Genomic DNA, 144179 nt, shown 5'->3' on the forward strand with positions numbered 1-144179 from the left:
ATTGTTTGTGGGATTTTTTGTTGAATTTCAGTACTCTTTTCTCTAACAGCTATAACCGGTCATGCAAACACAAGTAATTACTGGGAAACCAGAAATGCTATTTATTTATTATAATTTCCTGAGCACATATCATTTCATTGAAAGGTATGCTAATTCATGTTTGAAACAGTGTTTTTTATTTTTATTTTATTCTACTTATAATGGCCTATTATGTCATGGAATCAGCACTGGGCCCCCCACAGTGTCGATACCAGGAGCACTGCAGCTGAAGCACATGTGCTCCTCTAATGCACTCACATGCAGGGCTGTAGTGGTAAATAAACAGTTGGGTAAAGCCTAGCTCATCTTAGCTGTGCATTACAGCTTGAACAACATGGGATAAAACACTGAATTGGCTTTTAAACTGTGTAATTGTTAGCCTGTGCCTATTCAGTGTGCTTCATCTGTATGTGGATTTAATCAAACACAGTAGCTAAACTAAATAAAGTTGTCACATTATATGCCAGAATGAGCTGAATTCGTCCCACTGTTCACTTGCTTGCAAGCAAGCAATTTTTTCTAATGATAATGGGTATGTTGATGTAGATCGACCGTCAAGAACTCTGATGTCGGCTAGTGGTATAGTGCTATTAGGACACAACGCCCTTGGTGGCTGGTGGTCCAAATCTTCTCACAATACAATCTTCGCACGCAACACTGTCATGAATTTAGAGAGGAGGATTAAACCAGCACCCAGCAAGTCAACAAAAGAAAGACGCGAACTGGGCTAGAATGGACCTGACATTTTAAGTACAGCGTTGGTGAGCTGTATTTCAAATGTCTGTTTGCATTACAGATTACTGTATATGCAAACTGTATTATTGAACATCTCTTTACATATTTTACATCACCACTTCATACTGAATTATAAATCATTGCGAGACAATTAGCAGGCAACCTGGAATTTGCTACTGTCCACAGTATTTATGGATTAACATGGAATAACATTTTATTACAGTGTACCCTCCAAAGAACACCCACATTCACAACCACACCCACCCATACACCTCCCACACAAATGCACACGCGCACAGATTAAGGCGCTGCTTCTGACAGTTTTTTTACAGTGCTCTTATCCATGGGGAACTAATTGTTCCTGAATAAGAGTGCATCTTTAATCACGGCAAAGGCCATGGATATGCGGGGGAGCAGGAATCGAGCCAATATGCTGATTTACCTGTCAGGAAAGTATAGCTTGTTCGACTCAGTGAGCTTATTTTAACCTCCCTCTCCTCATATGTAAACGCGCCAGGCTCTAACTGTAATCTCTCTGCTCTGGAGAACATCGTCTGACCTTTTCAACCTGGTCATGACCGGTAGAGCACCATGCAAAAAAACTGATTTAGGTGTCAACCAGTCACGTGTGGTCAGGATAGACACTGCCTGTGAATAAGAAAAAGAAATTGCATTGGCTTAAAGAATTGATGCCCATTGATATGTGTATTTGTATTTTTATCTTGCAAATCCATCGACTTTCATTTTAGTGTCTTTTATTAAAGATTAAGGACCTCAGGACTAAAACAAAGAAAATATTAAATGTCAATATAGTTCTATATTGCTATTTGGTACATGCACTCTTTGATTCCTCAATACTCTATAATGTAGCCTACATCAAAAGGCACATCTATTAAATGCCTTTATCCATAAATGTGTTTTTAGTATTTGAACAATATAAAATGTCATGACTCTTTTCTAGATTTCCAATCAAAAATAAATAATAAAGAGTGGAAGATCTATTCCACAATTGGCTTATTGACATTATTTATAAAGAGTCTCAAAGACAGGCTAAACTTAAAGCCCAGTTTTACAACCCTGTCATAGGAGCCTCCACAAAAAAGTTCAGCACATGTACTTAATTTGCAAATCGACTTCATCATCCATCTACCACTTCCTGTCATCAGTTACAATACCACTTCCTGTCATCAGTTATTGCCTAAATCTATTATAGCCTACCTTGTAAGAGACTGCCTAAAGGTCTACTCTCATAGAATCATGTGCTAATAAAGTATGCAATTAATTATATCGGGACTGACCCGTTGTGTCAATTGTGAAGCCTGGATCTGTGCTATCTTGAATCCCGCTTATTTGAAACCAGGGAAACTGCATGTTGATTTCTTCATTGATTTACCTATTAGTTGGCCAAACAATGCTATTGCTTAAACATACACACTCACTCACTTTAATCTTTTCAGTGCAGTGGCAGTGGGGCACACTTCTTTTGTACGTTTTCCTATATTACACAGTTTTGGCCAGGACTGGGAAGATTCAGTATGGTAAGCTGTATTCATACATTTTTTTTTTTTTCATGTCACACCGACATTGGGACTTGTGTTAAATTATAAAGACTTTGTATTAACTGCAATTGTGAGGGAAATTATTTGTCAGCATGTGCTGTAAATACATTGCATCCATCAGAGCCTGGTATTGTGTATAAATACGATATTGGCATAGTCCAAAAATGCTAATATTATTATTAATCTTCATAAAAAGTAAATCTAGCTTATTTTTTTAATAGCCAATGTTGACCCAGACACAGATCTCACCACACATCATTGGTGTCAATGGGCACAATGCCCCCGCCCTTCAAGTTGAGAGGATTGAAACCAGAGTACAATCAAAATTCTGCAGGCAGGACTTGAGTACACAGAAACAGATTTATTTTAAGTATGAGGCATCTGCCATCTATATTAACAGCCACCCCCTGAATGCATGGTGGTGGGAGGGCGGGACACTGCCAAAATGTGTGGGGTATGGACTGGTGGGTTCCATTGGAAATGAGATGATGCCTCATCAGTACAACTTTTCACAGCATTTACACACATATGAGGAATAAATAAAGACTGAATAAACATTTGGACTAATGCACAGTGCTATGGGCTATGTTTAAAGATTTAACTGGAATTGAAGCTGACAGTTGCTGAGAAGGATTTTGGAGGCTTGATTATAACCAGGGATAAGGGGTTGTATGAGTGCATGCAACCCCATTACTGTATTGTGTTGAGGGAAAGACAACATTTCTGGGGAATAATTCTGAGAACATCAATATGGAGAACCATTCTGAAGCCTTGCCATCTGCTGTCATTCTCAAAGTAGAAATGCTTTGTAGGCCTGATGGAGTCTCTAGATTTTCCATAATTTTATTCCAGGGAAAATAAAAAATAAATATTGAATAACGTAAGACATAACTTCTCCTAAATAGTGCTTTTACTTTAATAATTTGCAGTTGGCTATGCACATATATATAGGGGGCGACATGGCTCAGGCAGTAAGAGCAGTCGTCTGGCAGTCGGAGGGTTGCCGGTTCGATCCCCCGCCCGGGCTGTGTCGAAGTGTCCCTGAGCAAGACACCCAACCCCCAAAATGCTCCTGACGAGCTGGTCGGGGCCCTGTGTTTCGAGGGGAGGATGAATGGGGCCATGTACCAGGAAATTTTGGGCGACAACCTCCTTCCCTCAGTGAGAGCCCTGAAAACGGGTCGTGGATGGGTCTTCCAACATGACAATGACCAAAAACATATGGCCAAGGCAACAAAGGAGTGGCTCAAAAAGAAGCATTAAGGTCCTGGAGTGGCCTAGCCAGTCTCCAGATCTAAATCCCATCGAAAATCTGTGGAGGGAGCTGAAGCTTCGAGTCGCCAAGCGACAGCCTCGGAATCTTAAGGATTTGGAGAGGATCTGCAAAGAGGAGTGGACCAAAATCCCTCCCAAGATCTGTGCAAACCTGGTGAAAAACTACAACAAAAGTCTGACCTCTGTGCTTGCCAACAAAGGTTTCTCCACCAAGTATTAAGTCCTATTGTTCTATGGATCAAATACTTATTTCATGTGAAAATACGATAATAAATTTATAAAAATGTATATGATGTTGTTATTGTTGATTATTTTGTGATATTCTGTCTCTCAATGTTACAATGTAATGCAAACAATGTACCTATGATTAATTCTACACAGTTCCATTCTTTGTAAGTGGGCAAACCTACAAAATCAGCAAGGGATCAAATAATTATTGCTCCCACTGTAGTTCACAAAATGTTAAATGTAAATTCATTGGTATTGTTTAGGTTTTTCCATAGGGTATCCACAGGGATATAAAATTGCTTGAAAATGCAGAACGGTAAAAAAAACCCTACGTGAAACCATTAAATCTGTAATTTTTATTAAAATCATCTTAAAGGTATTTATGACTATAAAAGGTTATATTGGGAATGCGATGTTACATGACAAGTATTATAATCAAGACTGGTTCCAAAGCCAAGGTCACAAAGATTCAAAAAGGTGAAAGGCTTTTCTTGATTATTATAATATCAAAACAAAAACGACATGCTGCCCGTATTTTTCAGTACCTCGGTCATCTGACTCTGAATCATGTTCTATGATGGCCACTGCATTCCCCCACACCTCATTTGTCCTATTAGGAGAAAAAAAGAAAAAACTGGAACCAATAGGTAATGGTGGCTGTTGTTTCACCGTCACTGTTATAAATCACAATCACAGTGCTGTCAAAAATCATAGATGTTGACAGAAAAGTAATTCCTTTCCACCTGATTTGATTTTGAAACATATTTCAACCACAGTAAAAAAAAAAAGAAGTATTTTTATGGATCTGTAGTAAGGATGGATGGTGTTTTAGGATGAGGGAGGTAAAGTGTTCCTTGCACCCTGTATGAAAGGGATTTATGTCACACACAAGGAATAAGTGCCACTCATTCCACAAAAAAAGTTCTTGCACGGTCAATAGTCTTCTTCCCTGGCTCACACGTTCATTGTTCTGTTGCTTAATTTAGCATTCTGATCTCATTTTCTCAGCTTCTGAAACACAGAACCCAATACTCCCAGCTGACCCCAATTTTGGCATGGTGCTCAGTGTTCTGAGGCCGCATTAACAGTTATTTTACATGTGCGCATTCCCACATGTAATATATCGGTCTGCACTTTCTGTTAAAGCAGTCTGGAATGAGAACCCATGGTCTATCATGAACAGCAAGATAGCCAGGGGGTGTTGTCAGGCATAGCACAGAGTGGATAAATAAATAAATTATTACACAAATATCCGGAAGACAGCTGCACAACAGACAGTGAACATGATTTCGACCACTTTGCACAAGCTCCCTGGTGGCCATAGTGCCTGCGTCCTGAGATTGCTCAACTCAGGCATTCAGTTTTCCTGAGAGGAAGCAACAAGCTCTGTTTTCTAGCTTTATTAGTAGTCAATACACAACCACAATGTTGAATACCGACATGTTCTGCATTCCCGTTTAGCGTTTTCTGTTTTTCCCGTGTTTTTTTTTTAATGCTGCTTGTCCCGTCTCACTTTCCGTAGTCTTCATTCATTCTGTCATTCAGAGTCTTGTTAACTGTTTCATTACTCACACCTGTTTGTCATTTCTTTCCAGTCTGCATATTTATCCCGCCTTGTTTCCCTTAGTGTTTTCCAGATTGTAATGTGTGTTAACCATTCTTTCCAGTGTTCTTCTGCCAGTCTGTTCTGTGTTCTGACCTGTTTTTTTTCTCCCCCAACCTCTGTTTCTTGGATTATCCTTCTGTCTCTGATTTAATTTCCTGTTACCAAACTTTGATTGGATATTTGATTGAATCAATATTCAATTTTCCGCAAAACGCGATATTCGCAGTGTTACACTGTCCTGTTTACTCCCTTTTTTTCCAAACCGCGACAAACGCCACTCCCCCTTTTCTGCAGAACACAACAGATCCACTCAACCAATCACAGCACACCATTCCACTTTGTATAAACAGTAATGGTGGCGCTCTGTATGCAGCCGGCATCCTAGAGAGTTCTCGATATAAGTAGTGATTAACAAGAAACAATAAAGAAAACATGAATAATTTTGACGGCATTGATGAGCCTGTGGTGGTTTCTGCTGTGGGTAGGAAATGTAAGCCTTCGAAGATAACACAATGAATTCAATGTGTTAAAAATGAATGTGATTTTCTGTGGTATCGTCATGTATTTGTGTTCTTTCTTACAGTATAGTTCTACTGTTGCACAATTGTATACAAAAATATTGTTTTTATCAATGCAATGATTTGTATAATGCACAAGACAACACAATTAATGCAATGTGTTCAAAATGAATCTTAAAAAAAAGAAGAAATCAGCGTATGCAGTGTATTTATAGCATACACTACACAACTAAATGTAACATGGCTGAAATGAATACAATTTTGAAGTTGAATGTAAGGGGAATGTGATTTTGGAAATGTTATGGTCTAATATATGTGATATTGTTGTTCGTGTTCTTCTTGTTCATCATGAAATGTTGCACTTTTCCGCACATGAGCAAAGTTTTATTGATGTAATTGACTGTATTTTTGGCCTAGTGGCCCAATATTAGATAAGTATTTTCCAAGTTCAGAGGCTGTCATATGTAGATCAACTTACTTTGTTGTTTGTAATTGTATTTTGCACAGTATCAATCTGAAAAAGATTTGTATTGATGCAATGGATTTATAGCAGTTTGGGAAAAAAACATGTCATGGATTTATTGCATTTTGGGAAAAAAATAATCTGTTTTTAAAATAAATCTTTAAATATTAAAATGTGGATTTAAATTTTTTATGTTATTATAACCTCAAGATGCTATATGAAAGTTTGAAACAGAAAATGGTGGTTTTCATCATACCACTTTCTTGGTAAAGAAAACACATTTTTACTCAAATTAATCAAAATGGATTTATAGCGTTTTGGAACCAAACTCTTGTGGCTTGTGACCCCGACCGTGATTGAGATTATCTACTCTGAACTGGGTTGCCAACATTTGACTCCTGCCTGTTCGACTACATTCAATAAACACTCCATTACTGTCTACTTCCTGGTCGTTTTTGGTTTCTTTATTATGTAATTCATCCGATGCACACATCCAGAGTTATATAACTTTAAATGGAACGCTACATTAATAGCCGAGGATCTAATTATATTTTCTTATAGCAAATGACAATACCTCTGAAAGGTACTCAGAGTTCTACATCAACATCACCATAGTCATAATTATCTGTGAAACATGAGTACGCTGAGTTGTCTTCACTACTGAGGCTTGTGCCAGAGATGAAGACCCCCCTTTCAAAGTCACCGAGGTCTCGTCATCTCCCCATGGCTGAGTTATCTGTGACCAGACCTGCACAGCATTTTTGTACATGACCCTGAGGCTGCTGGGATATAAACGGCTTTACTTATTCGAGAACCACACCTGTGTGGAAACACCTGTGTGCAATAAAGCTTGTGTCCCGAATTTACCCAGTCGTATGCATATTATGTTAATATTTTGAAAAAGACTGAGTCTTTTTTATTTCCCATTCAGAAAGTAATGCCCTGTAGCTCTATCCACACTTTTGCGGGGTTGATGACAGCTGCCAGGAGCCAGACTCATTTAGATGAATACCTTTCCTGACATCCTTGTGGAGCACAACACTTCAATTACAGGGGAAACACTAACAGCAAGCAGCACAGCAGCTGTCGTGTGCCTATGACAGGCGATAACTTATTTTTCTGGGGCTCCATCAATCTCTGCTTCGTAGCTGTGACATTAAGCACAAGCCCAGAATGCTGTGCAGGATCTAGCATCTTTGATGAGTGCGAAACACCAATAAGAGAAAATTACAATTAATATACAATGCTAGTTGACACCCTACTCATATTCATCTACACAGTGAGACTTTGCCCTGTAGCATGTTTTCTCCATGGTTTGTGGACAATTTAGTGTTCTATGCTGTATATGAATCAGTTTGAATACAGAAAGCAGTACCATTCTCATGTTACCCAGACCTGTCTAGGTAACCATAATCGACCACCATTGGTCAGAATGAGGACACTTAAAGCAACTGTTACCAGGTAGTATAGTTGTGGACAAATTCAGATAATTCAAAGTATAGTATAGTATAGTATAGTAGTTATGTTAAGTGTAATGTCAATAATATAATCTAATGTAAATAAATAAAAATTGCTCAATTAATTTTACACCAGGGAATGGACATAAAATGGGCACTGCATCCTTTTATGAAAACATAGAATATATAATATACTTTATATTGGTGCAAAAGAAAAAAAAGAACTAAAGGGGAAATGGTGATGGCAGGTACTGTTCGCAATGGTGTCTGTTGCAAGGTGACTCCTTCTGTCATTGTTATTTTAACTCATTTCATATTTATTCACTCTGATGGGCAATTCCTTTGAGGTTCAGCAGAGTGTCCCAGCAGTTTCTTCAATTCCTGACAGGAACTCAATATAGCTGGACCAACATTATGAAAATGTGCAACATTGGAGTTCCAGGATGCTGTCAAGAGTTAAAACAAGCCGTTTGGGCCCAAGACCGCTGGGGAGAAAAATAAATACTGAAGCAACATGAAGAGCCATATAATATAACAGTCATTCGTCATCACGTGAGAAGATATTTGTTTCACCACAAACCTGCAAACAAATATGGAGGGTTGCTCTATCAGAAGTCCTTTAACTTTTTGCCAGAATAACCACTCCCATCCCCTGTGGTTGCTCCATGACTCCTCCCCACTACTAAGTGCAAAGAGAGCTTTCCCCCAGGGTACCAATTAAAACTTTCAATGGCTGAGCAGTGGGTTTTTAATTTTGTTTCCTTGCTGTTGTGCGACTGCTCAACAAAACTCAGGGAAAATGGCAACCTATTACAGACAAGAGCCTCCGTGATAGACTGGGAAAAAAAGCCATTAGTCACGCATCATTCTTGAATTACTGAATGATTTTAAAAATGTATGATTTTTAGATTCGTGTGGGTTTTTGGGAATCACTGTTATGCAGTTTGCTTAAAAATTAACTTTGGGATTCATATTCTCAAAAGCACTCACCCAGCAGACAGTGAACATAAACTCAATAATGGAATTCTGCTTACCATTCTTTTTTTTTCTTTTTTTTTTCTTTTCAACTCTTACCCCTCACAATGGCAACCCAGATCGGCAGAGAAACCTCTTTTTTTTCTGCATAAATTAGCTTTGAAATGTGACCATATGCTTGAGAGTATTCTCATGACATGCAGTTCTGCTCCTTATCTGATGAAAGCTGCTCTGGGGAAAATGGCTTTCCTGATGCTCCTCTGATGCCATTAACACAAAACCTGCCACCTCAGCACCTGTTGCCTTAGTTGAGGAATGGCAGAATCATGAGAAAAGTATTCAAAATATTTTTCCATATGGGTTCACAGGTTTGGAGAATAATTTATGCTTGTTAATGACAATAGCAGCCCATGGTTTAATTACGAGAAGGTATTTGTAGTCTTTCCGTAACATTGATATCACTGCACCTTCCTAGCAATTCTAAGCAGGAGCTACAGTATGTTTCATTTCACTCCATGCCATTTATTGAGCCACCTGGTACCTCCGTATAGGCCTCACCTCAGTAGTCCCTCCCTAATACTAATGACAGACACAGCAGAAAATTTGTTATTCAAGCTTTTGCCGCCGTTGTATCACTAAAAATACCTGGAAGAGATTTAAGTGTGTTAAAACATTCACTCTAATTTATGAATTAATTTTTATCTGAGCTGATATATACCTGCCCTTTATGCAATTTGTATAATTTTCAAATAGATGTGCTAGTGGCAGCCACATATATTGTTTCATGCACCGACCTTCCGTATAATTTAGGTTAAAATACAAAGTATTAAAATGAAAGCCTGAGGTAAATGGTTTTGTGTTACAGGAGTTGTTTTTCAAGGATTCATAACAAAATCCAAAATGGGAATTAAATAGCATCAGTTCTGTATGCACTGTCAGAAGAATACTGGAACATGTTTCCTCTCAAAGCCTCTTCGTGATTCTATTAATTCTTCTTCTCCAGTGCTTATTCCCCTGAATTGTTGCTTGCAGCCATACTTATTTTTGCATGAATCTACAAGAAAATACGAAAGGTGTTAAACTTTATAAAATGTGCAATAGCTAACTTTTCATTTAATTTCATTTTTACTGAATGATTTGAATTATGTTTTGCAACAGACAATTATATCACCATTAAATAACATTCTCCAGTGTAATGATGGCAAAACAATTACACTGATATTTACAATAAACTGTACGGAATATACTTTCTTATATTTTCTTCTTAAGAGTCCTGTGGTATAGTGCCTCTTCATGTTCTACAGCCACCTGGCTACGGCTGGCCGAGGATGCCAAATTGATGGCAATCACCTCATAGTACTAATACTGTTAATAATTATTATAATAATATTCATAGTCATAGTAATAATATTAATAATACTGTTGCAGACAGTATATTTGTATAGTTGACTGCTACTTTGGAGTACGCTTAAGCTTTTGAAATGGAGAAGTGGGTGGATATTTGTGTGTACAGACTTAGACAACAGAGTAGGTGAGTTAGCCAGAGATTAATTATTGCGAAGCACAGATTGCCACAGATTTGCCGACAGTAAAAAGGCCCAACAAATGTATTTCCCTCAGTTCAAAACATGTCTGACTCCTGGCATGTCCTGGTGTGTGGCTGGTGGCTGGTGGCTGGTATTAGAGTCCATAAGGAGGTCAACAACAGGACCTCTGTTTCAACCAAGGCCAGGAGACTCTGATACAAACCAAGATGGTGTCTTTGTGATGTTGAGAATTTTCAGGTCCAAGGTTTCTCAATGTGTTATCTGCTGATGAATAATATGAAAGCCAAGTTAAAGGACCTGGCAGGATTCCTCTGCTTATGAGTGTAGCTGATGGTTCTGAAGTTACAGGCTGCTCTGCTGTCTTATCCCTGCTGCTTTGTAAAATATAAACTGAGACCCTCTCATTGTTCCAAGCTGTGTGAGTCATGGAGGTCTGTGCATGTTGAGACCCTGGCATGTTCACCAAACACGTATGATTCCTAGCGGTGTGTCATTTAAAAACAGCTCAACATAATCATATTTTGGGTGGAATGAGCCAGAATATTAAGAATGAAAAACAAAACATAAGGTCAGAAACAAACATATCGTACAGCACATTTGCACCTGTGAATGTTTTTTCTGTTTGAGATGAATGTTACCTTTGGATACTGTGGCAGCCCCCTGATGTCAGCTTGTTCTGGGACGGAAGATCCACCTGCTGAGAGGGGAAGGAACTGTGCCAGGAGCCAGGAGCAGAACATCCATTACAGGGGCTTAAAAGCAGGTTGTCATATTTTTAAAACAAACAAAACATCTGAATATTTCCATATTTCCTGGGCCAATGTATTTATGTAATTACGATCATAAACAATACTTCTTAAAAGTGAAGTTGCCCCAAATGCTACATGATTAAATCATGGATGAATCTTACAGTATAGTTATAGTATTGGAGTCAGAAGGGAAACCTTACAGTTTATACATCATGCTAATGTACATGTTAATTCTCATGGAGTCCAATTCCTACTAAGAATAATTTGAATACAAATGTGTGTTTAAGTCAAATTTGACTTAATTGCAACTTCCTGGTTGTTGTTTCTCCCACTATTTTCTCATTCATTGTGAATATTTTTTTGAATATCTGGTGGCTCTACAGACAATACAAACAATCTTTCATGCCAACATTGCTTCTAAACATGCAATTTCAGCTCCTCTGGACTGCCAAGTAATCGTATTCCTTCTGTTTTTCACATTGTATATCAAAGGGAGAGCTTGAGAACTAAATATTTAAAATATTTGTATCCCGTCTCTTCTGAAGTAACAGTTTTCACTGCATGACTGAGTTGTGAATAAAATTCTGTGCGTGATATTCACAATATAACTTTTGAAATAAAATACATTTAAAACAGGAAAAGCATCCAAATTCAACAGTGACACCGCAAGAAAATAATATGCCTCCAAACTGGAATCTATCTATCAAAGATATCGAACCTAATTTGCTTAATTCATTAACTTCTGCTAGTTCAGTGCTCACAGCAATGCTACTTTTAGACTTCACATATATCCACTCACTGAGTCTGAAGCTATAGGCTTGCTGGGGAATATATTTCATAAATGGAGCTTAGTGCCCCTGAGAGATGTGGAATTAAATTGTCACTCGCCAAGAGAGATGGTTGGAAGGTTATCTTACAATGACTGGAATAGACTGTGCGGTAAATACGGTTGGTCCTTGGCAGCACTTGGTAAACTTTTAATCTGTTCCATTGAGACAAGCCTGGATCAGCGATGGGGGAATGAGGCTTCACTGGTGGAGGCATGGTACCGTAACAGTGGCTCTGTTACGGACCACGAGTGTTTTCTTGGTGGCAGTAAACAATGACCAATGCTACATTACGATGCTGTCTTGGCCCACACTGCCTTTTTGCTGCTCAGTTACTATGAGACATAGGAAGAAGAGCTGGATTACCTACTGTATGAACAAGTCTGTACAGTGTTTCATCATGGCAGGGCTTGGGAAGCATGTATAATCAGTGATGTATAAATGTTATGAAACCTCATCTTTCCATTATGCCTGTAGGGTGCTGCCACAAATAGGTTTAGTTTTAATCCACATATAATGAATGCATTGGTGGCAGCCTGTTATTGCGGTAAACTCTGTGGACCCGAGGGTTGCAAAACAGGCTTCTGAAGCTCCCTCCTAGAGAGAGATACTTTGACAAAATGTCTTCAATTGCAAATCTATAGGCGAAACATTGATTTAAATAGTGGACAGTTTGTTCATTGCAGAGAGTTGACAGGCCAAGCACGGCTGAAAAACAGATCTTGGAAAATGACTATTCTACAATATATGCATGAAGATCATTTATTGTACCTGTGTGGTAGGCCTCCTCATTTCACCATAAAATAAAACCATTACATTAAATTAGACAATAATATTCCTTATTTCTATGTAGTTCATGCAACTGAATATAAGTATTTATAATACAATTGGCATTGTGGAAAGTGAATAATACTGCATATCATCTTGACTTCAACACAACGTCATACTGTTCTCTTATGGCCTTAAACATATTAATTAAAGGACACAATAGGAATGAAAATAGTAAGAACCAGTAAGAACCAGTTCAAGCGGGACAGCATGAATATGGAAAGATAAACAACCGTTGACAAGATGATAAAAAAGTGAGGCCATTGTGCTGTCTAAGATCCCTTTCAACCAATTCCCAGAGACACATTCACAAGCAACACTGAATCATAGGAGTTATTATTCATTTTGTACACACAGCCCGAATTCCTCATGCTCAACTCATACAATATGCAAACACACTTTTGGTATGCACTTTCAGGCAGAGTTAATTGAGACACCAGAGTCCCTTAACATTTAACACAGACGCACCCCAGAAAATGGGTTTGACACACCTGGGTTGCATGGTTTGTTGAGCAACAGCAGAAACATATGGAGGTTCATTCCTTCACTGACAATGGTGGTTTCACTTGCAGATTTAAGCACCCGTACAAAGAAGTCAAAGACGGTAAGAGAGTCACTGATGCTCAAAGCGCCTCGCCCCTTGTCTGACTCACTGACATTTCCACACCTTTCATTTCTAACAAGGTTGCCGGAGAGTTCTCAGTCTCCGGTTGAGGGCCTCTCAGCTCATGCATAAATGTAAGGATTAGCTGCTTCCAATGTTAAGCGCTTTAATGATGGGGAAAAAAGAGTCAGTATTACTTAGCAAAGTATATCTTGAAAAGATGTTAGTGAGGGAGACGTTGCAGGAACATGAAGGTGAATGTATATGCCTGTCTAGGAAAGCCCAGCACCATGAAGTTTTCAAAATACATCACAGATGTGTACTGTGTTGTGTCTGCAAGTCTTCACTGTCTTTATTATTTTCAGATGACCTGGTCAGTTTGTCTTATAAACCCAAGAGTACCCTTCTGACCTTGGAAAAACCCAAACAAGATCAGATTGATGAGATCAAAAAGGGGAGATGTAGACCATAACTCGCCTCTAGCCATTGTCTAGTGTTTGTGGAAGGCTGTCTAGAAGAGTGGCTGTGTTTTTTATTTTATTTCACACATGTTGTGATAATTGTATATTTGAACCATAATAATTGTATGGAATCAAAAACTACCATAGTTTTGATTATATGAATTCCTTCATGTCCTTATTCAATTGCTCCTCAGAGACAATATTGATTCTTTGTGTATTTTATGGATTTCCACAGCTATGCTGAATGTGGATGTGGAGAGAGGCGATGATGAACCTGGCACAACAGAGCAGGGTCTGCTGCTGTTGAGGTGCATAATGCCCTGGCATTACCACCATGCATTATGCCTAGGGCCAGGACAAAATCATCCCTGTGAGCCCGGAAGCTCACCCCTCCCCCTCCCCCTTTTTCATCCCTCAATCCAGATTACGCACATAATCGGTCATAATGCAGATGCAGGACGTATGAAACGTAGACTAGCACTATATACGGACGAGATTTCTACACAGCACCCATGCACTGAAATAATAATAAACATGCGCAAAATCAACCAGTGGCATCAGCTTTTTCTTCTCATTTCATCTACGCCATCTTCGATCTTTCAACAGAGCTGGGGTGGGTTTCCCGAAAGCCCCTTAACTCTAAGAACCTCCTTAAATGCATATTACGATCGTTCTTAAAATAACGTGGGTTTCCTGAACACATTCATAACAAAGTTGTCTCTTTAGTTTCCTCATAATTTACGAGCGATCAAGATGACTTGTTCACAGCAAAGACCCTCTTTAAGACACCGCTCACAGACGCCCTCTCAATATGCCTGGGCTTTCTATTCATGCTTAAAATGTATCACTACTTTGTACCAAAATAAAAACTATTTTGTCAATTACTTACATTTTTGACCAAGATATAATTTTGATCAAATGTTTCACATGTCAATGGACCAGTTCAGGGTCCTCTGGGACCCTCCTCCAGGCCTGGGCTTGGGACAACGCATCTGGTTGTCCCCCTTAAGGAAGGTATGCTGTAAATTTGTGTTACTCAACTCCAGGTCCTGTGAGCTCCAGTATCTACCGGTATTTGCTTCAAAAGTGCACTACAACACCTGATTTCACTAATTATTTCACTTGGCTTGGTTCAGATAATAAGCAAATTAGTGAACTCAGGCGGTGTAGTGCACGGTAGGAGCGAATGCCTGCAGACACTGCGACCAGCAGGACGTGGAGTTCAGTAGCTCTGCTGTAAATGTCTGTGTAATGCACAGCCTACAGCGCTAAAGCTAGCATGGCTACTCGGGGGAAAAAAACAATAAACCATGCTGGCATGAACTCTATATTTTATTCTCTTCCCAAATTTCAGCCTGGAGGAAGTGCAGAAGTGAGGCGTGGAAAAGCAGGACCATGGCAGGTTCATGGACCGTTCTAAATATCTAATGCAGGGCCCCCTCCACAAACCAATGAATATCACCAAGTGGACAGTTGCATATTATTTGAATTTCCTGTGACTTCCATTATGCTCTGATTGCAATCCCCCTCCCTCTCCCTTCTTCAACTGACTGCATTAGCAATTCCTGTATTGAGGTATGAAAATCAATCGTGATCAGCAATCAACCAGCACATTTTCACATTCAACTTCTTTATTCCATTGCCTGATTAAATGATTGCTTTTATTATTTTTTTAAATGGACTATCATTCAAATGTGTGTCCCTATGTTTTACTCAAACTGAGGGAACACTGATTTGTATAGACTAGTTTGAATAAATGCTTAAATCAATTCTTAAAGCAGCTTTGATAAAAAAGTAGATGGCTGCAGATATTCATGGCAACCATAGTTAGGTCCTTTAATTTATATTTCATGTTGGAATGAGCCTTCATCTTTAGACATTTCTTTTTTCAATGTCAGTTGGGAGCACCCCTGGTGTCTTGAAGAATTTCAAAGAGTGGATGAGCAGCCACTATTATAAAGACACACAGCTGAGTTAAGTGGAGGATTGCGGTTTGTGCTAAACTTTTTAAACGTGGCTCCTGTCTCACCCTATCCTGATCAAAGAGCTCAGAAAATGTCCTGGATGTGTGGCTCAATCAAAAGCTTCCACCAGCGGGACCTCAGGACTGGGCTCCATCTTTGTATCAAGTGTATAGCAATATTTCAAGATGATGCAGCTATTTTTTTTCATCCATGTGATTCATTGTGCATGTGATCCTTTGCCTGGATTCAACCAACATTTGTCCTTACATTTTACACTTGTCCTTTCTTCACTGCAAGCACAATTATTTGTGTTCATTTTTGGCAAAAATAGAAGGGATTCATTTGCAGTGACTGTAGAAAGGAAATGTTTTATGGGAGACTGGGAGATTGTGGAGGCGGTGGATAGAGAAGGGCAGTGACTACAGGATGATTTTAATGTGAGTTCTTTAATGTTTAATTGTTCAACAGACCAACGGAGAGAAAAGTGTGTGTGATGAGAGTGTGCAGGTTACGTGTGCGCTTGTGTACGCATGTGCATATGTCCGTGCATGTGGATGCATCAGTGCTCGAGATGTTCATGTTTTGTGTCAGTCAAGTGAATTTTATTAACTTCAATGCTAGTTGCATGTAGAATTTTCTGGATACTGAGACATTTGTCTGAAAAAAAGTATTATCTGCTTTGGTATTGAGATCAGTTGCTTTTGGTGGAGGGCATTAATCTAATTAAATCGGTCCATAATACAATTTTCTATGGCTCAAAAAGTTTTTGACAAGACAAGTGTGATTTTGTATCATCAGATTGCAGTTAAAGCTATTGATTTTCCACAATGGTCTTAAGGTCACAGATATTGAAACATGTTACGGGTCTTTATTGATTCACAGAAATATGTCAGGTACTTGATTGAGATTTCTATACAATCCTTTTGCTCAATGTCTAGCAAAAGGACAGTAGATAGGTAAGAGTGCTACATAAGATTTTGGGCAGACTGCTATTATGTTATTATGTACTGCAGTGACTTTGCTAGAAAGTAGTGATGCAATATTGATGATTCTTTTTCATTTTAGTTTCAGTGAAACCTGGAAAAATAGCATTGGTAGAGTATGACAGGGGCCAAGCTGAGATGGTACTATTCATTACTGAAGATATTCTGTGGTTAAAGATAATGTTCAACAGGCTCATATCTTAAGATCGTCTTAAACATATTTTGCAGCGCTACAAATCTTATGCTAGGGTGCATTCCCAAATATGTTTTGCTAAGTGTTGCCCATTTGAAGAGAGGGTTAATAAAGGTGCCTATTTGAAATGTATTTAAGGAAAATAGTTCTGACTTTGAGCAGTTATTACTAGAGTTATTACAAGCTAAATTGAGATTTGAGCTTGAGGAGTTCTGGATGGGGGGGATCCAAGAAGTGGGATTTTGAAAGAAGAAGAATAAATATATAATTAGCATACAGTGAATTTTTTGGGGGATCATCGCATGAGGATGTGTGAAAACAGCCATTGTTCTCAAAGTGTATGGTCCCATTCTTTTTGCAAGCTATTCAAATGAAACAAAGGTTTCATAAACACTGAAATCAAACAATATTTGGACCTGTTACAGTCGGATGGAATTCTTTCAGGTTTGTGGTCAGAATGTTTTCCTTTTTGACAACTCAAAAAATATAACAGCATCCAATAACATGAATAAATCATAGTGGCATCATTCCCATGAATGCTCTGACTGGCAAACAAATGGCAGGCATATAGAAAAAAGATTGTGGATTTCCAAGGGTAGGCATATCCTTGCTGATCCTGAATCAGAGCACCAATGAAGTCAGGTCCCCTGGTCACGTGTCATTTAGCAAAAGAATGCAGACACAACTCAACACAGATGCCGATTAGAATCCTTATGGTACTGCCTGCGTGTACTAAAGACACTAAACACTACACTAAAGAGTGTAGGCAGCCCAGTCTCTGTTCTTGAGGATAGAATCTCTCTCTCTCTCTCTCTCTCTCTCTCTCTCTCTCTCTCTCTATATATATATATATATATATATATATATATATATATATATATATATATCGCTCTCTGGGTTTTTATTTTGTTTCTACTGTTTGGTTTTATTGTACTCTTACTTATTTCTTCTATTATCGGTTTTATCATTGTCTTACTGGTGGTCTGTTTTTGATGGCTTTATAGCTATAAAACAGTTTTATTGTGTTTTTATTTGGTTATTTTTAAATCATTCTTGGTTAAACCATTAATTGTTTTTTGTGCCATTTTAATTTCATTTTAGGAACAAAATGATTTGACATCATTGTTTATTTGTTTCTTATTTCTTTAGACCATGAAGCCTGAAGTCTCACTTTTGAGCAATCAGCTAACAGAATCCAATTTGGTGTAAGACTACTGCCACCATGTCATGGTTCTGTGTCAATGTTATCTTATATGGAGACTTTGGAGCAATTTGAACACCAGTTGGGAGGGACACTGGAACTTTCTTTTGCAGGGAAGCAGAGACAGGGAAGGCTAGCCAAGCAGTCCATATGCATAAATTACACCAGATGTTTAAAGATTGAGAAGAAATTAGCTAATTACGAACATTGTGCTAAGCTGCTTATCACAAATAAACGTAAAAGTACTACATGTACAAGACTAAATGTGATCAGGTTGCACTTTTAAAGAGAACTCACTTAGCTGTTTATAAACAGCACTGAAAGAGAACTGAAATAAATAAATGAAAACCTCCCTCTAAAATGTAGTAGTACTGCACCCCTGCTTTGCGCCATGTTGCCTATGCAAATTCCAAAGGCAACGAGGTGTGAATGAGAACATTTTCAACAATAACACAAAGATGCTAAACATTTTAACAGTCTGTGGGTGTGTAGCTGCACTGTTTCACAAACTGCAAACAATAAGGCAATAAAAAAATGACCTGAAATATCAAAGATGGGCAGTCAATCCTTTTTATCCGGATTTCGTCTTGTGCAACTAATTACTTATTGTGTGGTAATACAATTCTATATTTAATTTAATTAAAAACGGTGAATGTAGGCATTTGTAACCATTTTTAAGCCAAATATTTTTGGAAATGTTCCCACCAGAGAGACAGAGACAGAGAGAGAGATTTAAATGTTGTCTAAAATTACTCTAAAGATCTGAAACAATTCAGTGTGGCAAATGCAATAATAGAGACAAATTAGGTAGCAAATACTTTCTCAAGGCATTGTATATATAAATACAAGCAACTAAATAAATAACCTAACTCCCTTGGAGTTGGAGCCAACTTGCTTTATTATACCTACAGTGGAGGAAAGCTTTTAGCTTGGCAGTACTTGAATTCTGCCATTAACAGTGACAGATGAGACTAGTCTATTTCAAGTCAATGCAGTATTATGTAACCTTACATAACCAACCCTTGTTCTCCTTAATCATCTCAAGATTACGTTCATGTTTCCCTGTCGCTGAAATATAGCTTTGCTTGTTTCGAATATCTGGATTTGTATCTATTGTAGTAAAGACATGGATCAGTCTCCCATGTGCGGTGTTATATTTGTAATTATACACGCATATACACTCAGTGATCACATTATTAGATAGACCTGTACACCAGCGTATTAATGCAAATATTTAATCAGCCAATAATGTGGCAGCAACTAAATGCATGAAAGCATGCAGTTTTTCAGACCAAATGTCAGAATGGGGAAGAAAATCTAAGTGACTTTGACCATAGAATTATTGTTGGTGCCAGACAGGGTGGATTGAGTATCTCAGAAACTGCTGATCTCAGATTTTCAGGCACAACAGTCTCTAGAGTTTGCAGAGAATGATGCAAAAAACAAAAAAACATCAAATGAGCAGCAGTTCTGCACACAGAAATGCGTTGTTAATGAGAGAGGTCAGAGGAGAAGGGCTAGACTGTTCAAAGCTGACAGGAAGGAGACAGTAATACAAATAATTATGCATTACAACAGTAGTATGCAGAAGAGCATCTCGGAACACATCAAGTGGATAGGCTACAGCAGCAGAAGACTTAATACGTGTAAAAAATAAGTAATAAATACATAATAAAGTGCTTACTGAATGTAATTATGCACATACTGTTTATTTACAGAAATCAATAAAACAATGGCAAAGTATATAAAAGATGCAATGAATTGAAAGGTTGAAGAACAGGAGACTATGGAACAGCAAATAAGGAAAAGAAAATGGAAATAAAAACCTGCTTATTTACCTGGCCTCTTACTTCAGTGCAGAATCTGGTGTCTGTGAGGAATTCCTCTTCAAAAAGAGAATTAAACAAGATCAAAAATATTCTTGTGCCAGCTTGTAAAAAAAACAAAAAAACGACCCCTATGCCAAGACCAATTTTTTTAGCAAACTGCCTTCCTGCAGTGAACCAGTTCTGTTACCAAATAATGCTACTGCCACCTTTTGGCCAGACTGAATGAATAAAGGCAGAAATGAATGAATGAATGAATGAATAAATAAATACATTCATTAGTCAGTCCTCGTTCTATTCATGCTGGTTGGTGCCAGAGAGGGCTGACATTTACATGATTTTCCACACATATGAAATTTAGATTACCTGCGGGTACTAGATGCATGGCGTGTGACATTTCAATATTCAGATTTATTTTTGGTGCTAACAAAAACATTCTAGTGTTTTCTAAACAATTTGACTAGTTTTTTTTTTTTGCTGAGGGCCCAGCTTACAAATGGCTAACAACTTTTCTTCAGGTCTCAGAAATCTTATTGGGCAACACATGCCCATCAGTCCCACTGCTCCTACCAGTAAGTGATTCAGCTCCAATAATGACAGGGCCTAAGCCACATTTTATCATTTTCCCCCTACTGTCTTAGCTCTTGCATCAATCATGTACTTAAGCGGGCAGCCAAACAATCTCATTACTTTCTCACAAGTGAAGCAAAAGCTCTATCACAAAATGGTGGCTGCAATTCATCACCTGGGTCCTCTAACGCAGTGCCTGTCTTGGGGCATAGTTAAACCTTACCTGATTGCTCTTTCTTGGCAGCATATGATTCTTTTTGGCTCTCTCTACTGGCTCAACTGGTTCAGTGGTTCCATATAAGAGGGGATTTACATCTACTGTGGACCCGATCCAATGCATTCTCTTGCTTTCCATAGCTGTGCACACAGTAGGTTGGGACCGTGTTTTCAGTCTCGTTTGTGGACTACATTACCTTACGCTAGCCTGCTTTATCTAACATCGTAGTTAAGTGATGAATGGTGAATCAGATATCAACACGTGAAATGTAATCCCTCTGGAAATGTTTTTTTATTATGGAAAATAATATTTCTGACAGCGGGGGGCCTTTAAGGATGTTAAATACCACTTTGTAAATTAAACAGTTCCACTGCAAAAAGCTTACAAATGAACATGCTTTCATTGCCTTGGGAGTCTATATTAAAATATGAGGACTATATGAGAGGGAACTAGTTCATCAAATTTAGGCTAATGAATGTATGTCATACATACATAACATACCTCACTGTATCTTGATTTATCGTCGGAAAATAAAACACACACCAGCGGCTACGGCAACTCGAAACTGTGGTGTCCTTGCACAGATTATCATCAGACACGAAATTCCAACCAAAGTAGATTTTTCCCTCTCACATGCATATTTCTGCTTATGAGAAAACAATTGCTGTTATTCCAATTCCATAATGCTGGACAAGACAAACCAGAGAATGAAGAAAATGCTCATTAATTGCTATGCATGTACTGGGTCATGACTGACGTGACTGTTCTGCAGTCTTTTGCGAATGAAGGCCTGACAGTGGTGACTGAAGGGTTTTTTCTTCTTCTTTTTAAAGCCTACACTGGCCTCTGGTGGTAAAGCTGGCAAACATCTTTCCATTATTCATAATTTAGACACTACAGTTTGTCACGATAATAGATTGGAACAGAATATCAATTTAAATATCTATATGATTATAATATATGATAGTATTTTATATATGTTGCCAAATTTTTCCTCATATTTAAAGATTTTAAAAATGCATTCTAATGCTTGATAAACCAGGCTTATATCTGCGACCCCTATACCAACATAATTAAACTGTAATTACAGATGCACCTATTATGTCCTTATATATCCGCTATCTCAACTGTTATGTAACCTTTCTAATAAGATTTTGCAGCCTTGGATTCATTGGCGTTGGGGTTAATACAGTGTCAAGCATATGGTAGACCTGTGACTTGGGATTCTCGGCCTGATAAAAGATCTCCCATTGGGCCCCAGGCCTCCCCCTCCCTGCACGGTTACAGCACAATGCAATGACCCACTGCCTGTGACTCATTGAACAGCATGAGTTTAAAGGAGGTACATTGGTTCCAGACTTCCAACCATGGCACTAACTGTCCAACATGGCAACAGAGAGGACATTTACCCTGGTGAATTGGGATTCCTGTTCACATATCTAAACACATTATTGGTGTGTCACCGGATGGTTGCATACTTTCCTATGTGGAAACAGAAACAAAATATAATTTAAAGTTTTGTGGAAATTAGAATCGGTGGAACAATTACCTTGGTGTATGAGACATAATATATGACTCTAGTTGTAACACCTTCTGGCAACAGTCTGCCTTGCTACAAGACAGATGGCCTTTAAAACTTAATGTCAACATATCCTCTAAATTTAGATTGACTGCAAACAATATGGATGTCATCAAACGTGACATAAAAATTCACAACAAACAATGATACACACAACACTTACAATTTATGTATATGTGGAAGAAAAGATTTGTTTAGTCTTAACGTAAACTCACAGTGTTTCGAACAGAACAGAGGGAAGCAGCCACTTCCACCAGAAGTTAATGTTGGTAATGGTAGTTTTTCTCCCGAGGAATGTGGTTTGTGATTATGGTTGCTTCTTGACTATCCCAGACACTAAAGCACTTGACGCAAACTGGACCAATAATTTTAGAGAAAACAACAAATCCCTGTCCCAACAACGTCCCTGTGTTCATGTTAGCTCATGATGGTACAAGCACCGCCATATGAGCCTGCCTGGTTCGTAGTCTCTCATTAGCAACAGCTTCCCCACCACAATGTCACAGTGGAGCACTATTACCATCACTATATGCTGAAATGGATCACATGTGACTCATGCCAAGTTTTTAATGAATTTATACCTTACACATTTCAGATGCACTGTTCAGAACATTTTCACTGTTCAGAACATTGTGAGCCAACTTGATGTTCAGAACACGGTGAATTTATGTTACATGAGAAAATGCAGTTGACACTTTTCAAATCGTTTACCCAAATGTTGTGTCTGAGGCAAGAGCAAAGTGGTAGCATGAAAGAGCATCAACACTATCATCACCATCAAAACATGTCTCACGACTGTGCCATTCCATTTGATTTTGTCCGTTCTTCTACTATACAATAAGAAGTGACACTATTTACTTCAGTGCAATCAGTTTATATTCACACAAATACACAAGGATATGCATGCTGCGTACACACAAACTGCTTCATCATTGACTAACTTAACCTATTTTCACCACATAGTATCCAATTAACTCAGATTTCCATGAATTGATTTACAATCCTATCGGGTTAATACATCTGGCCGAGTTGGTTATTAGACATGAATGTGCAATTTCATGGTATCAATGACTTTCACTTGATAAATATTCATGGCTTTAAAATTGAGGCAAACACCAGATGTTTGAAAGGTATGCATAAAACCAAAGTGAAGATTGTGTACTACCAACTGAAAGGACTTAACACCTATCTTCCTGCAAGGTGACTGGTTAAAATCAAACTCCTAATAAGCTAAGGAAATAGCTTTTCACCCATAGCAAAGTGTTTGCATTCGTCTTCCATTGCTGTTTAACTGGGACTTCATGCAATCGGTTTTCTGATCATGCTCGTCCCATTTCAGTTTGTAATCATTTGCCGAGCAGACATGCCTCATCTATGGAGAGATATGCAACTGCCATTATCCTGGTTACCCATTTATACAGTTAGTTGTACCTATTGTGCTCTAGAACTCAGTTTTCCTTGGCTATTTGTTTATTTAGCCTCAACAATGTAAGAACATTGGGTAACACTTCATTGCATCGACTGGGACATGTTGTGAAATGGTTGTGAAAAGAACTGACCTCAACAAGTCATCTATCAGGCAATAAAGATATATTTGAGATAAAAGTGGTACCTTTTGTATGGAATCTAACAATACTCCAAAATATATCCCTCAATCCTTGAGTAGACAGGTAAACTGGAGTCAGGACTATATGTTGCGGCTAAAAAGAAGGATGCTTGGAGGGGAATAAAATGAACAATGAAAAATAGATTTTTAGCTTCATCCAAACAATTGTTGGTGGAATTACAAGCTACATCAAATTACAAACCAATTCTAAAGCCAGATTTAGTTTGGGTTGTGAGGCAGGCGACCTAGTTGCAGGATTAGTGATAAATACCTCTGCCTCTAATTTAATTACTTCTTCACTAATGACTGGTTCACGTTAACCACATAAGACCAAAAGATATATAAATACTATCAAGTCAAGATACTTTTATTATTCTCCCTAGAGGCCCAACTACGTACAGTTGTGCTCATAAATTTACATACCCTGGCAGATTTTGTGATTTTTTGGTAATTTTTCAGAGAATATGAGTGATAATACAAAAACTTTTCTTTCACTCATGGTTAGTGGTTGGGTGAAGCCATTTATTATCAAACAATTGTGTTTGCTCTTTTTAAATCATAATGACAACAGAAACTATCCAAATGACCCTGATCAAAAGTTTACATACCCCAGTTCTTAATACCTTGTATTGCCCCCTTTAACATCAATGACAGCTTCAAGTCTTTTGTGGTAGTTGTGGATGAGGCACTTTATTTTCTCAGATGGTAAAGCTGCCCATTCTTCTTGGCAGAAAGCCTCCAGTTCCTGTAAATTCTTGGGCTGTCTTGCATGAACTGCACGTTTGAGATCTCCCCAAAGTGGCTCAATGATATTGAGGACAGGAGACTGAGATGGCCACTCCAGAACCTTTTTTCTGCTGTAGCCAATGACAGGTCGACTTGGCCTTGTGTTTTGGATCATTGTCATGTTGGAACGTCCAAGTACGACCCATGCGCAGCTTCCGGGCTGATGAGTGCAAATTTTCTTCCAGTATTTTCTGATAACATGCTGCATTCATCTTGCCATCAATTTTGACCAAATCCTTGTGCCTTTGTAGCTCACACATCCCCAAAACATCAGCGATCCACCTCCGTGTTTCACAGTAGGAATGGTGTACCTTTCATCATAGGCCTTGTTGACTCCTCTCCAAATGTAGCATTTATGGTTGTGGCCAAAAAGTTCAATTTTGGTCTCATCACTCCAAATAACTTGTTCCAGAAGTTTTGAGGCTTGTCTCTGTGCTGTTTGGCATATTGTAAGCGGGCTGCTTTGTGGCATTGGCGTAGTAATGGCTTTCTTCTGGCGACTAGACCATGCAGCCCATTTTTCTTCAAGTGCCTCCTAATTGTGCATCTTGAAACAGCTGAAGTTATTTGTGGGTTTTTCTTTGCATCCCGAACAATTTTCCTGCCAGTTGTGGCTGAAATTTTTGTTGGTCTACCTGACCGTGGCTTGGTTTCAACAGAATCCCTAATTTTCCACTTCTTAATTAGAGTTTGAACACTGCTGATTGGCATTCTCAATTGGATATCTTTTTATATCCTTTTCCTGTTTTATACAGTTCAACTACCTTCTCCCGCAGATCCTTTGATAATTATTTTGCTTTCCCCATGGCTCGGAATCCAGCAATGTCAGTGCAGCACTGGATGAAACATGCTGGGGTCTGTCAGGAGCCCAGAAACTCACTGACTTTTTATACACACACATTGATTACAAGCAAACAGATCACAGGTGAGGTTGGTTACCTTTAATAGCCATTTAAACCTGCGTGTATCAACTTGTGTGTATGTTATCAGGCCAAAACCTCCAGGGTATGTAAACTTTTGATCAGGGTCATTTGGATAGTTTCTGTTGTCATTAGGATTTAAAAAGAGCAAACACAATTGTTTGATAATAAATGGCTTCACTCAAACACTAACCATAAGTGAAAGAAATGTTTTTGTATTATCATTCATATTCTCTGAAAAATGGCCAAAAAATCACAAAATCTTATGAGCACAACTGTACATATAGACTAGATTTACCCAAGTTGTCAGGTGCAGATAAATCCATACTATGAAAGTAAATATAAAAAGTTTTAGAAGTGATTTCAATTCTTAAAATGGAAAGACATTTGGGCTTTATTGAAGAATATGGTGCTTTCATTATTGATCTATTATTACATACATTAGGAGATTCCTTTGTAGGCTATCATCTTCAACTTCCCACTTCCGAAGACCAACATCTATTTTATTTTACTAAAAAGCAAGTCTGCAGAAGATGTTTCTCACAAACATATATCCCCTCTCAATCTGGATAGAAATAGTCCCTCCTACACAAATGCTGATAAAGGCACATTATACAAATAGAAACATAATTCAGTACTGCAGAAACAGAAACAGTTATAGCACAGAAAAAAACAGCCACCCTGTTAGATTCTGAGACGGCATTTAATCTTGTGAAGTATGATTGTTAATATTCTTTGGTTTTTCTTTGGTTGAAGGGGAAAACATGTATAAAAAATGAATATATATGGGCTGGAGCCTATCCCAGCATACATTGGGCAGAAGGCAGGAATACACCCTGAACAGGTCGCCAGTCCTTCGCAGGGCACACACACCATTCACTCACACACTCATACATACGGGCAATTTAGACTCTCCAATCAACCTAACCTGCATGTCTTTGGACTGTGGGAGGAAACCGGAGTATCCGGAGGAAACCCACACAGACACAAACAAGGCAAAGGCTGCCACCTATTGTTACATCAGAGGTGTCACAATAATAATTAGCCTTCCATGACACATATTGAGAAATATCCTATTTATTTACGATTGTGATTCCCACAGTTCAGATTAATGTTTTGCTCATTTTTATATTACTAATATATAGCATTTTCAAGTACTCAACTGAGGAAGCATAACCCTTCTTTTTCAGAAAATTGGGCCAGCCTTTATGTCTTGAATTTGTTAATATACGAATCAATGGACAAACTATAATAAGATAGATGACTGGGACACCTTAACCCTGCATTGCTCCAGGGGAGGATTGTCCTGCTTAGTCTAATCAACTGTATGTCGCTCTGGATAAGAGTCTATAATGTAATGTAATGTACTTCAAATGATCATCTGGGTGTATGCTGCAATATACTGTATGACTGACTGTCTATTTATACTAAAAAAATGTTGTCTCCTTGCTTTATCCAGGATTCTGTTTATCTGTCTTCCACTGGTATAGGGTTGTTTGACTGATATTTTACTGATACAGCCATTTATTCAATTTGGTATTGTATCGGTAGTGTAATATTTAATAATTTGGATTTATTTTTTATTTTAATTTAATTTATTTGTATTCTTTTACTGCCTTCATATCTATGATGATTTATTTTTTCGCTGCATACAGCCAGAAGCACGATTTAATGGCTGATAGGATACAAAAGACATAGTGAACAGTGTAATCCTTTCAAACATTGTTCAGTTTAAAAAGTAAAAAGGGGTGAGAAAATGACTTTCCAAAAAAAAAAGGTCAGCTAACCTTTAACTGAAAACCACTCAAAGTTTACATGTATAAGTGAATGAATAAACAATTCAAACTGAGCTAAACAGTAATAGTGATCTTAAGTCTACTCACATGCAGTACGTCTGTAAAAGAGGTGACCTAGCAAGGAGCTACCTAAAAAAACAAACCATCCATAGTTTTAAAAGAAAACAACAACAGATATTACGGTGTCTGCAGCATGTGTCCATGCACGGCTTCTTCAGCCATTCATGAACAGTGACTGCTTCTTTTTCAGCATTGTGGCATGCAACAGCAGCAACAATAAAATGGCAAAAGACTTACCCTTAGTCTCTCAAATGCACCGACATATGCATCATGGATACACATACTACTTGTGCGGAAATATCTCTGCGTGCTCCAAGCAAACTATTACTATTATTATCATTATTATTATTATTATTATTATTGTTGTTGTTGTTGTTAATAATACTAATTATACTACTAATAATAATAATGATGATAGCAATGATAATAATAACAACATATCCAAATATTAGGAATACTTAAAGCAGGCGGCATCGTCTCTTAATGAAATTCACACTGTGTGTAACACGTAGGCCTATCTTTGGAAAGTGCAAGCATAAATACAGCAATTTCAACCAATTGCTACCTGCTGTCCAGATAATTTGTCAACTTCACTGAAGCACGTATGTTAAAGATAAATACATATTCCAGACATCTGCTGCTGTTTAAGTGTTAATATCAAGAAGGATGCCAGAGGCCATGTCTTTCCAGACAGCCTCGAAACCTGGAGCAGCTCTCAGTCACATCGATGCAGTCACTTGTTTGTTGCCAAGCCGCACGTGGATATTAGCAATTCATTCACATTAGCATTCATTTACTTTAAGCAGCACCAGGTGGCACAATTTTTCACAAGGGGAGCCATCTCAGTCTTGTTGAGAGTGTCCAGCCACTGTGTGCCAGCCAGTTCCCAGACATCTTACTGGCTGATGAACACACCCTAAATGTGTATTTAGAGACTCACATACATTTATTTTTACTGTACCCAAGGCAAAAACCAAGATGCATGACAAACAAATGAATTTATAACCAGTTTGTTATTCCCTTTCTTCTTTCTGCCGCCTTTGTCATGTATAGTATTTCGACAGTGACACATTTTTTTTCTTTTTTTTGCTCTGTACTCCAGCAAAAAAAGCAATCACTTTGTGGTTAACATGCATAGTTTCTGCCGCACTTTGAGGGGTTTTACATCCATTTTAGGTGGGACCATGGCCCTTTTTATACAAAGTCCCCCAATTGAAAGGGACCAAAATTAATTGGAAAAATCGATACAAACTGAAAGTCATCATATTCAATATTTTGTTACAAATATTGAAAAGCATTGATATCATCAACAAACACAAGTGAGCCAGTTCCAGTAGCAGCCATACATGCCCAAGTCATAACACTACATCCACCATGTTTGACAGATGAGGTGGTATGCTTTGGATCATGAGTTCTTCCTTTCTTTCCTCCACACTTCCTCCACTAGTGTTTCCATCACTGTGGTACAGGTTGATGTTTGTCTCAAATGTGTACTACCCTCTCCAACTGGTTTCTGTCTTTCGCAGAGCTGTTCTGACTCAACATATCTTTTCCATCACTGTGTGGTATGGGGAAACTTCTCTGTTCTGTGTTCTGATGTGTATGATGGAACATACTGTAAGACCCTATGACGTGCTCTATTATGTGAAGCACAAGACAATTTCCATGCATTGGTAGACTAGGTTACGGCAATAAAGTATTGCACTTTAATTGCACTTTAATATTGCAATATAAATAATATTAATGATGGCTATGAAAGTGTTCACTAACATTTAAAATGTATTTATTATTTACAAACATCATTGTTGTGCATTTGTAGTGTATCAATGCTATGCGTTTGTATCACTGTTGAAATTAGGTACCGCAAATTGAATATTGCTTGACGTGGTGCAATAAAAAGGGGGAATAAATAAATGAGGAGTCGAGTTACCACCAGGGGACGCTCAATCTCCTTTTTAAGACTAACCTCTGTCAACTCATGTAGCAAGTTCACCTCAGGCCGCCTTAGGCTACCGCCAATATTTTGCGGTAAACCGGAAATGTCAGTGCTCTCTTTGTCGCGACTGCACTCAGTTGCAAACACGATACAATTAAACGCCTAGAATATTTATTCATGGACTTGGCAACGCCACCCGTAGCAAAATATTTTAGTGAAGACAAACAGTACAGATTTAAAAATGGTGTGCTTCCTGCAACATAATGCTGATTACCAGATTGGAGTCGTCTCTGTTCCGTTCCGTTAAAATAGTTGGTGTTGATTAATAATACTGCGCCAGCAGTTACATTTATAGGCACCCACAGCGATTACGATAGAGCTGTATGTGAAGAATGTCATCATGCACGTGGAAAAATGGCCATTCACAGAGGGGGACGTGCCTCAGCTTCCCAGCAAACTCGTTTACCTTTACACCGCACCTCACGCTTTATTTTAAAGTGCATTTTAAAATCATTCCTTTTTGCATATATTGATATGGTGTACACTTAAAGCAGCAGATTACGCTTCAGATACATGTTAAAAGTACAGCTCATAATGTACTTAATGAATAAACGACTATGACCACTGCATATATGGATACGAAGACTCATTCAGTAGACAGGATGGCATGAAAAATAAAATACCAATGAAGAAAATGAAACAAATTATCATACGCATATAAATCCACCATGAAATAATTCATCCTCTTCACCACATTCAACGAGTCAAGATTACCTTAAAAAAAAGTAGCATTTATGAAAAATAATCTTGAAAAATAGCGAAGTGCAAAGGCCAGCAGCTAGCTCGCTGAACAAAATTGGATGACCAGTTTTCATAGTACAGGTAGTACCACTCCTCCCTCAATGTTTAGGTTAATGACCCCTGATCGATATTTGATATTTTGCTCCATATACTGCAGGCAGATGCAGCTAAACCTACCACGTGATATAGGGTGGGCAACTATTAGTGATGGTAATGCTGTCCATCTCAGTAAATAAAAAGATTGTACAAACTACTGTGGAACAATAAGCAGTAGCCAGCATCGTTAATAGTGTTGGGTGGTCTGGAAAATCCATTAGACGTGAGTGGGAAAATATCCATATGGCACGGAGAAATAAATAGAAGCATTTACTGCCTTGGAGAAAATGAGAGCATATTCATTCATTCATAAAATAAACATTCACACAAAAAATCCAAAAATGAGGTGCCCAGGTGGCATTTTTGTTTAAGAAACAATTTAGCTTATCACTGACATTAGAAGATAAAATACGTCAGTTGTTAATGTGGCCTCTAATCAAGCGAAGGAACCAGCAAGTGGTTGTGGCAGTTCGGTATCTTTTAATTGTGAAAACCAAACAGTAGTACCTTTACTTCCCAGAGACTCCAATACCGTATGCATAACAATAATAATAATTTCCCAATCTTTTTTCTTAACACCTGGTAGACAGAAAATGATTGGCTTAGCCTTTTGTATGGATGAATGAACATAAAGAACTATTACCCCAAATAGGAAAATATTTAATGGATTATATGTTATATGGCGTATATATGAGCAAATATGAGCAAACTACAACTAGGTTTCTCTGGAATGGTCATGGTGGGTGGGCTTTGGTGCAATGCGATTATCTGCGGGGAGGGTTGCTGCACAAAGATTAGTGTGTGTTTTACTGGGTTTTAATAAGGTCAGAAGAAAGGAAAGAAACATCTTTAGGGAAAAAAAGTTATACATTCAGCCGTTCCATAGGGGGACTGTCACCCAGGGTCTGGGAGGGTTAAGTCATTTAGGGGGACCACATTTCATTGGCATCTAGTGACCACTGCATGGAGTGCATAAGAAAGTCTTCCACTGACTCCTCTCTGTACAAGCTAGGGTAGTGCGAAAAGAAGGAGCCGGAGACCCCATTTGTCTTTGGGGATAAACGCAGATGTCTACACTCTCCCAAATGAAAAAATGACAGGGGGGTTCACGCATAAACAAGGCTGCTGTCGCAGATCATTTGACTTTTCAAATTAGGGTGGGAATTGGACATGTACAGCTGCGAGCAAGGTGGAAAAAAAGACAAAATAAATCATGATTCTGTGAGCATCTACAGATGAAATACAATTAAAGACATGGATGTTGACCTGGATGAACCCATCTGCTAAGATAATAAACATGGCCTTTACCTTGTCAGAGACTTTAGAAATGTGGTGTGGTGAGTAAGAACACATTTCATGCTGAAAATGCATGTTATGCACACTAATAGCATAAAGGGAAGCAGAAGTTTCCCAGCTGTGGGCCTGACAGCCCAACGATGCCCAAACCCGATTGGCCAAAGTACGGAGGGGACAGAACCTCTGATTCTACCGTTTTCACACTTTTGCCATTTCATTTTCTGAATTTCAATTTGAGGAAGCTGTATTGTATCACACAAAACATACAGTAAAAAAATTCTACATTTTGAATCCAAGGAAATTTTTAAAAGCAGAAATAGTTTATTATTTTTTAAAGCAAAAGGAAGGAGAGATGTCCAAAGGGCAAAAATAAAAAATAGATCCAACAACAATTGATTTATTATTATCTTTTTTGTTTTTCTTACCACCCCTCTCCATCCCACCCAGTAGGACTACAGGATTGACAGTTCAGTTACAGGGCAATTTATCAAAAATAAAATGAAACAGCATGGCGACAGAAAAACAGTCCTATCGTAAACCCAGGAAGTGAGGGGTGGCCGCGAGTAGTGAGTACCTAAAACAAATGTCAAGTGACTTCCTGTGGGAAACAGGAAGTGTGTAGGACGGTCACAAAGGAGGGGCTTTTGAATGTGGACTTTATATTGCACTCCCAAGAGAACCGGAACACCGAGGACAAACGAGAAAGGGCCAAAACAGATGAACCCCGAATCCCTGCTGATACTATGTACTGTACAAATCTGTCACACACCCACCCTGACCCAGGCTTAAAAGTGACTTAAAAAAAAAAAAAAGGTGGAAAAAGTAATATTACTGCATTTAGGTGGAACCATTGAGAGATCGTTTTGTGCAAATATATCCCAGCCCCCTGAACATTGAACCCCACACCCACAGACACACAATGCTCCCAAGCCCAGTTTCCTAGCTCCCATCAAATATGCAGGCATGAATATTCTGTGTGCCTGGTGGTTCATACAAGGGTATACAATTCATTGCCTAGGAGACACTGGACCAGTAATAATACAAAAAGAAAAAAAAAGTTCACTACAAACAATGAGGATATTACATATTTCTAGATGTTTTTACCATTGTTCAACTTGTTTATGCATTAAAAAAATCTATCCCATGATTGGACACTAGTAACAAAGCGGGACTTGTGTTAAAATGTTCACTCAGGGTTGGACACTTCTAACCTGGAGGTGGGCCTGTTGTGTGCTTTGACCACATTTAGCTGGTGAATCCACAAAGACCTGCCCTCACACTCCGTAATCGTGGCTCATTATCATAATTATAATCATAATTAATTGCATTTTCTTTCTTTCCCTCCCCAAGTTGCTGAGTAGCGGCCTACTGAATGCAGCAGGCGCCGTGGCCGTTGGTGTCTTTGAATCGGAGACGCATCTTGGGTCGGTATTTTTCGAGGTAAAGTAGCTGTTTGGAGTTGAAGGCTCCACGTCTCTTCCTGATAAGAGAAAACGGAGAAATTGTTGAGTAGTAGTAAGTCATGCAGACCGCTTCAGCCACAAGGAGATGGGGAAAAACAGTCTTACATTCCAACAGTGACCAAGGTGAGTTTCACATTGAACATATGCATGAGGTGAATTCCATTTGTGATACAAGAGAATTCCATGAAGTCCAATGCTTTTTTTTAATTGTTTTTTTTAACCATGTAAGGTGCAAGGAACATGCTGGAACTTACAGTCGTATAAACTGCACGGCATCCTCATACTTCATCCCGCATTCAATTAAGGCTAAGGCCACCAGAACAGGTGCTCTGTGAGACAGAGGGAGAGGGAGGGAGAGAGGGAGAAAAGAGAGAGAGGGAGAGGTGTTCATGTCAGTGCAGGTGATGAAGGGACTAATAGCAGCAATCACTGTAGGTAAGCTGTAGTCAAACAGCCAAGGTGTTTGAGTGTAATTCTTAGATGCAGTGGGGGAAATAAACAACAGTCAAGTAGTCCCCTGCAGCACTGAAGTACTACCAAGAGAAAGTGAAATGTATGTCACTTTTTAACCAATACCTTTCTCAAACTACAAAAAATGTCCTCACTAATGGCGATAAAAAAAAGACATCCTGAGCCTTTTCCGACATGGCGGATTAAGTAGAAGGCTCAACTGCATGGGCAGTAAATACCATTCCGGCGACAAGTACTTTGCACCCCAATTCAACATTGTGCTGTGCATTGCCAATAACTCTGTCCTCAATGGAGTAGTTGGGTGTTTGTGACAAAAATAAAGCGGCAAGAACCAGGATAAGGAAGCAGAGGTGGGGTAATAAAATATTCACCAACCAATAAACACTGAGACTGTGAAAGGGCCAGAAAGAAAGATTTCAGAAGAGTGCAGTCTCTACCGATGCTCCTCTACAATCCATTAGCGCACGTGTAATTGTTACACCTGAAATGTTGAGTGGCCAGGGAAAGAATCTGATTTAAATGAGAATGGAAAATGTTCCTGAAGACTGCAGCAATGTGCAAATCAGTATTTTCACATTTCAAGCCATAGCCAAAAACGGAGAGACAAACTGGGGGGGATGGGTCAGAGACAGAAAGAAAAAAAGTTCTCACAAGGAGTCCTGCATTGCTAAAATAAAAAAATAAACACATTAATAAATAAATAAACTAACGATGCAGACAAGCAGAAAGGACTGTTTATTTCATTCACAATCCCAGGGTGTCCAACCCGAGTTCCCACAGCCCGGTTATTAGCCTGACTCCAGCCTATACGGATAAGACGGTTACAGTAAAAAAATGTATTTTCATGCTCAACAGAGTGAACATTTCATGGCCGTAATGTTCTTTCTTTTGATATTCTTCCCTGAAGATTGGAGGAATCCCTCCCAGAAGACGGAGAGCGGTGCTTTCGGCGGTCTGACAGAAAACGCTCCGTTCGTTGGGTCTGGGTTCTGATGACACGGGTCCCGGAGGGGAACATGCAGTAACGTTGTTCAGTCGGCCTGGAGGACGCCGGTGATTAGGTGGCTTTGGCAGCAAACCACACTGAGCTCGGACAGTGCCGTACTTTCCCCAATATTCCCCTGCAGTCTCGGCTGCAATCTCACCATGAAATTGCTCTGGGTTATAAAATAATGTGCCTGTGCCCAGCTACCGAGAAACCGCTCCATTTCAGCCATTACAGACGGCCTACAATCTGGAGGAGGCAGAACGATTATTGTCCCCCAGTAACTGTGTAAGATATTCTTGTGTAAACAGACTGATAAATACTTCTTACAATCTGTACCAAAACTGCTACGTGAACACTGACACAGTACTTATAATCTAAGACATCCCTGACATCAAAACATTTGGGGCCCCTTTGTTGTTTACTTAAAGGGGCTGTTCACCCAAAAATGAAATTAAGGCATGTTTCCACTTTGCTGAAATTTGACAGGTTTTCTAACTGTATTCTGCAACTTGCCTTGGTAACATTTGTTTGCTGTATCTCACCGTTGGAGTTTGAAATATTACCAGTGATACACTGCTATAGACATGTTGTCTTCTGTGCAATCATAAATTTACTTTTTTCCTGAAATGATACCCCTTGTTAACTATAACAGTAGCCTATATAATTAATGTGCTTATACTGACTTTTATTGTTCTGGCTGGGGTCCAGGCTATTGGAGAAAACTTGTACAGTCTATTACAGGAGCTCTAAAAAGAGATTTTTAAAATCGGTTAATCGATTTAATGTCGGCAGTTAACCGAACCATTAAAATACTGAAAATGCCCATCCCTAAAAATGCCAGTGTCATAGTTTGTAGTTCTAACACCCGGAAGCGTGTTAGCATTTCTGAACCACGGGTTCCCTTTACAGAATTCCAATGTCATTTCTTTCCCCATAGGGCTTTCAATTTATGCAGCAAATAAGGCCTGTATTTAACATAAGACTAAGTGAGTGTCATGTTTTGTTCTACAAAATAAATTACACCCGGTAAGGTCTCATTCATCAATTTATAAGCGGTTGCGTGCTTTAACTTAAGTTAATTTAAACTACAACGCGCCAAGTCCCCACCATGCAAGGTTCATGCTAGTTCACCCGCACCGGACTTTGAATGGATACTACACAGTTGCCGTTGTTCGGGAGAAGTAAGTTCTCGGTGAAAAAGTGAACAAATTAAGCTCTGTGGATGTTTGTGAGTCACCGCGGTACTATATTTGGAAAGGGAGGTTGCTGTTGAACTTCAAAAGTGAATTTCTGTCTCTTTGAGGCCAGAAAGCAAGGTCTGATTCACCAGGGTGTTTAGAAAGCGTCTAGTGAAACATCCGGATGCACTTGGGGTAAGAGGAAACGTTAATTACATTTTTTGGAGAACTTTTGGAGAATTTCAAGTGCTGTCTGAAATAAGGACTATGCATGTGCATACATATAAAGAAGCATACATACAGATAACACTGCTGCTGAACACAGCCATACAAGCACTGCGCCTCATTGACTTGCCCACACATGTTAAACAGAAAAGACTGATGTGAGACTGTCTGGCAAGCGAGAGCCTACTTTTACACAACAAACCGAAACGGACACTTGGAAAGGCTGTGTGCATGGACTAGGCTGACGCATAACCGCATGAATAAGAGAACTGGTCGTCTTTCTCTGAGGGACAAGGTGGTGGAAATGGATGGGTGGGTGGTGTGAGGCGAGGCAGTTAAAGCTTGCGCCCGACGGTCCGGGTGGGCCTGAGGAGCGAGCTGCGCGAGGGGGCTGCGGGCGGGTCCACTCACCGGCCCAATCCCGCCACGCAGTGCACCGCGATGCAGCACCCCGGCTCTTCGCGGAACTTGGTCTTCAGCAAGTTCAGCCAATCGTCCACGATCTGCGTCGGAGGAGGGGCGCCGTCATCGAAGGGCCAGTCCTACGGAGAGAGAGAAGGAACAAAATGGTAAATTGCCATTTATATAGCACGTTTATCCAAAGTGCAGTACACAACTGATGCTTCTCATTCATACACACACTCACACACCAACAGCGATTGGCTGCCATGCAAGGCACCAAACAGCTCGACAGGAGCATTTTGGGGGTCAGGCATCTTGCTCAGGGACACTTCGACACACCCTGGGTGTCTCGAGGAACTGATTCGGCAACCCTCCGACTGCCCTCCGACTGCTCTTACGGCTCTTATTGGAAAGGACGGTATTAACGGGGGTAACTCCAGTCAGGCAAGCCAATCAGCATTATACCTGGTGAGTTTAGCACAGCTTATTCTCACTGCTTATTTTAAAAGCAGGATGATAAGACCAGGCTGCAGCAGGCCTAGGGTAACAGGGGAAGACACTGACTGTGCCATGACTGAAAAAGGACACATCGCTCTGCCATTTTAAAAGGAGCTCCTTGAATCCCAAATTCTGAGCACCAAGAGCTTCTCCAAACTGCCGCTCGAGGCTTGGTAATGCAAGATGCTCATTACGCATAAGTCAAGCCGTTATATTCATATTCGGCTCCAGGGAAAGAGATGGAGATGGAGATGGCATCAGTATGCAAGGCGGCTGACCCGCCTGAGACCACCTCCCAGACAGTAGCGAGGAAGAATCGCTCGCGTCTGTTATGAGAACGCTCATGCTTCCTCCGGGGCGGTGCCGTGAATGACAAAACACTGAGCTATAAGCGCTGCGTACAGGAGGACAATGACTAACAATACCGGCTGTACTCGCAGTTTTGATGCATCACCGGTGTGGCTAGGAAAAGACCGGTCGAAGCGCATTGCGCAAAATCACGCCTCTTATTAAATAGTTCACACCTTCCGTGCCTTTGCATAACAACCTTCTGCTTCACAATTTCGGTTATACTCTGTTCTGTAAAACTCCCCAAGCAGAATCTTAATGGAAATCTGAGAGGGTATGTACCTAACAGCTGCAGTATCAAACCCCTTGCACATAACATCTATATTTCAAATCTCCAGAAAATTCCCAGTCTGTCTCTGACCAGTGAAGCCCAATTAGCCCCTTTTGAATTCAGAATTAGGCTAATCCTTGCTGGGCAGTCACCGGCTCTTCCAGGAAAATACAAGCCCTCATATATTTTTATATCTTCCTTAAAATGTTGCTTGCCATGGTTAATCCCCAGCCCTGACCATCTGTAGTATGGGTCTAATACAGGGAGATTAAAGCCTATTCCACTTTAACAGCTGACATGGGCATGCAGTGGACAGATAACAAGCAGCAGGTACATACGCGTGACTGGACACATTTCAGACAACCTAAAAAATCTGCGCATGAGGCCCAGATAAGAGATAGAGAGAGTGAGAGAGCACAAGCAAAAAAGAAAGCAAGAGCGATATGGAGCAAGATGATTACTACAAAGCCTCTTTAACATTTCCTCAACATTTTAGCAGCACTACAACACTAAATAAAATAGCACTACAGGGTATGTGGCCCTCTTACATGGGAAGCAGTATATAGACATCTCTTAGTAGCACAAACCCGTTCCTGGTCATTCCCTCTTGTGTACCACAGCTGCCCACTCCTGGGCCTACACTGGGCAGAGAATTCAGAGAACACAATCCCATCTCTAATCTGCCACGGCCCACGACTAACACACACATTACGCACGCGGGCTAAAAAAAGCTACTCTGCAGCTGCCCAGGGTACGCGCTGTACGGCTACCTCCGTGAGAGTGTGGAGGCGAAAGCGGAAAGGTCGGAGGGACACTGCGTGCGTGATTCCGGGCAGGTCAGTTACAAAGAGCCAGCATTTACCAGCGCTTACCGGCTCTCACTTTCCCCCCGTGAGCCTGGCTGCTGGACCCGTGTCTGAGACGGCTGTAATTACACGTCGGTTCAGCGGGCGCCGGTGTGTACACAGTGGGGAAAGGTTTGCAGATCTGGCTCTGGGGCTCAGACACCCTCCCCCGCTGCGGGGTATGTTAATTCTGACCCGGCGAGCAGCGCGCCTGTCTGCTGCCACGGAGACGGACCGACCAAACGGGACAAAGGTCTGCCGCTGCAGACGGAGGCTGCCAGATCCCCCGGGCTCATGACTCAGCCCGGCCTGCCTCATTAACCTGCGCTGCGCGCCGTGTGTTTACATCAGAGCGCCGGTCACCGAACAAACCCAGCGCCTATTATCACACATTACATCCATAAGAGCACGGCCTGTACAAGAGAAGGGGGGGGAGGCTTCACGATTCAAAGGAACAGTACTGGTCTGCACCAGATATGAGCCAGGCCGGCGCAGTACGTAAATGTTAAATCGCGGATGTACGGTAAGCGGTCCGCGCTCCTTCACTCCTCTGCTGAGTGCTTTCTGCTCTGTCCTGAGCCGGCCCCACCCCAGAGTAAATATAACACCGGCTGTGCCACCGACGGCCCAAAGGGGAGGAGCAGAACAGAGACGGACGGGCTGGATGTTGCGGAGTGTTACTGTGTCTGTGTGAGTGTGTCTGTGTGAGTGTGTCTGTGTGAGTGTGTCTGTGTGAGTGTGTCTGTGTGAGTGTGTCTGTGTGAGTGTGTCTGTGTGAGTGTGTCTGTGTGAGTATATGCACGTGGAGGTTAACAGGGACGTAACATTTCCCAAATCGTCTCCTTGGGTGTGAGATTTAAGCTCTTCTCGCCGTGTGGACAGACAGCTGTGCACAGGCGCGCCGCTGTTTTATTTATCTGGGCCGGAAAACTCTTCCTGGCGTTTCAGTGTCCGCGAGGGAGCCAGGAGGGAGCCAGCTGAGGACACAGCGCCCAGGCCAGTGTGTGTGTGTGTGTGTGTGTGTTTCTGAGAGAGCGAGAGCGAGAGAGTGTGTGTGTGCGTGTGTGAGAGAGTGTGTGAGAGAGAGTCTGTCTGTCTCTGTCTGCGCGTGTGTCTGCGCGCGTGCGTCTGCGCGCGTGCGTCTGCGCGCGTGCGTCTGCGCGCGTGCGTCTGCGCGCGTGCGTCTGCGCGCGTGCGTCTGCGCGCGTGCGTCTGCGCGCGTGCGTCTGCGCGCGTGCGTCTGCGCGCGTGCGTCTGCGCGCGTGCGTCTGCGCGCGTGTGTCTGGGCCCCGGCACAGCGTCGGGCCTGTGTGAGCGTGCGTGGGGGAGGTGTGGTGCGGGCTGGGCTGAGGCGACTGGCCCGGTCGGAGTGCACGGAGTTCGCGCCGGGAAAGCCGACCGGCAGCGAGGCGAACGGCAGCCAGACAACAGGGGACACTGGGAATAAAGAGCCGCCACTGTCAGCGCTGGCTCGCCGAGAGGCCGGGCAGCGCTACGCACATCCAGCAGCACTAAAGCCGTGTGCTAATTAAAGAGCTCCTTTCCCACCCATCAGTGAAGAGCTCTAAAGCTCTTATAATTTGACAAGCTTTTGATTTTACTAAACCGGAAAAGTACTTAATTCCGCAGAACAAGCAGGCTCAATGTGACACTATGGTCGGCTATTGAAAAGAAGCAATCATTTACAGCTTTACACTGAGAAAACGGACCTTTCGGTAACAGGCTTAGATATTAGCCTAATGACTTGTTTATTTTCTCCACCGGATTGAGGTTCCTGGGGTTGAAAGCAAGAAGCTTGGGGTTATCTCAGAAGTAAGCGAGGGGTGAAAGGACGAGGGGTCTTACCAGGACCTGGATCCCTTCCTTCTCCACGGGTGCCTTGTCATAGGTGGCATCACATACCCGCACCAGCGTCTGGACCTCAAACTTCTTCAGCTCCTGAGAGACGGACAGACACAGGCCACAGCGTTAAAGCAAGCGCTAGCACAGAGAGCACTCTAATACTCACATGCAACTACAGAACAGGTCTGTAAGCATCCCACTATCATTATATCATTACATGACTGTCATGGAGACTAGTGAGCTAGTTTTTTATTTTTCCACCAACTGAACAATATAAAAAAACTATTAAATGTGGTCAATCAGGTAGCAAGAACAGAATGAAAAAGAAACACCGAGAACAAGATGGAGCCAAGTGTTTCAAACAAGGCTGAAATGTTCCCATTTTATCCTAAACTGAAGAAGTGAAGCAGAGCCGTTTTTTTAATCTGCATCCAAATGACATTTCTGCAGAACACCTCTAACAAGGAAGAGTCCTTGACACTAAATACAACTGGCGGGGGTGCAAACTATGGCCTACCACACACAGCGTACATTAAAAGTACCAATGTTAGCAACCTCAATGTTTTCAACTTCTTCAAATTCTAGCTCGACATGTGACTAGACAAGGGTAAATTATTCACAAAAACTGAACAAAATGGATAAACTACATGGTCAGAATCAGCTAGACATAGTGTAGTTTAGCCATGTCCAAGCATGTGTACAGAAAGGTAAGGTTGAGGGCCTACCTCAGTAAACTTGTTGAGAGTCGCGTTGGTGGGGTTGTGGGTAATGAGAAACCTCATGCACTCATAGACGATCTCCACAGCTGCTGGGCGGTTCATTTTGGCGAGAGGTCTTTAAAACAATTATAATAAAATAAGCTTACTTCTTTAAAAAAATAAAAAGGAGACTTTGGCTCAGATGTCAGCAAGGACGTTCTAGTACAATTTGGGCTTTAAAAAATATTTTTAAAAAAGGCGGGGGAGGGAGGCAAAGGCAACACGTCCTGACTAAAGGAGGGTTAAAAAAAAATAATACAATACTGGGGGGTAGGGAAGGGTATCTAGTCCAGAACGTTCCAGGGATTAAAAAAGAAAAAAAAAGGGAATCTATCCTTCAGTCATCCAAGTAATTGCAGCAGATTACCCCATTCAGGAGAGGTGTTCCGATTGGCTGACGAGCTTGGAAACCGGAGGAAGTCAGGTGACTGAATTTTCTTTTAATATCCCTGCACTGGGACAGGAAAGTTCTGGTCAAGGACTACGCGTGAACCCAGGGGGCAGCGGGAAAGAGCAGCTTTGGTCCCAGTGTGCTGGTTTTCAGGGGGGCTTCTGGGTAGCGTAGTCCAGTGGAGGGGTCCTGATGATTCACTTGTCCGCAGAGGCGAGGTGCTGTGCCTGGCAGAAGTCTCCGCTGACGTTCGCAAACGCCATAAATGTGCGGCCCAATTCAACACCGAAACACTGTAGAGGCCAGAGAGAGGGGGCGGCAGGTTAGAAATTAATCAAGAAAAACAGATAATTTCCATCTTAGAAAGAAAGTCTTGAAAACAAAGAGCTTTGGTTTCTGCTACACCGTAATCTGCAAACTAGGGTCAGGTGTCACTGTAGACAAACACTGTTCACTCCCAAATTTGCAGAGACAGTTGTCGTCTCCAAGCTGTGAAATATATGACCAGAGCTGCAAAACTGGAAAAAAGAAGAGGGTACAGTGGGCGGTACCAGGGGACCCACACCACTAACAATGAGCAACTGTAATCAGTCAGGTTGACATGAGAAAAGAAGCATATCAAACTGAAAATCATCAGATCAGACAGTCACCATTTCTGAGAACAACAACAGGCTGCCTTTCATGACCGCTACAGTACAGATATCAACAGTCACACATCCAAACTGCAACATTCCTCTTCAGCAACACAGGTCAGAGTATCAGATTTAAGTGAACCTCACCTTTTTCCATTCAGATTTTATGCAACTATAGTAAATGTTGCTGTAATAAGTTGAAACTTTTGCACAGGTTTCGTGGAAAATAAAAGTATCACTTGGTAAAATGCCACTCAAATTCTCAGAACAAAGTGTACGCTGTTGAGACTGAGCAGAGCCCACAGTGTTTTCCGTAAGTTCAGAAAGAGAACTGGTCTTAAGGGTGGTGGTGGTGGTGGTGGGGGGGGGGAAGCCTGGCGTAGAATGGAACGTGACCTCAGGCCGAGAACATCCAATTCTTTCGCCCACGTTGACCCCTTTCATACGGATTCCAGCACTCTCCAGCCACCTCCTGAAACAGCACTGGAAGGCCCACCGAAGCCAGGGGAGGTGGTGGCAGAAACAGGAGAATAAGTGTCAAAGAGGGTGCTTTTGCTGGGAGCTCGGGCCCCAGCTGGTTGAGAGGCGTTGGCTGCGGCTGAAACCGCGCTCTGTGTCTGATGTCCGGGGGACAGCGTGTGAAGTCCCAGGCGCGACTCCTTGTGCAGCGAGTTCGCGGGGCAGAGATTACGGTGAGGGCACGGCTTCAAAAGCCACCGGTTCTTTCACAGTCCCACGCAGTTCTACCCCGTGCGCCAACAGCCAACCAGACCTCAGCTCGCACCCTCACTGTCCTCACAAACACATGGCACTTTCTCAATGGGAAAAGGCTGAGGAAAAATGCACTTCAAAGCCCAATTACTGGCCGCACTGATCCCCAGTAGAAAAAGCGAGCTGTGATGCTGCAGGGAGCCACACACGCTCCATGTCCCACACCCACCATTCCCTGCTCCCTACAGGAAATTAAAGGCTGTTCCGACTCCACAGGGACTGGGGAATTCTCAGATAACCTCCGCTTTACGACCGGGTCCCAAGATGAGTCCCTCAGGCCTAGCACTTCCTAACATCGCTCTAGCCCAATCTTCTTCTTATTTCGCCTTTCTGACTCCCCATCATTCACACACTTATTCAGTCCCAGCTGTGATGGACAAACCGCCAGCAAGTGAATGTAGGCCCACCTCGAACAACCCGAAAACTGAACATTTGGGCAAAAGAACATTAAGAAATGGTAACTGTTCCGCAGTGGAAAATCTGTGTGCTAGCACAGAGCTAATGCGGCAACAATAGGAGGATTTGGTGAATTCCAAATGGATCATTATGGTCATGGGCTATTCCATGCCAAATCCAGGAGGCTGCACCACAGCACCTCTTGAAGTTCTGCATTTTTCTGTGTAAATAAAGATGAGAACACTGGAAAATGTGAGCTTAATTTTGTTTTGCCGGTAGAGCCATTTAAAGTTCGCCGGGCATCTCGATGAAAAACGCTTTGCAGCACAGTAAATAACTTTGTAAGAATTCATATTGGAAAACATGGACTTTTTTCCACAAGAGACAAAGTTTGAGGCATTTTTCTTCATGACACGTAATTTAAAAGGCGTATGTGGGGGAGTATGGAAATTTAAAGGACTTTTCCAGTGCATCATTGTCAACCAACACACAGAGAAGGAAATGTAAGAGAGCCTTCTGAAGTTGCATGGAATGGCCCTCATCTATCGAGAGGACATTTTGGTTCTTACGAGGCGCTGTGATGATCTGAATTGGCTGAAACAGCCTCATCAAAGGGGCTTCCCAAGCATTTTCACCCAAGGTTCCTCTGGGCCACTTCACGTTTTCTCCGGCATTAACCTCACCCGTCGCTTCTCCCGTTCACACGATACTGTACTAAACCAGCAGGGGGCAGAAAGAAGCGCGGGTTTCTTCCCCCTTGCTGGGAACTAATGCACTGAAGTGGAACTACAAAGAAAGGGAGAGCCCAGTACTAGGGAAGGGCCCGGAAGGCTCACGCAAGCACATCCTCTCGAGGCAAAGCAGGGGGTACGTTCCCCAGCCAGATGCTGACTACGCTAAACTGTCTCGCAAAACAAAGCAGATGCGCGGGCCTTCCGGGGGAAGCTGGAGCGGTTCTCAGAGCTGTGAAAGCAGCGCTGCGGTGGGGTTGTCAGAAGAGTTACAGATGCGTCATGAGCACAGTCTCGCGTGGTTAAAGGGCAGTTTGTTGCCCAGCTGCTTTCTGTGAACTTTTATGGTGGTGCCATAACTTCTCTTTAGTTTTTTGACACCTGCATACTTTTAATCCGAGAAGACTCGCATTAGACTTTTGTATGGGTGGGAATCAAGTCTTCAAGCAAGAGCCTCTTGAGATTCACTGTTGAGATTCATTGTTGAGATTCATTCAATTCTGGCAGACTGGCATACATTATGCACAATTGCCGATTCTGACAATGTTTTCAGAGTTTTCCGACTCGTGTTTTTCAAATGTGATATGAATGGAAGAAAGCAAGCAGATCACAGTGAAGGAAAAGAACATTGGTCAAAAAGTCACTCAGTAATTGCTGGTTAAACAAGGTGCTATCCATGATCGTTCCTCTGGAATTTACCCCAAGGAACTTTTTTTGTTTTCTTTTCAAACAACGAAGGTCATTTTCCCAGTTTTGGTTAACCTTTAACAGGCCTAGAGCTTAAAAGGGAAAATATTTTCCAATCTGCACAAAATTAATGAATGAATAAACAAACACTGGAAAAAAAGCCAATTTTCCTGACACAGTACCACCGTCAAAAGCATGTACAATAGTTATAAAAAAGTGAGTCATATAAAAGTCGCTGCCTGTGATCGTCTCTGCTCCACTTACTGGCAGAGCGAGCACTGTACTTGCGGAAGCTGAGTCAGACTTGTGCAATCTGGCAGGCCGCTGTCGCACTGCACACTACTTTCTGCTCTACTTTTCGAGTGACTCAAAGTGCACTGAACAGTATCCGCCGGGGCTGCAGAGGCCACGCCTGGCCCACTTTCGCGCATCGAGGAAAGGAGATCGCGCCGGCCCTGCCTCCAGACAAACTGGGCTAAAGGTGACTGCAGACCCGCTGTTGAAGTTTTCCCAGCCGGTTCCTTGACCCATTTCTCCGGCGTGTGTTCCAGCGTGGAGTCCAGAGAGGCCCTACAGCTTGCCCGCGGCTGGGTCTTACGAGCGAGTAAGAGGCAGGGTTCCTGCCGCGGATGGGGAGGGGGGGAGCACGAACGCAGAGACTACAGAACACCCCCCAACCCCGAAACAAGTACAAGTACAAGTCGGTAACATGATATCACCCTTTGCTGGCTGATTGTGACGACTGCTCCCAGAACAGGAATGCATTTCCATTTTAATTTCACCCATAGAAGCAGATAGGCGACATATGATTCAGGCAATGTTTACTTGTTAAATGGAAATTTTGTTTCATGCTTTCAGCCAATTTATCCTCTGATGACCCCCCAAGGCAGAAGCAGCTTGGAAACAGCCTATAGCGCTGCAACACTGGCCAAACATGAGTGGAAACTTTAAACTGCTTTGCACTCAAGATCCCATCAATATCATAAGACACAGGACGCCTCTCTGCTCACAAGAAAAACATTTAGACATTCAGCAGAGACCAGGAATTTGAATATAAAATTACATTTTCAATTACTTATATGGAAAATGAGGGGGGGGGGGGGGGGGGGGGGGAATTGGCGCAAACCATAGCTTTGTAAATACATAAATAAAATAGATTCAAAGTGTTCAGGGAGAAAGAGGCTCTCCTTAGGTAACCTTAAATATTTCAGAATCAGTATGACTCCCACAGCTTTTCATTGGCCAATAAACCCAATTCACTCAATCCATTCCTGAGTTTTATTGCCAAGTTGGGGACAAATCTAACATCGGACCAATTGGTATATCAGTTATGTTTTCATGAAAATAATAAACGAGCAAAAGAATAATACAATAAAATACATCCAAAGTTTACAGAGGATGAAATTCAATTTGAGTCAATATAAGGAAATGAAGGTATCAGCTGCTCACACCAGAGCTCCAGTAGAAATCACATTTTCTAAGCTGATGTGGTATTCAGGACAGGATTTCGCAGCTGACAAATGTGCCTCACTAATACGAATCCATTCCCAACCTTATGTACACAATAACACATACTGCAAGAGCAATAGGACAGTTTTACTCCAACTGAATGCTAAAGAGGTCTCAGAGAAAAAATAAAATTCATCATAGCTCATAGCTTAAAACAAAAACCTTGTGCCTTGTGGCTGAGGTACACGACGGAGACCCAGAAAGTTGGTGGTTGAAGCCCTGGTGTAGCCATGATAAGATCGCACAGTTGCCCCTAACAGCATTGCCACAGTTGGGGGAGAATGATTAGTCTAATGAACTGTAAGCTGCTTTGGATAACAAGTGTAACGAGAACTTTTGCAAACATTCCATTTCAAATAATCATTCACACAGTAAAATATAACAGAGAACTAGGCCTCAGTGAGAACCACACGGTTGTGTTTGAGTATGGGACTGAGGGGGTCCCGGACGGTGAGAGAGCGGAGGGAGCAGAGTGACGAAGCCAGCCTGAGCACGCTCCCTCCGGGTGGGCAGCGATTACAGCGATCCTTGGTCTGTGGAACAGCGAGTGCCATGCACGACAGATAAAAGCCTTGCCAGCTCTCCCTCCCTCCCTCCGTCTCTCCCCCACACCGGAGCAGGCCAGATCAAACAGGCACAGACTCCCTGCGGGGCGAGCCTGATCTGGAGTGTGAGGGCCAACAGGCGTTAGCAGTGCGCTGCGAGGAGGGCGTTCTGACCTGGCCCAAACGCAAAAGGCGCGCTTCCTGACCCTGCGGCGACGCTTTGCGGCCCGTTTCGTAGCAGAGATCACTTTTCCCTTTTTTCCCGCCTGGTTGCTTAAGTGTTTTATTGCCACCCGAGCGGGTCAGAGGGGTAATTATGTCGACGTCAACATTCTACCGTAAAGCTTTATGAAAATGAGTGGGAATTCATCGTTACAGTACGGTTGCGCTAAATTCTGCGCTTGTTGGAGAGAGAAGGCAAAGGCCTTGGGCGTGAGAAAATGTGATGCTTTGGGACCAGTGCTCACCGCATAGGGGTGGCTTCTCCCCCCCCAGAGCACATACAGCACCTGGCACCCTCACAGAGGCTCTCCCACTGCTCTGCTTCTACTGAAGGACCCTTCTCACACCTGGGGTAGATGAGGCCGTGTGTGTGGCAGGGTTACGGCCCCAGCAGTGAGGCAGGGTCTGCCTATTAAAAGCCAGCTGCAACATGTGCGTACGCAGGCACGGCCAATTGAATGGAGGACCTGACATCTGCACCTCTGAGAGGAGCAGAGTGACGACAAGCAGTTGCGGTCATGGTCAGAAAGCGTCTCCACACGTATTACTGCACAAAATACAGCCCCGACTCTCTGAACAGACGCACAACCTACACTCCTCCCCAAAGAAAACTGAACAAGGGATTATGCTGACCATTTTACTGATGGAGCATCACACTGCTAATTTGCTTTCACCTCCAGCATGTATAGCATGAGGAGTCTTCCTGATCGGGAAATCAGGCAGAAATCTGCATACAGCCTGCTTCTCTTCCGCTTTACATCTTTCGTAACCAAACACGGTTCAGACAACCGATCTGTAGGCGTAGTGGTTAAGGTACGTGAATGGAACCCACAAGGTCGGAGGTTCGATCCCCGGTGTAGACACTAAGGTCTGCACAGGCCCTTAACCCTGCATTGCTCCAGGGGAGGATTCAACTGTACGTCGCTCAGGATAAGAGCGTCTGCCAAATGCCATTAATGTAATGTAATGTAATGATCCTTCATGTACGTTGCATGTCACTCCCAGTCAGGGAACAGCTGCTGAAGGCCTCTCCAACAGCACCATTACCGAACGCAAGGACCCCCACCTCCAACACGTCAGGAACAGAATATACGACTTTTATTCGAGTCGCTAAAAGCACAGAACTTATTTTGAATCTGACAGTCAGGGGTGGGGTGGTTTTACTGTGAGAGGAGCAACCCCTCCCCCCCAACTGGCCTCTTCAAGAGGAAATCAGCAGCTAGTGGAGATTTCAGGAACAGTGTCCACCACAAGAGAAATGACGCAGAGGAACAGGCTTCAAGCTCGAGTTCCGCTCCACCACTGAATCGGCGGTGTGTACAGACACCGAGAAGGGTAATATGCTAATAATGTTAGCCACACGATCCCTCCTCCGTGCCGGGAAACAATAACACTCTCGTAGGGTTGCGTTTCCGTCAGCGACCTGGGCTCTCTGCCACGCAGCCTGTGTCGCCAGCACATTAGCGCTGCCCTGTAAATGGCCGTCTCCGGACGCACGGACATGCCTCGAGTAAGCCTCGCCAACAGGAGACAGCAACAGAGACCAGTGGGTTTGTATGTCTGTTTCACCTGCATATTGACAGACCAGTGCTCCGATCTTTGACAGCAGCGGTGACGGACACATCGGCCCCGAACATTCCGGATAATTCCGCAAAAAAAAAAAAAGAAAGAAAAAGAAAAAAGCAAAGGGCAGAATGTGGCTGCAGGTATTTTCCCCCGAAAGCTAAAAATAAATCCAGTTACAAAAGAATCCCCTGAAAATATGCCTGCAGCACCCTCCAGCACGTTCAGGGCCAGTCCCTCTGCATTCCAAAAGCCTTCGCAATGGTGTCTCTCAACCACATAACTTGTACGACTTGGACATTGCTCATTTTTATTTACACGTTACGATACTGACAGTGTATTCAGCAGTGAGAAAAGGTGTTCCGTTAACCAATACCCCCCCTTCTGCCAATCATCCCATTGAGCCACATTAGCATTAAACAGCTCACTAACTTCCTCTTCCCTCTTCAAAACGATCCGCTTCGAGAACAGTCAGTACCGATTGTTGTGACAGATGGACATGCCATGGAGATCAATGGCCTTTGATAAAGGGAAAAGGTGTTTTTTTTTTTTTTTTGGTCAAGTTTCAGGAGCTGTCAGTTGTTGGACAAACATACCAGGATAAATAGCACAATTCACTCAGCCGATTTCTCTGTTGCATGCGTCACCAATTCAGCATCAGCATCGAGTCGGTTCAATTTAACAGCGTGAGACCTCGTGCCAACAATTGTGTACTGTACAGAGGGAATGACATCACAAGACACACTCAGTATTTCTCTCATACAAGGTTGCAATCACTTCAACGTCAAAGCAGTTAAAGTTGTGATATTCAGAGTTTTTGGTGTGACTTTAAGGGGGTTCCTTGATACAAAACAATCACCAAATTAAGACAAACCATTTTATTGTTCAACTTCTCAACCTGTGAAATCACAGCAATCCTTTAGGAAGGAAAAAATCTTTTTCTGGTCTTCAAACTAAGGCAACAGCAACAGGTCCTCAATAGATATGCGTACCTACCTGTACCTAGCGCTGCAGTGAGTACTGGGGTCGCACATTATGAAACTGGTTCTTAAGAACATCGAAGTTTGCCATTTAAATTAATTTCCCTCCCCTTCTTGGCACATTGAAGCCACACATTTACAAGTCAAACCATTAACATCCCCAGGCTGTGCTGGCGATGAACAGATGTGTGTGTGCGTTTGGAGTTCAGAAGTCGGTTATCACACGGAACTAAAGGGGTCCTTTGTACGGAGAACTTATTTTCATAAATTTTCCTGCATAAACAGAAGAACAGAAACAGAAAACTCAGGAACACACTGATCTTCAGCCAGGTTTAGATGAAAGTACCAGCACCCTTTCTTTGAAAGAGAGAAAACACTTCTCACAATCTCACGGTGAGCTCCAGGGAAGAGATTCAGAGAAAAGCAATTCTGAGTAACTGAGTGAGCTCCAGGAAGGAGGGAAGAGCAGCTCCGAGTAACTGAGTGAGCCTCAGCGAAGAGCAGCTCTGAGTAACTGAGTGAGCCCCAGGGAGGAGAGGGAAGAGCAGCTCTGAGTAACTGAGTGAGCCCCAGGGAGGAGAGGGAAGAGCAGCTCTGAGTAACTGAGTGAGCGCCAGGGAGGAGAGGGAAGAGCAGCTCTGAGTAACTGAGTGAGCCCCAGGGAGGAGCAGCTCTGAGTAACTGAGTGAGCCCCAGCGAAGAGTAGCTCTGAGTAACTGAGTGAACTCCAGGGATCACATGCAAATGCAGCAGCTCTGTGTAACTCGGTGGACTCCAGTGCTGCTCAGTACGAGTGTAAAGACAGGACGTGGAGTGAGTAAATACTCCTGGACATGTGTGGGCTTGTTTCTCGTTTCCGGGCGGGGAGGCCCCAGCAGAGGGGAGTGGAGCAGGTGCTACAGAGCACTGCCAAGCTTCGGTCTGAAATGTGGTGACTCACCACCCAATCAAACGTGAGACAGCGAGAGACACGGAGAGAGAAAGAGAGTCGAAGAACAAGAAAGAGGTTAAGGTACACAGACTACTGAATTAGCCAGTTTTATGTTTCTGCTGCATTTGATTAAAGAGAGGACATGTCACTGTCAGCATCAAAGCCATGCGTTAACTTAATTCTTATAAATTACAGGTTGAGGTCAACCTGGTCATGTGAAAAACAAAAAGCCGTGTCCCCCTTTCCAATGACAGTATACACAGGCCATAAAAGGCACTTCTTAAAACTATGTGACAATATTTGTAAATATGGATCATTCCATGAATTAGGGGGTGTCCACTTCTATTTTGCTCAATGTGGTGTAAATGTTCTTTATATATTCAATAGAAAACATGCAAAACAATAGCCTTTGGCTATCTGGCTCTAACAAAAGGGAGGAGCTGGCACTTTTGGTCATTTTGTGGCCGGACAATACACCAAGTGGTGCAGATGTAGAAAGCGACAAAATATTGAAATACTGTAGGAGGCATAACTTTTATTCTAAACCGAATTACAAAAAACTAAATTATATATCATGATTTTAAATTAGACAGGAAATCATGCCAGCAAAGACGTTTTCCCGGTTATCCCTGCTTTAATGCCAAAGATTCGACAAACCCCAAGTTCGACAAACCCCAATTTCCACTCTGGACTGACTTTTTGGGTGCAAACCCCCCTTCCTTTTTTAATAGCCAATATCTCTAGAAGGACAAATCCAATGAGGCTAATGGAGGCTAATGGAGTGGTACACACCTCCTACACGTTTTTCACAGAATGACCCATATACATCTCAGAACACTTGAGAAGGGGATTTTTATTTCACTTCTAGGTGCAGGGCACTGCAGCTTAAGCAAGGCCCAAGGACGGAGAATACATAGCATAATTACAAGCAGTCAACTGCTGCATGTAGCCAAGACATTAGCCAGCTGTGACAACCAAAACATGGCCTGACTGAATAGAAATCTCTGGAAGTTGGTCTATTCTTCTGAAGCTACAAGAATTTTCTTTCAACAACGTGGGACTTCTTGCACACAATTTACATGCTCCACCGACTGGTCTAAGCTCCTGAGGTGACAGACCAATTATTGAGCAGTGCTTTCCGCACATGAGGAAAATGAACCACGCCCATAATAGGACAAGCAAGATAATGGGGTTAAGGTACCTCCCCTGTTCAGGAATGTGGCCTTCACCAAAATTTTAAAAGAATGATATTCATTTGAAAATAAAATATAACCAATCTAAACTCCTTGACCACTTCATCAGCTTTGAAAATGAATGTAGAAACTGTAATAAACAGCATTGTTTAAGAGCTGTCATTTTTCCTACAACATTAGGCCACTGGCCTAAAGCACCTAGCGAGTGGCAGTGACAGTGCATTAGGTCAATAATGCAGTGAAGGACTGCACTGAAGCGTCCCAGCTAATAACCAGTATGCGGGGACGTGTTGACCTTCTGCGGCTACGGCCCTGCCAGATCAGCTGCCCAAGCACAGCTCGGCCCTTTCTTAGAGAGATCCGGAATGTTCCGTCCCACAGAGCCGCTTTGCTTTGCGAGTCATCAGGAATGCCCCGGGCACACCTGATAAACATGGCTCCTATGTGTTAGCTGTAAACCCGTGCACTTTGATCCGGCTGGCACGCGGACACGCACGCACTGACTCACCCGCTCACATGCAGCTCCAACGCCACATGAAGGGGGTAGGGCCAGGGGCAGGAGGTGAAGAGGGGGCTCCCTCTAATAGCAGGGGGAGAAAACCGCGGGTAAGGCAGGTGTGTTCTTCCCGGCAGCCACGCAAGACGCCGCTGCTGCTAGCCGACATGGCTCCCGGAGAGCCTCTTTTCTTCCAGAGCAGAGGGAGCAGCGGTTTCTCTTTAAATATTTAACAGGCGGTGGGAAAGGGGGAGCCACGCTGAGGCCTGCTCCTGCCTGGTGTTTGCAGAGCCTGGAGGGGAGGGAGCTAGATATACGGCCTGTTAGCCTTATGGCTTATGGGCTGCACTCGGGCGCTGAGAGGAAAAGAATAACGGCTGTCAGCAGCTACATCAATGTCGTTCGATCCAAAACGCCACTGGACCGTAAAGCGGTTATAAATGTGTTTTGCCGGGCTTGTAAATGGTAAACCGAGGCGAAAAGGCTAAACTGCTGCGTGGGGCGAGGTGCCTCTCGAAGGGCAGGTTGGCACGTGATGTGAGCGGGGGATTCCAGCATGTTCCGGCTTTGATGGAGAGGGCCCCTGGCCTGCAGCCCAGTGCATAGGCACTGAATATCCTGACAATGGTGCCCTATGCGGGCTCCACACTTTCAGAGCAGACAGCGGGGCAGAAACGTCTAAAACGCATCCAGGCAGCGAGAGCTCGCTGGTTAAGACGGATTTATACACAGCAGTAACTGCATCAAAACAAATTCAGACCAAGAGCGTCTCGTCAGCTCCAAGGAAATTACATGGACGGTAGGAGATAATTACGAAGAGGCATAAATACACTGAGCTCACCTGGATGCCCCCATTACAGGTTGTCTTTTTAGTGTCATTATCCAGTCAGTTATGTATTCAGCAGATGTTATTCTAACCTAAGAAAAGTACCTTGGAAAGATACACAAACTATCACCGCAGGTGCATAACAACACTCACGAACACTAAATAAATATCAAGCGGGTAAAAGTGCTAACATAAAAGCATACACCCGTTATTACGTCACCATAATTGTACCCAGTAATGACGGATTATCCTAGCAAGCACAAGAGCTGAACACCGAGTTCCAAGAAATACGTATACCATGTTGTGACATTTGCTTGTCCTTTAACGATGCAAGTTGCCCCGTTTTCAATACAAGACTAAAAACATAGAAAGAAGTAACATTAACTCAGCTGTGCAGTGAACAAATGTTGAACAGAAGTTAAATGTTGATGTATAATCACGGCCCAGAAATAAATTGTCCTTCACACTAACTGAAGAACTTCTGGCGGCTTACATAGTAAGAACCTCTCTACCTAGAGGACCCTCACGTCTCATTAACCTGCAGTAACCCTGGAGGAAGGCTCAAGGTAGATCTACAATACGAGAACAGCAGTGACCATAAAATGAGGCTGTAGACAGAAACTGGGTCTGTCGCAGCCTAAGGGAACGTACCAGGCTTATTTCAAAAGAAAACATGACAGGCACGCACGGCAAAACATCTCTGAACCATGCAAATCAGCACTTAAAAGTCCTGAAATGTGTAATAAAAGATTTATAGGACAAATTATTTGCAGGCACGCTGTCTATTTGTAGTGACAGAAGACTAATGACTCGTTTAGTAGAGAGCAACAGACAGGGCATACATTAGACAGCAATTTGACAGAAGCATGAAAATGAACATCAAAATAACCTAAGAATGTAGCATGTAGAAGTTTTTAGCATGGATATTCACTTCTATGATATTCACTAGACACAACCTGGAGGTTGATTGTAACAGGTATTGTGTATACAGATAAATTATTTGACTATCTACCCACCTAAAATGGACACCTAGCTAGCAAACAAATTACAAAACTGAGGCCAGATTGCCCCACACCATCTTCCCACATAGCATTACTTGCCCCTTTTCAATCTTTGTGCTCTATGGACACCAAAGGTTTGCCAATCGTTCATGAGACTTGGTGCTGTGAATAGAGCCAAAGTATTGGCTGCATGCAAAACCGCTAGCCCTCCCTATGCTCTTAGTCATACATTTCACACAAACCACAAGGGCCAGGTCAGGAGGAGCAAGTCACAGAAACGGGCCAAGACGGTCATGACATCACCCTATGCGCAGGAAACGAAGACAAGCTCCAGCAATGGCAGGTGCCAACCCAAAGAAAAACAGGATGCATTCTGGTTATACTATAAAACCCCCTGGGGGCGTGAACAGGAAGTAGCATTTACCGATCGCGATAGCATTTCTCAGTTGGTTGTTGCCAAACTACTTTGAATATTGCCAGCCGGCAGCTATGCTCCGCTGCAGCGAGTACCTGGTAACAGGTTTCCAGGGAAAGAGTAAGGGCAGGTTAAGGGATTGTTATAGCATTTTTTTATTGAAAAAATCACATTTTACTTATTAGAAACCTATCACTACCACTTTGAACTGCTACTGGAATACACACAGCTTGTGTAAGATTAGCGAGCTGGCCAAATAGCAACCTTCACAACAGTTCAAGATTCCAGTCAAATTTTTTTTAGAATTGTTAACCAGTGCATAGCAGTCCTTTGCATGAGCAAGGATGCGCAATCTCGGCCTGGACATTCAATGTGGGCTTATCAATCGTGTCGATTTGTACATGCATGCTCACTTTCAGCATGCAAGCGAGACATCTGCAGCTCTTCCTCAAATAAAAAGGAAGCTGGCAGACATAGTGCAACACAGTCACAGATGACTGTCAAAGATATCAGCCTTTACTTCTGCTGAACTGACCCCAAGTCAGTAGCCAGAACAATGGATTTTAAACAACAAAAAAATGGTTGAGCTGCAAAGTCAGACATTGGTTTAGCAGCTAGAATTAAGAAACTGATATTCAAACAGTTGGACACACAAAACTGTCACACAGAGCCAAACTACATTTCAACTGCCAATGGCAGAGGGGGCAAGTAATATGAGAAAAAGACCAACTGCTGCTCATGTTTTGAAACATCTACAGCAATAACCAACTTTCTTTATACCACTATATTAAACACTCCCTGCAGCATCCATGTTATGTAGGCATGCAAAACGATAATAAAATGCATTTACAGCTCCAGTGCTTTATAAACAACCAGTTTACAGGCAAGTCATGGAATACAGCATTGGATTTACTGTTTTTTTCATTATAATTACTGTCTAAAGTGTCTATGCACTGCTGGTTTGAGCAAAGCTTAAGAAAACACATTAGAAATGATAGAACTAGCAAATAAGACTTTTTCCCTCAGTTTGAATTGCTGCATAAACCCCCATCACTGCAAAAGAGGCCTCTCAACAGTTAGTGCATGGGTCTATGTGCTATGTGTGTTTGTCAAATCTACTGACCTCCAGATGAACAAGTCTTGTTATCAAGCAAGAAGGAACACTGCGAAAACGACCAAACGCTCCCGGTGAAGTGTCACTTCCTCACCCCAGCACCGCTGATCTATTCAAATCAGACTCAAATTTAAAGAGTGGGAGTTTCCTATTCCCTGTACTTGGGTCGAATGGGTGGTGATGACACGTTGTGGCTCTCCCACGTTTCACACAGTAATGCGAACTCCCCAGAAAATAACATGATTGCCCTGGAAAAGTCGCAACTGGTGTTTTCACCAATCAAGGGGTACGGCTACGGCTTGGCCAGAGATCTATTTTCCTTGTTTCCTGCACCTTTCCCGTATTTGTAGACCGCGTGAAAAGCACGCTTTCACTCGTGTGTCGTTAACGTTAGTTTTGTGATTGTGCCGACGACACATTACATAGACCCTTGAGAAATCAATGCATATGTTAACACAACCAAGTTTACAAAAAATGATTTCCTGACAAATGTTGCTGATTTGATAACCTTCCGAGAGCTTGGCCGATCTTCACAGATCTAGGCCAATGCATCTTCCAAGATCTTAACACTACTGGTTCAAGCTAAGTTAGCTAACGTTAACTTACTGCATTCACTTAACATATCTAACAAACACCATCCGTTCATTCGCCAGTCCTGCGTGCAGCTGGAACTTAACGTATATATGCCAACAACTATATAACGTCAGTTGCCTGGTATAACCAATGTGTCGTTTCCTGAATGTACATTACTTGAACGACATGGCTTGTTTGCTAATAAGAACAGCAACGCTAGCTATCTGGCAAACGCATTTCTGGCTCTCACTAGTGGGGCGGATACCACCAACCAAATCATTCGATAGGCAGCCATCGCTATCTAGCTAGCGTTATATACGATAGACACATGATTCGGCATTAACGTTATCTTACCAGCAACCAAAGGCCCTCAGGCCGCTCATTTTGTTTTAACCCATTAGGAACATTACGTTGGGTATCGATACGCATTCACATTGCGCTAGTTAGCTAGCTAACGTTAGCTGAATCAAAGCCATGAAATTGTAAACTGCATGCAATAAAGATACAACGTTAACATTAGCTAGCCTCATTGTTTTTTTTAAATTTAGCCCGTTCGGTTCGGGCGATAACCAGCACAATTTGGTTAGCAAACGTTAATGTAACATTAGCTAACGTTCGATGTCCGCACGGAATGGCAGATGGTTATAACGTTAGCTAGCCAAGTATTTGCGCGTTAGCGTGCTAAAACTCGCTCATTTCCGACTAACTAATTCCGAGCGGATTGTCTAATTTACAGTTTAGCTATGATCAGCTCAAAAAGCCATCTAGCTAAAAACACATGTGTTCGCCTAGCTAACGTTAGCTCGGAGTTCCTGGCTTGCTGTAGCCAAGATACACAGCGATAGCTAACTAGCTAGCCTAGCTATTATTTTCTAAATTGCTCGGATTGGCCAACTAATTTGCCAGCACACACGACTTGGAAAAACGCTAACTAAACTCTGCTATCTTAACGTTTGCTAACCAACTGTAAGCGAGACATCTCTTAGCAAATACAAGTGAACATGAATATTTTTTAGGTAACGTTACGTTAGATGGCCAACGTTAGGTTTCTGACACACCGTCTCAGTATATGAACGTGGTGAGAGTGACCGGGTAGCTTCTAGCCAACAGTTACTTAGCCGGTAGCAAGAGGCAAATGGCTGCCGCCTTCCGTCGAATTATAACGTTGCCATAACGTTGCCTAAGATGGTCTCCTAACGTTATAGGTACATATTCGTCTTACTTTCCAAGCGAATGCTAACTGGATTAGCCAAATTACAAGTCAGTAGCTAGCAACCGACCTTCTCCTTGAAGAGACAGTTTAAACTAGTTCGCTACGATATGTTTTCAGAAACTGTCACAAATTATTCGACAAGAATATCAAAGTAGGTATGCGCTAGCTGTACTACTTACAAAGAGCAGGCAGTACATTGAAATCCCGTGACAATCCCGGAGAAAGTGGATGGTACTATAACCGCGGCTTACTCTCTTTTTTTGTTCCTCTCGACTGTAAATTCTCGAGTGGATTGGGAGGAGTCAGTGGGACTATGCGTCATACGTCAACCTCTCGCGTCACTGCCACGCAAGATGGTCCGTGTAGACGCGATATGCTGAAACTATTCAATACTATTGGGACACAGTATATGCAGTGGAATAGGTGGAAATGATTAAGAAAGTCTGTCTGTTAAATTTATTGTGACGTTATGCTTGAATTTTCGAATTCAAAAATACATAAACACAAAATACATGTTCCGTCGTTAAAGACTAAGCAAACTTAGCATTTTGGTTATGTACGTATCTCCGAAGCGGTGGACCTCAAGGGAACCACAGTGCCATCAAAGTCGTACTTGTTTGCTGCGTTATTTATATGTCGACTTCATGTCTTCTTCTACCGTTGGTTTGGGTGGCGGCGTCGTTAAACGAGTTGGAACTCGGTGATTCTACTTTGGGATTTGACTCCCTCTTGTGGAATATTGCAATTACTCTACACTGTTGACGACACAAGTACAATTGTAAAAAAACAACAACAACAACAACAACATAATTAACAATAATAGAACCATAACAATAATCATTTTAATAACAATCATTATTATTATCATTATTATTATTATTATTATTATTATTATTATTATTATTATCAGTGGTGTTGCTGTTGTTTTTCGCTTGATTGTGGTTAATGTATTTGAAGTAGATAATCGACACATTTCCCTTTAAGTACAAAATACTTGATTTATTCATTTATTTATGTTGAAACTCACAATATTCAGACCGAGACCATTATAATTCAAACACAAATTTGCCATTTTTCACAGGCTTCATTAACAAAATGTTCATTGATTTCATACTAAATATGAGCGTAGACTAAGCTTAAAGAAGTACCACAGATTGTTTTATGACTGCAGTCTTGATATGCCATTAGGATAATGAAGGCATATTATATTTTACAGTGTACAGTGTGTAATGGAACAGTGATATAATTATAAGTGTATTAATAAAGTGAAGCTGAACCTGGCTAACACAACTGCACAATTTTCAAAATGCTCAGCCCTCCCTCAATAGACGAGCAAAATACATATTCTAAATATAATAAATCTAATAAAGACAGAACACAGTTATACAAGAAAGTATTTATTGATGTGGTATCAATACAATCAGGAACTGTAGATTTAGCATAAACAGACAAAACATTTTCAATCAGAGTGCATTTATACCCAAATTCTATTACATACAGTGCATGTAATAGCCATTCACGAAGGAAAAAAAATAGCATGATATATAGTACATTACACAAAAAAAGGAAAACAATGTACACAATGGTAATCCTTCACAAGCAATGCTAGTGCTTACTAATTCTAAATGCACTGTACTCATCATTGCTGTAAAATACCGGTTATACTTTCCAGACTCCGGTGGTCAGTGTGGATATTCCTGTTAACTTAGAATCACAAATGTATAAATATACCTTCATTAATTTCATGTGCAAATGGGAATGGCCCCTTTCATTTATCTCAATACTAGAACAAACAATTAATATCCCTTAAAAACCGAAGCACATTTTCCCCCGTTCTGAAAAGCAAAAGCAGATAGCAGTTGTCAATAAAAAAGAGTACATTGTATCTGACAAACAGGGTTTATTTTTTATTTATTATTATTATTATTATTATTATATATATTTTTTTCTCTTGCACACTTGCGGCATAGTGTGCAACAATGTGATGATGCAATGCGTTCAGTCTCGACAGAAATACAAACACTAGAAAAAATGGCAACACGAAGATTTTATGTGCCATGTTATATTTGGAAAGAGGAGACAAAAATATAGAAATGTCATACACAACAAGAACAAGCCTTGCATTGTCTAGGAGACACACAGCAATTATAATTTACAAAACTTTGTGTTAATTGTGTATGGTGTTTGAGGGCAGGGAGCCAGTGAGAGTGCAATAATCACATAAGAATACTGTCTTTAAGGCATGGGTTGTTTCACAAACTAAGCTGGTATCGACTTGCTTTCAAGGGCACTTAGGGTTGTTTTCTGATTTATTTAAAATCATATTTCTATTTATTTACACAGTCAATTATCTAATTACACAGGGATAGTATTTGGAAAATAATCAGTAATCATGTTTTAATTGAGAATACAGTCCTGTGTGCAGGTATGGCACTAATTTAAGTCTACCTGAAAGAGTCGATGTTCCTGTTACCATTGCAGATTTGGTTTCATGCAATCAGTGTAGACTGCTGAAACTGTGTTACTTTGAGCCAAAGTTAGGTATATTTGCTATAAATTATACGTTTTCCTACATTCATCAAGTAACCAGAAATATAATGCATTATTTAAATGCTATTTAAATTCACCTTTTCAAGGTCAGGACACACACCTGTAATTGTATAAAGTGACCTTGAAACAGAATGTCAAACAGGGGGTTGAGTATATTGTTCTCAAGTAGGCATAGATTATATGTCATGACTGTTATGCCCACTATATCAGAAGACCCAGGCACTTGGCTTAGAGTCAGTTAAAAAATGTCTCCATTTCTGCTGTTTCCAGGTCTGGCAACCACTGACTTCAAAGAGAGAGACTAGCCTTTAACAGACAGAGCGCACAGACGTCGGCCAGAATTAAACAACCAAGGATTACAATATACTGACCATTTTAGGCATAACTAAGGTTCTGCCTCATTACAACAACTGGGTTCATTTATTTATCTAGTTATTTATTTACCTGTTTGTTTTTTTGTTTGCTGTTTTAAGCAAACAAGATAAGGCTTCATATCAAGCTTTAAAACCATGTCTCAGCACTTTTCTCTAAAGAATCTCATGCTAGAAGGCAATGCACAGAATATTAAGACATATTTTTTGAAGGTCCACAAGAAGCTCCCAAATTAGAATAGACAGGCTAGGTTGCAATGAGTGGAATTTTAGACACCTTTTGCATAATTAAAGTAAAATCCAAATTTATTCAACAAAAGCTTTTATGGTGCTAATTGACAATTCTTATATATTAACATAATTTGCATGAATTTCTGGATGATATCATCACTGTTTATTTTGTTTTCTGCAGCTTTTGTTATCTCTGTACCAGAAGTAGGCCAAATGAAATTTATTTGAACCACTACACTCACTGTTCTTTGGTCCAAAGACAAAACAAGAGGTAAGCAATTAAGTAATAGACCCTCTGAGCCTGAAGCAGTCCTGATCTCTTTTACATATGCAAACTCATACATCAATATCATTTGGTTTCGCAATAGCAAACCTACACTTCTATCTCTTCCACCTGATACTCCATGCATTACCACCGTATTCTATACTCTCAATGGACAAGAAAGATCCTTTATATCAGCAATCCTTTACTCTAATCCCATTGGGCAACACCTGGGCCAAACCAGCCCACTGGACCCAGGCATGTGCAAATGCAAGAATTTGGGTGAAAGGAAACAGTGGGTTTGAATATTGGATGTGATTTGCTGTGTGATTTCCCCATCATGGAACAGTTCATCATTAAGCTTGCTGAGGCATCGGGTGTGAGGGAGTTTGTGTATGTGTGTGTGTCTGCATGTGCGTGTGAGTATGTCTGGGGTTCTGGATACAGACCAACAAAAAACAGTTGTGACTGCACATCACATTGAATTGATTATGAAGTGTCGTTTTTTCAGTGTCCCCACAGACCTGGTTATTCATAGACCATTCATAATCTCACAGTTATCATTTTCTGCCAATGGAGCAAACATCACATAGATAACCCTAGGTCGGTTTATGTGAGGACCCTATTCACGTGGTTCTCTCGTTACTCATCATTGTTTGCTTTCTTTGATACATAGCTGTGGTAAATAGAACAGTTACATTGTTTTATGTTTAAAGTTTGAGGACGTGTATCCATATTGAAATTATATTCAGTTGTTTTGTGCACCAGAATTGTAAACTGCTGATACACACATCTAAAGAAACTTATGATTAAACATTGAGTATCCTTCCCGCTGGAAAAAAAAATTTAAAGATACAAACCAGGATGTTGATATAATTTTCCTGAGATGCAAAAATCTTAATTTTGCCTTATAAAATGTATTTTCAGGCTTCTGATTTGCCAGATTTGTGGAAATGGTTAGGGTGACACAGGACCAGTCTTTTAAGTGAATATAGATAGAAGATATATCCTTAAGGCATACAATATAATGCATGAAATTATTTTTGCTTGACTTCTCTTCCAAAACATGGATTGATTTTAGACTTCATAAACACCAGTCATGCTTATTAGTACCAAGCTATATAAGGTTTAGATTTCCCCTTTTTTCCACAAAACCTTTTGTTATTTCATAATTATTTGATGTTGGCTATGTCACCCACAGGATAGTATTCAATGTGTGACCCACTGACGAAAAAAAGAGGGTGTTTTTCAACTGCACTGTTATGCAGCTAAGGAAATGTACTCCAAGTGATTATTGTATGTAATTGAATAAAACCTGCAGCTTTGATATAGTGTATGTGTATCTTTGATAATCATTACTTGAATGGTTGCAAAGGTGTCACGAGGAACAAATCAGAACGGCCTCTCTCACTTCAGATTTGATCCAAATACATGAAGCTCACACTTTCAATCCATGAACTGTCCCTTACTTGTTAATTTATTAATGTTTCAGTCATGTTACGGATCATATATATATATATATATTCCTAACAATATATTGTTATCAGTGAAACGTCAGAAACAGGGTCCTAAAACAGCTTGATTACATTGTACAAATAATGGTGTAGGCTCTGTTGTTGGTTTTGTGGTCATAATTTTTGTAAAAAGAGGGATAAAGTGTTGAATTCATCAACATCAAGTACAATACAGTATTCAGAACCATCAACATCCAGCATTATCACAATGCCGTCAGCATACTTATCGTGGAATCAGGCAATTAGCACCGTATTGAACATCTTGAATACCCAGTAAAGACACCCAGACTTTTAAAAGTACTGTTTGGCAAAAAAAAAAAAGTATATGTAAAGATATATGGATTAATACTCTGAAGATAACTCTCCAATTATGCTTGGTTTGATTCAGCTGTAATAATTAATGTAGAAGGGACTGCAACCAATTAAAAGGCTGGCAACCCCAGGGTTTGGCTGTGTGGTTTCCTTGGTGTGAAATGTTTGGTTGGGTGTGCAGTCATACAGGGTAAATTTAACAATGATCACTTGCAAATTAAGGTACTCAATAGTCTGATTCCACAAAACAAAAAACATCAATAATGTCAAAACAGCAAAATAATAACAACAATTATAATAATAATCATAACAACAATAATAACAACAATAATAATAATATTGGCTAAAATTAAAACCAATAATTAAAACGAAAATTTGAAAGAGGGAAAGAAATGCAGACACAGTATGAAGTATCCTTCTAATTTTGACTTTCTTCCTATCTTTCATTCACAAGTCTTTTTTTGTTGCGTGTATTTTATGGCTGCTGATGGAGCGGAGGTTTGGGGTTTGGTTTGGGGATTGGGTGGGGGTGGTGGAGGGTGGGGAGGGGTGTAAGAACGGTGGCGTTATGTGGGGCAGAGCAGAAACCCTGAGAAGGAGGAATGAATGTATTCAGTGGAGTAGAGCCCATTCGCTTGGTCAGAGGGCATCTGCACCCACACCTTGTCATTCTCTTTGAGCTCCAGCACTGCACTGCCTGATGCCTGGTCCATGTAGCCCTTCTTGTACTCATCATAGGTGTATGTGGCAGGCACATTGTTCTTGTAGAGCGCCACCCACAGGCTGGTTCCCTTTACGTGCACATGGTAGGCAAAATAGTAGACGCCAGACAGAGGGCTGGTGAAGATACCAGTGGTGGGATTGTAGGCATTCTGCCCATTGTACAGGGTCCTGTCGAATTTGATAGGCATGCCTGATGGAGGGAAGGGTGTGGTGAGGATGGCCGTGAAGGCTGGAGCCACAGATGCTGAGAGATGTTCCCGCCCAAACTGTGGCTTTCCATTCTTCCCATCTGGAATTCCCTCCCCTCCAAGGTTGGATTCCTGCGGCCCGGATACCCTGGTCTCCCCATTTTTGCTTGCACCAGGTAGGCCTGGGGGCCCCGGAGGGCCAGGGGGGCCAGCCATGCCATTGAGCCCAGCTGGACCTGGCTTTCCTGGAGGCCCCTGTGGCCCTGGGGCCCCGTGTTCACCACTCTTTCCCATCCCTGGTAGCCCTGGCAGGCCAGAGTCCCCCTTCAGGCCAGGAATGCCCTGGGGCCCCATGGGACCTGAGGGTCCTTGCAGGCCAGGAATTCCTGACTGACCCCGAGGCCCAGGAGCCCCAGTGAAACCTGATTCTCCTTTAAGCCCAGGTGCACCAATCAGACCTGGGTTCCCAGGCAGGCCAATATGGCCAGATTCTCCTTTAGGGCCTGGCTTTCCTGAAGCCCCATTTGGACCAGGAAGACCCCTCTCACCTGGGTTGCCAGGCTTACCTGGTAGTCCACCTGGACCCTGATCTCCTCTGATCCCTGGAAGACCTGGGGGGCCCGTAAGACCACCTTCTCCCTTTAGACCAGGTAGCCCATGCTTTCCTGGGAGCCCCATAGGGCCCTGAATACCTGGTGGTCCTGGAAGTCCATCCAGACCTGTGTCACCTGGCTGTCCTTCCATTCCTGGTACCCCCTTCTCCCCAGGGCCACCTGACAACCCTGGGAGGCCACGGTCTCCTTTCTGCCCAATTAATCCAGGCTTTCCATAGCCAGGGCTCCCTGGGAACCCTGGCATACCCCTCAATCCTGGCTCTCCCTTCGGTCCCTGGGGACCTAGAACCCCAGGCAAGCCATCTGATCCAGGTTTTCCTATTCCATTTAGCCCTGGCTGGCCCTGTAATCCTGGGGCCCCAGGTTCTCCTGGTCCGCCTTGTAATCCTGGAACCCCTTGATCACCCTTATGCCCACCTGGCCCAGGCAACCCGTTCAGGCCTGGTTTCCCCACACCCTGTAGGCCTGGAGCTCCAGGAAGACCTCTAGTACCAGGGGCCCCCCTAATACCTGGTGGGCCTGTTTTGCCATTGCCATTCTCCCCCTTCAACCCGCGATCGCCAGGCACTCCGGGGCCACCTTTCTGTCCAGGCTCCCCACGAGATCCTGGGACACCCCTTCCTCCTGGAAGCCCTGGCTTGCCATTCAGAGACAGACCAGCAGGCCCCGGGAGCCCAGGCTGGCCAGGTAACCCCCTTAGTCCAGGCTCCCCTCTTTGACCAGCCTCGCCAATTGCCCCAGCTGTGCCCTTTAGCCCTGGTTTTCCCGGAAGACCAGGTAAACCTGGCTTCCCAATTCCAGAGAATCCTGGGGGCCCCTGGGGGCCTGGCTGGCCATTGAGTCCTGGTTTTCCAAGCCCTGGTTTTCCTGGGAGGCCTGGGGGACCAGACGGGCCCCTGGGGCCAGGCTTTCCTTGTGGGCCAGGCTCTCCTTTTACCTCCATCATTGGTGGAACATCTGCAAGAGAAAAGCACAGAACACCACATCATCAATGAACCATCACTGAACCCATTTCTGAATGATATTGCAGTAATGTATTTCAAACAGTTTTATTTTGACATTCAACATTTAAAAAAAGCAAAAGCCCAGGGTAGCTTCACATGGTGGCTTGAACAGAAATGGTTTTATATATGGAGTTTGCACTGGAAGGCTGGACCCGGGTATCCCCTCTTATAACAGATAAAGGCATGTCCTCCACAAAATTACTTTCAAGGCTTGTGTGTGGATGCCAAACAGATGACTTCAAATTCTCATATTACTTCACTCAGGTGGGGGTGAACAGGAAGCTCAGCAGGACAATGTTCAACCTTAGCGGTATGTGAATAATGACAACAATGACATCTGCTTAGGAGCTTATGTCAGCTGCCAAAGTAATCTTCTGGACTGCCCTACCCAGGATGTGTGCACTACAAATGCATATAAATCTACTGTACACAAATCCAGGACAAGGACCTTCATGCTTAAGGTCCTTGTCCTTTCATGAAAGAACAATTACAATATATCACAATTCATATAGCAATTGCAATTTTTTCCTCTCCCACACAACAACACAAATTAACAATATACCTATACAATAGAATACAATTTCAAAGAATGTTGTGTTTTTCTTGTATGGAAAACCCTTACCTTGTACCACACCCTACACCAGCTTGTGCTATCAGTGCCTTTTCATGGGCTTTTCAGAAGAAACTGGCAATGTATTTTTGGGTAGGTACCTTTACTTATCCATCACAAGACATTCCCCCTAATTTACTTGGAACTATGGAGTGAAAACTGGAGAATACTTTATACTGATGTTAAAAGAATGATCGGCATAACATTCCACTGAAAAGAAGATGGCAGGTTTCAATCTTTAATTTCCCGGAGAATATGCTCTGAATGAGGAATGGCGAATTGGCAGAGCTTGGGACTCAATGCTCTACAGATGTCTGGGAATGTTTCAGGCTTACCTGGTCCTTTCACATTCTGTGCCTGATACAGGAGACGGACCACAGCATATGTAGGAGATATAGTCCTTTTGGGAGGTCTTGAGGAACTATTAAAACCCCAACTCCAACATGTTACAGATATTTCTTCAATGAAGCTGTGTTTTGAAAATGAACGCGAACATGCTTGGACATGTAAATTGCATGTCAGTGTTTGAGTCCTTTGCTCTTGGACCAGATTTGTTTCTAAACCATGCTGTAAAGTATGATTGGAATGTGATAATCCCACACGTGTACATTCATTGCACTTGAGCAATTTTCCTCAGTCATGCAGGCATATGTCAGGAATGCAACACTGACTATGTTGTGGTTTGTGTAGCATACCAACGGAGAATAGATTAATTCAGGTGGATTAACCTGGACCCCATAGGCATCTGTCTTGTTTGTAATAAGTATATGCTATAATTAATTTAAGAAGGGAACATTTTGTTCACGGTTATGAAACCATCTTGTGTTCGGTGATAACAAGAGGTTAAATGGGAGATTAAACATCCACTGCTCACTTTATTATTTTCAAGCAGTTTCATGTGAGGTTGCTAGAACACTCAGTGCTACACAACCAGGTTTCACCCATGCTATCTGAAATGCATTGCTTTCTGAAGATATCAAAAACCATGGGTATGAATAGGCCTTACAAATGGAATACCTTTCACAACATTTACTCAAATGATTAAATAAAATTAGTAGAGTCAGTTTCACTGTTATGAATTGTGAAATGCTTCAGGCACTTCATAGATATGCTGCATGGCTGGGCTGGGCTGATTTAACAATGAAGGCAATGAAGGTATTCCATGTATCCCATGCAAGTGTAATGAATGCATCTTGTGATAAAACCTCTCTCTTGTTATCTCAGGCTACTATTACCACATCGTATTACAAGGACTCTCACTTTGCGCTTCAGCTTACAACCCCCGATGAGTCATCATCATCAACAACATATGTCTGTCTGCAAAGTTTTATCATGCCATTGTGAAGAAATTGTCCCCTCTGAAATATACTGTGAAGCCAAATTGTCCCCATGTGCCATATGTAGGGCAGAACAACCAATCACCTTTACTTTTCGCTTAATAAAAAATATATATACACATATTAGAGCAAATATTTTTAATCCAGAAAGAATATACATGTCTTTGCTATGACTATAGACCATCAGTACAGTTCTAGGACATTCCAGGACACTCCTGCATGGCTAACAGTCTACTTGCTATTGATATGTGCCCATATAAATTATACTGCTTCAGTTAATCAAAAAAATGCTTCGGTGAAAAACATTATTTTCTGTTAAAACACAGATTTGTTACCAACTCTTGATGAAGTTTGTCCAGCCACTTACATATGATAAGTGGGCTGCCATAATACAAAAGTAAAATCAAACCCATCATTCTCGCACAAATGCAACTATACAAAATCCATATGTTTCAACATGCCCTGAAAAAAAGGGCAGCCTGTAGGGTAGTGGTTAAGGTAAATGACTGGGACAGGCAAGGTCGGTGGTTCAAATCCTAGTGTAGCATAGCCGTTGGGCCCTTGAGCAAGACTCTTAACCCTGCATTGCTCCAAGGGAGGATTGTCGCTCTGGATAAGAGCAAATGGCAATAAGGTAATGCAATGTAAAAATATACAAATAAGTCCTGTCACCTTTTACGACTGATGATGTTAAAGTGTCTATCAGTAATTAAGTTTCTGTTTTGGTGGATTTAGCGCCATCTGTGGTCAGTGGTACTCCCAAAAGTCTGTTCTCCCACTCCAAATACCTTTTGAAATGAAGTAATTTAATAGGAGCGCATGAAGTGCTATTTTTTTCTTGGGAGATAAAATCCAGTATAGCTCAGCTGACAATTTTTACACAATGGGGCTGACTAATGCAGTTCATTGATATAATTAAATCACAAAGGTATAAAATGACTCCAATCATATTTTGTCTTTAATGCAGCTTTATATCCTATAATGAAACACTGTCAATACATTTTAGTAGCTTTGAATAGCTTGGGTAATCCAACAGTATCATAAGCAAGGTGAGAACAACATAATCCATTCCCTGCGTCTGTCTTGCATAATATTATCTTGATTGGGTAAACTAGACTATTTGTGCTGATTAAATTAATTGTTTTATTTCAGGGTCGGGCATTGCAGAGATGAGCTACAAGGACAAGTTGCATGTGTGTGAGGAGAAGCAGTATGTTTTTTCATGAGGGAATGGGCACTAGTGAAGGGGGTGGTTAGTGGGTTTCCGCTGTGAGAGAAGGATCATGGAAAGTGTGGTGGAATGGTCACGAGCACAGAGTAAAATGTGGAAGCAACAAAGAGAGTAAGGGCAGACAAGGGAACTGTGAGGAAAGAACCTGATAGAGCTGGTATATTGGGGAAAGAACAACATAAATAATAAATCTGGATAGAATAAGGTATTTTACATTCATACACCTATCTCACATTTCTTGGTAGGCAAACCGGAAGGGGGAATAACAGTCTTCCAGTATCTTGATTTTGCTTAGTTCATCACAGAAAATGAGTTCAGAGCACAAAATTGTGGTTTACAAGCACTGAAGAACAAAGCTTACATTGTTTTTCATTGCTCTATTTCCAAGAGGAAACAACCCTATTTGTCCTTTAATTCGTTCCAACGAACACCAAAGAAAGCTGTGGCTAAGGGCTATTAGTGGAGATTAAGCAGGAGAGGGACTTTTAGTGAAAAAAGGCAGGCAGCAGCGCTGTTGTGCAATAGTAGTTCGCTGCTAGTATCAGAATCGTGTATAAATGGTTGATTATGTCTCTTAGGCTCAAGAACTGTTAATGATACGGCATTTTTCCATTTCAATTAGTGTGGTTGAGTGAACACTAGTTAGATTTAAATTAACCAGACTGAAACAAATTCAAAATACAAAGCCATTGTTCGTCTATAGACCCTATGTGTACATATAAATGATACATTTTGGTCTCATCTGACCACAGCACCTTCGTTCAATCATAATTTAGATGACCTAATGAGACCAAATGAGAATGAAATTGGTCAGAAACGGTATTGGCATGTTTGACATCCAAACCGAGATGCATATTTTGGTTTAATGTATTTTTTTATTAAACTAATGTATGATTTTGATTGGTTTCATTGAAACATTATTGAAGTATAGTGATTTCCCCAGCAAAGTGCACATCAGTGTATGCTACTGCAGGCAGAAGTCACATTTCTGGATGACTTCATCATGCTTGCACCAATGTAGTTTGATAGCCCAGAGGATGAAGTAATTTATTGCCAATAAGATCAATAAGAATTTGCATTGTTATTTTTATCGAAGGGTAATTTGATTTATACAGATACCTATTCCTGAGTCCTGTATGTGGTATTGCTACACACCGCAATATTTTGAGCTACATTGATAATTCTATTGATTAATTGTTTAAGTTATATTGATGTTAATATTCTAAAATCATGGTTCAGTGGCATCAGGATTTAATTGGTCTCTTAACTCCTGATTTCATTTGCTCTAATTCTTTATATGTCTCACTGATACTAAAGTGTATAAGGCATTGCCTAATCGATAGCCTCTATTTGCCGCTATTTTTAAAACAGCATACATATAAAGGAGAAATTACACAAACACATTGATTGCTACAATATTGCTGCAAAAATACCATTTTGAGGGACAGTATGAAATACGTTCTTTTTTAACATGACAAATGAAGAATTGAGGCTTTGAATGATGAGATTAGTGTCAAGGCATTTAGGCTTCTGTATTGAGACACTTTTCCTATGTGAAATTTGTAACTGGAGCAAACAAAAATGTTTAAATAAGCTGAAATTTCTGAAGCAGGTTTGTGAGGAATGATGAAACGATGTGTTGACATTATGGAGACAGTACAGCGCCATCAGTGAGACTGATATCCGTGTCATAGACATTCCTGTCTGGAGGTAGAATGTGTATTTGGCCCACAGTAAGTTCCTTAGTCACAGGTTAATTATAGAGAAATATGACTGATGAATATCGATAGTACCTATCTGCCCCCCACTCACATGTGCCTACTTCATACTGTAACTCCTACCGTAAAAGAGCATGAGAGGATGATCATTGATTTCTTTTTCATATCCTTGAACCCAATGGAACATATGACCTCACCTAAACTATTAGCATAGCACGGGTAGTGCAGCATAACTGGTTTCCAAAATTGTAATGACAGAGCAGCTGAGGTGAAGAGGGAACGACTTTTCACTAACTAAACTGGGTTGTAATTAGTTGGAGCACAGGACCGAGAAGCAGAAGGCGTCCTTTGCTCAACTGGATGATGATGATGATGATGATGATGAAGGCAGGACCTCAGGAGGAACTGGGTGGCTTTCCAGCGAACCAAGTAATGTCATTGGAGGTCAACTTGATCTGGATGTAAAATGCAACTTGTGTCTTCCTGTTCTGTGATTCACAGTAGTTCTAGATCCACCACCATGACCACATGAGGCCCAGGGCATTTTTCAGTATGTCAAGCGATCATCAGCCATGATATGAGAGGCATCAGTCAATGTAGCCTGAATTACGGGGATGACCTGCAAACACTATGGCAGAACAGTGTGTGCCATGGTAAGTGGCCACTGAACTCACTGTTCTGAACAGGCATCAAAATTTAAAAGCTAGATGTGAATTTAATCTAAAAATGATACATTCATATATATTGCCTTTGATGGTTTTGTTTTCCTTTAATAAGGTCTAAGAAATACATTGACAGCAATTTAGTACAGCTTGTAAAAATATGTGAAAATGTAATGTTGTATTTAGACCAGTAGATGGAGCTCAAGCCATGGAAATGTGACTTGTAATACACCACACGCTGGTAATTTTAGCTTAGCATCATGCATTGGTGAACACAAACAGTTATGAATGCCACAGAAAATAACATTTCCTTTTGAAAATTAAATCTAAAATGCCAGTCCAAGGTGAAGGTGAAGGAGAAAGCCATCTGTATCCCAGGACTTTGGATTGCCGTATATCAAAAGACATAGTCCAGACTTGAAACAGCAATGTCTAGGCTGTATAGACCATAATTATAAGTGTCTTTAGTGACTAAACCACTCTGAATCCATGCGTGCCTATCTTCCAAGGTATGTGAATTTGAGAGAAATTGATAACGCACACGCACATACACTGACCAGCGTATATAACATTAACTAAAGGCTCCTGTATGCTGAGAAGAACAATATCAGTAAAGTTATGTGGCTACAGAGGGCAATCCAGACTTTATCGACAGTACTGGACAGACATCAAAGGAGAATGGGGCTTTTATTTTGCTCCACAAGAAAAAAACCTTTTAAAAATGTCTCCCTCTTTAGAGGCTTTTTGCAATTCGGAGATGCTTTAGTGAGGCTGCTGGGTCACTCCTGCTAAGGCACATTTGTGCTTGGATGGCCACAGTCCATGATAAAATCGCTACTGTCAACTGCGGCTGGTAGTCCCTTATACCCATATATAATGGCAGTTGTGTTGGCATTAGATCCCCGTCTCATCACTCTCTAATGACACCTGAAGGCCGCTTCGATGGCCCGTGAACAGTCTTCCTCCGACTCATGTCTGTGTCAGCTTGGCTTGAAGGCTGTGAAAGTGCTTATCTGCACTCACCTGCATTGGCTGCTGCACTTGCAGCTTGAGTGCAGCTGCATATGATTGCACGTTCCAATCTTTGGAGTAAATTGGGGGAGAGCAAAGCATAAGAAAGAGATGCATTGATCTTAAACCCATTCCCTAGAGTAAGCTATGACCAGCTTGAAATACCAGCTAATAGCTGTTTTAAAACATAGCTTGTGCTGGTCAAACCATGTTGAGTGTTAAACTGATCAACCAGCTACCCGCTGTTTCAAAACCTTGTGTTTTTTTCAGCAGGCTTTCACATGTAGTCTGAGCTCCAAGTATTTGTCATTCCCATGATTCACCTCAGAAGCAATGGTCAATGATGCTCTCATCAAGCAAACCCCAAAGCAGTCTTCCAGCTGCAATTTCAGTGTGCGTCACACCTTTGTGTTCCTCTTTGTACCTTGGGAGCCATGTTACTTCCACAAAAGCTTCCAACAAATCAACACTGCACCACTTTGTTCTGGCTTACTTCAAAGGCCAATCTTTGCCTGCTGGAGTTCTGCCTGTATCACTCTGTGTTGGCCGAGTTTTGGTCCTGCTCTCCTTTCCTTTCCACATGCTGTGTGTCTCTCCGGTGTCATACTTTCTTTCTTTTCTCGGCAAATGAGAAAAAAAACACGTCTGTCTTTCGTTGCTCAGCGTCTGTCACATCATCGCTGAGGCCTGCTCTTCTCCCAGGTTCCCTGTTTGATATTTCCTGTTGCCACCGCATCTGGATAACGGTTCCTGGACATCTGTCTGCAGAGGATCCCAGTTTCCCGTGTGTCATCTGACTGTTTCCAGCAGTCTTTGCCATACCGAGAGACCGCCTTGACTCAGATATTTCACTGAGAATGTTAATATTGAGTGAATGTTTGTTTAAATCTCCAATTCGATAAACATTCCAGCCGATTGTCTTCCTGGACTTCTGACTCGAGGGCTATGATGCCAGGGTCATGTCTGCTTTTGTCCATCTGTCTTTCTGTTGCTTCACATCTCATTGACCACTCACTTTTGTTGAGTCTTGCTTTATTAGACGCATCTGCTTCTCTGTCTACTCTGTCTGGCATACGTATATTTGAAAACCTGGGATGCCAATCAAATATAATCAGTGTGGTTTTGGTTTCCCGATATTGCTTGTTGTCTAGTCTAGTGTTTTTCCCCTATTTCACTCTTTGCCCAGTCAGTAACCACCAGGGAAAACAGACTGGTCTCTGCTGGCCAGTGAGTTCACTTATTTTGTGCAAACTGTGTCTGAACCTCTTCCATGGTAAGTCAGGCAATTTTTTCCATGTAACTGATTGTGATTGTGCATTAATGTGAAATGCCTTTGGCCATTAAACATTGACATTTCCTTTTCTTCTATGATCAAAAGTGAATGGTGTTGAGGAGACAACACATTAAAACAATAGCTAATGCATAGAAACACATGGGTAATGCATGATTTATTGAATATTTAGTGACAGTTCAACATTGTGTAGAAAATAGTGTTGATGTTGCTGCAGCAACCGCGCAGCAAACGTCAACACCCTAGTGTTTGAGTCCGAATCAGACATGGAGCAAATGATGGTCAAGTTTGTTGTAAAAGAATCCATAAATATTGAGCAGGAACACAGTGATATGGCTCATTTGTAAACATGCAGCTCCAACTTCAGTTTATATAGACAGCTTGAACCGTAAAATGAACTACATAAATCATGTAATGATATGGCCCATAAAAATATGCTTAGCAACACAATATAAATAAGCAAAGTGACTGAAGTGAGTATTTGTGTGTGGTAGTAATCCGATCAGTATTTTCAGTGAATGTTACAAAAGAGTCGAGTTCTGCAGGCACTACCAAATGAATTTCAGTGTTTTTCTTTGTGGTAAATTGTCCTGTTTTCATTGTTAGTAAACCGTCTAGAAGGCTCAGTCCCATGGGAATATGACAGGCAGTTTGAGAAGAGACCGGAACAGTACCAGAGATCCAATCTGTGATGGCACTTTATGATGTTGTTGATGCAACACTGCACCCATTTAAAATTCCCTCTTTGTGTTCTGTATCAGTACAGCCTGCAAGCTAGTTTTGGATTTGGGCTTGTTTTTCATCAATCGGCACAAGGCTGCTGAATGAAGGTCAAAGTCATGTTTGGCATTCATTATTTTACTGAGTGGTGCTGGCAGGCTGGGAGATACAGTATTTCAAAAGGCAGTTAAACAAAAAGTTGAGGCAGTGAAAATATATTAACTGTCGGTACCAGTGTAAGGGGCATTTAATTCTCGTTCCTTCACCAAAATAATTTTTTGACATGTACACCTGGAGAATCAACACATTTAGCGTGGTGCTACTTCCTTGATGTGTTTGATTCATCTGTGCATGGCTGATGCAAACAGGAGGTGCTCTGTCTGTCCAAAATGCCTTCAGTCCAAAATCTGTGTGTAATTAGCCGAAGCAACAGCTGTTCCCAGTCATACGGCTAATGGGGGATGGCAGGACGCAAGCCACTGAGGGTTCTTCTCGGATCTGCTCTGCCATAGCAGTTATTTCTGGTATGCCAAGCTCCGCATTCAGTTCATCCACTGGAGACGTGGTGGTTTCAGATAAGCAAGGACTGGCTCCAGATAACCCAGGGCCTCACTCCAGTGACTGAACCGAGCGCGCAATGGAGAAATCAAGCTCTTGACGGACAAATTTCCTTCTGCGTCAGGAGAAAATACCCTTCACGCATAAGCTGCTGCATGCAGGAATGCTCTCTCTCATCGCCTGGTCCTCGCTGGCTTTCTCATCACTGATTTGGCTCTGTCGCAAACCCGCTGTCCCCTGTCCAATAAGCAGGCTTGTCCGCCAGCCAACCCCGAGCACAGAATGTGGGGCTATGATGTACAGCCCCCATGGTGCTGTCCATCATGGTGAGCAGAGATCCACCCTCTTCGTCCTCCTGATCCTCCTTCCACCTCCTTCTGCTGCTTTCTCTGACACATTCACAATGATCACTATAAATCCATGGGCACAAGACAGGGAACGGCAACTGATTTTTACTCCTCTCATTGTTCATTGTCTTACTGATACCCCCGGGGTGCCTCCTGTGTGCAATGCGGTCAAGAGCTCTGGACCAGAGGATTATGGGTAAACCTCTCAAGGGATGTCGCTCAAGCAATCCGCTTAACCCGCTTTGATTAACTTTGGACTCAGCTGTTAGAAAAGGCTGTATCACAGGTTACCTTCTGTCAAATCTCTGAGTAGAAACCCCACCGTATGTAGGTTAGTAGTTGGCTACGGAATTGGGACATGTGGAAAAGGGAAAATTGGGTAGGCGGGTATGGTTGCTACTCACCAAAGTACTGGCCCTTGCCCTCCCTGAAGGGTGGCCCCACAGGCCCCTTCATCATAGGCTGGATGTACTTCATCTGAGGCATGGGGGGGTACCCTCCGCCCAGGGCCCGCCCCCCCAGGAGCAGCAGCATGCACACCACCAGCAGCTGCATGTCGTCAGCCTCCTGGAGTCACAGCCCGCAGTCCTGGATTGGTCCAGGAGAAGACGGACAGGGAGGAAGGGCGGGGCATTAATATCAGGGAACGAAGTGGAAACAGCAAGTAGTTCTGATTCACATACATTTGTTAGCATGTGAAACACAGGCTAAAACACAGGCACACATTGGATTTTACACTTGTTTTCACTTTATTATATCTTTACTTTCATTTAATTTGAACCTGTTGTTCTCATTAGACAATATTCTTTCCACAGTCCTTATGGGATTTATAATACTGTATAATACTTCAGACAAAACAATATGCTGTCGGTTAACAAGATGAAAATATGCAAAGGGTTAGACAGTGACAGATAATTTTACGCATCATTTATAGCAACTATATATAAAATGTGTACTAGTGCCTATAAAATATTAGATTTTCATCATCAATATGTAATAGTAGTCAACTGATTGTCGAAGTGCCTGAGACAAAGTTAAACCAAATGTGAGACATTTTATTGAAAACAGGTACTGTATAATAAATTCTGAGAGATTAAAGGGCAGTCAGGGAATGTGTTTTGAATGTAGCACTAATAATTTATCATCACCATGACATGGATAAAATATCTGATTAGCTATAACACCCTGTGCTGCTGGTAATGTAGTTATGGTTAAACCTCTTATTCTTTGGTTTTAGCTTTAATTTTGCTGATAACTTTGTCTCGGAGGACTTAAGTTATATTAGACTTGAGAACAGACAGATTACAAAGGTATGATTTTTTTCATCATTAATTCTATTCAGAAAATTAGTTTTGGAACTCTTTCAAAGTATTCATCAAAAACTGTAGCGGCAATGACCCTTGCGGTACTGGAAAAGTCTCAAAAATTAAAGCAAAATAAAAATATGTTGGCCAAATGGTTTCATGATAAAATAACACACTTAATTACTGGTGCTGCAGGCTAACCAACCAATCTGACAGCTCCTCAGATATAAAAGAACTTAGAGAAAGAAGTAATATCGAATGACACTGCAGCACAAGCTGCGTTCCCTGAGGGCGATCCGCAATCTCAGTCTTGATAAAATGTGCATGGCCCTTCAGTAATGCAGATCTAAGCAACCGGATCTCGTCAACTTCATGTCAGCCATACACATGTGCAGAGAGGACTATACTACGGTGGCCTATGCGGAGTATCCAGTGTCGTGTCATAGGAAAGACTGGCAAATGTGGCATTATCGTTTCTGCATTCGTGATAATGTATCCCACACACAGATGAACAAAAATTAATGCACACACACACACACACACACACACACACACACACATACACACACACATACACACACACAACCAAGGCATTTTAGACCTCCACAACCAGAACCTCTGTTATTCACCCTTGCATGCCAGCCCCCTAGTGGCCAAGGTGCCTGAAACCGGAGATTCAACTCAGACACTCGGTGCTCCTTCAACCAAATGAATGGAAGCAACAAACTCTATGCCCTAGCTTTTTAACCAGGCAATACACAACAACTATGTCAAATAAGCACCATAACAAGGTGCAACAAGTCTGAAACATTGGGCAATAGTCGCTAAAACGATTATTTCACCACCGAAAATTACTGTTCTGTCAAAGCAACGAGATAAAGCCAAGATATAACCCAAAGGTAGTCCAGTGCAGCAGTGAAAAATACTTCTCACTGAAATGCGATATAAACAAGAGCAGTTATTCTCACCACCTCACATAACTGACATGTTAAATAGATCAGCCCAAACATGCCCTCAGATCTTCCAGTGATAATCTGTTATGCATTCCAAAAGTAAATTACAAAAGAAGTGGAGAAGCTTTTATTTTTATTTCAGTGCGACATGCTATGGAATAGCTTACCCAGACAGATTACTGAGGCTCCAACTGTAGCATTTTTTAAAAAGGCTTCTGAAAACATATTTCTTTAGGATGGCTTTTAAATGCTCTACTCTACATTTACTTGTCTTTTGCTTTTAATTGTTTTAAAATTTACAACAGATATTGTTGTATCGTGTTCTTTCTGTTCGCCAGAGCGACGTACAACAAAGTGCATACCCATAACCAGGGATAAGTTCACTGAAAGACCCTAGAGGGAAGTACAATTTCAACTGCTACCTGTACAACAAAGATAAGGACGAGGGCCAATTTTTTTTTTTTTTTTTTTTGAACAAAGAAACAAACAACAGAGCAAAAGTGACCAAAGTTAACTATCCAAACACTGCTTACCTAGCCAACTAAAAATACCGATATTATTATTATTATTATTATTATTATTATTATTATTATTATTATACCACAGCATTCTACTATCAATAAGTGCTATTACATATGGAATAAGTATGTAATTTTACCATTGGATTTCCATACACTTTCAAGATACAATCATCATTTATTGTTTTGAACAATTCATTCCCATGGAAATGGAAAGAGGAGGGAGGCATTTATATCAGTCCTGCATAACATTGCAGTTGCAATTTACACCATGGTTAAATCTAAACTTTGAAATGCGACTGAGGGCTGAGTGTAACACACTGTGCACAGATTTTTGCAGTCACCCATAAGGCCATAACGTTAGGCAGTAATACACAGGCACTCGAGTTGTAATTGTTGTTTTCCTTCGGTTTTTGGAAGCTTTTTACTAATTTTGCTTTTAATTTAATTTTCTCATGGTGAAAGCAAATTCTAACTATGCGGACATGGATTTGGGGTGTGAGTCAGAATAACAGGAGGAAGCATTTACTCAAGGATACATACAAACATGGCAAAGATCTACAAATTACTATTTTACATTACATTATTGGCATTTGGCAGACGCTCTTATCCAGAGCGACGTACAGTTGATTAAACTAAGCAGGAAACAATCCTCCCCTGGTGGAATGCAGGGTTAAGGGCCTTGCTCAAAGACCCAACGGCTGTGTGGATCTTATTGTGGCTACCACCAACCTTGTGTGTCCCAGTCATTCACCTTAACCTCTACGCTACAGGCTGCCCTATTTGCGATGTGCTGGTCATGTTTGTATTTGGGGCTGTTAATATAGGAGCACTGTAGCATACCCAGGACAGAGTAAGCAAGCTTACTGGCTCTTAGTAGCATGCTTTGTTAGAATTCATCCCACTCACAATGAAATGCAGTGTTGAAATCCCCTTGCAATAAACGACTACATACTTTAGAGTACAGTGTGTCACATTTCCTTCACATTATTGTTCAATGTGATATGAACCACATCATCTTTAACCACAATAAGGGGCAAATTATATGCTTTATATTGGATTTTTTAGAGAGGTTTTGGATCGGTTTTTGGACCCATAGATATTATAAACATGCTGATGAAAAGATAATGATTCCCATTAGGAATTGTGCAGAAAGTTGCAGAGTAAAAACCGTTGATTTGTAGTAAAACATGTGATGACATCATTTTATGATTTACAGCAATGCACCATTTATCCATTGAGACACTGGCGGACAAGCGGGTACACGGCTTACATTTTGCTTCATACTTCTTATAAGTTCTGCATATCACCCTCAGATTTTGCACTTGTGGTCAATAAGTTTATGGTCCATGAAATTTATATTTTTCCAAGTTTGTGATTTGCATTTGTGACTTCATTGCAACAGGAGTTTATTTAGAAGTCTTACTTTTTGTATTTGTGGCATTTTATACCTAAATTGTGAAATTAAACTAAACTAAGTTAACATTGACAATGTTACACATATCTTGCCATTTTCCAAATCTCTGTGATTCTCACACCGATAATTATGAAGCCTTAAATAGAACACGGCAAAAATAGGCGAAGATCAGCCAGGTTTGGCATCTGCGTGAAGGGGTTAAACCCACCCAGGACGAGGCTGGGGTGCCAAACCAGGGCGGGGCTCCATGTTCTTGGCTCCCCAGTTTGTTTAACCTGTCATTCTGTGTGACAGCTGGGCCTGTTTGCTTTCATTTACTTCAGAAAGGAATGATAATTTCATCCTCATGGTGTTCGGCCCTGATATTTACACAGCCCTGATCAGGTGCATGGCTGAAACACTGGTTTTGGAGGGAGCTCCCAAAGCGACTTCTAATGAGGAGCAGGAACAGAGTGGAAAGGGGAGAGGGACTGGGGGAGGGTGGGCGGAAGCAGAAAGTGTTCATGTTGGCAGAGTCTCTGTCTCTTTCACTTCCATCCTGTACCAATGGGTCATTCAGCTGGCTCCACTTCTGGCCATTCCATCACTATAAATGATGGGTCCCAGGCATTTGCTTGGGCTACTCCCATAAAGTCCAGGGCAGTATATTCCTCTCTCCTGTACCATCATATCTAAGACTCACTCTGCTGTAGCCACACAACTTTAGTTCAAGTCCCTGAAGGTGACGCTCATGATACCTTCCCTTAGGGTTTTTATTTTTATTACTTTCAGATTTTTTTCCATTTTCTCCCAAATTGGTGGCCAATTGTACCCTGTTTCTTTCAATTGCCCATGTGTATTGAGGAAATACTGCTACAACCCTGCCCCCGGTTGCTGGAAGGAGATCGACACGCCTTCTTCAACCTGCATCCTCTCAAGCCCCGGACCGTGATTACCGGGAAATCAGGGGCACTTGAACCTCCCTGCCGTGTCCCTCTTCCCACCCCAGCGGCCCAATTACTGCCGCTCCCTCTTGCTCTGGTCATACTCGGATCTAGCAGGACCGGGGCGTGAACCACGGTCCTCTGTGTGCGACTGCATCAAACCAAAGTCCGATGACTTAGCCATGTGCCATTGTGGCCAATCACCCTTTGGGTTTTAACTAAAGTTGCAATAATTAAGTTTATCACTGATGTTGCAGGAGAAGATGGTTATGATTGAAACTGCACAGATATTCTTGAATAAGAAAGCCAGACGAACCTCCCAGGACCATAATAACTACAGCTATAAATCGCTTAATTGGCCATGTTTAACACAATACAGACCTCTCCTACACCGCAACGTGAATGGAGACCATCAGTCAGATGACACAGTAGATGCTTTGTGCATTTGTCAGCTGCCATCGCCATGCACATCACAAGCTGGTTTGTGTCATCTGACTCAGAGAGGTCAGCTCTAGCCTCCTACGCCGTCTAATCAGCTTTGTCCCCCCAGTTGGGGCGAGTGTATCCCACTGGTTCATCCTGCCCAGGAATGACACAGCAAACACAGACGGAAAAGGACACACTCCCAACGCCCCACACCCACCTCCCTCCCTCCCTCCCTGGGGAACGCGGCCCGGCTGTCTGCCTGCGTCGGCTCTCTGCGGTTCACCAGCTTTCCCCCTCTCAAATTATTTTCTTCTTTATTATTGTTATTGCTGGAGTAAGTGTTGTTGGTGCAGCCGGGGCTCAGGAACGGAGCCTGGCCCGGCACAGCTTTCGCCGTATAACCTCCACCCCTCTCCTGCTTCCATTCTCCCGACCGAATCATTCACTCTTCCTACCATGTAAGGATGTTGGATAGGGGAAGCGTGGGTGAGAATTTGCTATTGAAAGTCTGAGTGAGGTCTGAGTTAGAGCTCGAATAAAAACGCACTTCCTCTCCAGTTTGCGTCTCACGTCAAACCCCCCACCCCCCGCTCCAGAAACAACACGATCACGGGGCGGACCGCGACAAAAGTGAGACGAAAACCATACAGCCCTGGAAGCGGAGAAAAAACAATCAGTCAGTAGCTCGGTGCTGATTGGCTCCTGTTCAGACCGGAGTTAACCATTCCTGGGGGGGGTTGTGGTTTTGTGGGGAACCGTGTAACCACCGTTGAGCAGGCGTCTTTACACTCGCTGCGATCAGAGGCAGACATTTCTCCCATTCCACATGCCCGACACAATCTGTTTACCAAGGGCTTCTATTCGCTTTCGCTTGAAAGACGCGAAGTAGCAGTTATCGTCTCACGCAATATGTCTGGCGAACCGCACACACGCATATGCACATGCACGCAGTCACATGTGGGCACGCTCAGAAGGGCACATCAAGGGACACATATAACCACACACATATGCATACACAGAATAAAAAAGGCGAATAAAGTAAAACAAATAAAGAAATGGCCCCATAACCACACGCGAACGCGCACTCACATGCATGCGCACTCACACACACACACACACACACACACATACACACACAGAGAAAAACATATGAATCAATACACACATGCACTCAAACATGCATGTCCATATAAATTACAGCTGCCTGCTGCCAGAAAAAAGAATGTCATGCATTAGTCATTATATCTCGCAAGAAACTGCAAACATTAAGCTTTTGTCCGATTTAGGTGGCCTTCAAACCAAAAAATAACACCAAAAGAGAGACAGAGAGAGAAAGAAACTAGAAACAGATTTTCATAATTTCACCTCTACCCCTTCTTATGAAACTCAATAACCTAACAGTCTCAGTAAGAAAATGCATGGACAGACAGATAAAACGCAAAATCTTTACTATATACGAGATGATGGACGACTGCTTTTTTGTTTGTTAATTAAAAATATGTTCTGAAAGACAGAAAAAAAAAAGGAAAAGACAAGCAGCCAAGAGAGACAGACTTTTGAAACCAAGCAAACACAGTGCTAACTGGAAGACCGCAAACCTCTGGATCTAGTAAGGAATGTGTCCATAAGTGGGAATGGTAAAAACAACACAAAAAAAGTGTGATCTTTTTTCGTAGCTGCTGCTGCATTGCGGTTTGCTCACCGAGGAAGTTATTGACCCTCGTGCAGGGCAGCTTCTCAGCCAAGTCACACTGAGGTGCAGACCACTCTGCCCCCTCAGACTGGACTGCAGTATTCACACTGGGGTGAATAAAAACAAACAGAGGGCCACAGATATTCCTTAAAGTGCGCTTATAAACTGAATGGAGAATACTGGCTGCCTACAGCATTATTAAATGTTTCCACATTAAGTGAAACAAGGAGCACTTTTTAACTTTTTTTTTTACTCCCCCAACACTTTTCACCTCACACGTAGTCCGTGACATTTCCATTCCGGGGTGTGAACCTTGGCTTACTGCTTTTAACCCCCAACCGCCACTACCACAAACAAGCACGAGGTGATGGAAAGGGTGAAACAGAACAAATATAAGGAGGAGATGAGGCAATGAGAAATGGAAGTCATAATATGATTCAATGCGTGTGAATTTGTCTGTGTGTGCACACGTGTGTTTGCTGGTGTGTGTATGTATGTGTGTGAGAGTGTGTTTTATTTATTTATTTGCTTTTATGTGCTTCCTTTTGTGAATAATTATATTGATAAACTGATGTAATGTACCACACTCTGATATGTGTGTGCATTCAGGCCTGTGCAGGTGCGAGTGTGGCAGTTAAGACACCCCCGGCACCTGCTCCTGTGATGGACGTGTTGCTTGTTGAGTCTGGGCGACGGGGGAAAAACGCGTGTGGGGCTTTATTTTGAGAATCTGCGTTTTTTTTCAGCATGAGGTAAGACGAGTCTGTAGCCGAGTGGTGCTGGAGTCACAGCTCCCTCCTCACTCATCCCTCCACACGCGTTACTCATATTCCCTGCAACGTCCGCAAGCCCTTAGAACACTACAGGATAAATAAACATGGTCAGACCGCAGGCCGCTTGGTCACACGGTACCAAAGGCCAGGCGTCACTCTCCTCCAGCTCCCCATGTCGACTGAAGGATTTGACATATCACCTGCTACTACTGCTCCGCTGCGGAGCAGCTTAGTTGAGAATGTTTGTCCATTGAAAGACTACAAAGGTGGCCTATTCTCTTTGGCCCCTCAGTCCCCACATTGAACAGAATCATTAGTAATAAATTGTGCATTTAATAGCTGCCCGCTGGGTCCTGACGCAAGCTGTTTACACTTTCCACGGTGACTGCTCCCCTCTCCTTACATTTTCCAAGGTCTGCTCCAGGTGTGTATCGGGGCATATGTGTGGGTACTTGTGTGCATGCATGTGTGTGCATGCATGTGTGTGTGTGTGTGTGTGTGTATTTGGAAATCGTAGTAAAGCATAATACATAAAGTGAGAGGTTTGACAACACTGCTCCATGGTTTACAGAAATGTTGTGAGAATATTGCACATTATATAAATGAGCTCAGTTTGGGTGATAATTATTCCACTCAGCTGATGGGGACAGTACAGGTTATTTCTGCTCTATATTTAACTTTGACCTCATTCTTCTATCCAGCTGTGTGCATGTGCTATAGTAGGCTGCAACAACTCGCCTCGAGTCAAGTGCTATTGTAAGCTTTCCCTGGACACATAGATTCAAGCTCTTGTCACCAGACTGAATGACAGACATCCCTATTCCAAAATGGCCACCATGGCCATCCCAAACGTACACTCTGGCACTGTTCCTCATTTGAGGAACATCTTCTTTTGTCCAATTGGCATGACACACTTAACCACCAATAACAAACAGGCCCCGCCCCCCCATATTTGAACATTGGTGTAGTCCACTGCCTGAACGCTCTGGAGACACACACATGTGATCTTGACCGCAGGGGTACTAGTAGGAGCTGGAATAAAAGCCAGCCTGACTTGCATTTCTATGCCAGGATGAGAAGTGGACATGTTGTTTCCATCTATCTTTCAGCAATGCTAACCCCAATCATTTATTCCCAGTAATTATGTGCATGGCTGTGTGCAGCCAGTGGTGTTCGTCTGGCCAGATGGGATGTGCTGTGGTCAGCACTCTTGTCTCCAGGCAGCTGGCAGAGTCTGACGCTGTTCAACACACTATTTTATTTCAATAATATCAATGACTCTGAGAGCAATCTTCGCTTCAGATTAACAACAGAAACGACAAACAGGAGAAAGGAAAACGGGAGTGGCTCGTTCCTGAATTCACCACAAGCAAGAAGTTCAATTTCGGATTGTTCACGATACAAAAATAATCCACTACACACATAAAAAGAGGAGAAGAAGGCTAAATACAGTTTCCATTTTGGTTTTAAACACGATTCCACATGGAACCTCAGCAATGGAAAATGCACCGAAGGAGAATAAAAAAGGAGAAAAATTAGGAACTGATAGATGGATAAAATGTATTTTCTTAATGGCCCACAAGGAATGCAGGGATGAAGTGACCTCATTGAAGAACAGCCTTGAGTGTGGAACCAGACATGGGAAGGTCAGACATATGCTCCAGCTGATGTTTGCAGGTAGCAAAACTGAAGGGGGGGGCTGTCTCTTTGGACAATAACAGATGTGCAAGATGTTGGTCTCCCTTCCCACATAATCACAGCTCATCAAAAACACATATCCAAACACTGATGAACTGCCAGCTTGAGAGACCCATCGTCGGACAAAATGATCCGCTCTCTTAGCTGGTGTAGGAAGCCACCTTGCCCCACTTGGATTTTCGATAGCTGCTAATGTCAAATGAATTTACCCGAGTCACCATGCCCTATGCTATGCATTTTTCCCCTACCGGTCTCCCAGGAGCACTCACTGCGGACCTGGGAAACAGACAGTCATAAACCTGCCTTCTGAATCCCCTCTCAGCCTGTCTTGGCAGTCCCAGAGACTCATTCCACAGCTCACCACATCTGCAAGTCCAAAAACAGACTATTGGCCAGCAGAGAGCGCTATACATCATGCGCTGGAAGTGCTGGTGTTTCTAAATTCAATAGAGCAAGTTTGTGTGATAATAAGAGATGCTTAAAGTGAGTGATAGCGACAGAGTCCCAATACGTGCATTCCACAGCTCTGTGTGTGTGTGTGTGTGTGTGTGTGTGTGTGTGGTAGTGTAGACACAACCTTTCCTAACAGCAGAATATTACATTACATCAGGACTCAACAGATGCTTTCATCCAAAGCTTTGTGGAGAGCTTATTCTCTTCACCTTCCATACAGGTCTAGACACTTACTGAAGCTACTTATTGTTACTGCCAAACTGAGGCAATCATAACAGGGAGAAATAGCAGTATCTCATATGGGATATAAACTCATAGTCCCCTGGTTTTCAGCCCCCTGCAGAGTCATATACATCCCACTTCAGTCCCCTTGGCTTTGACAACTAGTGTCTGTGGAAAATGCAGGTTCCAGCAACAGGACTTGTCCAAATTCATTGGTACCTACAGAACTCCCCAGTCTTAAACCCTGGTGTCCCATTGCCCTCACCATAATTCATGTGTGACCCCTCTCCCTGACAAGAGCAGACACAACCTGATCCATCTCTCCTTCTCGCTCCCTCATTCACAGAGGTCTGCTTTATCTCTTACCTCCGCTCTCTCGCTCTCCTCAAGCGCCGTTCTCAAGTCGCAGGCTTTGGCAGCATCAGCTCTGCTCTCTCTCTCCCCTTCTCTCTCCCTCGCTCTCCCCTTTTCTTCTTCTCCCTGCTCTGTCTCTCCCTGCCTCTATGCAGCACATTGCTGGTGTGAATACTTTTATTGTGAGCTGCCAGAACCTGACGTCGCAAGACCTTTTCCTGCATGTTTTCTCGGCTCGGAGGTATGTGCCTGGCCCAAGGGACAGAGCTCTCCTTTTTTTAACCAGAAGGTAAGGAAAATGATGACGGGATGGAAGGATGGAGGTGGTTTTATGGGTGGACTGCATTGATATAGGGCTGTGGGTCAGCAGTCGGACAGGTTGTTGACAGGCAGACAGGCGGGTCACCTGACTGATGCTTTGCGTCTCTGTATAGGTTGATGACCGTACAGGATTTTTTCCTCGACTCGAGTGCCGGGTTGACAGACCGTAACTTCAACAGTCACGCCATTTCCAGCGCACATTCAGAGTGTAACAGTACACTACCAACTACACCGCAGCCCTGGCCTCTGGATCACCAGCAACAGTCAGGGATATTCACCACAACCCCTTCAAAATGGTTTTACTGTATGACAGGTATCACTGTGTATGAATCTGAAATCCAGATACATGGAATATGACTTTCATGTCAAAACACACAACACCCACCAATGATGCCACTTGCCATTTTCAAGCAAGCAATTGTCAATATAGCAATGGTGTGCATGAAAATGGACACAAAATTTGTTATACCATGTGATGGATAATTAGCGCTGTGAATGAACACTTCTGTCTGTGCAGCATTTGAACTGTGATGTTCAGGTGTTTACATCAGTTGAATCACTTCTCCTAGTCTTCTAAGGATTTCAGACTGAGCTCTGAAATATGTAAAGATGAAACACGTTCATGATACTGATCTGCAATAGGCAGAACTCATGCAATGCTTGCACAAGAAAAACACCATTTCTACAGAGAATATGGCTTTCTGGAATCGGGTAAGTTAGGAGCGTAAATCTTTGCCCTTTTAAAGGGCGCCAGCAGTGGACCTAATCCCATCAGTCAGAGGCTTGGAAAATCCTGACCCATATGTAGCCAACAGTAGCTTTTCCCCGGTCATATTCCAAGGCTGAATTTATCCAGAGTTTCATACTCCAAGATAATGCTCCTCACGAGCCACAGGCTGCGATGCGAGGGTCTGGAGGCAGCCTTCCACAGCAGCCCTTTCAGATGCGCGGTACGCCACTCACCGCTCTCTCCCCGGCCGCGGGTGGGCTGAGACGCACGGTAATCCCCCCTCAATCTCCCGTCAGCCAACCTGGCAGCAAGTGCAAGCCCGTCTGGTGGAAAACGGAGGGAGAGCCAGGATTATATTTTAATAAGGGCCAGGAAATCTCGGTCAAATCCCCTGAACGAGATGAGACGAGATGCCGCAGTGTTTCTAGGAGGTGGAATGAACCCCCCCCCGTTTTACCGCCTTGGTTTTAGACGCTAGGCGGGCACGGTCCGCAGCGGAGACTGAGAAAAACATCTCCGCACACTGGAACAGGTGATGGGGTAAGTTAAACCATGTGCGGTCGATGGTATTTGAGTTGATTTACACTATACAAGGAAGCAGAAAAATGGCTCGTCTGTGGCCGCAAGGGCAGCTCAGGGCATCTAACCATGCTCGTTGTGTCTCGTTCCGTTTCCCTGGCTCTCTCTAAATTACACATGTGCTGTGGATTGAGGGAGGCCGCCCAGGAGCCGAATGAAGTGGTCCTAAATATCGAACAACAAGCAAACAGTCACCCCCTCCACATGAACACAGCCACTAATAATCCAATTATCTGTCCCTCCGTTCCTCAGCCCTACCGCAGAGCCCTGTCAGGTCTACCTGAATGCGTTCACACTAGGCCTCGCCATCGCTCAGCTGACCTAGCTGTGCCAATAGAGCCATGGTGGGGCCTGAGCAGAGTTCATCAGGTCATCTGCCTGTGGGAGCAGTCTCTCCCCCTGCGCCCCTTGGATGAATGTGCTGTGAACTATGGCACCAAACTGAGAGGGCCACTTTTCAGCGGAGTGGAGGCGCCCTGACGCGTTGCCGCTGCGGCCTCATCTCCCCCGTCGCCTCCGGGCTCGAGGAGGCCACAGGAAGGCCTGTGATGTCTCCAGTGATGGATTTCATGTGAAATAGTTGCCATCGGTGGACTTTTGCCGTTTGCTTGTGAAAAAAGATTGTTTTTTGCTTCTATTCTAGTGTTTAATGTACAGTAGTTTGTGTAACCATTCTACATTCTTTTTCAAGCCAACCAAATTTAGGGTGTCTGGCCTCTCGCTGGGGCCCCTGTCCTACAGGGTGCCATTGATCAAATGTCAGAGCTTCTGAGCTTGTGCTTCTAGCCACACAGAAAGTAACTTGCTTTCTTAGGTTTTCTTGGTCCAGAACAAAAGGGAAATCTGTTCTCAATCATGAATCTTTCAAATTCATCTTTCTTATTTGGATTCAAGATTTAATTGATTTAATTGATCAATTGTTTGATACATAATATGCAAGATAGTCATTGATAGTCACACATTTAGCATCCAATATAGTAACATAGAGCTCAAAACAGGCAGCTTGCAGGTGGGGTTGACATTTCCCAAACCTCCCCACCCCAGTTGAGTGCAGCATTTAATCAACGCATGGCCTAAATTTAAGGTTTGCCTCACCCGGTAGAGCAAATCAATCTCCAGCGATGGCTTGCATTGAGTCTAATCAGAGTCCTCCATAAATTTGACTGGCCTTGGAGACAGACTTAGTGGCGCAGGGGGTGACAGATTTTACAGACTCCACTCCAGGGTTGGCTCTTGGTACATGAGTTGTGTCTAACGTTCCTGCACACGCCTCGAGAGCTTCAGAGAGAGACTCCCATCATGCACACACACTGCTGCGTTTCGTCGCCACTCTGACTCAAGACGTGTAAAATAAAACCGGTCGCCTCACCCTCACCCGGCACTAAAAAGGTCATAAAGCCCTAATGTAAACAGCGACGGGAGGGGTTCTGCCCACTTTGAGCTCTCTGAGATCCGTGGCGTTTCACTGCGGGGGGACCCCTTTGACAGAACACAGCGAGTGTGATTAACTCCTGTCGGCAGCCTGGACACTGTGGCGTGAGGGGGAACGGAAAACTGTGAGTGAGTGTGTGAATGCGTGAGCGCCCACACGTGTGTGTTTCTCTGTTTTTTGTATGCGTGTGTTAAGGGGCTTTGTCGCCAAGTTTCCGAGGTCGGCCTGTACGCTACTATATATATAACACAAGCAGTGAGCTTCACAGGCACCAACTAAACCGAGATGGGGGGGGGGGGGGGGTGTTGGGCAGGGGATATATGAATAGCACAACAGTCATCTGGGAAAGGCATATGAAACAAACCATCTAGGTGCACATAAAGGACTACAGTTGGCATTGCCCATGGACCAAACCGGTGGGGAAGGTATTGCAGTGGCTGTGAATTTCTGCAGCATGGAAGAGGGGGAGAGAGCATTCAAATGAAAATACTGTAGGGGAGGGGGTATTTGAGAACTATCCATGCCAAGACAATGCAGATATTTGTCCTGAGAGAAGACAGGCATCAGCAGGGTTGTCATAGGAGCCCTTTAACCGCATCCTTTCCTCTCTGGTGGAGCACACTGTGAGGGATGTACTCATCCACTCCTTCCACAAGTGTCTCAGACTTGGTCCAGGCTGTAGATGCTAAAATACTGCCAGGATGGAGGTAGTAGGGGAGTGCGGGGTCTGTTGTGACACGGAGTTGATTGTTATGCAATGTCTTCTGAGCATGAAATTGACACGAAACTGGTTCGTTGAAATCCAAGGTGAAAGAGTGTATAGGGGTGTGCAATGTGATTTACATCTGGCTGCCTTGTTTCTGATCAGGCAAAAAACATTGGGTAACAATGTCACAACGCTCCCCCCTAAAACTCATATCAGTGAGCATGTGTGTGCCTACTTGAGAAGGGGACCTCACCTGAGTTTGAAAAAGAGTGTGAGTTCCCTTGGCTGTGGACCTTTGGTCTTTAGCTCAGCTAGTTAACTGTATTTCATGCTGTGCCAAGCAGACAGCAGGGAGCTGTGGGTTCAAATATACGCTATTCTACACACACACACACCCACACACACACACACACACACACACACATAATTTTGCAGATAGCGCCACTGATTAGTGGAAAGGGTGCCTGCTGTTCCAGGCCCTAATCAGCAGCTGGTGATAAGATGCCTACAAAATTCTCAGGAGTAACCTCCATCTCCATTACTGAGCATCTATATCCCAACCTAACTCCTTTGTGAAAACTGACATTTCTTTCTCTTTGTAATTTCCTTATGCTCATAACTATAACAAATTTGAGGTACAAATTATTCTCCAACTGTACTAATTTTGGACACGCCCATGGTCATTATAAGTTCCATTCTGAAAACAGCCCCGTATTCATCCACGCAAAAATCCTCCCAAGAACAATAAGGAAAAGTTCCCTTCGCCAAGAGCCCCTGTCCTCGAGTGAATAATCAAACCCTACACATTTCAGTAGCAAAAGCAAACACGCTGCTGAACAGGAGGTTGTACATTGCAGCTGAACCGTGACAGCAGCACAATTATCAGCAATCAAAGTGTGTTAGCACTCCTTCCTTTGGACTGGATGCTTCGCTCCTGCACAGGATATGAGTGAGCTCACGGACGGAAGGCTCCTTTTCGATTGGCTCCCGGTGGTTGTAGGAGGTTCTCATCAGTTTATGGAGAGAGGGTTGCAGCTGCAAGTGTGCAGGAGACAAGACAGGAGTGGCCCACTGGGAATACAGGACATAAATCTCAGTAGAGCTCTGAGTTGGACAGAGGGAATATGCCTATCGAAGGGATACTTCCTCTGTATTTATAGCACACCGCATCTCTCTCTCTCTATCTCTATCTCTGTCTGTCTATCTCATAGGGTGCGCTAGTTTGTTTTGTTACTCAAAACCTTAATAACCCATTAAAGTAGTTAACCTGACCTAGTTACTTGGGCCTGAAATGGTTCCTAATTTAAGGTGAAAATAAAAAACACCAGATCAGCTGGGACCAGGCTGTTTGTGTCATTTGTCACAGTTGATTACCATCATCAACACTGTATAGATAACTTTTTATGTAGATATTATGTTTGCCATCCATCTGTAAATACTTAACATGCATATACATTTGGCCTTTTTCTGAATGGAAAATTCACCATTCAGGTTTTTGTCCTTTATTTGTTTTTTGTTATTTATTGTTTATATGGGAGGTGGGAACATTGTTTAACACTGCATTTGGATACAAGGCAACAATTCCTCAGACTTAATAAATGAAATAGATTTTTATTATGCAAGTGGGACCATTTTCACATCCATTCTTGTCATAAACACAAATAAATTAAAGCTATTTTACACGCACTTAATTATACCTGGGGATCTATCAAATTCAGTACTGTCTGGATTTAAGCATGGTTAAAAAAAGGTTTACAACAACCATGCTGAGATAATTGCACCCATTTCCACTAGACCTATTATGTAAACTGCTGCAGAGCCCCAAACAAAAAGTCAAATCAGCCACCAACAGGCATCTCTTATCTCGCTGCTGGAATTTATAATCAGCTCAAACTAATCAAGACTTGATCACCGGACGCAAAAACGGAGCAAAACTGATTTTTGGCCCCTTGTGCCATACGCTTTTGTCATACCCTTGCTTTTGCTTGAAGTGTGTTCAAGCCTCCTTCTTCTGATGATAGTTAGACTACACATTAGAAGCATCCTTGGAGCACACAGTGCTGGTTGAGCAGAAACAGAAGGGAATAAGAGGTGCATTTCTGCTGTGATGAAACTGACAGAGTCTTGTAAGGGGAGCAGGATACAGTCACAGGTCCAGGCTCCAGTGCAGAGGACACGCCTGACACTTTGGAGAGTGGAACCAACTTCTTTCTGTTTGTCCCATGCCATCTCCAAAACAAAAAAACCCTGGATTAACCCAGTCCCAGCCCCCCTGCTGTCAGAGATGTCAAGGTTTTCTGTCATTAATAGCCACAACCCCCCCTCCTGCACCCTGCAACCTTCAGCCGCATAAATGCTTCATTGGCCCAGGAAGGTTGCGTTACTTGGCCAGTGGCCTGGATAAACTATAAATTAGGAGCCTTCTTGTCTTTGATCGATGGGCCCAATTATCAAGTGGAGCGGCTACTTCACCAGGATTTGGCAGACTTTTTTAGTGAGACAAAGGGGGCGAGGAGCAGGATTGGCTGTCATACCAAAAAGTTTCTAAAATGCCCCCCAAAAGAAAACTTTTAAATCTTACCAAAATTTTACCACAGTAAATGAAAGACTGGCATTTAAACAGAACCACAGAGACATGAAAGAGACATGACATCTTTTTGTTAAATGCTGAGCCAATATTCTCCAGAAAGATTCTGTCCAGAGCCCACTTAATTTTCTATTGAAGCAGCACATATTCCAACCTCAGAGAATTAACTGGAAAAAAATAGATACATTAAATAAAAGGGTTTTTTTTGTAGTTGTTGTTGATTAACTCAAACAAATCCTCTTTTCTGGCTTCATTCCTTCCACATCACCAGGCTTGGCGAGGTTACTAAAATTTGTATTTAATTTTAATGAGGTGGCCTGGTGGAGAAGGTGGAGAAAAATGGCAAGCCTCACGCTCACTTGATTTATTGAGTGGGCAGCATTAAGGAAGTAGGTGTTGGTTCAAGGCAAACCAGAGGGGAGAATGATGTAAGACGGTAGGTCTCTCATCCATGACTGCCATGCACGCCACACGCCCAGATAAACTGTGTTATAAGAGAGTCCAATACAAGCACAACTGTATGACCTGATCACCCAAACCTGTAGCACGACCCAGGGAATACCCATTAGGCATCTAACTCTGAGTCTTTAGACATATGGCTTCAATCATTATTCCACTGTCACCTCAAGACTTGTCACTGACAGTGAGTAGAATACCAGCTCCCTTTTCAAAGACGAAGGTACAAATTCTCCAGGGACCAATTCCTTACGCCAGAGAACTCCACAGTCTCTGAACTCCACTGGGAGGACGGGGAAGCCCATTGCGGAACCATTGGACACGCACATTATCTGCGGTCCGTTTGAGTGGAAGACCTTACGGCTCGGTCGTTTCACTGCTCCGCGACGGTTGGCAGGGCCGTAATGAAGATTTACTCGTTTGCGGACTCTTGACAGAGTAATGGAGGATAACTGCACTGGAAGTGTAAGGCATGCCAGCATTCAGGCCTTCCCCCTGCCCCTGCCTCTGAATGGGAGGGCTGGGAGTTCATCAAAAGCCTGATGACGATACTGCACAGACCCATTCAGGAAACCTAAGCCCCTCAACAATTGCAGGCTGAGACTTGGAAAAAATTTGTTTGATCTCCAGACTTAAGTACTTCTCCCAACTCCTTGAAAGTCTTGAATCCCCCCTACCAGCCCTTCCCTTGTTTCAAAATTCTTTCTTTGATTTATAACTCCTTCTGTGAATTCCAGACTGGCCTGCTGAAATTTCTCTTGGATATTGCCTGCCAGGTGCATAGCTGTCGGTCGGCCCTGGCGCCCTGTTCAATGAAAAATCCGGGAACGGCAGTTTTTTTCTTTTCACTGTGTTTTTGTTGTGCAGAAAAAGACATGTTGCACAGATCGATTACATAAGAAAATAAAACCAAGTATTTTAACCTGTCATTTTTTCCAGTGCTCTGTGAGAGTGATTAATATGGGTGTAGCTGTCAAAATAGTGAATGGCAGTTCTAGATAGCCCTTACACAAATAATGTGATATTTCACCTTCGCGTGATAGTTTCTGTATGATGCCAGACATATAATTAACTGCAAATGCGCGAGCAAAAGCTCAAATCCGAGGGTAAAGGTTCTCCAAAATAAACAGCGAATTGTGGATACATACTCTCTCAAAGCTTCTTGATGCACTTCTCTAGCTGAAAAGCATTTAGATAACCGCCATCATTGTGCTAATCTGAAGGCATTTCAGCTGCCAGGCCTCTGTTTTCTTCTTATGAGCTTTATCATCTCACATCTGTCAGAAGACACTGGTGACCATAACACCTGTCAGTCAAGGGCACTAGACCATCACACGCCTTCATTTCCCACCAGGCACACTGTGACATGTGGTGACCCGGGAAATGTGACCAATTACAATGCACTTCCAGAGGTCGCAGGGTCAAATCGGGCTGGTGGCTCTAATGCTGAAGCTTGATTCATTTTAAGACTGTCTGTCTATGTCCATTCTTAGTTTTGTTTTCCTTGGTTTCTATTCAGTTTAATTGAATACAGGCGGCCATTTAAAGCATTCTAATACAGATTTTTCACAGATAATAAAAGAGCAAAGCCTGGAAATGTTTGAGGTCATCTAGATATGGGAACTGAAGCACTTCCACTCAGCCAGCTTTTTATATCGGCAAGTTGCAGCTGTAAGTGGTAGCCAATACAAAGCTTGTTGCTTTCAAGAACCACTGGAAAAGAATCAATTCAACAATGATCAGAGTATTTCATGTAATTTGATGTGACGCACCTCTCCTTTATGATAAAAGCAAAAATCCAAAAGAATGTGTTTCATGGTTCATATCAGGATCATCAACCCCCCTACCCCCTCCCTCTCCCACAAATTAAAGGCACAAAATTATATATTAAAAAAACATGAATGAATGAAGTCAGCTTGTGAGTGGGGAGAAACAGTCAACTCAGTGTCTGGAGGAAGCACACATAAAATTGTGCTGGTCTGGTAGGTCAATCACCATCAGCACAGTTACGATTAACATTATTTTTATTTAATGTAATAAAATGGGTGGACTGTGTCTGAGCAATGCCAATCTCAGTGAATGGAGCTTTAATGGTTTCAGGGAAGCTTTTCATATTTAGTACATGACCAAAAATGACATTTCTAAGGGGCATGCAAACAATAAAATAAAGACCATTTCAACAAATGCTGTATTAAGCTTCACTACACAAAGGCTCTGAAATTTAGGTCAGTTTCTATTTCAAGCCAGTGCTACTGTATGTTTAGGTGCAAACATCATCATAAGATATCATAAGTTTGAATTAAATAACCCCCCTAAATGATGCACAATAATAGAATAAAGAATACTTTGTTCCGAATTCAGATCTCAAACATATTGCAGGTTGGATTGTATGTAAAGTAATGGATAATGAAGATACCATGCCTACCGTTAAGATATTGGAGACATGCAGACTGAAAATCTGCCACCCATTCTTTTCAAGAGTGAGTAAAATAAATGAATAGATAAATAAAAAACTTAGTCGAACTTTGTCAGAACTCAAAAGAAAAGGCAGAACAACAGATTTGTAAAGAACACTGCTGCAGAAATCCCACTATCCTGGGCCTGTTTAGCATCTTACACAAAATTGTCACGCTGGGTAGTGTTTAAGAGTCTGGAGAAGAGCAATGGGCTTATGAAAAATCTGTGCAGGAAAGACATGACACAGAACCAGTTATGTTGTGAACTTGTCTGTATGTCTGGACAGCATAGCTTCAGTAACTTCCTAAAGTCCATATTTTCTTTAGAGGGGAGAACAAAAAACCCAAAATGAATGTGAGATCGTATCTCCCTCACATCTGTCTCGTCTGGACAGAATAACAACAGAAGTGGCACGACAGGGGTAGGGGGGTTGGTGGGGAGGGGCGGCGAGCTGGCCAGGGATATGTTCTGGAAGAGCAATTATCTTGTTCCTGAATATTGTGTGTTTATTGGAAATTCTTGCACAGTGCCAAACAACGCGCCAACCACTTGGTATGAGTTTTGGCACTCTTTTTTATTCACACAAGACACTGTTGACTTAAATAGACATGGTAATATTTATACAGGTGTTTAAATCAAACTTCACTTAAGGTTCCTGCTGCATTCTTTTTCTGCGTATTCTCTGTTACCCTGATACCACTTGACATCAGAACCCTGACATTCTAAACCAGGGCTGTCCAATCTTATCTGCAAACAGCAGGCTTTCATTCTAGCCAGGCACCAAAACACCTCATTCAACAAATTGACCAGTCATCCTCATCATTCGAGACTTTGATTGGTTTATTCAGGTGTTTAAGTGCTGCCGTGAAAAAGCCTGCACCCACAATGGCCTTCCCTACAGAAGAGTGAAGACACCCCTGAGAATAATATCTCAAAGTGCACTGTTCCTCGACCACTCAGCTCCAACAGAGTGGCCTCCCTTCCTTTGGCTCAATAAGTGTCTGTAGCTCCCTGCCAGCTCTGTAAAAGGTAGAAGAATAGTTACAAAAGACTTACTTTTACCTTAAGGCTTTCTGCGGGTGCTTGCAAAGATTAAGCGGAACACGGTTGCAATGCAAATATAGCGTTATGCCAGCAGTGCTTTTCCAGCAGGTTTTTCCACTGCTTGACTGGCAGGCTGGCAAACTCGTTGATTAGACTCCCGAGCTCTCCGTCGCCCGCTCCAGTGAGAGAAGCACGGGAGCATGGGATTTGAACCAATGCCACATCAAATAGTGAACTCGTTGTTCTCCAATGGAGCAACAAAACTATGGTTACTCAGATGGAGTGAAAAACAGCAAGCGTCACATGCAAGCCAAACCTTGCCCGCCCCAAGCTCGAGAAAACCCAGCCAGTACCCAGAAACAAACAGATTTATACTGAACTGGCACTTGGAGGCTTCTCAGACCGCATCATAAGCAAGCCAAACACTGCCAGCCCTTCAAGCCTGAAGGACACTTGACAGGACACTGAACCAAAATAATAATTATCTGGGAGTGATACCCATAAACAATTTCATAATGGAACTGACATTTGTGCACATTCACATTCATTTTTGAACATACATTTCTTTCAGCCTCTCATATCATTCACCACTTCTGTAAAAACGCTTGCTTTTTTGTGTGGAATACTCGGATTCATTATGGTTTCGAATAGACCGCATTTAATTAGATTTGAAGGTTACGGGACCAGTATTCATAGACCAGGATTTTTGACAAACCACTTCCCATCCCCTTCCATACATTGTAGGAGATGTATATTGTAACCCTTTCCGAGAAATACTCCTTGTGTTATTGTGAGGGACTAATCATCAATCATATGCCTGTCTGGTTACTGCAGCTTCTTATTTTTCCTCCACAACACCCCCCTGCCCCCTCCCCTCCCCTCTCTCTCTCTCTCTCTCTCTCTCTCTCTCTCTCTCTCTCTTAGGGTTGAGGGACAACTTTTAACTTGAATACTTAATTATACAGCAACATTGTTAATCTCTTCAGGAGATCATACGCTCCTGTGTACATTCTACCACTTCTCACTACATTGTCTGCTGAGCTAAGCTCTACAGCGATTGTGTTAGAGAAATATACTTCCTATAGAGTTCATACATGCAATCTACCGGCATCATATCAACAAGACCCAATGAGACCAAAACCCCCTGGGCATTTTACTGTACAGCGAATTGTGCCACCATGCAGGGTTACTCACCATGGTTGAACACTGGCATAGTCAGGGTTCAAAACAATTTAAATTCAGATTCATTGTCTATACCAACCAGGTAACCAATGTTTGTTTTAACGCCCAAATTTGAGATTTTGAAGTCGAGAAAAGAGATTATGGACTTTCTTTTCATCTGAATGGGGGTTTGAGCTTAACAATAGCCACTAGTGCCTAGACAATTAGGTCTACGTCATGCCTCTTAGTTAGTCTGGTTAGACATTATGTTCCAGCACTTGGGTACAGCTGCATCCGTTGTGTGGCTTTTGACGGCGTGGCGGCAGAACACTGTAATGCCCACTGAACCCGTGTGACAAAAGCTTCCTCTGTCTGCTTTAGAGGGTGGGTGACGGAAAGTGCTAATGCCAGGTGCCAGCTGGACACAGACCCGCGGCCCCTTGGAGGAACTTCACTTAAGGCAGAGACGCAGAATTTCTAAAAAAAATAATAATAAAAAGACTGCGACCACGACGGCGGAGACGGTGGAACTAGGGTCGAAATTTGGACGGGCACCAGGGAACATTGAGGGCCGTCGCAGAGGGCCGCCCCCATTCTTTGCCGCTCTTTAGAAAAGGCTGAGTGGGTTCGGTGGAGCAGCGAACGTGCCCTCCTCCTTGCCCCCACCCCCACCACATGCACACGTCTATTCGCCCGCCTCCAAGCCAAGGAGGTAAATCTTGGCCGTCCATCTTGCTGGGTCGGTAATCCTGGATGGCAATAAACTCTGTGGTCCAGACAGGAGGTCTATAGCTCTAACCCAGTGGATCTCTGAAATGTGAATCCTTCAGGTTTAATGTCATGCTGTCTGGAATTATAAGTTACATAAACTAACATAGGTCTAGCTTAGCAACCCTTAAGTGATGCAGTGATAAGTATACCAGCACAGCTGATAAATTAATCTCCATGGATAGCAAATGATGATGGTATTACAGCCTTCTAGAATTCACAAAGCACAGTTTTGACTATGAAGTGGATGATTCCGCACTGAAGACAAATTCCAGATTTTATCCACACTTATGTCTCTCTAGGAGGCTTGGTAGCATAATTCTGCTTAACAGACAGCCAGGGTGGATTGTGTGGCTGTCAGGTTAAGATGTCTCAGATAGGTAATGAGTCTTCATTACTGTTTATGGACTCCATTAGTGGACCTTTCTGCAGAATGCACCCTCACTGCTCCTGGAACAAAAACATAGAAACAAGTCTACAGACCATTAGGAACATATCAACACATATTTATGGTCCCCGGGGAGAATATTAACCAACATTATTATAGTTAGTGACGGAGGAACCATGAACTCTTAACACCCTTCCCACACACACTAAATCTTGGATCGAGACAAAGCTGCTCAGAACCCCAAGAAAAACGAAGGAACGAGACACAAAGGAGAGACAAGAAAACAAACAATGTCTGACTTTTACTTTTCCCCCTGCTTTCCAAAGAGCTCTCTCTTTACACCAACCCTCCAAACTCCCCCCACTTCTTTCTTTCGCTGTCTCGATCTCCCTAATAGGGAGACTGCGGTTTTTATTGGAATGATATAAACGGCCTTTAAACTGCTGTCTGAATGACTGTGTGCACATGATGTGTGTGTGTGTGTGTGTGTGTGTGTGTGCGTGTGTGTGTGAGTGCATGTGCGTACATGTGTGTGTGAGTGTGTGTGCGTGCATGTGTGCTGCTCACACATTTCCATGCAGGTTGCCAATGTTCTTGTTAGCCTTTCACTTTGTATCCCTCGTATTTTACTCAGTTTACTCAAAGGTGATTTTACTTGTTATCCTTTTTAAGGGCATGGAACAGCACTGTTTGCAGTTTCATTTGCACTCACTTAAGAGTAGCTGTGGCAATCATAGGGAATGGATGTTGTTTGTTGGAGTTGTTAGAATTGAGTTGGAGTCGTTGGAGTGATGATGTATTGCAAAGTGAATAGACTTCATGAACATGATTGCGATCGCTACAGAAAATTTCTCCATGAATGAGGAGATGGATCCGAGTGACAAGAAAATTGATGCAGTACCATCACTGTTGACAATGCCTTTTCAGATTTGATGGAGAACAAAATGTGCATTGTGACACATTGCTGGTTTTCGGTAGACAAACAGACTGAAGGCAATTACAGAAACATTCCGAGACAACTCTGGAGGGGCGGGGGCGGACGGAGCGAGCGGGAGTGTATCTGAGGTCACTGGCAGCCCGGATGACGTCTGTTGGCTTTCACGTAATGGGTTGTGACTGTATTTCCCACAATAGCCCTGTGGGAGAGGGGCCACCTGGCTTTCGCCTACAGGGCCTGTGACAGAAAACTACAATCTGCACAGTGTCTGGACTGAGGTCAGTTCAATCAAGCAACTCATTTTCTGCAACCTCAGCATGTTGGCATGTCTGTGTGTGTGTGTGTGTGTGTTTAATAGACACCATTATCCCTTTCTATGTCAAAGTGATTTACTGAAGCCAGTGCCTTAGCTAGGATTTACACCTGCAGCTTTCTGGTACGAAGTGAACATCTCTTGCTACTGTTAAATGCTAACTCTGCACCACACACAGCAGCTATCTGCCAGTGCATATTTTCCGTAAGCGAGTCACAACACATGTTTTAGCAGCCACCTGTGGAGATGTTGTGTCCTTACAGGCTGCAAGCATCGCTGGCTTCGGTTCCACTTCCTGACACAGGCCTACAGGATATCCCCCAGGTGAAAACAAAATGCTTTCCTGTTTCTATTGGCAAATATATTTTTTAATGTGTGAAAAAAATGCTGCAACTTCTCAGATCATATAACAGGTGCCAGATGACATAGAGACTGCATGTAAAATTAAAGAATGTATAGATACACTGATGGGTGTTGGTTAGCACAAGCTATGTGCTTTTCACTGGTCTGTTCAAGCAATGTACGTCCACAAGTCAAACCTGATTTCTACCAACTTCAGAAATCTGCACAGATTGACTCATATGCCATCTGGATTTCATAAATACCTGTTCAAGGTTTATTTTTCCCTCTCTGGTGTCTGGTGACCATTAAACACAGGTTCTGGGAACAGGAGTGCTTGTAATGCAATTTATCCCAAATGCATTTCAGCTGCTTACTTCTGTTCATTTGGTATATGCTAGCATTTTATGCCAATTAGCAGAATTTCAGATGGAGAATGCCAGTCAGCTTGGCACTGCCGGCACTGTATTGCATTATATAACATATGTGGATTCACATTTCGTGATGACCCTCAACAGAGGATGCACCACATATTAGACTGAAGATAGACTTCCTCTACATTCTCATTCTGGTTTTGAAGAGTGAGAATTAGGATCTCAGCATAATTCATATTTCATACATCAAAGTTCTAGCAGACATACTGGCATACGGAACATATTTCAATGGATAATGTGTTCCCTTTTTCTGATAAAACAATGTTACTTCTGTTCAAAGTGACTTTTCTTTGATTATTTCTAAACAAAAATACTGATATCATTTATACACACTATCACAACCTATGTTAACACTACTATACATTGAGTTAGTATGAATAGCAGATTTTATACCTGAGCGAATGAGTTTGAGGGAATGCATGCAAATTGTGACTGGTATCACAGAGAATCACATGACAACTGATCACGTCACAGCTATGTGGTTCCCTCTTTACATGCCATCCTTCCAAATGCCGTAGCGAGTATGAACTTCAAACCACAATGAAAGTCATTACTTTCCCTCCCAGACAAAAACCCGGCCACACATACACCCAGAACAACGACAGATTAATTCTCTGGCACAACTCACACAACACCTGGAGTAAAGATTGCACAAGGAAGATGGGGTTAGGTCACAGATACAGGTACACAGTACACAGTACACAAGTGGTAAGGGGGCTGGATTGTAATGTGGGTGCTTTGTGCTGCATTGACCAACAACAGGGTTCCCATGAACAAGCAAGATAACAAGCCATTAACATGACCGCAGGGAGACTGCCCTCATTCACTCTGGGCCGACTATGGGTCTGGTTCTAGCTGTCGCAGTGCATTACAACACATGATGCTAAAAAAAACTGTTCAGCGGGTCACTATCGAACTGGCGAGTCTTGAATGCACACAATTCGTTAAAAATTTCTAGCTAAAAAACAATAGAGAAAATGTGAGAAGGGGGCATGAGAGGAGGACGGGGAGGGAGAGAGGGGGAGGTGGGTGGCTGGCAAGTAGGCTACTAGGTTGAAAGAGGCAGTGTTTCGGTTAGGGACTGGGAGGGGGGAACAATCACACCTTTGTGCTCCTGTAGGGAGCAGTAGAGAATCATGTTACAGGTCACTTTGAACCTGAGGCACACTCAGTTTGGATTTGTCATCAATTTAGCAATATTACGATAATATATTGGCAGGCTCAAATTCAGCCAGCCCAGGATCAAAGACAAGGCCCAAAGCGAGGTGGCCATTGCTACACAAGAGCGATTGTGTCCCACGTTGTGCCATGAAGAGTGCGGTAAATCTGGGCCCAGGCATGGAGAAGGAGACCAGGCCTGTTTCAGTGGAGACTCACATAGAAAGTCACAGGGGCAAGAATAAGGCAGAACTGATTCTGTCTCTATTTGAATATTTCTAATAAACATTTGAATTAATCGAGAAGTCCTTGGAACCAAGCACATCAAATTACCAGGGAAAATGATTGGTTTTTAGCTTGTAACACCACATATTTTACGGTGCTATTTTGAAATAACATATTGTTGGGTAATATAACAAGTTTTTTACTACTACTACCCCATCTAGAAAGTCCTGGTTCTTATCCTCAAATACATTTTCCATGCTATGGTCCATATGGTTAAGAGCTCAGGAGAAGGCCTCTGTAGACAGTGATGACTGGGTAGACACCCAATATTTTGGCTGAAGGACATGCTGTTGTGATGAAACGACTGCCGTTCATGTCTCATATTCTCAATTGTGGGAATGCAACTCCCCCTCCCCCCATTCCCACATGGCACGAGAACGCAGTTCCATGATTATCTGGCACGCGTTGCCTTCTTTTTTCTTTTTTTTAACCAAGAGTTTAAGATATGAGGATTGTTTGAATTTTGCCCCATTAAAGTGTCTAGTTGGAAGTCAGAAAGCTTTCCAGCATTGATAGCGCCGTTTCCGAAACACAGGCGGATGACAGCATCGGCTACTCAGCTCATAAACATCCCAGATCCTGGATGGCAGTAATAAAAGATAGAGCAGGGGGAGGATTACATGAAGCCTCATTCAAAAAAAAAACAGACTGCAACTGTGCCTCAAGCGTCGCATATGAGAAGCATGCAGAATTTTTGAAACGAAACAAATTAATTACAGGAAACAAGGCATGCAAAGAGGCGGTCCATCAATAAAATCGTAAGCTCCTCAGACAAGCTAACGAGGACTCCTCGGAAAGGATCTTTTGACACCATTTCCAAACCTTGGCTGGATCAAAGCAGCCACATGCTGACCCAAATTAGCGCACCAGCGGTGGTGCACACAAAAGAATATGTTGACAATTACCACCACACAGACGAGGTTTCCCATCTCTCTCTTTCTCTTACTCTCTCTCTCTCATTGGAAGGAAGTCTCAGCCTCCATGATTATGCTCAGTTCACAAATTGCCATGTTGCAAATCACTCTATTTCAACACTCTGGTTTGCATTAAGGCCACGGCAAACAAAACTGTGTAATTATTAGTTGCTTTAAAGGAAAGGGAAAAGTCGGAAGTATGTTACCATCTGTAAACCACATGAAAGACGTGGAGCTCATACTAATTAATGCTTGTGGTCCTGGGCCAAGGACACATATTTTCTTTCTTTTTTTTATCTCCACTGCAATAGGGATCTCTACTGTTTGCAGCCCATCAGGGAATGATGGGAAATCAAATTCATTGCATTCTCTTGCCCATTTAGTGTTGATTGGATGTACAGAGCTTTCCAATTCCATGTAAAGAACTGAGGCAAAGAACAGTTGAAAATTTGGCTGTGGTGCATGATATCTAACTGGTATTATACCATACTCAAAAATATGGTGCAAGGGTGTTCTATTGACATACGGTGGCTGACATAGAAGTGAGGGGCTGGCGGTGGAATCACACAGAAACTAAAGATTGTAGCAAATTTGAACACTGAAGCTTCCTGCAAATTTGAGCATGACATGTTCAAGGTTTTGTAGGTTTTGCAACCAGCATGGCTAAATACATGAATAGATAAATAAAGTCAGGGAATTACATTTTGCGATTCTTTCCATATTATTACAGAAAATGTAATCATTACTGTCTGTTGTCATGGATCTGTGCCAGTTCCTTGAAGGTCCATCATATAATTTCCACAGAACGTTCTAAGTATCTCAGTGAATCATGGTACTTGTAGTATTTAACATCTTGCACTGGCATCTTGGTAACATGGGCAACAACTTTGCTTAGCCCACTGAACTTTATGATACTGGGCCTTTGTTACTGTTGCAGTTTGCATAAACCTGCTGTGCAAAGTACATCTGAAGTAGTTAGGCATGGCTTATTTGGCAAAACGTTAGCTACCTATTCTTTTCGATGTCTTACCCGTGGAGTGAGTTATGAATTAATTTCCATGGTGATCAGCTGAGCAAGGATTTCAAAACGTCCATTATTAATACTTATTTTTACAAGGGTCTTTACTGTTATTTTTATTAGGAGAATAATTCAATAAAAATATACCCTAGCTTCACCTTATTGCTCATTGTTAGCCATTAGAATTATATTTGACACCAAAATGACATACTGGGCCTTTAGCATGTAGCAGTCATGTGATATGAAATGTACGGGATGTGCCATTCTGCCATATACATTTTGACCCCTGTGGTTTGAAACGGGACATGTTGCCACCGTGCTTTCGCACGAATGCTGTGAAAAGGCAGACGAAACGGGCCCCTCGTCTCTCCTTTCACACCACATACATAATGAGGATTATTGATAGACTGAGCCGCCTGCATTTTCAAACCAGCGTTGGGAAACTTTCATAGGCATTCCTGTTGCACGTACACCTATTTTGACTGGGAAGGAGCCGGCAAAGCAAAACACAGAGATGGAAAGACCATCAATCGCTTTGTTCTGCCTGATTACAGGAAATGGACACAATTAGCAGAAATGGCCCCAAGGCTCTCATTTTGTGCATAATGTCCATTAACCAAATGTTGCGAAACACACGTTTGATGTATGATTATGGTTGATGTATATTCTTGGCACAGTGGTTTTTCTCCTTTTTGTTGTCTGTATATTCCGTAAAACAAAGGCAGGGTCTTTACATCTTTAAAGTTCATATACATTAATTTATTCAAAAGTTAATTATTTCTATTTACTATGAACATAGCAGTCATAACAAATCATAATGGTTTTGACAAAGGCCTTGTTGGTTAGAATGCATGCAATTAAAACCTCAGAATCTACCAAGAAGCTCTAAAGCAAAGAAAATCTAAACTAGCATCGCAGATTAATTCCAGAATGTTTCAGATTTGTAATTATGAATTGATCTTATCGGAAAATAACTGCTTTAATATATTTTTTCTAATAATAATAAAAAACAAAGATAAACCAACAGTATTTAAAAAAAATAAAAAAATAAATCAAGACCAAACGCGATTACCTCATCAAGACCAAACCCAATTCTGACCTTCCACCTTGGCAAGCTTCCTATGGTGTGTGGTGAGTATATAGGAAAGGTTATATAATATAAATATAAAGCTGCTACAACACCTCAGATAGGTCTTGTATATGTGTGCAATTATTTTTTCTGGAAGAATCCTGGGTGTAATTTCAGTGCCAGGCAATACAAGCGTGCTTATTTGCTTTTCCGGAATATGGTATGTTTAACGCTTAACCCACATTTCACAACAGACTGAGGCCAACTGACGTTTCTATGAGAAACTGTGGCTCTGTCCAACAGCTTCATAGCATACAGTACTTGGACACCTGGATAACATTCTGTACATATAAGATTCTTTCAAAAAGAATTCAATAAAAGGTCCTAAATAAATGTACTATACAATTTACATTACATTTTAGTAATTTGGCAGAATAGTTAAAAACAAATCAAAAAATCAAATCAATATTTTTTGTGACCACCCTTCGGCGTTAAAACTGCATCACTGATAGACTCTGAGATAGCCAACACTGTCCTGCAGTTCTATAAGACAATCAACAGGGAGGTTGTTCCAAGCATGTTGGAGAACTTGCCACAGTTCTATTGCAGACTTTGGTTGGGTCCGTGCTTCTGATCTCAAACAGCCTTGATCAAGTTTTTATGAAAAAAGTAGTCAATTGCTTACAGTATTATGTTACTTTTTTTAATGAAATACAAAAATCTCTCTGTAAAAATGAAATATTTTCGAAAAAGAATATTTGGAAATCTCAAATGTGTTCTTTTACACTATATATATATATATTAAAGTATAGGGTGCCTCAGACTTCTGCACAGTACTGTAGTTAATTGCACTGTTGTAACATGCTTTTACATATTATAGCATACAAGTAATGCACCACAATGCTGAAAGTGAATATCAGATAGTTCAGATAGTTGAATTGAATTTATTAGTAATTTTAAGGATTCTTAATTTCTGGGAACAACATGTTAGTTCATGTGAAAAATACAGCAGCATTATGTTCTTCCCTAAAAAGCTCAGCTGTATATTATTGCAGAATGTGACACTGAATGACCAGCAGAGAGAAGACATACTAGTTTTCTCTGTAAATGTAGACCAGCCCAGTGTTGTTACATTACATTACATTACATTACATTATTGGCATTTGGTAGACGCTCTTATCCAGAGCGACGTACAGTTGATTAGACTAAGCAGGAGACAATCCTCCCCTGGAGCAAGGCAGGGTTAAGGGCCTTGCTCAAGGGCCCAACGGCTGTGCGGATCTTATTGTGGCTATACTGGGATTCAAACCACTGACCTTGTGTGTCCCAGTCATTTACCTTAACCACTATGCTACAGGCCGCCCTTGTTTTGTGCTATTAAGTCCACAAGTTACTCTGAAAGTGTTATCAGATCTTAACTGATGGTCCCTGCACTCAACAGTTCCTACACTAGGGAGCTGGTCAGTTATAATGTCCTCTGTAAGTGCAATAGATCTAGAGTCACCTCGTGCCAACCCCAGAGTAACTACTGGAACACGACGGTCATTTAGGTCTGACCTGAGCCCAAAGCCAGCAGAGCAGGTGTTCATCTTGCCATTGGGTTTCCTCTGGAAGCCCAGAAAGCCTGGAGTCAGACTCACTAGCGACAGGAACCTTGTGATGCTCCATATCCAAAAAGAATGTGGCTCTAGCAAGCTCTCTGATTGTTTGGTCGTCACTGTTCAGCATGTTCAAAACATGGGACAGCCTTGTAGCAGTGTAGACCTATTTCACATTTGACACTCCCAACCCTCCCTCCAGTTTAGGGTGGAAAATAATGTCTCTGGTGGTGTGAGTGTTTATGCCAAACCATTTCCTGACTTAACATACTGTTTTATTAGGCAGCTCGTTTAATATGTTGCATGGAATATGGACATTGGAGAATAAGTGTTTAATTTTAGACAGCCACGTGCCTCTAATTTCATAATCAGTGGCAATGGGGAAATATCAATCATCTGCAGCCTAGCAGTAAACTCAGATAGGATGTCGTTAACCTGCTCCTTCCATTCACCAGATATGTTAAACTTATGTCGAAGGCATGTATGTGTCTCTTGAAGAGAATATACACAAATCTGGTTTGATACTGTAGTGAACTCAAGCCTTTTTTTCAGATTGTGAGTGGCTACCCCCTCTCCTCACACAATGCAGCACACTTAGAACCCTTCACCAGAAAAAACTATGTCACAGGACAACATTTTTGGACCTGGTGCAAGTTGAGTATGGAGTTGCGTGTGTTCGTTGAGAATTTTCATCGTCCAATTTTTAAGGCCTTAAGAGAAGAAAACACACACACATAAAAAATACATAGACATAGGTATAAACTGTTTGGTATTGATGCCCATCTTGATTTGGAAAGTTCCGGATGAACTTCAACCTTCCACAACTTCATGAAAAATATGTACATGAACAATATTAGGAAACATGACCGATTCAGAAAAAATAATAAATAAAAAAAAATAATAATAAAAAAAAAATTCCACTCAATCAGTGAATGGCATTCTAAAGCCCGCTAACATCGCATTTAGAGTGCCTTTATAATGTCTGTTGTTGGGGGGAAATACTGCATGAAATGGGTTTGACCCCAGCAGGACCTGGCTGTGTTCATGGTTTAGTTCCAGTCTTGGATCCAGTCTTGGATCTTATCCTTGAATTAACTTCCAGAAGTGGAACAGGGAGACAGAGGCAATCGGCAAATCACAGACCCCAAAACAACCCCCCCCCCCCCAATAAATGGCGTCTTTTGTTTGGCATAGGTTCTGTTGCACAGGTAGAGCAAAACAAAATTAGCACTAAGTGTCTCCATCTGGTTTTAAGGTCGCATTATAGCATTCAGTATTGTACTGCATTGTTCACTTTGGCCAAACACAACCTCCCCACCCCCACTCTTCCATCCCAAGTTTCCAGCACTCAAAGATTTTCCCTAATCCTGTGAAACCCACACCAGGAGATACGCTCTATCAGATCCCAGATTAAAGCTTTGGATGCTCCCTTTCTTCTGAGGGAACCTCAACAACCAAACCAAATACATTGCACTGTGTATGTTCAACTCCTTTGGCCATTACACTGGCTTTCGACCTATTCCAAAGACACCATCCCTGCATTTTGGATCAGTGTTGTATTCATACCCTACTGAAGCCAAATTATCCCCCATGTAATCGTAAAGGCCAACACTTGCTCAGGTACTTCCCACTCTTTGGATGGTCATTTTCAATTCCTCTTGAGGCCTGCACAATATGGAGTAGTCGTGTTGAAAGTTAAAAGATCTATACCCAAGTGGAATGGCTTTGGTTGGACACATAGTGTTTACCCAGATAAACCAAAATGTTTCAAGAACACTGCGGTACACTCCCCTTAGTTCCTATTTGGCTGTGAGATAATGTTATAACAAAATCTTTAACCTTGTATTTATAAGGATAAATGAGTTGTCTTAATAACCTTTTAAGAATGTAACTATTGAAATGTTCATTGGGCATTGCTAACATTCCTGATGAAATTGCCCTGAAAGACAATCCACAATTCTTTTTATTTATTTTATTTTATAACTAAATAACAGTCTGACCATTCCTGCATTATTATTTATTACTTAAATAATAATATTCAAAGGTCATATGAGAAACTGGAAAAATGTATGTCTATTTTCAGAGAAACAAATTTTTTTTAGTATGAATCCGAGTATGAGTTAATTGACTTGTTGTGTACCAAGTCAATTACTGCAGTCCATTTTCAGAAACATTTACTAACTTAGACTCAGTCTGGGTTGTTGTACTCTGATGGTGTGTTCCAATACTATAAGAAATGCTCCTCCACTTGTCTGCTGGGGAGAGGAGACTTTTCTCAAGTTTTGGGATGCACCCTCAGAGTAAAACTTTATTTGTATGTCAAATATGGTTTATGAAGTGTTAATTGCTTTTGGATGTCCAATAAAAACACTAGGATTCAGTGTGTGCATGCTTGTTTTTTATGTGTGTTTCTTTATTTGTTAATTATTTTATTAACAATTAGCAAATACAACAATGACAGTCCAAAATGTCATTTTTTATCCCTCTGTAAACGCCACCCTCCCCAACAAATCTCCTGATGGCTCCCTCCCTATCCCAAACCCCAGTTCAATTGAGTACAGTTATGTAGGTAGAACACAAAAATAAATGTGAAATAAAAATATACGTATTGTTTTAACAGCGGTCACTAGGGCTACATACATACATCATATTTCAACGCATCTCTTTATCCATTCTGTAATATCAAAGGTGGTTTCCTCCCATATCCTAGTGTAGAGGCCTTGGCGTTAATTGTGTGTGTTTCTGAGTGTGCAAATACTTATGTATGTCTATTCACAAGAGACTGGGTTGTGAGCATGCTTCACTGTTTGCATTTAGAAAGAAGAATGTAAGACAATACACAACTGAGATGCAGGTACTAGAACATGGCATGAAGGTGGAACTGGTTTGGTCATTTCATCCAAGCAGGTCCTCTACATTGCCACCTGCCGGCTGTGACACAGGAGAGCCAGAGTGCCCCAACCTCACCCCCCACCTCTCCCCCCAAGGAAGTGCACCGCTGATAAGAGGGGCTTTGATTACTGCAGTAAAGGCGTTTAAAAGCTCCGGAGATGATAGAGTAGCTGCTGACAGGTTCGATGGTGAGCGAAAGGAAAAATAATAAGGCTCGCCTGCCAAATTCCCCCATTTTCGCTCTCTTTCACTCTCTCTCTCTTTCTTTCACTCTCTCTCTTTCTCGCTCTCTCTGTTTCTATCAGTTCTTGCTGCCAGAAAACGGAAAAACATTTTGCCATCCAATCACGGCCGCGAAGAAAGAGAGGGAGAAGGAGAGATGGAGCAAAGAGACGGAAAGCGTGAAGAAGAGAATGTGCGAAATGTGATTGCAGATGCAGAGGCAGGAAAATTGAAAAAAAAAAAGAAAATGAGAAAGAGATTGGGGAAAGAGAGAGAGAAAAGGAGGAGACAGGCAGATGTGTGCAGCGGCGTAACGAGACACAGACGACCGGGTCACATGTGTTTGGAGAGAGAGAGGGGCGATTGATGTTCCTGATATCGGCCCTGACGGGGCACACGTGACTTTGCGGATTCGGAGGCTATTTTTACCAAACGTTTCTGGGACAGACCCTGGCACACACGTGTTTGTGCATGTGCCTGAGCGTAGGTCCATGCATGTGCGTGCGCACGTGTGTGTTTGAGAGAACACCTGGTTCTCATTGGTCGTGGTAAGCAGCTGTGTACAGTCTGGCACACCTGCCCACTCCGCCTGACACAGCCACCTCTCTCTCTCTGTAGAATATCCGGGTGCTGGCCTCCTGAACCCTTCGCCTCCAACAAAAGCCCGGTTGCGGCCTGCAGACATGCTATAGGTATCGAGGGAGGTATGGGGAAATGCCTGTCGATGAGCCTAAGCATGCATAAACAGTTACGTTTGGTCCATGTGAATAAACAACTGAGCAGGCATGGCTCCGATTGGTTGTACAAATACTTTACTCTCTTGTGCCCCTAGTGGTACAATGATGAACAGCTACATGAGGTGGTCATTAATTTGCCCAGCCAGACAGATGCTCAGTCAGTTAGTCAAGACCATCAGGTCTCCCCTTCCTGGCCCTCCTCTTCCCCTCCCCTCTGCTCAGGCCAGTAAAAGAACAGAAGCCAGTTTGTAATGTAATGTCAGATTGGCTTTGTTCCTCCTACCAACCAAAACACAGGCCCTTCTAAAGAACAGCCAGCAAAACTACTCCCCACAAACACAAACATCTACTCTACCAACACAAACCTATGCAAACACTTAACCTCACTCCCCAGAACACCCACACACTAACACACACACACACACACACACACACCTATACACGTAGAGTACACATGCATACCCACAAACCAACATCCACCAGCACACACACACACACACTCACACACAAACCCACACTCATGTAAATTCACCCATCAAAACACATTAACACTCAGACAGTCACCATTCCATTCTGTCTTGGTCATGGTCTGGTCACTATGGAGAAATGTGACAGGGCAGGCGGCCAGTCAGAACTGGCAGGATGTTCACTATCCCTCATTTCGATTGTATTTGTACACAGTCTCTCCCATGCATTCTAATGGGCAACATCAGCCAGGCGGCGCGCTGATTGTAATGACGGCACGGGCCGACGCGCTGTTTCCGATAGACAAAACCAAAATATTTAGTGGCACTGTTTTTCCGACGGCTGCTGGAGCATAGAGTGGGTTCGAGCCAAGTGCGATGGCCAGGCACAACAGCACAGAACCATTTTGTCTCATAGCACCAAGTTCCTGGATTTATTTTCCCTCGGCATGAAAAAACAGGAACAAAGCGTTACGGATCAGGGCGTCTGTTCCTGGAAGGTAAGCCGGTCGGGGCGTTCGCTTTTCCCCGGGAATGAGTGGCATTCTTGTTCATTTCCTGTTTCAGCCACACACCAAATGTAAGAATTATGCAGGCTACCAAAAGGCTGAGGAACAACTGATACACGGTTAACAGGTAGTATTTGAGTAGGATTACAGGGGAAATACACAGACACACCGCACAGAAGCACACACACACACACACACACACCAGTGTATTCAGACACACAGACAGACACAAAACTGTATTCAGTGATGATAAGAAATTAATGTGTCCTGTGTAAATCCATTCAAGCATGAGGAAATGAAGTAAATCAGCTTGACCATATATAAAACTAATTTCTACAACACATACATCACCATCAATTCAACTTTAAACCCTGCGTACAAATCAATGTCTGTTGTGTGGCCTTAAACGACAACTACTGTTGTCAGCATTTGAAATTCTGACCCCTAGTGGACTGAAGTGGAGATGCCTGACCAGTCCAGCCGAGTCCAGGAGCACTCAAATGATGGACATGTTCCCTAAACATTAACTCCAGCAATGTAATTATATTTAGACAGAGAGACCTGTGAAGAACGTTCATGAGATTTGACAGCTGTGCTGGGATTGAGTGATTGCCATAAAGCCACAACTCTACCAGGCTAAATAAAGGGAACATTTTCAGATACACCAGTGGCGACAATTGAAATTTATAAAAGAGACAAATGATATATTGCTTGGTGTCCTCGCTGATAAAATTCCTTCAGATTACAGTGAAGGTTTTAGGTGCATGGTATTTTTTTGTGGATTACTTGTAAGTGTTGCCCATGGTAACAGGATTTACAACCACTGAAGGTGTTATGAAGGAATAAGAGGGAATCTTTTCTCAAGAGGAAAAGCCACCAGTTATCTCCAAAAAATATCTGGTGGAAACCTCTATTTGTCTGGTCTCTCTGATTGAGCGTTATAGATATTATCTTTGTATTGCTAGAAGGGGACTATTGTGCACAGGCCTTGTAGTAAACCGTACAGTGAAAAAAGCTCCGGTTTCATTACATCAGTATTTCAGCTTCTCGGTTGTAAACAACCACACCAGCACGTTTGCATGTCTAACCGTACCTCCACAATTTCAGGCCCAAAAACTTCTCTGCTCGGCAAAAAAAAAACGAGACTCTTGTTTTTAAAGTCTCCCTTGCATACACACTGTTTCAGCACTCTATGTCTTATAACCCAGATTCAGTGGTAAAAAATCTGCACCCAAAATCAACAGCAGCGGTGGTCTGGGGTTTCTCAGTGGGCTTGACCAGAGCATGCGCGCTGGCTGTGATCTGGGTCTGGATGTGAAAAGCGTCGCCCGGTCGGCTGGGAGTCAGCAGAACACAATAAAAGCGCGAGAGCGGTGTGGGACCGGGCCTATAAAAGCAGGCAGCACGGTAACGGCGCGTTGAAGGGCCCACGGCGACGCTTACGGCATGGTCTCGCAATTACCCTCTCCCCCTGCCAGGGGAGCTGGCTTCGCACTCAGCCTGAACGGTTGGCGAGTGCGTGCGTGTGTGTGTTTCAGTGGCTGTAACTGGGTGACAGGACTTCCTAAATTAGTAGATGTATGGGAGAGAGAGAGAGAGCCTGAGGTACAGAAAGGGCGTCAGAGAGAGAGGCTGAGGGTGAGAGGGCAACAGAGAGAGAAAGAGAGAAAGAGAGAGAGAGAGAGAGAGAGAGAGAGAGGTTGAGGGAAAGAGGCTGAGGAATAGGGAGAGAAATAGTTGCAAAGAATAATAGAGATAGAGAGAGGTTGAGGGAAAGAGGCTGATGAAGAGGGAGATAAATGGTTGCAGTGAATAACAGAGAGAGAGAGAGGCTGAGGAAGACAGTGGGAAATGGTTGCAGAGAATAACAGAGAAAGAGGGGCTTGTGGACAGAGGAAGAGAGTGTGAGGGAGAGCAAGAGGGAGAGAGGCACAGAGAGAGACGTCTATCTCAGACAGTCTCACATTCCCAGCAGCAATTTTCCCTCCGCTGATATTAAGGCAAGTAGCTAAGTGGCGACATGAGAATCCCGCCCCGTGTTTTGGACCCCTTCCAAACATTGTGTGTGTCCCTCTCAGACGTGTGAGGAGCGGACTCTCTCTGGCACTCGCCCCATTCCCGCTGGCCTCAGTGTGTGCGCGCATCTCGGACTATCGGAATCGCTTTCAGGTACTTGCATAGTGAGGTCATAGCAAAAATCCACACACGAGACGACTCTTGCGCAAACCCTACCCGCAAAGCAATTGTGTCCAGGTGCCAAATGTTTTTGAAAGACTGCTCTTTCCCTGGCGGGGTCTGTTTCATGACTGCAGAAGCCGAATGCTGCCGTTCAGCTCAGACCAGAAAAAATGTATTATTGAATTCCACTCCTCAGCCCTCGTATTGGAGAATGCTATTACCAACACACAAAAAATCTCTGTGTGGCGCAAAGTCTGCCCTGCCTTTCAGAACCGCAATATGTGGTGAAAGATAGCTTGGAATAAGTGTGCGTGTGTGTGTGCGCTCACATGTGTGGGTTACTCAAGTTGCGGAGATGTGATGTAGATGGCTAGCCTGTAGAAAACTCAGGGTGTCCTTCCAGCAAGTCATACTTTTCCCTTGTCCCGGTAAACAAATACGAATCCAAGTGCGAGGGGCCACTGACATTGAGACTTATTGCTACTAAGTTCCTTGCTACATTCTGAGATGACATTTCGTGACAAAGCCGTATATGCATGGAAGCACACGACTGAACAAAAACCTGAAAAAAAATGATAACCTGAAACTCCGGGCAAGGACGAGCAGACGAGCAAAGGGGGTAACATTCTTCTCCCTGTTTCCTGATGACAGCACCTGAGGACACAAGGTCCTGATGAGACGTCTGTTATTTCATATCTTTTTAACTTTTTCACAAGCAAAAGAAGAAGACTGCACCTGCTGGATGCTTAAAACACACCTCCCCCAGGGAAGACGGGCAGGAGAGTTTTGGCAGCGGCAGAAAGATCTAGCGATGTGATCCCCCGCTCGCCTAATGGGTAGCTGGAGTTATGTAACTATCCTGAGGAATTCACTTGTCCTTATCCCCCAAAAGAGCTCTGTATCTTCCTCCTTACTACCTTATCTGCAGGCTAAAAGCAAACCTCGGTTCGCCCTAGAACAAGCTGAATTTGAATCTGAAGAGGAGAAACCTGCTAAAATGAAAATTAAAAATAAATTGAGGATGAATGTTGCACAGAAAGCTGCGTAAAACCCGATGCACCATAATCAATACCATCTTCCCCTTGACAGAGGATCCGCTTGAGAGACAAACTGAGGGGCTAAGCCCCACACCAGACTCCGAGAGGCGAACGGACCGAGAAACAGAACCGTGGCTGTTGCAGAAATAAAACAAAAGTTTGACAGGAAATGCGCTGCAAAAAGGCTGCATTTTGTTTTTAATCTCCTAAGAATTATTCCCTGCCTAGAATTATCATGCCAGTAAGAATTATGCAGGTCTCATGACCGAGAAATAAATGCGTTTGTTTTTTCCATCCCCTTCTCTGTTGCCTTTGGCTTGTGTTTGCTGGCTTAGAGCAACATGTGATATTAGGAAAAATATAAATGACATGAATGCAGATAAAAGAACATAGTGAGGAATGAAAAGGAGTCTGACAGACTTCTTACCTTCTCCTGCGGAATGAAGAAGAATGCAATAATATATATTTAAGGATCAATATATATTATTTTCAGGCAGGTTTCTTCCACACTGTTTCCTCCCCTTCAGATGTTCATGTCCCCAGAAATTAAGGAAATTGCCTTGTAATTTAGATGAAATAAAACAATATCTGCATAAGGAAAAGTAAAGCTCTATTTCTTTTTTCAGGACTGGCTAAGGCTCAATTCTTTTAGTTTGTTTTTGTCTCGGATTAAAATGTAGTCCATGTGCTTTTTCTTTTTTTTGTCTTGCTGAGCAGGGACAATAAGTTCTTTAGTGCTGTCTCCAAGCGGACTACAAGTAGATTTGAGACGCACCTTCTGAATCCCTCAGCTCTCTCACTCACAGGCAGAAAGTAGGAGGGAGAGAGAGAGAGGGAGAGAGAAGGAAACAGAGAGCAAGAGGGAGAGAGGCAGAGAGAGGAAGAGAGAGAGCAACTCTGAGAGACAGGGTGCTGAGCTTGGCTGGGCTGCAAATGTGTGGTATCCAGTGGGAGAGAGGCTCTTTTACAGGGGGGTTTTACAGGGGGCCAAACACCTCTGAGGTCTAATCCCCCCCACTTTCACCCACTCCCTCTCTCACTTGCGCTCCTTTTTTTGAATGAGTTCCAAGACAGGATTGTTTCTTGGGTTCCCTTATTACAAAAGGCGAGTGTATCCAGCAATGGTGAATTAGGTAGGAGGGGGCGTGGAGCACGGGGCGGGGAGGAGGGGAGGCTACTGAACGTTTCGGCTGCTTGCACCCCCAATTGCTCCAGCCTCCCAGCATCCTACTGCACTATTAACAACAAAAACAAAACAAACACGCAAACACACACACAAGCAAGCAAATATACTAACAAATCTTTCCCAGGAACCTGCTGCCTGAAGAACATGGAGACTGTTGGCACCACAAATGCCTTCCAGATTGAACTTTTCTTGGGCATTCCTCTACTGGCATTTTTTTATATAGTCACTGCACACACACATGCACAATACACACACACTTCCTGTAAGTACTCAGAGCTGCAATTCCATGTTTCTTCTTTCTTATTGTATTACATGATGGGTAGTCAATTGTAGTCCAAGCACAATTGAGATACCTCAGTAGTTATTTGCTCTATGCTAATCATCACTTCTTTGGAAATTATGCAGATGGCAATGTCCTCAAGGTAATCCAAATCAGAGGCTTTATTTTGGGTCATCTGAATTCTGCAGGATTTCATCACTGCATGAAGCATGGCTCAGGCTTTTTATAGATTTACAGTTGCATGAGATACAGATGAGAGATTCCACTCCTAAGAGGAGGGGATACTGGTCAGAGTCACTGCAGAGATTGGTATGCAGTCGTATAAAGGACACAATAATGTTAAAATGAAACATGTGATGTTGATATGGTAATATGCAAGGCTGAGGCTTCATGATAGGAGGAGCTACTGTTGCCAATCACTGACGAGACCCAATCAGAGGACATGGCTGTGCATGCAAAATGAGAGCTGAACGGGCCAGCCCCAGCTGACGAATGAAATTACAGCCCTCATTGGGGCGATGAATCCTTTGCCACGTCCCTTTCGTAACCCGAGGGCCTGTCCTCCAACACCAGCCAGTTAGTGTTAGACTTTTCATTAGCCATTCGTTCACCACAAAGTACGGTACCTTAAGCGTGAAGGTGCAAGCTTTCAGGTCCAGCTCCATATCAACATATGTAAGTAAGGAACTAGTCTCAAGTAAGGAACATGACCTTCAATCAACCTTTGTTTAGTTGAATCATGTATTAATGTTGTGTGCTTTAGCAAAAATCTATATCCACATCCAATGTATGGTATCGTGACATATTTGTCTTTATTTGGAATTGGTCACATACCTTTTGACTGTTTACCACTGATTTCTGCAGTTCCGACAGTGATTCCTTGATAAGAACTGAAGTACAGGCTGAATGTTCTCCAGGTTTATAAAATCTCATGCCCTTTACAAAGTTCTGGCAATACCCTACAGCAGCAGCTTGCTAATGCCAGTGTAAAAGGCTGCCATGATGATTTGGGTAATGAGCTGAGCAGAATGGGGAGAGGGATGCAATCTCAAGATCTGAAATATTGCCCCTAATCCTAACCCTAAAAATAGGCCTAGCTGAGAGCTACGCCATCACTAACAACCCTCTACCTTCACGCACAATTTGTCAGACATTCAACCCCATAAGTCTAGAAGTTTCATGCTTAACAAAGTGCTCACTGTGCTCACTGTGTTTTCAATTTAGTCCATACACATGGCTAATATAAACCTGAGCTAATATCATCTTATCAGACACTCAGTTTAGTTTGCATACAGGGACAAGTTTACTGAGAGACGCAAATGGGACAGCAATGTTTATGTGCCCTGGTGGTCAGCCATTAGACCATAAAATGGTCATACCCAAGAAAGAAAAGCCCCACTAGTACTACAAGATTTATAGGGATGTCAACCTTGCAGACTTGTAGATCTGATTACGGAGGAACAAATTGGCAGTTAGATTTTAAAAACAGAGAGGAAGGGGAGACGGAAAACAAAATGATCTGAAATTATGTTTGTTTCTTATGGGCAAAGAGTGAAGATGGGGGAGGGAGTTGTTTAATCCAATCGGGTTTACTGAAATAATTTAGCACGCCCCCTTCATCTCTCCAATTCCTTGCTTTTTTGCTTCTTGCTTTTTTGTTTCTGAAATCCAGACCCATTTATTCTGAGAAATAAAAAGTCTGTCGTCCCATTTACAGGAGTGATTAAAAGCAAGCATCAAACTGAACTTTTTGTCTGTCTCATGCCAAAGTTCCCTTGTGAAGGCATATCTGAGTAATGACGACTTTTTAGCAATGGGGTCTTTGAGTGTCTTTGAAAAAACATCATTAGTCAGTTCAGCATTTAAATGCATGTTTCTTCTTCCCTTTTAATCAGAATTTTCTCTCTTGGCCAGTACCACTGATATTGCCAGTTGATATGAGCATCATTAATAGGTTAAGGAAAAGAAAAAAGATTTAAGGGACAATGTGGTAAAGCGCACAGTATAATAAGACATTTCTCAAAATTATATGCATTCCTATTTTTCATAGGAATGTATTTTGGGGCATGTTGATGATACATAAACGGACTTGGTATCCACATGCTGTACTTGGTTATACTGTATGTGCAACATTATGGTGTTGATTGATTCAATAAAATGTTAAATATGAAAAGATGCTAAAATCCAACAGGAAGAGGCAAAAAGTAAAAAGTCTGAAATTTAAACCGTCATGTATGTAAAGGCAGTTATTACATAGACACCTGGTCAACAGAATCCTTGACGGGCTTTTTTTGAAAGTCGAAGATAATATGCAATGAATCATTACCAAATGTTTAGCACTCCAATTAAACAGTAATTCCTACATTTTTTTGTGTTAATTGTCATGAATTTGCCTGTCCCAGTCATTTACCTTAACAACTACGCTACCGGCCGCCCCATATGTATATACATATATTAATCAAAATATTATTTTAGGACATTTTTGAGCAATTTGAATCTCCAATAGTACAAGCTTTGGGTTACTTTCTCTAGTGGGGAGACAGGGCCCAAAATAAACCTAATTCTTGTTAAAATAATGGAATATTTTTTGTTTTTTGTTTGGTTAACTATTATGTCGTCTTTGTACATAAACTGTCAACACATTTTATTTGTCTCAATTAACAGCAATAATCATGGATCGATGAATTGTGAATTGGAATTAATCTATAGAAGAAAAAAAAAGCACAATTCTTTTCCAGCTTTTGAATGTACTGAATTCATTCAGGCATTTACAAGACTAAGAGTGGAGGGGTGTTGCCAGACCTGATTATGTCATCAACAGAGTTCCAGTGTGTTGTTGATGAATCATGCCTCCCGTTGACAAACTGGGCAGAACCAGAGTGTTTCCGTGGTTTTCAGTGAAATGAAGTACGTTGTCAGCACAGGAAGGGTGTTCCAATAGGTCTCTTTCAAAGGTCATATGGCTCTCTAGACTCTGCTACCTTTTTCTTCCACACATCCGCCCTTATTCCAACTCCTTTTTTTAATTGGGCGAAACAGGTTTGTCACACACCTTCGGAAACGTCTGGTTCCATGTCACCCCGCTTATGATGGCAACATGAGCAAATATATAAATAAACAATAGTAGCTAACAAACTGACAAAGTCTTTCACTGCATCACAGCTTATTTATATTTTCTTCCTATGCATGGCATTAAAAAATGGGCTGGTACACCTGCCACGTGTGGCACCGCACCCTGCCCCCTGCCCCCTTAGCCCCAGCAGAGCAGAGAAAGAGCCCTTCTGTGTTTTGTTGTGTGTGGGCCACTGCTGGAACAGAGTAAAAAGGGCTATGGAAGGGACTGTCCCAGCCGCAAAATGAAAAGTGTTCCCAAATTCTACCAGGCCACTAGAGGCACTCTCTGTCCACAGAGGGCGCAAAATGTTTAAGGCCTCTGTTGTGGTTCACACATTCAAAAGTCGAATCTTCACACTCGCATGTTAGCTGCCTCCCTTTCCACAGGAGAGAGGTAGCAGGACATCCACCCCATTTTTCACTCTCTCTCACTCTCTCTCTCACGGAATGAAGGAAGGAAGTATATGTTCAGCCGAAGTAGGTTTGCAGTGCGTTATTGTTACGACTGCCAAGGATTGTGAGTAGATGTAGCACAAGCCATCTACAGATGTCTGGTTGAAATAATTTAAATAATTTAATGATTAAACCAGGAAATGTATGACTGAGTAGGAGCCACACACACCACACTCCAGATGTATGTTTTTTTGGGGGGGAGGGGGGGGGTCATAGAGGTCAAGGGTCATTTGAGGACAGGTGTTTCACACCGAGTCGCGCTCTCTCGGCTGATCTCTCTCTGGCTGGCCCTCAATGGGCCGCTTTATGCAGGTGATCTAGCGCACCTTTGTCTGTTGTAACCTTACACAGGAATGTCTGGCATTTGTACCGGGGCGTTGTTTGGGCAGAGGATGTAGGGGAGGGGGATGCATGGTAAACTCTGGGCAGCCAGTGAAATTGCTATAAAATTTCTGAGAACAAATTCCTTTCAGCAAGCCCGGGGGAGCCTGCCAAGGGTGTCACCGGCATGGCTGAGAAGGGAGCGAGTGAGGCTCTGGCCTGATCCCTTGGCCTCTCCAAACCATATCGTACTTGTTCTCAAATTTTCCATGTAATTAATTTACATGGAGGAAAGGAAAACCAAATCAATTACAAGGAAATAGCATTTTCTCCTAGGGTATAAACTTACCAATTTGTATAAGGAGACAACGGTAATTTAACTTGTATTTGGCTGATTAAAGAAAGACCACACCTCCTGTAGTTCCAAGGCGAAAAAAGGCAGAGAACAGAAAAATGTAACATTTTAAAAAACGATACTGAACAAATAAATAATAGTGGCAAGCTTTGCACACGATTTGCAGGAAAAGTTGAGGGGAAATGGTGGGGATTGTGAAAGGCCTGAAGATATATCCCAGAACAGACTTGAGAGGGGAAAGGATACACTATGAAATCCCAAGCCCCAAACTATGTGTGGTATGCATGGCTTGCAGGTAGCCGCTCTGTCGGAAAAAAAATAAGAAAAAAGACAGGAAAACTTTGACTACACTGAAGTTTAATGTCAAGTTGGAATAGGTTTGGTTATGGTGAATACTAGCAGTCCTTTCCTATCGATATATTGATGAAATTGTTTTTTAATTAAACATAATATGTTTTGTATTTCCCTTGAGGTCTTCAGGACAGGCCATTTTAAACCCCAAACCTCCCTCTCCCCCAAATAAAAACTCTTACTGTAGCTTAAAAATGTAGGTCTTATGTGCAATATGGAATGATTTTGTCAGATTGCCTTGACTATGTACAGTATTAGCTAGAGTATTACCACTAATACTGAATCTAAAGTAAGCCATTTTTTGGGGTAAAAAAAGAGGGTGGCTTTGTGTACCAGCACAATTTTAATCAGCTAAGATGGAGGGATGAAAGAATGTGGAGATTATTACAGTGTAATTGTTTCCAGAAGGTGGCATACAGTATCGGCCTTCATTCTCTGCGCGGATTCCAAGTGGGGACTTTGGCTGGCCGATCGAAGGAGAAACAGATTTCTACAAATGAAATAAAATAAACACACACAGAAAAAGAAGGGGTAAATAAACATGGGGCTGTACTGTACATACATTGGGCTCCAGAATTACTTAATAAAAATGAAGAAAAAAGACTGCATAACAATAATAATCAGCTATATTTTATGTTCAAACATATGGGGAAACAACATACTTTTATTTCAATACATTTACTCTCATGATGTTTTTTTTAATGTAGTAATCAAATATTTTGTATGAAAACCACAATTAAAATTTTTTTTATTTATCTCCATCTAGAGGTCTATAGGAACTATATTGTGTCTTAAGTATAAGAAATGAGGTAACAAGCATGCAAAATCCCTTTGTCAACCATCAGCATGGGAAAAGTCAAATAAATGCCAATTCAGAAGATACAGATGGCAATTGACCAGGTAATGGGTACAAAAAAACATACCACTTAGCACTGTAAGGGCAATAATACAAAGGCACAAAGCATACAGTATGTAATGGTTGTAAACTTGCCAGGAAGAGGACGCACATGTATATTATCCCTACAGATGGTAAGGAAGATGATGAGGCAGGCCATACGTAACCCAAGGATCACAGTTTAAGAATTGCAGAGATTGTGTCTTGGTTGGTTGGGTCTCCAAAAAAAAAAAAAAAAAAATACAATGGTATCTCTATACCAACAAACTCTTTAGAAGAGTGGCATGAAGACAGCCCTTACTGAGCACAATAAACAACACCAAGCATCTTTAGTTCCTCATTGGAATTATGACTGGAAGAGAGTACTATGGTCAGATGAGACCAAGATTGAACATTAATAAAGCACACTGCTTTACACATGTTGAAAAATAAAAATATATGTCAGTAAGTGTATCATTTTTTTGTGCATATTTATCAAGGCTGCCAATATTTCTGATATTTGTACATCACAGACTATTTTCTGCAGAGAGAGAGAGCAAAGGAGTAAGTGAATTCAAGGTCCATTATCAATAGCATCCATTAACGCTGCTTTCGATGCTATGTGTCTCTCTCTCCCTGCTCTCAAACAGCTCACTGTAAACAGAAGGATCTGTTGAGGCCAGATGACCAAAAAACACAGAGCCATGCTCAATTGTTTCGCTAAGAAAATAACTTTTCTACCAAGAAATTTTTCCAGCAGGCTACCATTCACAAAACGGACTGTGAGGGCCTGATAAGGGTTCTACTCTTACTGTTTATTATTCTGAAATCATAAAACAAGAGGAATTAACCCTTTTTTAGGTTTGCATGTCTCAAAAAAACAAACAAAGGAAAGGTGATTTAGAAAACAAGTGGGAAGGGGAAAAGAGAAGGATTTTGTTTTTTAGTTTTTCAGTTGTGTATCTTTTGCATAATTGGTTTCCGTTTCAAAACTTGGAAGCAAGAGGGCAATTTCCTTGACATCAGCAGCAACAACAAAACCTGAAACCCAAAACTCTACAGCAAAGAATAAAAATGGGAAAACTTCACAGTCTGAGAAACTTATAGAAAGTGTATTTCCTTTTTTGGAAAATAACTGTCTTCATAATGAATAAATATTCATAATATAAAAAAAGCATAGTGTACCCTGCAACAGACAAAAAAATCTAGCATTCCCCACAAGTCACATAGTAATCCTTATATCCAGAGTAATGAGTAAATGCCATAAATGGATGCTAAGTTAGACACAATGGGTCTCATTCATGAAACGTGAGCAGAACGAATTTGTGTGTAAAATGTGAGTAGAGGGAAATTTACGGGTTTTTGGCATTCATCAATATTTTAGTAGCTCCGATCTTTTCGTAGCTACTAACAAAATCTACACTTGCTGCTGACCATGCGTAGTGCTTGTGTAAATTCAAGAATGCACATAAATAATGCTTGTCACTATTGGAAATTTACATTTTAATTCATATTACGCTCTGTTATGTAAACAATACGCAGATGCCTTTGAAACATGTGATATGAACATGACAAACAATTAAAAATATAACACATTTAGTTAAATTAGTTGGCAATTAGCAGGTTTAAGATCCAGATTAGGTTCATGATTGTGAATTATCTATGAAAATCGACTCAATAGATTACACATTCTTTGTGATGCATTTGCTTACATAAACCGGAAAAACTTTCATTCCGTTAATGTGCAACTGATCTGTGAGGCACACGCTGCTAGGCCGTTGTGGAGCGCACAAACGGGGTCTTGAAGGCAAGATGGATCTGCCTGGACAATAAAGGTGGTACCCTTCTTTATGCACCCGGGAAGGTGTGCAAAATAATATTAGCCTGCTGTGTCCTGCACAATGTGGCCATTAAACAGGGCCTTCCCCTGCCTGAAGTCCCCAATGTAGAGGAACGACTGCCTCCGGAACCAGCTCTTGGGCCTCGAGATGCGGCTGCTATACAGACACGCCAGCAACTTGTAGAGCAATGTTAAGGTAAGTGTTGCTAAGACTGAATATGCTGTGCACATTTTAGGCCGACAAGCTTTGCAAAAAGTTAGTTTCATTTGTATTTTGTTTTATATTATATACAACATCCTGTTTCAGTAGGCTACCTCAGTTCATTTTCAGGTCATGCTCTTTAAAATGTATACAAATAAGCTATATTTAATTATCAGAGTAAAAGAGAGTAGCTTGATTATCTTGTAGTAAATAAGTGTTTTCCCAGGATAAACACAGACATCACACAATACTGACAACATAACACTTTATTGTTGAGGACGCAAAAGTGCCTTGCAGATTTCCTTCAAGCTGGTGTTAATTTCTTGGTGGGACGTGTTGATTTGGTTGACTGCTGTAAGTAGACTTTCTTGATTCCTCAGGACCTCATCCGTAAGGACAGCCAGATCACCTCTTCGGCGTCGGTACCTGGGTGCAGCAGGAGCAGCAGCGGCGGCAGCAGGTGGTGGAGGCACATCATGGGAGGTGCACTCGCCAGCTATAAATATGAGACAACGTTTGTTTTTTTTCGTTTTATGTGTTTTTTCATTTGAAAGAAACATTAAATAAATCTTATTTGAAAAATGTTTAATTTACGTTGGCTGCAGACTGACTTATTTTTACATTACATTACGTTACATTATGTGGCATTTAGCAGACGCTCTTATCCAGAGCAACGTACAACAAAGTGCAAATCAAACACAAGAACACATGCAAAAGTGGACCTGAGAGGACAGTACAGTTCTGAGTCCTAGTGTAAACATACAGAAATTCAGAACCCTTGTTTGGAGCTGTACAGTATAAAACAGAGCTTTAGGCTATTCAGATTCAAATAATTTGAAGACGATGCATACAAAACTGCAGTAGGCTATACGTTATCCGTATCCTTTCTTGAAATTAATGTTAAATAGCTCTACATTCCGACACTGATATCCATTACGCACCATATCGCACAATATAACATTACTGGTTTCCCGTTTCCACTTCATTCAATCCGAAGAGAAACCCCCACAAATGTTCTGTTTGTTTGGTGGGACTGTACGACCTAGGTTAAACTACACTAACCACTAAGCTATCAGTGATGGTTTTCAGAATGTATTATGATACAACAATTATCACCTTACCATCTGGGTTTGATGTTGTCTCCAATGGAGGCATGTTGGTGTCTCCGTCAGGTATAATTCCTGACAGAGAGGTCTCCCCAATAATGCCAGCAATGCGCTCATCAGCAGGTGATATTTGTACCTGTGAGCCTCCTCCTCCTGTGGCTGATGCATGTTTTTTTTGTGCGCGTATGCGTTTCTTTGCCTCCAGTTTCATGTCAAACCATTTACGTTTAACCTCGGATATGGTTCTATTGTCAATAGGCAACATTAACAGCATCTGTCACCTCGTTCCAGGCCTTCGCTTTGCCTGTCCCTGTCACAACACCACAACTGATAGAAGAAAATCTAATATTTTTTACCCAATAAAACATATTTCACCCAAGATGATTTCGATCGCTGGTTCGGAAATTATTATTATTTTTTTTTCTTTCTTTCTCTCTCTTTCCTTGTTTGCGCCATGATGACTGACAGGTCGACTGGATGCGTCTACACCCCCTTCTATGGCAATCATTGTCTATTCATGGGCGGGGATTTATGCTAATTGCTGATTACCGGGCGCGCGCTTTCACTTTACGATGGATTGGCATTCATGATCATAGACATGTGTTTACGATCAGATCTGGGTTTCCCGCGGCGTTCATGAATCTGGAGTAGGTTTTTAGTAGTGTGGACGTTTATGTGCAAATCTGAACATAGATTTACTAACGTTTCATGAATGAGACCCATTGTCTATAAATGTATGGTTGCATTTAAACAATTTAATATTTTATTGATCACAATCAATATTAATTTCATTAGTTCCAAGATAGCCAAAATGATTAATGTGATTTAATTCATTTTGCATTGATAAAATCTCATACTGGAAGGTCTGAATTTGTTCCAGACACGTGACAAAATAAAGAGGCTTAACTTACAAATGCTAGCAACGACTTCTGAAAAGCTTCAATAAATGGCATGTAAACATTTCACATTAAAATGCACACAACTCTAGTCGGGAAAAAAATCTTTCCAGGTCCACTATATGCAGAATATGTCAATTAGGATTCTATTTATTAACATCAAATAACCCAGAATGAATTTTGAATTTAAACTGTAATCCAATTACACTTACTGACACAATTAATTCACAGTGCAAACATAATGAAGATCAATAGCATTAAAAGTAAACACCTCAGCCCTGTAAGCATGGATCAATGTGTCATTCTGGCATCTTTCAACATGGTATTTTGGTGCTAAGGACAAAACAATATAAAACCTACAAGATAAAAATACCTGCTTGCATGTTGACAGGTTAGGGTGAGAGCATTGCTCTATCAACCGTCAGTGTGTTAACTTTGAAAAATGACACAATATAAACCTCAAGTACCCCCCTTCCTGCACTCCCTTCAAGTTATTTATACAGTTATTGCCCAGGGTTGTTCCCAAACAAAGTTAAACCATTTATGCCACAGCAGTGATGGTCATACTATTTACACCACAGCAGTGTGTAACTTTATGGCTTTGTTTGCAGTTAGGTTGTTTTACCTAGTGACCTTACCACCCTATTCAGGGACTGTTTGTCCCTCATTGACCTTTCCGAAACTCCAGTGGGGCCTTATGTGACCTGCGTATACCACCCCCATCACCATTCCCCTCCTCCCCCATACATCCTTTCCTCTGTCCCACCCGGTATCCTGAACGGCTGTGTGAAAGTATTCCTCACAGAAAGCGGGCCGTGCGCAGCTGTATCCGATGCGTCACAGACTGGATGCAGAGGCGCATCCTCAAAGCCTTGCATGGAGAGGTGGCCATGGGTTCATGTCCTTGCCAGGTTGTGGGGCACCATCCCACAGCCCCGGTCCTCAGAGGGAATTGTGGACCACGCTCGGTTGTTCTATGCCAGTTAAAACACACACACATACGCACACACACTCACTGAACACTTTTTAGACTTCTGCTGCTGTTGCCTATCTACTTAGAGGTTTGACGTTTTGTGTATTCAGAGATGCTCTTCTGCATACCGCTGTTGCAATGTGTGGTTATTTGCATTTCTGTAACCTTCCTGTCAGCTTTGACCAGCCTGGCCCTTCTCTTCTGAACTTTCTCATTAACAACACATTTTTGCCCTCAGTTCTGTTTTTTGCTCTATTCTCTGCAAACTCTAGAGACTGTTGTATGTAAAAATCACAGGACATCAGCAGTTTCCGAGATACTCAAATCACCCTGTACCAACAACCATTCCACGGTACAAAGTCACTTAGATCACATTTCTTCCCCATTCTGACACTTGGTCTGAATAACAGATGAACCTCTTGAACACATCTGCATGCTTTTATGCATTTAGTTGCTGCAAAATGATGGATGACATTTTTGGTTGTTTCTGCTCTGTACTCAAGCAAACAAACAATTGAAATGAAGCAATCACTTCAGATGTGGATAAGGTGCAGACTTTGAAGGCTGCCTGAAGTTGACAACTCATAGACATCACCAGATGCTTGGTATCATCCCTGATGATGATATGCCACACCTTCTTCAGCTCTTGCTTTCTTCAAGGGCTATTTGCCTTCAGTCTGGTCTTCAGCAAGTGAAATGCATGCTCAATTGGATTGAGGTCAGGTGATTGACTTGGCCAGTCAAGAACATTCCACTTTTGGGCCCAAAACAAATCCTTGGTTGCTTTGGCTGTATGTTTTGGATCATTGTCTTGCTGCATGAGGAAGCGTCATCCAGCCAGTTTTGACGGAACTTTGTTCCAGAAGGTTTTTTTATTATAAGTTTTTGGAAACTGTAATCTGGCCATTCTATTCTTGAGGCTTGCCAGGGGTTTGCATCTTATGGTGAACTCTCCTTGACACATCTCCATCCTGGAGAGTGTTCTTGATTTGTTGAACAGTTAAAGGGATTTTTCGAAGCGTTCTTTGTAGTGCTATCCACTACACTGGTCTTCCATGGTCTACCAGGTGGTTTGCCATTGTTGAGCTCGCCAGTGCGTTCTTGCTACTTAAAGGAATAGTATGCAGGATTTTCACATTGAACATTTATAAAACAAACAATGCTCAGTCATTACTATGATACACTGACAACCTGTGTCTGTCTTCACTTCTGTCCAATACCTTGCTTGTGTACTTGTATTTATTATTAAAAAAACTCCCAGGGCCTCTTCTGGGTGTGGCCCGCTTTCTGCACTGTATCTGAAAAGCGAGTGTCCAATATACTGAACTCATACACTCTATTACTTGGCGGGGTTAGCGGATCGCCACGCACAACAGCACCCCAGGCGCCTCAGAATCATGGTCATGAGCATGAGATGAGATGGCTTGAAGAAGGCGTGTTGCTCAGATCACCAGATCCCTTCGGGCCACTGAGGGACAGGGTGTGGGCGGTGTATCCCCCAGCTAACACAAATTAGGTTAGATAGGGTACAATTGGCTACCAAATTGGGAGAAAAAGGAAAAAAATCTTAAATAAAAACTTTACAAAACTGAATTAATTTCTAAATTCAGTTTTATATGTCAGCTGCCTGTGATAGCTGGGTCCAATGATTTCATCTAGTTATCTATTTTTCGGAAAACCAGAAGAGCCAAAATTGTCACCACCCCTAACAATTATTGTGTATAAAATCAAACAAAGTGAAATTCACAATACAATAGAGTACATAGAGTACTATTTATATGACTATACTTTTAATACATACATACTATATCACTATATTTCCTTTCACTTCTAAAGAGTATAAGTGATAAAACAACATATGCATAAATATTTTTATAAATCAAGGCATGTCTACATATGTGTGCAGCCTGAGGAAACAAAACCATGATTTATATCAGTGGGAGGTTAACACCCACTGGTCAACACACTTACTAGAAATGGCACATATTTCAAAACACAGATAAGTCCGCTTCTCAACAACCCACAGACATAGACAGGCAAAAGAAAACACCAGCCTCCTTAGCTCTAGCCATGAGAAGGAGAAGTGCCAGAAAAATAGACATTTTGATTTGCAAAAATATCAAGAGCAAAATATATAGAGACCACCAATGGCGCGGGTAAATAAGACCTAGAGACCAAGGCTGACTTCTTGGCTTTCTTTTCACGGGAAACCCTTTTCAGAGAAAGCCGCAACAAACATGAGGAATATGCTGTGGTTGCCAATGTGACACTCCTGTGAAATTGCTGCTGAATCTTCATAATGAACTTCAGGTTGACTCTCAGGATTGGATTACCTACCACTCACCACTCAGGACACATAGTTGACCGGAGTCAAATATGTATTGTTTTGGATTAAATTATGCTCTGTGCTCAATTGATTGTGCCTGGTGCAACTGAGCCAACCAAGAGAACCAGGTGGGTTCTGCACCTTTTGAGAGTGTTTAATTGGTTGTAATACATCAGACAAGCTCAGTGAAGAGTAGGAAAGCATTTGAATCCAAAGCAATTACATATTTGACCCAGGTCAGGCACATAGCAAAAACATAGTGCCCTCATAAATATGTTTTGGGCCAACCAGAAGAACGGGAGATGAGGGATTGGGGGGATGAAGACGTGCAACCCCTTTAAAAATTGAGGCAGGAGGGGGAGGAGCATCTGCACGAGACAGTCCACTGTGTACATTCACCCTACGGATTTCCTGCTATGGCTAGCCACTGGACAAGCTTTTGTGTTTTGAGACAGGCAAGTAAACATTATTGTTGGAGCTCCCAACAGAGAATTGCATAGGGATCAGGCAACTGATTTTAATTGTGTGTGTGTGTGTGTGTGTATGTGTATGCGTGTGTGTGAGTGTGTGTGCGTGCGTGTGTGTGTGCATGTGCGTGCGCATGCAGGTGTCTTCATAAAGCAAGTATGTGACAAAAAAGGATAATACTGTGCCACATGTATGAAAAATACAAATTCATCTGTGCTAAATGTTCACACGGACCCTGATAGGGACTCTGGTCTGCACAGATCATCACTCAACAGATTGTCATTCTGTGCCTTTGTCATGTGCCCTCTCCTTTTTGCTTCCATATCCAATTCCTCTTCAGTGACACTTTACAATAATGTTCATGAATTGGCATTAACTAATGAATTAATAATGGACAAATTCATTGATTAAGCATGAAACAAACTGCATTAGTTAAAGGTACAATAGATAAGACGTTTGTGTTAAAACATTGTTACAAGGCCATTGTAAATCCCTTCCTATTGTTGAAAAAGGCTCACTGACATGTTGACTCACCCTCTGCCTGTGTTTGTAGTCCTGATATTCTGGTTTCAAATTATACTTTAGCGGGCTGTCACTCTGTACGAAAACATTGTACAGCTGTACAAGCTCATTGGTTGAAAATAGGTCCTAATTGCCGCAGCCAATGGCGTGAGGGCTTATTCAGATTGTTTACGTGTAACTGCCCAAATTTCACTCCTGACAACCTATCACTGATAGTCTGTATACTACTGCTTATTATCCAAGCGAAGACTACATATCTAGTCATAAAACAATACCAGTTCGCTATCGGTAAGAACAAGCAAATTAGCCATAGATAGCTCTACAAATTTACAAATATCCACCTGAGACAATACGAACATAGTAATAGCTCATTTGTTTGTTGCTACTGACAACAAACTGCTATCGTTTTATGACTAGATATGTATTTTACGCTTGGATAATAAGCAATAGTATACAGAGTTTAATTGATCAATTGTCTGGAGTGCAATTTGGGCAGCTACAGGTTCCTTTTATCTCTTTGCATGTTCAATTACCTTTATTTGTCTCAAACTGTAAGTTGTAGTTGCATCGTTTGCGGTACACTGTCATATATTAGTTATATAGCCAGCTAGTTCCATAGCCAAATAATTGCTTGCTCATAAGATAGTTGGTTAGCTAAAGTGAAAGCTTAAAAAAATACAAAGCATAAATAGTGTTGCACATTACAGTCGACATTTCATAAAGTCACCTGTTCAATATTTATGTTAAGTAATAAGTAATGCAGTTGTTAACATGAAACAATTATACATTAATATAGCTGTACAGGTTAACTCCTCTGTAGTAGTTAGTAAACAACTAGTTTCACTGAATTGTTTATCTTTTTTCTCATTGTTTTACTGCAAGGTATGTTCTGCATATCTTGATGTTAGGAGGCTAAGACTTAGCCATATGGAACTGTACACTATTATCACTCTTAAACACCATATGAACACCAATGCAACATTATCATCAGTGTTTTCCACGTAACCTAGCACAGCAGCCCCAAACATATTTAATATATTTAAGCATAGTAAATAAGTACACAACACAAAGGTACATATATGTACAAAGGGACATTAAGTATTTTAAGTTACATTTCCTATGACGCCAGTACACTATGCTTTTACAAACAAAATGAAAATTTGAAGTTCAAGGCTACAGCAAAGTGTTCACTCTCTAAAAATTCCATAATTGAACCACATATCTTTTAGAAAGCAACTGATTTCTTCTTATTTCTCCAGAGCTAAAGTTTGTGACAAACCTTTGAACCACTGACTTTTGAACCACTGACTGCTTTGAATGAAGTAAGCTAAAACAATATATATTTTTGTTACCATTACCAAAACTACAGTCCATGGGGAAAATAGCTAATATACAGTTATATAGTTTAGGGCATAATGGCATTTCCTCATTGGTAGCAGATGCCAGAAGCTTCACCACATCTCTCCAAAACTCTTAAATTTTAATGCAATCCCAAAGGCAACCACATCCCACATTTAATACATAGGTCATTAAAATGGTGGATTAGCAATGGCATGATATACATTCTAGTTATCATTTATATTTAAGCATTTTAAAGCATGTTATGACCTATGTTGTAAGCTTTTGTTCACCGAACACATCCATGCCTTTTTTCCATTATTGGGCCCTGGAAGATTATATTGAACATTACATTACATTACATTAATGGCACTTGATTAGCCTAAGCAGGAGGCAATCCTCCCCTGGAGCAATGCAGGGTTAAGGGCCTTGCTCAAGGGCCCAACAGCTGTGCGGATCGTATTGTGGCTACACCGGGGATCGAATCACCGACCTTGCGGGTGACCCTCAAGGTCGGTGGTTCGATGTTCGATGTTCGAGTTCACAAGAGCACAAGGACGGAGAAGAGATACTGTATTGAAAAACAGCCATGAACAGATAAAAATCCTGGAAGTTGTCTTTATTGTTGTCATAGCTTGGCTCGTAAGGCCATGACAAAAGGAGGGAGACCACACAGGGACATTGCAAGTTAAAGAGATTTATTTAAGCTAAAATAACAAAAAGAGAAGATAAATGTGGTGCGTGAATGTCAGTAGTATCAGTAGTGTACATCCCCTGGCAAAAAGTATGGAATCAGCACACTTAGAGGATGTGAATCCTGAATTTTGTTTAACAGCTGAACATTCTGGCTTGGTGAAGTGCATTTATTTTAACTAATAGCTGGATAAAGCTTGTCAAAGCTGGTTAAGGTAGAGTAAGCCCGTGGTCAAACTGGTCGATTAGCTAATTATATCAGCTGGTCAGCTGGTGGACCAGCTAAAAGTGTAAAAAAAGAGCTCAGGCTGGTTTAAGCTGGAATTGTCTGCAGGGTGTTGCTAAAATCTTTTTAATAATTAAAATGAGGTGAGAAATATGTGTTATAATTTTAACACCTGTCTCAAGGACGAATATTAAATCCAAAGTAGTGACATCCAAACTGTACTCCGTTTATGACTCAAATCTAGGGACCTAGGCCAGCAATGTAGATGATGAAATAACCTATGCTTCATTACTAAATAAACCTGATGATATAAAAACAATAGACAAGCCCCCATACTCATACACAGTTGGTTAATGAAAACTAAAATTAAATTGTTAAGAAAACCCTTATCATTGGAGTCCAGTGGCTAGTGCACTCACAACTTTTGCAGATGGAGAGGGAGAGTGATTTCCGTGGTTAAAACACTTATAAAGGCCATCTCTTGTAGGCCCCGGTTTCTCTCCTCCCAGTTTCAAGTACAATCAAACTCCCCCACCCTCAAAAAATGGTTCAGCTGTGCACTCACTCACTGTACAGTCTCAGAAATGATTCCGGTTCTGGAATCTTTAAAAACCAAACTCGCCGCTGGTTCTGTAGGAGAAACATTTGTCCTCCTCTAAATACTGGAACTTTGTGAAGCAGACCTGTGCACTGGTTCTACATTTGCAGTGTCAGTACTCCCACCAGTCCCTTTTCCAACTCTCTTCTTGGCCAACAAAAAACAAAAACTGAAACCCCAGACATTAACTAAAAGCCCAGACTGTTTAAACAAAGTAACAAACTGAAAATGTCCAACCAATCACAAAACAGAAAAACAAGCATGTCAGACACTTTAACCAGAGTTCATGAACACATTTGGAAAATGAAAGAAATGAATGCAGTCTGCACAATGTGTAATCCCTTTCTGGTTTACATTCTACTCACACAGAAAAAAATTGATGACTAGGAATTTAACTGTTCCAACATCTATAACAAATTAACATTAGCCAAGGTTACAATACAAGCATTTCCTAAATATATCTACAATGTACTATGATTCACAGGTTTGTCAACTTATACATCTGGGTTATCATAAGTCAATTTGAGAGGTGGATGACATTCAAAATGAGAACAGCTAAAAAGTGTAGGTATCTCAGGGACAATATCACTTGTTTCCCCAGCATTTTCAGCTTCTATCTCCTGTCCATTACTCTCGCTTGTATTAGTATCTTATTCATACCCTAGTGTAAAATCCAGCGATGACCAGCTTGAAATACCAGCTACGAGTTGAGTTGGTCAAACCATGTTTAGTACGGAGCTGGTCTAACTGGTCAAACAGCCACCAGGTGTTTCAAAGCCTATCTTGAACAGTTTCCACAGGGTACTCCTCCTCCCCTACTGGCATTGGCTTTATAACAGAAAAGAAGCAACTTACGATAACCTGGCCCTTTAGCAGGCACACCGTTACATGTATCCACAGTTTAAATCCAAACTGGGCTACCCACAAACCCTCTCACGTCTTCCACCATTCTTCCTTCATTTTGAAGAAACAACAAGAGCCCAGAAGAAAGGTTTTTATCATTTGCCTTGGGCAATCCAACAGGCAGGCCACCATTGGTAACCACTCATGTTTTTATGACTTGTAAAACTGTGCATAAAACATATGGTCAACACTCTAGTATGAATGCTGATAATTTCAGTGAAACCAAGATATTTAAAGAAAAGGGTAGGCAATGTAATGGTAGGCAATTAAACAACAAAAACAAAAATATGCCAAAGATACACTTTAGAATGGCCAGGTTAGAATTCCATCCATCCATCCATCCATTATCTGAACCCGCTTATCCTGATCAGGGTCGCAGGGGGGCTGGAGCCTATCCCAGCATACATTGGGCGAAAGGCAGGAATACACCCTGGACAGGTCGCCAGTCCATCGCAAGGCACACACACCATTCACTCACACACTCATACCTACGGGCAATTTAGACTCTCCAATCAGCCTAACGTGCATGTCTTTGGACTGTGGGAGGAAACCGGAGTACCCGGAGGAAACCCACGCAGACACGGGGAGAACATGCAAACTCCGCACAGAGAGGTCCCGGCTGACGGGGATTCGAACCCAGGACCTCCTTGCTGTGAGGCGGCAGTGCTACCCACTGCACCATCCGTGCCGCCTCCAGGTTAGAATTAGCCCCAAAAAAAAAAAAAAAAAAAAAAAAAAAAAAAAGTTTAACTGTATGGTTCTGAAACAAACTCTTGTGGACAGATGAAATGAATACCAAATGCCTCAAAACTCATTGGAATGTGCTTCACTTTGCAACACAACAATGGACCTCATACATGAAACTTGTGTACAATCAGATTTGATCGCAAACTGTGCGTTAGAATGTTTCCACAAATATTTTGGCATTCATAGTTTTTTTTCTTTCTTTTTTCTGAATTTAGTACAATCAAAACCTAATCGGTTTTGGAAACAAGTGTAAAGGCAAATTTGCTGCCTTTGGATTACTTGGCTAACCATGCCTTGGTGAGACAATGCATCTTTAGGGACTATATTTGTGGAGACTGATGAATGGCTTGTGTTTGCACACAACGTCAGCATGCCTTTTGCAGGATTGGTAGGGTGTTTCCTTATGCTAATCACATGAAACGGCACATACATCGAATTTAAGAACAATTGACAACCATCTGATAGACCAAGGATATGCTCAAAAAGGAAAGTCTGAACATTTCATTAATCCTTTGTTGTTGTTTTCTTTTTTTATTAAGAATTAAGGTGAGAAGGACTCAAAAAACATTTTATGAATGAGGCCCAATGCCCACAGACACAATAAAGCAACCAAGGAGTTTTTCAGGGCCAAAAAGTGGAATGTTTTTCACTGGTCTTGCCAATCACCCAACCTGAATCTTGAACATGCATTTCACTAGCTGATGACAAGACTGAAGCCCCCAAAACAAACAGGAACTGAAGATGGCTACAGAGGCCTGGCAGAGCACCAACAGGGAAGATACCCAGCATGTGCTGATGCCCATGGGTGACCGATTTTAATCATAGATTTGCAATCAAGTGCAAAATATGGTAACTTTAAGATTTGTCCAATTACTTTAGGTCCCCTGAGAGTCTATGCACATAAAATGGCTGTAATTTCTACATGGATCACTGGATATGCATGTAATTATGTCCTTTGAAATTGAATGCACTGGAGTACAGAGCCAAAACAGCAAAACTTCTAAATAATCGTGCTACAAAAATAAATTAATAAATAAATTAAACTATTCAAAAACTTATGTTAGTTTTTTGTTCCTTCTATTTTTTATTAACATATTTTTGGTTCAGGAATAGCAGTTATCTCTGCATGTGATGCTTTCCATATTCACTAATGTATTCTGGGGGATTGAAAGCAGACATTTGGTTTGATACCCAGCGGACTGTGGCCAAACGTTGTTGACAGAAGCCATAGCCTGTACAATATGTACGTCTTAAGCATATTTTAACATCACCCTTGGCTGACTAGCTGCCTGAGATGAAAATTTAATTTCATAAATGCTTTTGGGAACAGGCTTTCTTTAACCAATTTGTGCCTCAGACTAGAGGCAACACACACTGCGGCAGCACCCCATGTATTTGATAGGAGGAGCAGTGCAGTCTCTTCTGTCTGTTTGAGTGTTTCTGTTCAAGGCGGGCAGCAAAGGTGTGGCCCAGGGGCAACTGCCACACTGATACTGACACCAGTAGGCAGAGACTTCATAGTGACTTCATAGAGGTATATGTAATTTTATATATATGAATAAATCCATCCATCCATTATCTGAACCCGCTTATCCTGAACAGGGTCGCAGGGGGGCTGGAGCCTATCCCAGCATACATTGGGCAAAAGGCAGGAATACACCCTGGACGGGTCGCCAGTCCATCGCAGGGCACACACAACATTCACTCACACACTCATACCTACGGGCAAGACTCTCCAATCAGCCGAACGTGCATGTCTTTGGACTGTGGGAGGAAACCGGAGAACCTGGAGGAAACCCACGCAGACACGGGGAGAACATGCAAACTCTGCACAAAGAGGCCCCAGCCGACAGGGATTCGAACCCAGGACCTCCTTGCTGTGAGGCGGCAGTGCTACCCACTGCACCATCCGTGCCGCCATATATGAATAAATAAATACACAAATTGTTTATTGTCCATGTAAAATGAGTCAAGTTGTTCCGTACTGTAGAAAAAGGTTGAAACACCAGTTTCATGCTCCCACAAGGAAGGAAAAGTCAACCTGTTTGATTCAGGTGGGGGGGTTGAGGGGTTGAAGTCATGGAAATTAAACAATGGAACTTGAAGTGATCAAAATGTTTTAAAAACGTATAAATGATCTTATTAAGTAGTCATCAGTAGATCTCATATACTATATCATGAAAAGGTGAAAAGTAACAGGAGGAAGTGCACATTTGGAATATTCTAATTCAGAGGCTCTCAGACATTATCATGTCCCCCCAAGCCTTTTACTTTTTACCTATTTAATTTCCCACCTCACCCCTCAAAAAAGTGACATGAAACATGTATTATTACATTAATTCATTATGTTTAATATGGTGTAACCTTCTAATGCTACGATATTGCTGAAAATTGCTGCAATATTCAAACTTAAAGTAGACAGTAGTCATCCACCTATGTTGCCACCTACTGTTCATAGACATTTATTATTGTGGCCAGAAATGCTGGTAAATATAGTGCAGTCCAAAGTAATTGTACAGTTTCTGTTCTTTTGGTTCTGTACAATTAATATGAGTACAGTGCCACCTTTAATTTGAGGGCATTTACACGTTTTTATACATCCAATCAATTAAATTTCACCTCCCTTTTTTCCTTTTCTTGCACCTTTTTTTTTGCTCCTAGCACCACATTATTGATCTTATTGTGACTATACCGGGAATCATTCCGCCAACCTTGCAGGTCCCATTCATTTACTATGCTATGCTACAGGCTGCCCACCACCCATTGGGGTAGGCAAAAAAAAAAGAAGCAAGAAAAGTAGGCGAATATGAGGGAGTCGAGAACATGTGAATAAGGCAATTTAAATGTCCATGCTCCTTCAAACATCAGTTCGAAGCCATGTCAGTTACAGACATGGCAGATGGTGTGCGGTATATAATTTATATGCTACAGATTCCAAAAGAAAATACTTCCAAGAAGTCTGTGCTTCTGTTTCCAAACTCAAGAAAAGTTTCGGAGCCTACTTCTAGCTCCTAGAAGGATCATTTAACAGGTTGCAATTTCCTTACGGTAAAAATGGCAGGTCTTGATGAAAAGGAGATGAAAAATAAGCGATCGGATTGGAAGCGATTGGGAAGAGCCCATCGCCCCCATTTTAGGGGACCAAAAGTAATTGGCTTCTCAGGTGTCTCTCATTAGTCAGGTGTATTACTTCCTTAGTGCAGGTATAAGAAAGCGTTCAGTATCTAGTCTTGATTCTAAGCTTTTGATTGCCTTTGATAGGCTATGAGTCTTGCTTCCCCCTCCTCAGTCAAATTGACTCCTCGCCCTTCAAAAATTACCCCGGAACTTCTCACGTATGTGTATGCGTCTTATTGTGGAAACTAGTACTGAATCTGTCTTGAATCTGTGTCTGTGAAACTGGCCCTATTTGTAGTGCCTTAAGTAGTGTACACAGAAAACTAATCTAAATGTTGCATGCCTTTCTGCAAGTCTTTGGCTGTGTGAAAACATGTCACATAAAATATGAGTTAGAACAGGCAATGTTTCTTTGTCAGTTTAAGTGCATTTGGCTCATTATGGAAGACCAATAATGGATCAAAGACCATTCAGTACCTCAAAACGTTTGCAGACAAACAGTCACACTTAGCTATGCTGTGTGTGCTTTGGGCAGTAACAATATTTGGGCTGTGGGTAATCATTTTAACAAGGAATTTGTTACATCCTTTGCCTTTCTCGTGGGAAGAAAAACATTTGTGGACCTCTTTATTCATGTTTCCTGGCAGATCAATGTGTTCTTTTCTCTGTAATTAGATTTAAATGTGGGAATTTGTCACCAAGGCCCGAATCTGTGATATAAAGGTTCCCAAATCTATAAATATAAGAACTTAGTAAAGTTTAATGAGAATAAGAGGCACTCAACAAATCTAAGCCCAGTTTTATTTTTTTTCATTTTCCCAAATTTAGTCTGAAAGGTACAATACTGTTCTTTAGGTATTAATAAGTGAAAATACACATGCATTATTAAGGGGTACTGTTTGATGTAACTCTTTGGATGCAGCCAAGTGACAAAGTAAATTTTTAGGCACTTTTTCATCCCTTTTTTTCCGAGAGTCTATCTGTCTATCAGTGACAATGCAACTTTTTTGTGAGCAGTTAATCTCTTAATTATTTGTGGTTTGTGATTAATGTTATATGTGTTACATAAGCAAGTAATTGTGATTCAGTTTATGTAAGATCTCAATCTGATAAACATGCCCCTCACATAAACAGCCACTCTTAAGTGACAGTCATATTTGTTTGGAAAAGCTAATTGCCTTTACAATCTGAATTTATAAAGTTATACATTTTATAAGATATCTATTGGTTTAATTTAATACAGAGGGACAGTAAAACTCCACCATAACACAATAAAAAAATTAAAAAAATTGTGTAAAATGTGGGGTCGTGTTATTGCAAAGTTAATGGAAGATAATACTTTTTCAGTCAATCTTCCAGTTATTGTGTAAATAATGAGGGGGAAAATGTAATCATCTGTATTACATGGCCTAACTCTGTTTTAAATGCGGCCTACACATGAGATAAATTTACTTCCTTTAAGTCTATTCCATTTTGAATAAGAAAAAAACGTAAACCTACGACAGATGTTTAACCTTATACATGCATACTCGTGGATAAACATAAGTTAAATGTGTAAGAAATAGAACGATTAATGTGGATATGACAAATTTAATCATAAATAAAATCTTGCTTGGAGATGTTTAACCATACACAGTTTTTTTTGCTTGGAGTCAGTTTGAATACAGGGCCATTATGTTGTGTTCTCTCCAGACCATTCACATGGAACTGCTTAGAAAAATTCTTTCCATAGAAAAAAAAAAATTATATATCTGGCACAAATTAAATTCCAAATCTTAAATAGAAGGTCCCCACTAATCACTTCCTGTGTCATTTTCCCTCTTCCAATCTCCTTCTTTCTCCTGTTTTCATGGTATTGTTTATCAAACCTGAAGATGAGTTTTGCCAAGCAAGAGAACAGACAATTTGGTTCTCAGCGAAGAGTGAAAACAGAATGAAAAATGCTCTCTCTCTCTCTCGCTCTCTCTCGCGCTCTCTCGCGCGCGCGTGCACACACACACACAGACACACACAGACACACACACACACACACACACACACACAGCTTTAACAGGCATTCTTACTCTGCTTTAACAGAAAGGTATACAGTGCAAAGAAAGTCAGAAACCAATGTGCTGTAATTGTGTTGTGTATTTTGGCTTTTCCACTGTGCTGAAAAATGTTCCCATACCTAGCAGTGCCCAAGTTGCAATATGTAGCAGAAGTGGTTATCTCTGTGAAAATATACAGAACTGCTCAGAAGTACCCCTTAGTTTGAAATCAGATGGGGTGTGCAATCAATATGCTTTTCTTTTTTGACAATTACAGGTCAAGTAAAAACATTTTTCCATAGTATGCCCTGACCTAGGATACCCTAGATACCCTACCCTAAATAAGATTTTATTAAAAAAGAAAATAATGTATCATTACTGAAATTCTATTTCAACTCACAGTAGCTTTTCCTCATAAACCACACCCAACTTTTCTGTATTGTCTACCTCATTGGGATCTACAGTATTGTCATTGTGACATTTATTTTACATTTATTTAAATGTTCTTTTTTTCATACATTTATGTACATACATTTCCCACTATTCTTTCAATGAATCGTGGGAAGTATGGGTTCATGGGGCTTGTAGGAATGTACATGCAATATTCTGACAAAATATTCTGCATTGTCGCATAATGTACAGTATCAGAGGTAAATTAATTGAATTAAAGTACTGAATGGAATTAAAGTACACACATGCTCGTCAAAAAGGAGAAGGCTTGACTTGCCTAATGCATTTTTCATCTTAGCGTGTTCCATTTGAAAACAGATGGCAACCGTTTTTGGATTTCAGTTTGTCTCAGCACGACACCAAATCTTTTCAAAGTGATGTTTCCATTGGTGAAGCTATGGCTAGCACATGTGTCAATATGACTTTGCCAACCCTTTTATGATGGTTTTGCCAACCACAGCCTGGGTGGGTGCATCTCACCAGGAAAGAATCTTTAATCCTAATGCTATCCAATGGTTATAAGTTATAACAACGGCCCATCCTCAGCAAACAAGCACATGTTTTGGTTTCAGACCATGTTTATGCACGCTATAGCAATGTTTACCATTGGCTTAAGTTTGCTAAACTTCTGGAAAAGGAATGCTATTGACACCGCCCCACAAATGGGCAAAGAAGCCAAACGAATCAAATAAAGAGCAGACGTGACAGACGATTCTCCCTGGCACATAAGATTGCTGTAAGAAAAAGCAGGTGCCGATTCCCTTTTCTGAGCAGTGGGACGGGTGCTGAGAACGGCTTGGTAAGGTTTGTTGCTCTAGCACTGAAAGTATATTTTAGGAATGTAAGCAAACTGCAAATATGGTCAAAGAAACGGATCTGTGGAAGGATGTAAGGGTTAGCAGATATTGCAGTGGTATATTTTTATTGTGGGATTGATGTTTGGCGATATTAAAAGTGAATTAAAGAAGAATGTGAATGCAAACACTTATTGTGCCCAGGCATGTCAGTGGGAATGATGGAGGCTCTTTGCTTTGTGGTCAATTTAACCACACAGTATGGAATGCATTATTTTTTCAGTTGATTGCAAGACATTGATACGACAATTAAGATAATAGCTCTTTGAACTTTGATACCATCTATACCGCTGGATAGGATCAGATAGTGTCGCTGAACAAATTACTCTCAGATAGAGTCCTGATAAAGTGCCACTGACAAACCATCGTGTAATGAGAAATGCTTGAGGTCCTATGATTAACCCTTTTGTGGGAGCTTAGACTGAAGTGCTTTCACCAATTGGTGCGATACACATGGGGGTAACTGGAAAAGTAGTGTTCCATAGTCCAGTGCATCTCTAAATAGGAGCCAGTTCTGAATATGAGCAGTTTATTTTAATGCACTTTATATGCAGCTGTTGGCCATATAGCACAATAAGCACAATGTGACCATGGGACTTAATGGCAAGCAAAGCTATTTCTGGCATAATATGGCTTTAGGGTAAATAATCATGAAAAGCACCTAATTACGAAAAATTAACAGCTTGTAAAAAATTATGCGATTGCATTTGCGGTTGGAACGAAAACCAGTATACACAGGGGAACCCCCAGGACCGACGTTTAATAGCCTTGCCCTAGAAGGCTGCAGGTTTGTAAGAGGGTCAATGTACCTGTAAGAACATTTGTCTTGTGTTGAGCTGATAACAATGACACCCCTGTGCTCCACCCACCAAGACAGTTGCTAAGAGGCCAAGCTCAGGGAGAATTTTCAGGAGGGGGAGCAGAATCATGTACTGAGGTCACAAGGGCTGCCAGGTCTAGTTTGCCTTCCGTAACAATGGGTGCACCAATTTTCTCACGCATTTTGTACCCTGCTGCTCTTCCGGCAGACCTCTCAGAAAAACGGTTTGGCCCCGCCTGCAAACCCCTCCTCCTCCCAGTCCCCCAACCTGCTTTGCTTATCCACTGAAGCCCATTTCCACAACCATGGTGTCACACTGCTGGAACCCTTTTCTCTAACCAATTAAAACATATAGACGAACCCAGCTAATCTCTCTCACTCTCTCTCTCTCTCTCCCTCTGTCTCTCTCTCTCTCTCTCTCTCTCTCTTTTGCTCTCTCTTATTTTCTCTCTGTAAGGGATCCAATTAATCTCAGACTGATCTGGGATTGCTGTACAGTTTGAAGACAGTAATAATGATGAGAATGGTAGGTGGCTTTTTTCGGGGCCCCTTCGGAGGTTCACATGCAGCAGCAGAAGGCGAAGGCTGTGATGAATGCAGAGATAGCGCAGTCTGTGTTTCTGTGGTGTCTGGGCCCTGCAAGAGCCAGAGTGCGAGGTCTGTAGCACAGCGAGGTGATCCAGAGCACCAAAGGCTTAAGATTCCACTGAAAATTACGCACTCCAGAGTATTTTTTTTTTATATGAAAAAACAGACTGTATCACAGCCTTGTTATTTTTCTTCATTTCTGGGTAGCAGTGGGTGGGTGTATGCATAAAATAATGTTACAGACTGGTCTCGCCGCATGTTTTGGACTCCCCCTGTTTAAGGGATTCTGAATGTACACGTGGGTCGTACTGCCATATGTCTCCAGAGCTGGTGTTTTGGATCAGATATCCAAAGGAAATGGTGAATTATTTCACCCAAAAGAAGGGGTAAAAAGAGAGGCAGGGAGAAACAATAGCACCCTTGATTTTATTTTTTCTCCCCCACTCACTTGGTATGTAATGGTGTCTAGATTAAAGACAATATTGTGGTTGGCAAATGTGCAGCAGCTGACTTTGATGCTTGCTTTAGGTATATGTACGAAGAAGCAAAAATAAATACATAAATAAATAAAAATCAAACAGAGCTTGTAGGAAGATGTAAGGGGAAGTAATTACAACATGTGGGCAAAAAATACTTTTTTTTTTTTTCAAAGATGGATGTTACGGGGAGTCTGCACGTCTAGAGGGTAGGCATCTCACGTTTTCAGAGGCCATGACCTCTCACTCTAAAACCCTGAGGCACAGAAGAGAGAAAAAAGGTGAAAGCTGACCCAGTAACTGACCTTGAGTTTGAGAACGCTGTGAATATGCATAGAATCTGGGGCAAGATTGCTGAACTCTTGTTCCCTTTTCGGACATGTGGCCCCCGAACCCCAGCACCCCAAAGACACACACTATCCCTACCATCCAAGCCCCCAAAACAACAGAAGCACGTAGGAACATAATCAAACTCAGCCCCTGACTATCTGATCTTGTTGAGGCGATTTAATCGCATTTAGGATCTACAGAGAAAAGAGGGGGAGCTGGTCCTTTCATCTCACACCAAAGTCAACAACATGGGATTCTTAGGTAGCATTGCAGACATTCTTGAAAGGACGAAAAAAAAGGTCCCAATCTTTCTCTCAACTTTAGAGAGCAATAAAAAAACAACAGCCCAAAGTTCTTTCCTGACGGTCTGTTGATGAAATAACAAATTGTAACCACATTGCCCTGTTTTCTCCACGCCGAAGGCAAAGCTGGAAAGTGATGGCGTACAGAGGCGTTGGGCAGATTTATGATCAGGAGCGGTATGGATGCTTCACAGACGGGAACGTGCGTCCGTTTGGTTTCCCGCTGCATAAAATCCTATCCCGTTCAGTCACGAGGATGGGCCGAGTGCTTTGGGAGTGACTCGGGGTAATTAATAACCCCTCTATCGAGGGAATATTTACACAGATGGGACCTCCCCCCTCCTTTTGAACTGCCCACCCTTTTCTCGGCTGCTGCTTCCTCTCTTGAGCCGGCTATCGCGTCCTAAGAAAACACAGACGGGCCTCTGAACAGTAGAAGGGAGCTCTGATTCTTAACGGTGTGCATACACTCAGCACTTCCCTCAGCTGTGCTGTGGGCAAACAGGGGAGCACAAAAACACTGCCCCCCACTGGTCACTGCTGCCTTATGTTGCACCAACTACTGAGAATGCAGCAAAGCACTTAAGACTGAATGAGATTTTTTTTTTAAACAATGGGGAGGGGGACATTCTGACACAAGGCTGCCTTTCAATGAATCTTTGAAAAACATGGTTCCAGCTTTTGCGGTGAGAATGAATTGGATACTGCCTAAATGTGAAGCCCACAACGGGCATTAGTAACTCTCATTTGAGTTTTTTGGAGCGAGAGCACCACAGTCGGATTCCAGTTGTGAGGTCACACAATTCTCTTAAAGGCTGTAAGGCTCCCAGTCTCCTTCTGTTGTATGTTTACGCAAACTGGGAACATAGTTTGCGCACGTAGCCTTAGAGGGTAATGAAACCCCAGCTTTTGTCCAGTCTCCACCCACTGCAGAACATTACATTACATTATTGGCATTTGGCAGGCGCTCTTATCCAGAGCGACATACAGTTAATTAGACTAAGCAGGAGACAGTCCTCTCCTGGAGCAATGCAGGGTTAAGGGCCTTTCTCAAGGGCCCAACGGCTGCACGGGTCTTATTGTGGCTACACCGGGATTAGAACCACCGACCTTGCGTGTCCCAGTTATTTACCTTAACCACTACGCTACAGGCCGGCACACAATTTTAAAAGATGCAATTTGGAACAAGGTGGTGGTGTCAGTTGGGGGGTTGGCATTCAGGGACACGTCATAGTCAAGAATAAAATGGAAAAATAAAATAATTAATCTTATTAAATCCCTTGGCAACTACATTATGATCCATAACCAGTGAAAAGCTAGACTAACTACCCAGACTACCAACTTCATCATAATCATTCGGTTTTACTTTTAACATCACGTTGCAGAAGCGGTGTGTGGCGTTAGGAAGGGAAAATGAAGGTGCTGTCCACCAGGTGGCAGCACCAGCCCTACAGACAGGAATGGCCACAGCTGTGATTAATTGTAATCACAGTAGCTGTGGCCAATGATCTTGTTATTGGGCTATAAAAGAGGCCAGGAT

At 41.9% G+C, this 144179-nt stretch overlaps 2 protein-coding genes across 3 annotated transcripts; both read right to left on the reverse strand.

The window, feature by feature from the left end:
* Positions 1 to 31999: 31999 nt before the first annotated feature.
* Positions 32000 to 57516, reverse strand: ptp4a2b (protein tyrosine phosphatase 4A2b). 2 transcript variants are annotated; one of them, XM_061254519.1, is made up of 7 exons: positions 57359 to 57516; positions 41358 to 41674; positions 40958 to 41066; positions 40236 to 40328; positions 36438 to 36568; positions 33419 to 33493; positions 32000 to 33181 (listed from the first exon to the last, which is right to left on the reverse strand). In XM_061254519.1, exons 2-7 carry the CDS (start codon positions 41360 to 41362, stop codon positions 33067 to 33069), a joined length of 528 nt encoding a protein of 175 aa, XP_061110503.1. In that variant the 5' UTR covers positions 41363 to 41674; positions 57359 to 57516; the 3' UTR covers positions 32000 to 33066. The 2 variants fall into 2 exon arrangements, with proteins under 2 accessions (XP_061110503.1, XP_061110504.1); XM_061254520.1 differs by lacking the exon at positions 57359 to 57516 and adding an exon at positions 55403 to 55484.
* Positions 57517 to 58560: 1044 nt separating this feature from the next.
* col8a2 (collagen, type VIII, alpha 2) lies at positions 58561 to 114818 on the reverse strand. The gene is made up of 3 exons (XM_061256247.1): positions 114328 to 114818; positions 74838 to 75021; positions 58561 to 64901 (listed from the first exon to the last, which is right to left on the reverse strand). The coding sequence occupies exons 2-3, from the start codon at positions 74986 to 74988 to the stop codon at positions 62986 to 62988; spliced, it is 2067 nt and encodes a 688-aa protein (XP_061112231.1). The 5' UTR covers positions 74989 to 75021; positions 114328 to 114818; the 3' UTR covers positions 58561 to 62985.
* Between the last annotated feature and the right edge of the window lie 29361 nt (positions 114819 to 144179).

This window comes from Conger conger, chromosome 9 (genome assembly GCF_963514075.1).
Source record: "Conger conger chromosome 9, fConCon1.1, whole genome shotgun sequence".
Classification (NCBI taxonomy): domain Eukaryota; kingdom Metazoa; phylum Chordata; class Actinopteri; order Anguilliformes; family Congridae; genus Conger; species Conger conger.

Coding starts and splice junctions, on each gene's coding strand:
- col8a2 (XM_061256247.1), bottom strand. CDS start 74,988: ATGCAGCTGCTGGTGGTGTGCATGCTGCTGCTCCTGGGGGGGCGGGCC. Junction 64,902..74,837: donor GGGCAAGGGCCAGTACTTTG/GTGAGTAGCAAC, acceptor TTTCTCTTGCAG/ATGTTCCACCAATGATGGAG.
- ptp4a2b (XM_061254519.1), bottom strand. Junction 36,569..40,235: donor AGGAAGGGATCCAGGTCCTG/GTAAGACCCCTC, acceptor CTCTCTCCGTAG/GACTGGCCCTTCGATGACGG. Junction 33,494..36,437: donor TGCGTGGCGGGATTGGGCCG/GTGAGTGGACCC, acceptor TCTGTCTCACAG/AGCACCTGTTCTGGTGGCCT.